General features: G+C 39.9%; 2 protein-coding genes and 1 long non-coding RNA gene across 7 annotated transcripts; 1 reads left to right on the top strand and 2 right to left on the bottom strand.

Moving 5' to 3' along the window:
* Positions 1 to 22895: 22895 nt before the first annotated feature.
* Positions 22896 to 79535, bottom strand: QSER1 (glutamine and serine rich 1). 2 transcript variants are annotated; one of them, XM_075188054.1, is made up of 13 exons: positions 79380 to 79535; positions 52910 to 53022; positions 52495 to 52656; positions 39775 to 43368; positions 34682 to 34941; positions 33356 to 33472; positions 31953 to 32086; positions 30943 to 31157; positions 29697 to 29837; positions 29152 to 29249; positions 26681 to 26833; positions 25214 to 25309; positions 22896 to 24217 (listed from the first exon to the last, which is right to left on the bottom strand). In XM_075188054.1, the coding sequence occupies exons 1-13, from the start codon at positions 79481 to 79483 to the stop codon at positions 24077 to 24079; spliced, it is 5328 nt and encodes a 1775-aa protein (XP_075044155.1). In that variant the 5' UTR covers positions 79484 to 79535; the 3' UTR covers positions 22896 to 24076. The 2 variants fall into 2 exon arrangements, with proteins under 2 accessions (XP_075044155.1, XP_075044156.1); XM_075188055.1 differs by having other exon boundaries at positions 39775 to 43341.
* An 84-nt stretch (positions 79536 to 79619) lies between these two features.
* LOC142103823 (uncharacterized) lies at positions 79620 to 88236 on the top strand. 4 transcript variants are annotated; one of them, XR_012679441.1, is made up of 4 exons: positions 79733 to 79822; positions 81830 to 82029; positions 82951 to 83940; positions 86796 to 88236. It is a non-coding gene; the product is annotated as an uncharacterized LOC142103823 (long non-coding RNA). The 4 variants fall into 4 exon arrangements; XR_012679440.1 differs by having other exon boundaries at positions 86596 to 88236; XR_012679439.1 differs by lacking the exon at positions 86796 to 88236 and having other exon boundaries at positions 79620 to 79822; positions 82951 to 84201.
* A 10012-nt stretch (positions 88237 to 98248) lies between these two features.
* PRRG4 (proline rich and Gla domain 4) lies at positions 98249 to 110227 on the bottom strand. Its single transcript, XM_075188053.1, has 6 exons — positions 110042 to 110227; positions 107355 to 107464; positions 105017 to 105180; positions 102912 to 102957; positions 102097 to 102223; positions 98249 to 98945 (listed from the first exon to the last, which is right to left on the bottom strand). The coding sequence occupies exons 1-6, from the start codon at positions 110080 to 110082 to the stop codon at positions 98714 to 98716; spliced, it is 720 nt and encodes a 239-aa protein (XP_075044154.1). The 5' UTR covers positions 110083 to 110227; the 3' UTR covers positions 98249 to 98713.
* Positions 110228 to 133587: the final 23360 nt, after the last annotated feature.

Genomic DNA, 133587 nt, shown 5'->3' with positions numbered 1-133587 from the left:
CACAGATAAGGCCATGGTTGGGAATTGAACTCATGACCCCAGTGCTGTGAGGCAGAAGTGCTACCACTATGCCACCGTGCTGGTCCTAATTATGTCACATGTGATCCAGAAAACCTGCACTGTTGGGGATCCCTGAGGACTGGGTTTGGGAAACCCTGGGTGAATTTGTTTTTTGTCCACGTTTTCCAGATTTTATAAAACAGATATTCTACTTACAATGGGGGTTTTGCTATCCACCCACAGTGTTTTGTGCCGCTCTGCAGTCCATTAACTTCTGGCATTTAAATGCTGTCCCTGACTTATGTGTCTAACATAAGTGCAAAGCATGTACACATAAGTAAACATAAAACTCATTGCATTCTATGGGGGAGATTCACGGCCACGTGCCACCAGACATCACCTCAATGTCCAACAGTGCCCATTATGAGTCATTATAGGAAGGAATCTCCACTAATTCTTTTAATTAAAACCTCTATGGGGTGCATAGAAGAAAGAAAAAAAAAAGAGATTCCAGCCTAAACAACAACACAATGTACATATTACGTGTATACGTACTATGGTTATCACAAATGGTTTAAGCTTTGATATGTTGGCCCTATATAAATAAATGATGATGATTGATGATGGTTTTTGGTTCCATTTCTTTTCAATGACCCATTCATCCCTATGGGCAATTGATCTCAATGAGGTTGTGCAGTACATGTAAAAAAAAACAAAAAAAAACACAATAGAAATGAATGAGTCATTGACACGAATTAAGCTACACAGTACTGGTAATTGTTTTTGTTTTGTTTGTTTTTTTCAGTTAATGACTTGGTGAACAATGGTTTGTGGATATTTTATTTCAATAAAAATTAATTTACCAATCACTTCTGCGATTCATTTACACTTCACCACATTTTTAGTATAATGGAGCAGTCCTATGGACCTCTTACCGTTATACTGGGGTACCTGGGGCAACAAAGTTCCCATTCCGGGGGTCACATGCAGAAATGCATAGGGGCATATTCAATTGTCCGTATTACTCGCCAAAGTAACACGGCGTTAAAAGTATTACCGTTACTACGGTAATTTAAGCCGGATTTCAGGGAGCTGCGAGCTGAAAGCCGGTGTTAAAGGTACGGTAATAACGTTAATTACGCGCACTATTACCGTAATAACGCAGACAATTAAATATGCTCCATAGAGTTTATATGCTTTTGACATATTAATTCCACTTGTAAACAGCCTTAGTGGACCTAAAAATGGTAGTCTATTAATGGAATACTTTATCTGTACTAATTTCACTTCTTCCTAACTCCTGTGTGAACAAGCCCTCAGCTGCACCCTAGTCTAAACCAGTGTTTCTCAACCCCAGTCCTCAGGACCCCCTAGCAGTACATGTTTTCCATATCTCCTTACTGGAGCACAGGTGTATTCATTACTGACTGACACAGTGTAGCAGGTGGTATAATTATTTCACTGGTCACCTGGAAATCCTGCACTGCTAGTGGGTCCTCAGGACTGGAGTTGAGAAACACTGCTCTAAATGATTGGATCTACGGCCAATTTTGTGTCATGTCCTTGTCATATGTCCCGCATCCCATAGGACTCCATTAGGACAGTTATTATGACTGAGTGAACTGTTAGATCAAAGCTATTTTGGGTCTACTGACCCTAAACTGTGTATCAACTTTAATAGAAAATGTATAATTTTCCGTCTGAATCACTTTGTGCATGGTCAGAAAGAGCCAGTCACTAATTAATACTCTACAGCTCCTCATAGGAGGCGTCACGTGTAGGCAGTTCCATATCGTGTCAGCTGATCCATTTTTCTAAGACTGATCATGTGATTTTTACCATTAATGCTCTTGTAACTCACTATTATCTGGGTTGCCTTATCCTGAGCAACAATTTGGTTATATACGGTATATGCTATATATCAGTTTAGCTCCTAAATGTATAACGTTATCATTTATATCTGAACGATTGCAAAAATATATGTGTCTGTGGATGTACTCAAGAAATAGTACATACTTCTTAACACATCTCAGGTTCTGTCTGTGAGTTCACGTGACTCCACAATTTTTTAAAAAAGAAACCTTTGTGGACATACCCCAAGCCTAAAATAACAGTGACTGTTTACACCAGATCCGATTTTTGATTTAAAAAAAAAAAGAAGTAATTTAAAAGAAACAACTCTGCATCAGTTGCAGGAAGAAAGTCAGACCCACAACAAGACGTCTTTGCTCTGTACGACCTGGCTGAATGACAGCATATCTTAATTGCATGTGTTTAATAATTTCTGTCCTGATTAATAATGCAAACATTGTATTACTGTACTGTACCTTCAAGGACATTAACTATTGACAAGAACATACTGTAACAGAAATAGGAGCGGAGGACAAATGTTAAAAAAAAATAAAAATAATCAGTGTCCAATGTTCTTGTCTATAGTATTAACCCCTTTAGTTGTCATCGCCCTTTAAAGTGTAATTTACATACAGATAAAAGAAAGTACATTGGTACAATCACCAGTCACATTCTTTACCAGTTAAAGGGACACAAAGCACGAAAGACATATTGCCCCAATTTCCCCCCCAAAAATAGTGAAATTCATAAATAAGTTTGTTAAAATTGTATTTACCCCTGGTTACCGGCTGAGGCTAAGCTTTGTCCTCTTTAACAGATACATAGTGACATCCTGCCATCTGCTGAGCAGAAATCACATTAATGTTATTTATTTTCTTTAGTTTTGGCAACTTCCCAAATCTTTTACGTAGAGAGGTTTGGAAATGTTACTACGAGCTCTTCTATGTACAGCAACTTACATTGTAGTTTTAATAGCCTTTTTTGTTTGCAGTTTTGTGGTTTATGCTATGCAAAGTACAGCGATTAATTGGTTAAGTCAATATGAGAAATGATTGAATGTAAATGAGTGTTTATTTGATGTGTCATGCTAAGGACACAAACATATTGAAAGTGTATGTAAATCAGGCCTGTCCAACCTGCGGCCCTCCAGATGTTGTGAAACTACAAGCTCCAGCATGCTTTGCCGGTAGACAACCAGTTGATAGCTGGAAGGGCATGCTGGGACTTGTAGTTTCACAACACCTGGAGGGCCGCAGGTTGGATAGGCCTGATGTAAATGAATGGTCTACTGCTGCAGTTTTCCCAATGCCTTATACCAGTTGTTCCCAAACTTTTGCAGTTTGCGGCACCCTTAGAGTCTCCATAATTTTTTCAAGGTGTCCCTCCAAAATAATTACTGTGCAGTCCTGTTTTATAAGTAGTTGGGTCAAAAAAACGTAATAAGTATTTGCCTCCCTTCATCCACACACAATGTGCCCTCTTTCATCTCCACACACTCTGTGCCCCTGCATCCATTCACTCTGCCCCCTCCGCATCATCCTCTCACTCTGCCCCCTCCGCATCATCCTCTCAGTCTGCCCTCTCTGCATCATCCTTTCTCTCTGCTCCCTCTGCATCATCCTCTCAGTCTGCCCTCTCTGCATCATCCTCTCACTCTGCCCCCTCTGCATCCAGGGGGCCGCCGGATTGGTAATTTTTTTTTTCCTCTACCTGGCCGCTGCATCCCTGTGACAGCGCCGCAGAATCCCTGGGAGCCGCGGCGCACACTTTGGGAACCGCGGCCTTAAACAGTAACCTTCCAGATCATAGTCTCAAATTGCGTTTACTTAAAAAGCCACAATTGCGGGCACATGTAAAGTTGCAAGATACGCGCAGGTCTGCACCAGTAGACTGCCCACTTTATACCAGGCATTCATCACATACACTTATGCCCATGTATTTATTTATATAGCGCCACTGATTCCGCAGCACTGTACAGAGAACACATTTACATCAGTCCCTGCCCCATTGGAGCTTACAGTCTAAATTCCCTAATATGCACATACACAGACAGACACACTAAGGTCAACTTAATAGCAGGTAATTAACCTACAAGTATATTTTTGGAGTGGATATTTTAACAATTGGATCTGCCCCTATAAGTCACTAGTTGGATCAAATCTGGTCTATGGGTCATAGTTTTGTCCACCTTACTGTAAGGAGGACATAGGAGAACTAGAGAGTATTCAGAGACGGGCAACCTCATTAATAAAGAGAAGAGGGGGGTTAAGTTATAAAGAGGTTTGATAAACTGGGTTTATTTGCTTTCGAAAAAAAATCGGCATTTTAGAGGTGACCTAATTAATATGTATAAATTTGTTTAAGGTGATGACTAAAATTTGCCTAACAAACATTTCATACCAGAAACCATAAATAGGTCAAGGGGTCATCAGTTAAGATCGGGAAATAGACGGTTTTGCCAGAAGCAAAGGACGGGATTCTTTACTGTGAGTGTGGCTAAGATTACCACATTAGGATGAGGCAGGTTAAGCAGAATTTAAAAATGGATTCCTAACAAGAAATAGTGTCTATAGATATAATTCATATAGGTCCTTATAGGGGTGATTCAGCAGGGAATATATCAGACTGTCATTTTACAGTCAGAAAGGACATTTTTTCTCCCCGATAGGCTAAACTGGCAACTACCACACTGTGGGTTTTGTTTTGCATTCCTCTGGATCAACACAATTAGAATTTATGAATGGCTGAACTCAATGGATCGCTGTCTTTTTTTTCATCTCTACTGGCCGTGTAACTGCTTAAATGACCTTTAATGTCAAGCATCTAAAATTCTGTCACAGTATAGGGACTTTTACAGGTAGATTTCTAAATGTTATTAATAGCTTTAATCTGTAATGTACCTTGTTCAGATTATATGTGATGGTAGGGGACCCCTGTGTATTGTCCAGAAGGGCTCTCACTTAACAGTAAAGCTAGGTACACACTACAGAAATTTCAACCAACTTTGTATGCCGAGCGATTTTACATCCGACCGACGGTCCGATCGCTCGGTCCATGGACTGCATACACACGAGCCTTGTTTAGGACGATAAAGGGAAGAGCGGACGTCCCGTTAGCAACTTTTTATAGCCATGTTGTCGTGAGCAATGACTGTAATTTCATACTCACTGTTGTGGATCGGTGGGAAGTTTATACACACTACACAGCGGAAACGAGATTGGAACGAAAATATTAAACGGTACGACCAACCAAATGAGGCGATAATCGTCCATTTGGGCAGACTTTCGACCATTGTGTCACTGTACACACTGACTTTTGAACGAGCGGTCGTATGTCGGCTGATTGAGCCGATTATTGGACGAAAACAGTGTAGTGTGCACCCAGCTTAATGCGTAAAAGTTAAAATCAACTGTGTAGGTGTCTGTCCAGGTTAATTAGCACAGGGCTTTGTTCACACTGGGCTGCAATTTTCTCCCTTGTAAATTTGATCAGCATACAAACAAACATCCAAAGAAATGCAAAGGTCCTGAAGAGATAACCATTGTAATTAGTTTATGTAAAGACTCCAGGGCTACAGCTGTAAATAAAAGGATTAACCATTTGTTAAAAACATGGTTAATCATTCATCAAGTATATTTATATAAAGTTAATATTATTATAGTAGCATTTTATTTTGAAGTGTCTACTTCTGGCCTACAGCAAGCCTTTAACATGTACTATTGATCACAATGTTATTTTCTCACACTTCTTTAGAAATTTGTGTCCCAGAATCTTTGTTTTTCTATCTACATCTCCCTCTCTTAAAACTCTGATTATGACCTACCTCTTCTCTGTGACTTTATTCTTTGATGCCTGTTTGGCATTGACTTGACCTGACGAGGAGATTACCCCACCTTAAACCTTAAAGTTGACCACACACATAAGTCACTTTTTTTAAACTTTTTATTAGAAACATCTTTTTTCAATAAAAAGGCATTACAAAGTTAATCAAGGTTAATCAGTAACAGATAACATGTGTTTACATACAGCAGGACGCATAAACACTCTCATGGTTCTTTCGTATTCGGAAGATAATTGCGTATTTATCTAGTACTGTAAAGATGTTTATTTTAATATTCCAAAACTATAGGGTATGGGGGGGGGGGGTGTAATTGATGGAAGGGGGACGGACATGTGGGGACCAAAGGAAGGGATCGGGAGTTAAGTATTATGCATCTGATAACAGAAAAATAAACTAGGATACCATTCCATGCACAAGTTCCACTAGTACTAGAGTGGAGGTTGATGATGATATAAGGCCCATGAGGACCAGACTTTGTAGAAGGAGACGGAGTAGCCCCTCAGCACACTGGTAATGTGCTCCATCTGGTAAGTATGCCAGATCCGGCTACACACCATCTGAAGTGTTGGTGGTGTGGAGTTTTTCCAAGAGGCCGCTATCTGACATGTGGCAGCGCTGATGATGTGTCTGAAGATTTGGTGAGATCTGGGAGGGGCAGCGGTAGTAAAATATGCTTAGGGTCAGGTGGTATGTGAGTATTTACAATTGCTGAAGCTAACGCAAGGACTGCTGTCCAGTATGGGCGGAATCCCGGGACAGTCCCACCATATATGCATAAATGTTCCTGTTTGACCACAGTTTCTCCAACAGTCGGCGCTGGTCTGCGGGTATATTGTTTGTAGCCTTGAGGGGACATAATACCACTTATGTAACAGCTTGTTAGTATTTTCTTTGATGCAAACATTTATGGAGCAACAAGCTGTCCATTGATAAATATCCGACCATTCTTGTACAATTCACTATTTTTTTTTTTTATGGAATTGCTCAATATTTCACCTGTGTGGGTGATAATGGATGCAACATACTTGTTTGTAGAAAATGTATGTACGTTCCAGGTCCCCACCACTTCAGCTAAGCTGCTCCTGTGTTGGTTGCTATTAGAGAACTCCCCCTTTTTAGAAGAAAAATAAATAGATCCACCCCCTCTCCAGTTGGCATAGGAGCCTCTTTTCCATTGTCAGCATCACAGGTTTATTGCACTATGGCTGTGTACGCATAAAGCTCTCTAGTCCTGGAGAACTGACTATTATAGTCAGGCAGTGGAGGGGGGCGTGACGGCCAAAATCGCCAATGTGACGTCATGACGCAAATGCGTCATTTGACAGCGGGGGGCAGGGCCAAACTCAGTGATTCACCGGGAATCGTGGCGTTTGGGATCTAATTCTGCCCACTTCACTAGGAAGTGGGGCACTTCCTAGTGAAGTGGGCAGAATTCGGGAGATCGCCACACTCGCCCGGGAGTCCGGGAGACTCTTGCAAAATGCGGGAGTCTCCCGGACATTCCGGGAGAGTTGGCAAGTATGAGATATAGTTGAGATAACGCTGTAAACTGCATGGGACCCTGCCAGTTGGAGGGAAGGGAAGATTTTATTTTTTATTTTTGGGGTAATGTTCTCCTTTAAGGATGCTGTAAATAGTGGAAGCGTGCGTGGCCCTATAGTGTCCTGGAGGGTGATTATTCTGTATTATCTTACCTTTTATTCGAATTTATGAGTGACTTGGAGTAAAGAAGTGTCTGCACAGGCTTGCTTTAGTCCTTCGTTAGAGACAGGTATCAGGGATGCAATAGACCTTTCTGAAGCACAATTTAAGCAATCCAACAGATAGGGTTTCATATGAAAATGATTGACACCTGCTACCACAAAGACTTCCTGAGAAGGTGAAATGCGTTGGTGGATTGTTGGCGCTTTCTACGGATTTACCCTACACACAATCTGCAGCACAGATCCCGGGTCTTGCTCTGAATTTTACTGATGAAGCTGATTTACCATCTTGATCTAGTATGGGGTCAACTTGTAAGGTCATTTTTTTTTTGTTTGTGCAAATGTTTTTAATTCAATTGTATATCCAATTACAAATGGTAATGCACTATATGGCGCTTGTCCCCTCTTTAAATATGAATCCTGGTTTCAACTATCACGTAGAATTTGTATCTCTACTTAAGATGACTACACAGACATATACACATTCAGGGGCTGATGGAGATTCGAACCCAAGTCCAGCTGAACCTTGCAAAAGGCACTTTTAGCCAAGGATCCGTCTCAGATTGCTGTCAGACTGCACCTCTCTGCGCTTACAGAGGAGGAACGGGGGAGGTAGTTGGCAAGCCTAGCAACGTAAAGGGGTGTTTACGTTACATGCAGCCGGAGATAGGTCTCTAGGAGATAGGTCTCTAAGTGTTCTCCTGGTGCAACAGACCTTGCTGTATTTAAAAAAAAAAAAAAAAAAAAAAAAAAAAAAGTAGTAAAAAAAATGAATTACATTTTACAAACAGATGTGCACCCCCTCCCAAAACAACTTTTAATTGACCACTGTGCTGTTTGTTTGGGTTTTTTTTTATTTAACATTCCTTATCTCCGTTGCAGGGCCACTCTGACTGATAGACATAAGTGTAAAATGCACACCAGCCCATAAGGCAGATAAAGAGATGTGTCTGTGCAAGTTGTATAGTATTTTATGTGGCACGGACTTGGACTCTTGTGTTAATAACTGGATGTAATTTCCACTTACCATTCAGTGTAAATTGCATCCAGGGCTACATCAGGCACTTAGAGTCTTGTAGGTGCATGCACAAAAGGGTGTTGGTGAGAAAAAAACAAATGAGTAAAGAAGTGTCTGCACGGTCTAGCTTTAATCCTTCATGGGAGACGAGTATTAGGGCTGCAATGGACCTTCCTCCAGGACAATTTAAACCATGCATCAGATAGGGCTTCATATGAAAATGATTGACACACGTCGCTACATGCGATAAGCTCCGGCAATTAGGACTCCCGTTAGTTTTCTGGCTATTCAGTGGGTGAGGATCCAAAGCAGGCTTCTAGCTGCAATGAGCATTAGTGTCAGTGAAGCAATCTTCTGCAGACTGGTCAGAGAGGTTTTCTAAAGCTGGGTACACACTGAAGAATTTTTCGACCGACGTATTATCTCAAACGATTATACCTACAACTGAAGGTCAGATCAGTCTGGTGATTCCTGCGTACACACTGACACGATTTACCTTCAGATCTGTGGTCTTCATCTGGTCCTCTAGTCTTCAGAGAATGACAGCACAATATTCATTCACTACTGTCACACTGATTAAAACCGCCTTGTTATAACTGTTCACATGTCCTAACGAATTTCGTTCGCTTCTGTGACTCTGAAACAAAATATTCTGTCTCAGACCAAACAAGTGAATTATTCCTTCTACAGCAGTCTCTGCATTTATTCACTCTGACATTCAGTGCCAACATCGGCTGAAAAGAGCCCACACACTGCATGATAGGTGATTGGTTGGAAAATATTAAACAGTACGACCAACCAAATGAAACGATGATCGGCACTTTGGGACGACTTTAGATCATCGTGCCACTATACGCACTGACACGATATCTGACCAAACGATCGGATGTCGGCTGATTTGTCAAATTATTGGACAAAATCCTGTAGGGTGTACCCAGCTTAAGGTCCCATTTGATTTTAATCCCCACTGCCTTATCTTTATTATATTTTGCAGTTCTTACCCTAAATGTTTGTGACTGGCCCAGCTTGGTATCGGAAGATACAATTGTGTAGATGGACACACTCGACAACGATAACGTCTAAGTGTTCACAACAGAAACAACACTTCTGATTTGTTTATGTTTTTTACAGTACAGTGCATTACCAACCAAGAAAAGGAGTTGTTTTTTTTTTGTGTTTTTTTTAAACAAAACGTTTACTACTGCAAAAAAAAAAAAGTGGACAGAAGAGAAGACTTTTTGTTGTGCACCAACTCTTGGCGCCATACAGACTGTAATGAGTTTTCAACTGCCCACACCTACAGTTATGTGATTTATATGAATTTTTATGAAATTTATTCTTTTAATAACAATAGAACCCATTGCAGTGAGGCAACGCTATTACACAAAAACTCTGCTTTATATTCACATGCAGCCCTCCGTACAACAATATGTACATTCATGGTCCAACACGAGTTGGAAACACTAAATTATGAATTAGGAGTATCAACACTTGATAAAACATAACTTTAATGGTCATTTGCAAACTCACAATGCTTCTTTGTGTCTGCAGCTTCTTGTCCCTATGGTGCCTTCGAGAGGACATCGGGACTGTTTTTAATGCGTGTGTGTTATAAAGCTTTTTATACAGTTGCTTACACTGCACCTACACAAGCTCAACTTGAACAAAAAGTAATATTGAGGTACAAATGTCCTAAATAAAAGTAGTCCCAAATATGAAGTTAGGAGGGTAGAGAGAACAAAATAGTGTGCATTATTTTTATCCCCTATTATGTATGCAAAATTCTGCAGTGTCAAAATAAGGCTGGGTACACACTGCAGAAAATTTCTCCTGCTACAATATCATTAACAATTTTAACAACGACTAAAAGTCCCGATCAGCATGCCGATCCATGTGTACACACTATACACGTTTTACTTTAAAATCTGTGCTCTTCATCTGTCATCACCATTGGCTGAAAAGATTGCAAATCTGTAAACTCTATGGAGATCTGGTAGTGAGTGTATACACACTGCAGAATTGGAACAACATTGTTACATCATTGAATGAGATTTTTAGTCAGTTTATAAAATCACACAATATGATGTGCTTTGGAGCAATACTCGTTCATTGTTGGAGCGTACACTCTAATGCGATATCAGAGCAAACGGTCGTTTATCGGGTGTTTGGCCTGATAAACGGGTGGAAAAACCTGTACCGTGTACCCAGCCTAAGAGATGGCGATTGCTCCAGAAAGACTCGGAGTAGCCAAGGCAGACAGCACCTAAATTAGCTCAGGCAGAGCACCTAAATTACGTTACCCTTGCAGGTCCTTATTTATAGCATGCAGCCAACCATAACAACATCAGCTAGCTACAGTTGTTGCCAGTTATTGTGAAACTACAGACTTCTAGCTTCTGTAGAAGCTGTGATTTGTGTTAGAATATAGAATACACGTCTGTAGAAGTGCGATGTTTTGGGTGCTAGTAACAGTTATGTTTCCTGTCGCAGCACCTGCTCTGCAAAGGTAACACTGACCAGGCGCTATCACAGCTCATCTCTCACCCTGTACCTGCTCTGTACAGTTGGAGCTGGCTGGGTACACAGGGGCTGACATTGTACCGGTGTCATTGACAGTGCTGTGAGCAGGCAGATCAGTCAAGGGCTCAAGAAAAGAAATAAAATCTTACATATTGCCAAATATAATTATACTTATTAATTCTGTCCCCAACACATAACTAATATCACTAACTCATTATTTAGGGCTGCACACAACTTGCTAGATAGTTAAACAACCTATTAACCAACACAGACACGGTGCAGCACAGCACAGCAATTCCCAGTACGACGACCTGCACATCCCATGTATGGCAATGAATGGCATTCTGTCAGGTACAAACACATACCTCTGCTGCTAAATTGTCGTTCCAATTCTGCAGAGTGTATACACACTGCAGAATTGTAACGACATTGTTCCATCGTTTTACGAGATTTTCAGTTGAAAATCCTTGATGATTTCATGCGCTTTGGGAAGATAATCTGTTATGGTTCCAGAGCACACACTACTGTTGTATCAGGCCAATCGGTCATTTATCATCTGATAAATGAAGGGGGAAGGGTGTTGGCTAAAGCAAAATGTGTAAAAGGTCACTGTATTATCCCTGAAGACCTAGGGACAAATCATAAAAACAGTCATAGCTTCATTGAAAGTAACGGACCCACAGAAATAATTAATATTTCAGTGGCCCCACTAAGATGACAAACTTGCCTATTTGAGAGCTCAATAGTCTTGGCAAATACAGAAATACAGGGCACTGAAGTGTGAAACAGTAGGAAACAGGTTCAGTGTTTTGGATGGAGTTTAAAGCTGGGTACACACTACAGTGTTTTTGTCCAATAATCGGCTCAGCCGGCATACGACCGCTCGTTCAAAAGTCGGGTCAGTGTGCGCAGTGACACGATGGTCGTAAGTCTGCCCAAATGGACAACTGTCGCCTCATTTGGTTGGTCGTACCGTTTAATATTTTTGTTCCAATCTTGTTTCCGTTGTGCAGTGTGTATAAGTTTCCGACCGATCCACAACAGTGAGTGCGAAATTACAATAGTTGCCCACGACAACATGGCTGTAAAAAGTCGCTAATGGGACAGCTGCTCTTCCCTTTATCGTCTAAAACAAGGCTAGTCTGTATGCAGTCCATGGACCGAGCGATCGGACCATCGATCGGGTGTAAAATCGATCGGCATAAAAAGTTGGTGAAAAATTCTGTATTGTGTACCCAGCTTAAGTTTATGCAGTATCATATAAGGACTGCAGACATGGGAATCTGTTCTATGGACAGCATGTTTAACTGAAAACAAAGTTTTCACAACTTATCACCAGCTGTTTAGATGTCAGGTCTGTGGTTTTATTTAAGATCAAAATATATGTAGTGTTGATAATATAGAATTGATGAAGGGTGTTTCAAGCATGGGGCACCAAGAGACATTTAGTTTCTATTTCTTCTCTGTTGTTTCCCTAGAACAATAATATTTTTATGAGGGTTAATGCAGACAAACCAGTATTACAATCTGCATCTTTCCAGTACCAATCAGAATAGAAGAGTCAACATTTTCTTGTGTCTGCTCAGAACTTCCTGGGGGGTCCAGGACACAGTAAAGGGCATTGGTCATATGCACAGAGTGGAAGTAAATTCTAGTCAACGTATTGGCTGCATTTTCGTGAATACTGTTCCCACCCACAGAACAGCTGCCTCTACTTTATGTAGGGTTATGGGGGCACTTTAACGTGCACAGCATGCAGGGCACAGTCCTATCTAAAACTATTTCTAAATGAATAGTAAATGGAAGACCAAAAGCATACCGGCAACAATAAAAATAGTGTTAACCTGCTGTTCCACTGCAACTCTGTTAAACTTGTTACTGCCATACTCAACGGCAGGCAGCTGAAGCTCCTCGCACATCTTAAAGGCAGTATCTTGATGGGATCTAATACAGGTCAAAAAGTTGTGACTGCATTCATTTCATCCACTGGCAGTATGATTCAATCAACTTAACTGCAAAGCAAGTCTGCAAAGCGGTCAGTCAGTCACTGTCTGTTGCACCTCCATATTAATATAACAACCTGCTACAGTGTAGTGACAGAGCATGGTGGATGGATTTAATTATAACGCCACAATTATTTTATATATAATAGTCAGCTAGACAATAAACAAACAGCCTTTGAGCTATACATACTTGAGACTAAGTACAAGTACTAGTTAAGTCCTACTGTTTCCATATCAATAATGTATTTTGAGCAAGGTGCTGCTAATTAAGAGCACTATTTATTTGACAATAAGGAAGTTCTATATTAAAGCAGCACCTTTGGCAGTTCAGTCTGGATCTTTCAGGTTTGTGTTAACAACATGTGAAGAAGATGCAAATTATGTTTACCAGATCATTTCTTTTCCTTGGCTTTCCTTGCATATAGGTTTAGTCAGCTGCGTGTAGACAGGAAGATAAAAGTTCACCCTCCCATCCCCCAGAGGAAGGTAAATAGTGGGGTTCCCCCTATCCATACTCATCTTTTGAGCGTCTTCCCAAACTGCCATGGAGTTCAACAATGAAATGAAATCAGATAAACATATACTGCATCTTCCATTAGCAGACTGTCCTTAGGCTGGGTACACACTACAAAAAAATGTCCCCCGATGACATATGTTAATGATTTTACCAACGACAAACTCCTGATCAGCGAGCATATTTCTGTGTACACACTATACACGAATGACAGTCAGATCTGTGCTCTTCATCTGTCATAACCATCGGCTGAAAAGACCATGACTCTGTAAACTCTATGGAGATCATAATGGTGAGTGCGCACACACACAGCAAAATTGGAACGACAACGTCCCATCATTGAACGAAATTTTTAGTCTGGTTTAAAAAAATCAAACGATACAATATGTTTTGGAACGATAATCGTTCATCTTTGGAGCGTACGCACTAATGCATCAGGCAGAACGTGTAATTGGCCTGATAATCATCTGAACACCCTCCAGCTTAACATGGGATCTACTCAAGCACCATGCGGATGGGCGGCGGGCATTAATGAAAACAATCACTGATCAATTTGTGCACAGAAAAATATATACATATTTTATTTATAAAATTACATGGTATGTTAAGGCGTCTTTGAACTGCTGCCTTGAGGTAGATATAAAGATATTTTACTAGGCATAGGTAATTGATGTCATTTATTTTAATTAAATCAACTAGCAGTTCAGAAATATAGGTTCCATATTCTTTAGTTTCAACCTCTTAAATAGATGCGTTAGCCCAAACATGACGTTATCACAATCTAATCCAGTATGGAATCTTATTCTTTTAATCCCTTGAGCTGTCCGTCTTGCATCAAATCATACAAAGTTCTTTCTCACCCATTCTATTAATACCTTAAACCAGTGGTTCCCAAACTTTTGCAGTTCGTGGCACCCTTAGAGTCTCCATAATAATAAATCCAGCGCTCAAAAAAAATTACCGTTATTACGGTAATCCTGCGCGGGGAAAATCGTTAATACGGTAATTTAGTCGCTGGATTTCAGCTCAGGGAGCTGCGAGCTGAAATCCAGCGAGGTATTAACGGTAATATTTTTTGAGCGCTGGATTTTCCGCGATCCCGCCGTCAATTGAATATGCCCCTAAATGTATCTACAGTGCTAAATAATAGCCAACCTAAAAACAGATCAGATGAAACTACAGTGCATACATTTCCATCAGGAAAATGTGAATTCTCGTGTAGGAAAGTTATTTAAGGTAATCTGGGAATTTCTCACGGCTATTTGTAGCTTTGATCATTTTGGTTTAGCAGAATAAATTGGTTAATAAATAGAAGTACCTAAGGTTAATAATTGTGTTATCTCATGTAATCCTGTTTAGAGGATTTCTTGCTTTACTTTCTCAGTTCACCTTAGGCAGCTGAAGCTATTAAACAGCAAAGTATTTTCTGCCTTCCAGTCCCCGAGAAGCACTGATGCTTATTCACAGTAATGATGTAACCGCTGTAGTTACAGGCTTTACAGGTCTTTGTGTAATAGGGTAAAAGGTTATAGGAGATAACATCTTTCAGGGATGTTCCATTCCTTACTTGTTTTTTCTCGGTTGAGGCGACAACAGTATTTGCTTCTGCATAATGCTCTGTAGTAAAACTATCAAAAGAGCTCCACTCTCAAATGAAACTATACTGTAAACCACACTTCCCGAACAGAGGTCCGATGGCCATTCATGAAAAAACTTCTCTTAATTAATGCTCAGACAGAAGTTTAATAATCCAAGCATCATGGCGCCTCTTGCATCGAGAGCTCCGATTGGACGCCCGTCAAGCCACTTAGGATGGGTACACACTACAGGGTTCTCAGATGATTATTGGGCCAATCAGACGATAAACGACAGTCCAGCCTGATATTGCATTAGTGTGTACGCTACAACAAAGAACAATCATCGTTCCAAAGCACGTTGCATTGTTTCATTTGGTTTTTAAACCGGACTAAAAATCTGGTTCAACGTTGGAACAACGTCGAGCAAATTCTGCAGTGTGTATGCACTCCCTACCAGCAGTGTCCATAGATCTTTATGGAGTGTGCAGAGTGACAATCTTTTCAGCCGATGGTTATGACAGATGAAGATCACAGATCTTATGGTAAATCTTGCAAAACATGTTTAGCGTGTACACATGAATCGGCATGCTGAGCGGGACTTTTATTTTCTCCAGTCAATGATAAAATCGTTGCCGATATCGCATCAGGAGAAATTGTCTGCAGTGTGTACCCAGCCTAACTTGTAACAGATTTCTCATGGTATCTTCAGCACGGACGTTGGTAAAGTAAGATTGGTATCTCAAAGAGGACAGGGGTACTGCTAGTAGGGCAGGTGGGGTAATAGTTTCATTTTAGTTCTGGAGTGCCACTAAACATAAAATTCAAGAACATCCATATGACAAAAGGCATCTTATAGCATTCCCAAATGCATAGCTAAGAATTTGTACTAGTAGTTTGCTTACATAAGCGAGTTTGTATTTTAGGTTTAATTTCCCTTTAATTATAGAGTATTGTTTTCACCTGAAGTTCTACAAAGAACTTTCTATTGGATCAATAAAAAGCACACACAAGGGAAGCTACCGGCTTCCTAGAAACTACAAAATACTGATTAAACACGTGTCTGCAATAATCCACATTTTTACCCATTTTCAATAAAAAGCGTTTTCATTTTAATGTGTTCAGTAACAGCAAATTATAATACAAAAACCGTTTTATTTACATTTGCATACATTGGATATGAATAATGGAAAAAGGAACGCAGAACTCTACATCAGAACAGCTGCACCCTCTGACGCACATGTTGACAAGGGCGATAAAAGAATAAATTAGGGTCCACGACTTAATATTTGGGGCTTGGAAATGAAAAAACTTGACTGACAAAGCTGTACACATTTCTATTTTAAAATTTCCTGTTCCCTGTATTTCCCCAACTACCCTCAAAACAAGAACATAATCAACCAATAGACAGAAAACAATAAAAATAAAGTATAGTTACATTATGTTGACATGTGTAAACCCTCTGTAAATCTTTGTATAAACACATCTAATGTCATTGCTTATAATCAGTGGGTTCCGACATTCATTGGGGAAACTTGTATATTATATGAAATAATGCACCCCTGCTTTAAATTACAGATATACAGAAGTCACTTTGGTTTGCTGTGACCAATAGAAAATCACCCTGTTTTATATGGTCACAGATCTCCCCCGTAACTTTTAATATCCATATAATTTACAGCAGGGAGCACAATAAGATATATAAATCAGTATGAATGGTTATTTTAAAAGACATGGTTTCTGTTTTTGGAAAAAACAAAATAATAAGAACACGGGACTAGGCCAAGATGTCGGACGTTACCAGGTCCTTTAGAATCAGACACCGGTAAACGGCAAATGCAGCACTGTGTTTAGTTCAGACGCAGGCTGCATATTAACAATTGCAGCCCCGCAGGTGAACGCAGTACAGCGCAGCCACACCTGGTGCATTTCAGACATGTTTGGTTTTGCATTTCTGCAAGTTTATGTGAGTGGAAAACAGATGTTAGATTATACATTATTATAGATCAATATTATGTTCAATGGATAACCATATGGCAGACTACGGTGTTATTGAAAGGCTTGGTTTCTGTACTCAGAAAGTGCCAAAGCACTTTATTACTGTTTTTTTAAATGCACCCAACCTACTAGTTAGAGAGATTTGTTTTTAAGGTGTACAAACCACACCAGCTTGTGGATAAACAAATATTCATGTAAATCCAGCCCACTGGAATCCACTAACATCAGTGAGAAGTGATATCACTAGAGGTATATTTATAAACTGCGGGTTTGTAAAAGTGGAGATGTTGCCTATAGCAACCAATCAGATTCTAGCTGTCATTTATTTAGTACATTCTACTAAATGACAGCTAGAATCTGATTGGTTGCTCTAGGCAACATCTCCACTTTTTCAGACCCGCAGTTTGGTAAATATACCCCATGGTCTTAATAGGCTGCATTCCCCTGGACATTGGTTGAGCCCACAAAATGGCGCTTCCACTACACTTTAAAGGGGAACTTAATTTGCCAAATGTTGAGCTCTCTCCATAAGATAATACACATGACTGGAAAAAGGTAGGAGCTGCATTATTTTAGTTGTACACATGTATAAACATTACTCAGAGTTGAGTAGTAGCTTTGTATAGCCTGTAGCAACCAGTTAGAGGCTAGAAGAAAACATGAACAACCATTGCAACAATAATACATGCACACTGAAAATGTATATTAAATATAGGTACTGCAATATATGTAATATATTCAAAGATACAAGGTAAACTGGTAAAAAAATAAAAGTTTGTGTGACCACAGCTATACTTTTCATAGTAGAAAATACACATGCATCATCTCCCTTACAAAAACAAATTACAAAGAGTTAAAAGGGAGTATAAATATATATATATATATATATATATATATATATATATATATATATATATATATATATATATATATATATATATATATATATATATTAGGTAGAACTGGCTGCAAGAGTTGCACATATGGAATAAATAACAGGACTAGCGATGCCCACAGACTGTTTATATAGTAGAGGTCCCAGGAATCGGGAAAATTTCACTTCTAGCTTGAACATTGAGGGACAATTTTTATCTGTAAGCGATATGCACCAAGTCTTTCCATCACCCTGGAGCAGGCTTTAATGCCACATTCGTGGTGCATCGTCCTCAGAGGCGTAGTAAAGCCCGCTCCATCTGTACAAGCAAAAAAAAACCAAAAAAACAAAAAACGCAAAAGTAGCAAAAGGCAAACTAAACAGATCAATACAAATGAAGCAAACAAACATTGAGTGTTATGCTATGTACGATATTCATATGACAATGCTCCCATTGTTCCTCTAGATTTTATATTACCAAACAAGTTTATGAAAGGTCCTTAACGCTTCATACAAAAGAGATTTACACAATTTTATTACTGGGATCTGCATTGTAGTATGTTTGGCACAGCTTTGTAGCTGTAGTAAATCTGAGGCTAAATGAGCCAAATCACTGAATTCTACAGCAAGACATTGTAGTCTGCAGTAATGAAAGGAATTGTGGCACCAAGTGGACTATATAAGGAAAGAATCTGATGCGGAGAGAGCCATTCATACACCCTGCAGGACAAAGGCTACATTGACCTTCTATACCTTAGTTTTATTTTACATCACTAAGACCGATAATTAGAAATGCACAACTGGGATGATATTGTGACACAAGCTCTACAATTCCACAGAACCTCTTACAAGTAGCTTAAGACAAAGGAAGACAGTGTGGCCCAGACGTCATACGGTGGAACCTGCATGATCCAGAGAAACGGTGCACACGGCTTGAAAAATTTCCACTGTTCAGATGGAATTACTCTTTAGAAGGTTAGCCTCATCCAATTTGCTCCCCGCCTACGAGAGGCCCTTCCCCAGATTACTTTCCTCTGCATTGTTGGTTGTTGGGGTCCATAACTTTTTCTTTAGATTCCCACAATAGCAGGCCTGATGGTCTAGTAGGCTGCCCATGTAGCCTCCTGCTGTTGACATTCTGTCAGTTTGGACCAATGACGTTAGACGTCTCACGCCAATAGTATTGTTTTGGGATGTCAAACGTCAACAGTCCGAAATGGCACACCGGACAAGGTCAGGAGGTGGAGCAGACAGAGGGTCATTAAGCTGCCTTTCCAATATTGCATCCTCTACTGTGAGGACCCAACAGTGCACAGGGGATGGGTCCTGAGGGAGGTATTTGAAGGGGGGATGGGGGTGATCAAATATATATGATAAAATGTGTAATTAGCCACTAATATACAGGGACATCCCAAGGTTAAAATTCACATCCAGCAGAGCATTTAGTAATTAAGTCCTCAGATTTTGAGGCAAAATAAAAGGCAATATTGGCCTATTTCTTGCAAAATGCATCGCTACATACATGCAAGCCTTATTCCCCTGGGCTCTGCTCACAGTGTGCATGTAAGGAAGAGGAACAATTACAGACTGCAGCCAAGAGGTTGTGGCTTGTGATTGGTCCTCAAGAACGCACCCCATACCTCTACAGTCAGTTAATGTTGAACAAAATTAAATTGCCAGCATAGCCCAAGGGAAAACCAGCTGCATGTATCAGCCTCCTGGGGCTCCTGCTAGGGGGATGAGCCACCTTAAGAAAATAAATTCCTAGCTGACAATGCAGCTTTGAAGCTCACAAAACTAGATCAAAATTTATTCAACATTTATTGAACTATTTGCACAATGACAGATATTGTGATCTTAGTATGTCATTACAAAATATTCTATTAGGTCATTTTGTGAACATACCCTTTAAATTATATCCCCTTAGTGATGTTTAATGTTGGCACATGGCACTACCTCAGGTGTATCACGGACACGCCAGACATTCATAAAATAAAGCATTGCTAACGAGAACATTCTACATGGTTGGAATGGAAAAAAAAGATCAATTGGTTAAAATGAAGCCCATTTTATATAATAAATAACACGAAAATATATATATATATATATTAGATATATTGCAATTTCAAGCTGTCAAACATTGTCAAGAACGAACAATATGGGTCTGAATTCTGTGGGGGGTTTTATGAAAACTGGAAGAAGTTGGCATTGGTCATGAGAACTAATGAAATGTTGGCTTTCGTTCTATAAACTGCAGTAAAAAAAAGGCTGTTAGGATTGTATACACGAGTGTCAATATTACATGTTCAGCATGGAACAGGTTTTAATGCGGAGAGTTCATTTATAAATAGTATAAATGAACGGAACTGTACAACACACACTTTCTGGTAAGCATACATTAAATTGAACGTTGCCTGCAAAGCATAAAGGTACCGGTGTGTACAAGCCCTTTGAATCACAGTTGTTGCTATGGACAATGTTTTCTTTAGTTCTCATGAAGGATTTTGAATCACAGAAGTGAAATGTCCTGACATGGAGTATTTCCAATCACAGCAAAATATTGTGCGGATACGATCGTTCCAAAACATAAATTCGCAGTTCTAGAATTGTTTCAATCTAAAATGCAAAGATACATGCATGGGATCTATTATCCAGAAAAAGATAACTTATTGCTGCTGGTTAGCACTATTGTTCTAGATATCGCACAGCCACAGAGCACCGGCTACTTTAACCACTACATTCTTATCGGGGTGGAGACTGCTAAGGGGCAGTGATGGTAACATGGTTTAGTATATATTTTGCATGGTGCTCCAAAGTACAGAGAAACACTTTATCCAGAACACCCCAAGTCACACATCCCAACATAACAGATCCCATACCTGTATATTCAAAGGTTTGAGGAACACATCAGAAATAATTATATTTGAGAGAACATCTGGTGAGGTCATTTAATGATTCCTTAGAAGCAGGTATAGAAAGGGACACTACAGAGTCACAGAGCCTAAACAGGCTGACAGTGAATAGATTGCACCCAGTTACACAGCTAGTATACATACAAATGAATTACAGTATATTGCATTCTGTCCAGATATGGCAACATTTCCATATACATTTATGATTGTTAAAAATGGATTTTTCATATTGATCTACCACCATGTAACACTTTAGAATATCTCAGGCCAGGTACCCACTAGAGCTTGCGTTTAAAAAGGTTTGATATGTATTTTTTAACTAGTGTTTTTTTACTGGCATTCGACCTTAGTACATTTAACTTCCGTTAAGTGCACTGAATGGAGCAAGAAGCGTGCAGACAATCCTTAAACACAAGCGAGTATGTTGCATTGGAAACAACGCGGTTCGCGGTCAGACCTATTTACACAAGTTGCTCTACCATTAGTTAGCACAGGCAGTTTTCCACCAGTGGGTACGAGGCCTTATAGACAAAAGACTCCAGCGGGACAAACATAAATGAACTATTTGCATCCAATCCAAACATGTCGGTATGTCCTTCCTGAGACTGCCATGATCATGTGAAAATTATTAAACACAATAAAGGTATCCTGTCAACAAATAAAAGCAGATTAAGATATGCAATACATTCTAATCTCTAGCAATAATACTTGCACATTCTGTGTATTACAGCATTTACTTGACGCAAATATAAAATTACTTTCATAGTAAATGTACATTTGCCGATGTGCCAGTGGTATAACATGTAGTGAGCAGGTAACATTCATTTCATTGGTTTATGTCAAGATGGCAGATTGGAGGGGAAAAAATACAGAAAGATTTGAACCATTTAGGTTACAATACAAGGTAAAGGTTTATGTAAGCAAGCAGAGGTGGTACCGTGGCTTAAAACAAAGTTACTCTAATAAAATAACCAAATGAGTGACTAAAGGATTCCAAATCAGTAGAAACCTAACTATATATTATAACTGGTTAAGATCTCATCCACTGGTGTTTTGCTAGCCCACCACGTAAGCCCTGGATGCATGTACAAGTGGTAAATGCACAAAATGGGACAAGTAGTGTTCCGAAAACCGCTGCCACAACTAAGAACAAGTAGAGTGCCAATGGGCATGGTAACTCTAGAAACAATGGTCTCTAGTGCCAGACCCGTTGACAAGCGTTAAAAAATGCTAGCAAAACGCATTTTAAAAACGCCCGTGGGTTTGATCTCTAACTTATGACCTAGAAAGACAATTCGCAATAATGGTACTCTCACAAAAGTAGTATCATTCAAAGGTTCAACTCATAAACCATACATAAAACATATAATGCGACCAATTAAAAGAACAAACCAACAAAAAAACAAAACCCAAAACATAATAAAACCCCCAAAACTGGCAATAACTGAACATCTAACTCTTACAGCAACATATCTTTCAAAGCAATATTGTTCTGTGACTTAGTAACTGGTCTGTAATAAACAAAATTACTGAAAACTAGACTTCAATGTAAGCACCAATAAACCTAAGTGTCAAGATGACATATATAGAAGGGGCATTAGAAACATTCACAAAGATCTTAACAAAAGTTTCAGGATAATGTCAGACTAGAAGATAATTATAAAGCTGTGGGTACGCAAGTTCCTGTAGCCATGAAAGTGCGTCTATTGAAATACACGGCAGCAGTCTGAAATGCTGATATTTTGCCTTGATATAACGGATTATCACGTGTTACAGGGGACCGGTCGCCTACAACACAATGGATGCCGCCATTCTCTGGTGTGACCCCAATATCCGTGAGAATGCAGCCTATTCAGCGATATCACCGGTTCCCACTGGAAAGACAGGCCGCACTGCCATACAGTGGTTCACCTCAAAAAATGGCTTCTTCCAGCGGGTAACGCAACAAACCATTTGAAGATTAAACAAACCTATATTAGGTTAAGTGGTAGTCTACATTCAATAAAGTATGATCCGCACATGGCACAAGTACATAGAGGGACAGATTTGTAGAGTTTTTTGGTAATCAATGCGCCATTAATCAAATACATGTTAAGTAAGTCATTTATTTCCAAGGATCAGAAAATCGGTTGCATTGTCTACATTGTAAAAACTATATAGTAACCTGCTATACATATGCTGGTCCGAACTGTAGCCAACATCTAGGTGGGAGGGGACAGAAGCATTGCTTAAGAGATATTGCATACAATCTGAAATCAACATGAAAATGGATTTACTGAGAAACAAAAGGGGAGGTGTGTTATTACAAAGATCCAGGAAACAGAATTTTAACCACAATATTTTCTCTGTGAAAAATACAACTATTCGTGAGATAAATGTACAATTGATTACTTTTTTTTTTTTTTTTTGTAAAGAAAAAAACACAGTATAAAGGAAAATAGTTTTCTTCAAAACAGGGAAAATAGTTAATGTCATTTTTGTTTGTTTTTTATCCATTACAATATATTTGACACAAAAAGCAGTCAAAGGATTGCACCAACTCCGCGTCCAGTCTCCTGAACCAAAAGAAAACTTGTAAAAAGAGTCCGTAAAGCATAAATGATCTGTTTCTACTATTTTAATCACTGTGGCTATCTTAAATTGATGTATCGCAAAACTCTGTTTTACAAAATGTACAATATCCTAAATGGGGTGGTTCTGGAAATTATAAATGCAAATATTGTTCTTGTACCTCCACCTTAAACTTTTTTTTTTTTTTTCTTTTACGTTTTTTTGAGCATGGAAGAAAGACGGGTGAGGGAGAGGAGTAACAATTTTTTTTTTTTTTTTTACAGAGGCAGGAAAAACAAATTGTAGTAAAGCAGTTTAAGTGTTAACGCTATAAGTAACAAAAGGAAGTCATTCTATATTTTAGTGCATGCTGTATCATTTTTTTTGCCAGGAAAAATAAAACAATATTTGTTTCATTGGAAAAACAAAAACAAAAACAAAAAACAAATAAAAGTCAGGGTAAAAACGTGCTGTTTGTCGGCCAGGTTTCCCTGGGTGTTTACTCCTTCCCAGCATAGTATCCATGGATGGGAGACAAAGCATTTCACCAGCAGTCTGCCGAGACTAGCCAGACATGTATAGTGGACATTACAGTCTTTTGTCTACTCTTTCAATATGTTAATGCTCTGGGGGGTGATATACTGGAAGGAGAGCGGTCACAGACTGAAGGGAGGGAGGGAGAGGAGAAGAAAATAAGAGAGAGAAAAAGGTCCAGGTCTTAAGAGCATGTCTGTTGCACCCGGCTCAAAAGTTCTCCAAACTTTTCAAAGAGATCCTCCACCCACTTCATTTTTTTCAGACAGTGGCTAATAAGCTCCACTTGCTGTAGGTCCCGGTTTGATTTCTGAACGGAGGTAACCTGGAAAAAAGTTGAGAGATAGACGGTAACTGATAGAACATGTGATCCAGGAAAATATTTTGTATAGTAAGCTCAACACCGCCCTCTAGTGGTACAATCACATGTATGCATTAATTGCAACCTCTTGTAGCAGTCGTAAGTCACTTCCCTGAAAAGTTACCTGTGCATAAGACTTGAAACAAATCTTAGCTGCTCTTTCTAATATTTTTAAGCTTCCTTCAATTAAATATAGATTACTTGTTAAAACATGTATGCTTCCTCTATGAAAACACTGGTGAGGAAACCAGGGAGGTGTCGGAGAGAGGTGCAGCACATTGCCTACATAGCTTTTTTTTGGGGGGGGGGGGGAATTCAATTCACCCCAGAATAGCGCCGTGATAAATGTACTACCGTTAATACAGTAATTTTAACCCTACTTTCTGCTCGCAGAAAAAGCAGATGGTGAAATTACTGCATTAACAGTAATAACGTGCACTATTACCGTAACGTCGTAATATGTTACTTTTGGCAGTAATGCGGCCAAATGAACTCCCCCCCCCCCCCCTGTATAGAAGGTCGTGCGAGAGCGCTCCAAAGCTGTCAGTGACAGCTCGTCTGCATAGTTACTGGGTGTCACACCTAGTAGCACACCGATTGGTGGATGGCACTGGTCCCCACACTATGATTGGTGTATAGCTCCAGCCATTCTCAGATCAGAGTGCAGGATGCTGTCATGTGACCTGTACAGCATGCCGAGAGACTGATGGGATAAACAGGAGAAATAAATTAATTGGATCGCCCCCTCAGATTGACGTATGATTTTTACACCCATAGCTATTAGGGAGGGGGGCTCTGCATTTGAATGGCTCCAGAGATCTGGGGTCTGCTTTTGTATCATTACAGAGATTGGAGGAAGGGGATGGGTAGTAGCCTCTACCTTATGTCACCAGAAATCTGACTGCTAATAAATGCTCTGATTTCCCAGCAAGAAGCGAGGGTTGGGTAACAAGCACTTACCTCATCTTTGCATATAAGATATATGTGATACTTGTAATGGTGGAGTGCGTGATATAGGGAACACAGCTGGGATTTTTCTGGATCTACAGTGAACTCCTGTTGCAAGACAAAGATGAAGAGATAGTAATCAGTCACAAATGACAAAAAGGAAGTAAAGCAGCCTAGGCAGATAGTACATTAAAATATGATGCGTTATGTAAAAAGGTTATCACATGCAGATGATCTGATTTTGTGCAGCTGGAACAATATATGAGATATCCAGATAACTGTGGGAACAACATGGTTATACTCTGCAGGTACTTGTGGGCAGTTGGAAGTCATCAGACTTCTCCTATAAATAAGACACCTGGGATAACTGGTTATTTTATTCAGCAATCTGCAGGGAGCATTTACATTAATAAAAGCTTTTAAATGCCGAATATAGAGCTGATGATTTCAGCTGACACGTAAGAATTCTACTTGCAGAGATACTAGTTCAGGCTCTTGAATGTTCTCCCTTTTCTATTATACATTACATTATAAGACACAATGTTATTGCTACATTACATTGAGGGCTAGTCTATACGGGAAATTCATTACATAGAAAATACAGCACCGTTCTCTATGAGTTACCATCATTTATTCACAAGGTAACTTCTCGTTCTTACTGGAAATGATCTATTCCATATAGTGCTAGTCTCTACAGCTCAACACAGCAGCTCTGTATCCACTAGAGTGACATAATGTGAGTGCTGAATGCTGCCCAGCAAACCTCATGACACAGATCAACAGAGCGCTTCCTGCCAGGGTATTGTCTTGCTACAGCAATTAGTCGCCTGGCCTGTTGTACTCTATGGAGGAGATGTGAAATTATTTACTGCGGGACAGCATGATAGAACGCGACAGTCAGTCTAAGCCACGATTACAAATCTCCAAAGGTCCAACAGAACTCAGTCTGAGTGTCCACCTTTCACGTGGTGCACTCGGGACTTGCTCACCAAAGGTTTGTAAAGCAAGCAGTGACATAGCGAGCACTGACCCCTACTAGGCCAGCGCACATCAACTGTACACACTATAGCCATGAACGCAGCGATCCTTCACTGATGGTGGTTGTTGGGAAGATGGTAAACAACGGTAATGGCGCCAGCATCACATCAGTCCACCAATCACTTACAAAAAAACACAACTGAAACTGAGCACCTTACTTACCCGAAACCATCCACCTAATTAAGGGCGGCATACAAATATGGATTCTGCTTATGTGCATTCTCTAGAGTCTCATTTATTTGCTTATGTATATTTAAATATATGCCAAGTGCTCTACCAGGTATAAAAATGTAATTTCCATACGGTTCAGCGGACCAATACCTTCAGAGCATAATTTGTGATATTCTGGTTCGTCCAACATAAGGCCTATGAGAACACCACAGTGCCCCATTCCTATATAACAGGATCATGCGTCGGGTTACGCTGTGTTCCGGGACGTACCTGTGTCTGCTTTGCAGCTGTTTTAGTGGGTCGCATGGTCTTCTTGTTGTACCATTTGCCGTGTACTTTTATTTTACACACCGCAGCTCCTCCTGATTTGCCTTTTGCATCGCGATGAATGGTGGTTATATCTGGGTAGTTTTCCAATGCGTTCTTCAAGCCCAAAATCAGAATGAACGATAAGTCAGCAGAAATACAACTTCATAATCCCATAAGTTCAGACAAAGGCAACTGGTCATCATTACACACTCTAGACTGTAAGGAGCAGGGACCTCATTCATACCAGTATAATAGCTGCTATTACTGTGGTTATAAATGTGTTTGTCATACATAGTGCAAGGTGCCAATAAACATATACACACACATTACTTGAAACATTCATAAAAACATTTAGCAGCAAATTACAAGGCACCTTCATCAACCCATCCTTATCATTACTGGGCTGTATGTAAAGTTAAGGGATTCTATGTACATTAAGGGGTAGGTGTTAATCTGTTCTTGTAAAGAAAGATTTACATGTAACATTTCTTTGTTTCTACTCCATCTGGTTTTGTATCCATGCTGGACCATGGGTGAGGTAACTACTATATATTTACACCATGCAAAAAGGTTTGCAGGAGGGGCCAAAATAACATCCATACGTTACACTGTGGCCTCTGCTGAGAACCTCCGGTGTAGATGATTAGTAGATGATGGTTCCCATTCATCATCATTATATATTTATATAGCGCCACTAATTCCGCAGCGCTGTACAGAGAATTCACTCGCATCAGTCCCTGCCCCATTGGAGCTTGCAGTCTACATTATCTAAGCCACACATAGCCAGACAGAGAAAATAAGGTCAATTTAATCGCAGCCAACTAACCTACTAGTATGTATTTGGAGTGTGAGAGGAAACAGGAGCACCCGGAGGAAACCCACACAAACACGGGGAGAACATAAAGACTCCTCATAGATAAGGCCATGGTTGGAAATTGAACTCATAACCCCAGTGCTGTAAGTCAGGAGTGCTAACCACTAAGCCACCGTGCTGCCTACAGTACTGAGATAGAGAGGAGTCTATGGAAGTTTTTAGGAATATATAGGGACCACACCTGGCCCGCAGGTAATCAGTTGGACAGACCTGTTCTAGAGCCTAAAACGGTCCATAACAGGACAACGCATTCAGCTAGACACAGACTACAATAAATGACAAGCATCTAATGGACTATTTTGTGCTGGATTACAAGGTAGTTTAGGTTTACACACGCTTTAATAAACTATGCTAAAGCTGACTTGTAAGTGCTGCTGAAATGGCCACATGAAGAACCGATACTGGTCCCGACCACCTCAAGTTCTCGTTTCCTTCCTCTACTTCGGAGTAGTAAACTTCCTCCCTCCACAGAGGTAATAAAGGAGAACTTCAGACCACAGTAGAATCTGTGACCACTGTACACATGATGCATGAACATTCCATTAGTGATTAATGTGGTGAAATCACAGATACCTGTATAAACAGTGGCTACAGGTGAAGACCATATCCCTGTTTGATTTCAAATTTGCATTTTAGCAGATGGGAATAATCGGCTACAGCATCACATGCATTCTGCCATTTTCATCTCAACCCAAAAATTACAACTCACAAAACAGTCTCTGAACACAGTGCAGAATCTTGTTCCGAGTGGGACATGGAATACGACATTAAACATGCGGGAAGCCTGGAACCATGGACACGTTTCATGCTCTGATGTGGAGATTGCGTACACGAGGCGCTTCTCAGTTGTACACACGGAATGTGGTAAACATTGCACTGAACGCAAAACACCCTTTTTTGAGTTTGACCAATGACAGTTACAGGCTTCTGTGGTACTTCATCACAGAGTGCAATTAGCCCCATTAGACGTCCGATCTGAACTGCACTCAACAAGCTCAAATAAAACTAAAAAAAGTTAGCTGAAAAGTGTAACATGTACACAACCTAAAGGGAGATGAACGAGCGGCCACATCAACCAGGAGGTGAAACATCTACAGACACGCAAGTATAGTACGAATGGGCTACATTCTAGTATTTTTAATTGCATGCATGGCAAAACGGTGGCTCAGTGGTTAGCACTTCTGACTCACAGCACTGGGGTCATGAGTTTGATTCCGGACCATGGCCTTATCTGTGTGGAGTGTGTATGTTCTCCCCGTGTTTGCGTGGGTTTCCTCCGGGTGCTCCAGTTTCCTCCCACAATCCAAAAACATACTGGTAGGTTAATTGGCTGCTATCATATTGACCTTAGTCTCTCGCTCCGTCTCTTGTGTAAGACGTGTGTGTGTGTACATGTTAGGGAATTTAGACTGTAAGCCCCAATGGGGCAGGGACTGATGTGAGTGAGTTCTCTGTTCAGCGCTGCGGAATCAGTGGCGCTATATAAATAACTGGTGATGATGATGCATGCTTTTCTATACAAAGCCAAGGTTTACAATAATGAAACAATTCTATATACCTTTAATGGCTGATCCAATTGTAGTTTTGTGAGCAGTCGTCTCCTGTTCTCATTTAACATACCTTCTATTTTTCTCATGTGTGGCAGAAGAGCGTCATCTGAAAAACAAAACATTTCAGCAATGTCAGTGTCTGCAGGCTCAAATCGGCAACGCTGGTGAGGACAATCTCTTAAGTCGCATACAAATAATGAATTCAGAGACGTGATACTGTATGTGTACCAGTCACCTGCCCTTAGTAGACCTGGATCCAGACACACAGTCAGGCAGTAGGGTGTAGCTTGTACGTCAGATGGATCAGGTGACTAACTAGGATGGCAGAGCGTTCGGATCGGACACTATGTGCGGTCAATAGTTGCACTAATTATGTCGCTACAGATCCGATATGTACAACTTCGTCAGCAATCAGATCTGTTGTTTTTATTTCGACCAAATTGATTGTTATGGAAGAAATTATTTATTTTAATTAGATTTTAATATCACTGGGTGTACATCAATATTACCAAAGACAAGCAGATTACAAGCATGAAAGTATAAACCAGATTACCATTATCTTTTTCCAGGTTTTGCATCATGTCAGCATCCAACGCAATTCCAACAAGCAGCTCAACGTATCCCTTGAACGTCTCCTTCATGGCTCTCGTGTTTAAGAAGCGAGTTACAATTGGCGGTGGTGGGGGCTCGAACTCTGGAAGAGACACAGGAACGGGCATATTAAAATATAACCCACAGGGCACAAAATAAGAACAAGGGACCTGATTCATTAAGGATCTTAAGTTGAGAAACTTCTTATTTCAGTCTCCTGGACAAAACCATGTTACAATGCAAGGGGTGCAAATTAGAATTCTGTTTTGCACATAAGTTAAATACTAGCTGTTTTTTCATGTAGCACACAAATATCAACTTTAAATGTCAGTGTACAAATAAGCTATCAAGTATTTGTGTGCTACATGAAAAACAGTCAGTATTTAACTTATGTGCAAAACAGAATACTAATTTGCACCCCTTGCATTGTAATATGGTTTTGTCCAGGAGACTAAAATAAGAAATTTCTCAAGTTAAGATCCTAAATGAATCAGGCCCAAGATAATTAAAGTGGGTCATTTATTATCTTCTTAAGGCCTATATGCTTCCCTTAAGGTCCCTTACATAAACAAGTGCAAGTCTGCTATGAAGGACATTAAATCAAAATACTAAATGTTTCCAACAATACCCTTAATCTCTACTCCCACACCCGTGAGATTTAATATCAGCTACAAGACCCCATCAGGAGATCCTGCAACACCAACGCTCTGATCCCCACTGAATGCCTTTAATCTATAGAAAGAGGAGGAGGCTGGAAAAATTGTTTCTGGAGAAAAAAAGTGTTTCTAAAGCAGGGTTTCTGATAACGACAGGGAAGTATAGGCAGGAAGGAGGGGGAGGCAAAAAAAAAAAAGTTTGGTGACAATGTCAGGGCTTCACCTATATTTCCTAAAATCATAAATAGGCTCTTCTAAAACCAATACAGCTATCTTCTGATGCTGTGGAAATGTGAGAAATCTCACTATGAGATTTATTTCTGTAAATATTATACCTTTATTTAGATTTTGCAAACCAAATAAACAACACAGAAAACAAACAAAAACAGCCGGTAATGCTGTAATTGTTGCATTTTTATAGTATAATTGTTTTTTGCCCTTCATGTAAGTTAAGTGCAATCCTGGCACATGCAAGAGTCTCTGAAAACTGACCTGGTCGGCAGAGACACAACCTGACATTTGGATATAGAATACAGAGGGTTACAGGCTCACCTTCCTCGTCACTTTGCATGTCTGGTGAGGAATCTGACTGAGAAGACGAGAACTCCTCTTTCCACTGCTTCCTCTTCTTTGGTGGAGGTTCAGCTTTCGCCTTCGTCTGTTTGGCTTTTGGTTTTGCAGAGACGACTTTTGGTGGTGCATTTTTCGGCGGAGGAGTTTCGGCGGACGCTTTGTTACTTGCGCCGACCTTCGTGTGAGTGGTTCTACTGAAGGAAACAATTGAGGAAACGAATGTCAGCACAAGAAGCTATGTTAAAGTACAACCCCATCTCTAGGATGTACATTAGTGCCCTCAGTGGCTCACTCCTCCTCCAATCACAAATCACCGAGATGAACAATGTATTCCGCAGCCTGACCGCCCTCTACATTTGCCTGAAGTCTACACAAACAAAGAAAAATCATGGAGACCAGGCAAAAATGGGTCAACTGGTTGAGAAGCTATTTAGGCATAGTAACCTTAGCACTGAAGTCTTTCTGAGATCACTGGGACGTGTCACACTTTTACTGGACTGAAAATTCTAGATTTAGAGACACGCAAAACACGAGCAATAATAATATAACTAGGCCGATGTTCCCACATGAACACTTTTGTTTCTTAAAATATCTTTACAGACAATTCACAAGTAATCCTCTTAGTTCATGCAAGGATAATAGCTCTGCTGCCAACACCAGCAGCAAACACTTGCTTGACACTCCCCCCATTGCTTGACACTTCACGTAGATGCTGTAAGCCACTGTGAGCGGGGAGCTGAAACACCGGCTTCTGAGCAGAAGAGAGCAAACAAATCTGATATTGTGCCAACAGAAATAAAACATCTCCTAGTATAGGCTTGGATACGGTTTATGAAGAGGCAGCCCTGGAGATTTATACCCATTTTCTATATTTGCTAGCTATCCATTACAAGCCAATGTTTATATTAGAACCAAAGCTCTTCCTTCATCTTCTGAAACAAAGACAGCGATTGGATACACTCATCCCAACATGACGACTGAGCAGGTACCTGGGAACCGGCGGAGCCTTGGTCTTAGGTTTTCGTGAGCAAACTCTCACATACTCCTTTTTGTTAGCGTTCTCGACAAACTTCACATACACTCGCTTATATTTTGTTTTGGCATCTCCGAAGTAGCCAAGATACTGTTCAATAGAAGAAATGGTGAAACGCGTTAAAGGGGTATTGTTTTGAGTTAGAAGTAAGATAATTCAGTTAACTTAACTTGATAAAGGTCCAGTCACAGAAAAACTAGTATGTATATTGATAACATTAGTGGGAGATGCCACGCTGCTGCACTGGCAAAGTTAAAATAAATCAGTGAGACGCCAATGGAAGCCTGCCCCAGGTGATCATATCTTCATACATCAAGTTAGGCATGTATTTTACTAAGCAGCAATGTTGCATTTAAGTAGGTTTTGGACATGATAGTACCCTTGTTCAACAGCAACTCTAGAAAAATATTTTAGAAGTAGTAAGATTTTAGGATAGTTTTTAAGATCTCATGTGGTGTACACACACTGGTGGCAGCAATTTTGTAGCCTAAACTAATATTTATGGGCATATAGCATACCATTTTATTAAAAGCTGGTGTCTTAAGACTATTGTCTGGACTACCAGGGCAACCACAGTCACATGGCACATGATGGAGTGAGCAGAGAGGTTTTGGAACGTCCCACTGAGCTCTGTCTGCACTGACTCCTCTGCCATCATATCTCATGCTGACAGCCGTGAGCCTGTGTCTCTGTAGGAGACTGAATGCGAGTCTGGCAGCCATTTTTGTTTGCTAACCAAAGAGCTTTTGAACAGATGAATGATTTGTAGGAGGATAGCGAAGAAAAATTAGATGCATGCTTAAAAAGGTACTTAATATGCTATTTAAAGGAGGGGAAGGGAACTCATGTATTTTCAAATAGTAAAAAGTTTATATATTTTATTTTTATCTGCTCCAACACAATAATGTACACATCATCAGAAATAATTTAGTTCACTGGTTCCAAACCTTTTTGGTGTTATGAAACATTCTGAAACAAATAGCACATTACTCATCTTTTCTGTGACATGCTTATATTAAAACACCGCAATAAACCCAGAAGAATACCAATTTATTTTATTAAGTAGAACATAGCTCCCAAATAATCCTAATTGCATTTTCATCTTATTTTAAGAGCTGTCCCCTTTTGATTACATATTTTAATACACACCCAGCTGTATGGCAGACACCCTGGGTGAGAATTACTGAGAGTTCACTTCATCAAACCAAAATCATTGCAAACCGGGTCTAGTGGGTTTGGTACTAGCGCAGTCTTAGGGCATTTGTGCCCCTCAGCTGGTTAGGGTATAAAAGGACAGTTGGTTCCACAACTGACGGAGAACCATCGTTTGCTCAACACTGATCTAAATGCAGAACTTACACTGTTAGTGGCAGCAAATGACCTCTGTCCTTCCCGAATTTCAGGGATAAATTTCTGAAGCAAGGCCTTTTGCACCTTCCAAATAGCTGGGGGCTCCTTGCCCGTACGCAATGCTTCCTAAACAAAAAAACAAAACAACAAAAAAGACTGATTGATAAAAAAAAGTTACTATATTAAGTACACACAACTGTTTTCAATAACTGAACTGCCCAGAACCTGATCCAAGTAAACACTATTAAAGTGAGTTTTACCAGATAATACTAACATGGACATGTGTTACACATTATATAAGTATATATGGAACACAATACTACAATAGATACACCAAGGATTATTTATGACAGGGAGGAAAAGTCCATGACACTAGAAATACTATAAATTAAAGGGGTTTCCACTTTCAGACAACTTTAATGTATTGCTATGCAGGTGCCCACTTGCGACTTTTACTAGAAGCATCTTTGCGCATCCTAGTTTGCTCCCTAGATAAAGTTGCTTTCATTGTCTTTGGACACAACAAGATCGCTCTGGGGATATCACTGAGCGATGCACGAAGATGTGTTTCAGCCAAAGGCAATGAAAACAAACAACTTTGTCTGAATGATAGAAATGGCCAGGGCAGCACGGTGGCTATGTGGTTAGCACTTCTGCCTCACAGCGCTGGAATCATTAGTTCGATTCCTGACTATGGCCTTATTTGTGTGGAGTTTGTATGTTCTCCCCGTGTTTGCGTAGTTTCCTCCGGGTGCTCCGGTTTCCTCCCACACTCCAAAAACATACTAGTAGGTTAATTGGCTGCTATCAAATTGACCTTCGTCTCTCTCGGACTGTGTAAGCTCCAATGGGGCAGGGACTGATGTGAGTTCACTGTACAGCGCTGCGGAATTAGTGGCGCTATATAAATAGCTGATGATGATGAGGTGAAAAACAGAGGTCAGTCAGAAATACAGGGCTTTGAATTTGGTTAGGGCTGCAGATGGGCAAGGTCAAAATCAATTAAAGTTGTCCCAATGTAGAAAACCCCTTAAGCAAGCTACAAAGCCTTCATTTATTTAATATAAAGGTTTACTGCATATAGCTCCATTCCAGTTTGATAGCACAAACAGTGTGAAAGAACTAAAAACACCATAAATATAGATATTAATTATTTTAACATGAATACTCAGAGAATAAAATATATATATTTTTTTTTAGATTTTTGAAATAACCAGTATCAATAGCATTTCAACATAAAAACTGCCACATCTTATGTTAATCCATGGTACTTATAGGTGGATTAAATTATGACAAATTAAGGGTTTATAGTCAAATACAATATAAGAAACGTACTTTTAGCAATTCTATGTCTTCAATCTTCACCACAAACTCATCGCGCTCCCTGTAAATCCCCTCTCCCCCACTTTCCATGTTTTCATCGTCTGTGAAGCCTTCAATTGCAATGCACTCCTGCGACTTGGCCAGCTGCTCGGCTTGGGCGGGCTCACTCGGGGCTGTTTTCTGGCCCTCTGCTCCTTTCAACTTATCCTGAGCGTTCCTTGGGGAAGAAACGGGAGGAGAGTCCTGCTTTCCCGACGCTGCCGTCTTGTCTCCTTCTCGGAAGAAATGAAAGGCAATTAGATAAATGAACGCTCTATATCCGACGTGGTCCCACTTGTTACAACAATTTCTTCTACGTTGATATTTGCCATGTGTTAATATTTTCTTGGCTCTGTTCCCTGGAAGGTTTAACCTCACAGTTTACCCTTGATTTACGGGTACCACTGACAAGTAACAGGAGTTATTACCAGTATTAGCTTCATGCTGTAACAGTAATTAAACAACGGAGCCTACTGGCACAGTGATATAACTATGAAAAAAGACAGTCTTCCTAAATGTATTGCTGCAATAAATCTAGGTCACCAATGAGCTTGTGGCTGAGTAGTACAGCTTGTAGATGAAGGCTCAGGCTTGGGTACTCTGGCCTCTACAGTGCTATGCTGGAACTTATAGTGTCTCGATGTCTGGAGAGCCACAGGCTGACTACTATATGCTAGACCAGGCATGGACAACTTGTGGCTCTCCAGGAGTTGTGAAACTCCCAGCATTTTATTGCTACCCCACTAAACTACAGATAGCTGGAGCTCCTGCCATATCTTCAGGACATGGTTCTGATGGGATCAGATAGAGGACAAAAAGCTAAGACCAAGTCACTGTGATATCACTAACCCTGCCCCTGTGTATGTATCAAATCGTATTAAGTTGCACATATCGCAAGATACATACAACTTGAAATCTAGTGTACAGATAAGTCCTTCACAAAGAAGCGGCAGTGATCATCATGATCAACACAGAAACTTACACAAGGCCTATGGAATGTGCAAGAGATTTGCCTTCTTAAAGGCCTAGCTTAAGGATGCATGTAAGGCGAAATTGAACACACCTAAGTGTGTGGTTAACTCACATCTTCAAGCTCTTACTGGACTGAACTTGCACGTGAAAGCCCCTGACATGCGAGGAGCCACAAGCCTAACATACTCAACTCAAAATATGGCAGTGTGAACAATTTTACGCCAGTCCCATTTTTATGTAGCGCAAATAGTCTTTCAACTCAAAATCAGACCCTGTGTGTGCGCCTATTTTACTTTCATAAAGGATAAATTAAATTGCAGCAGTTCCCGGGTTTTCAATCGTTATTATGGTTGGTTTATAGTGCTAAGAAATTATTATAGTTTACAGTCAGATTTTGGCAATATGACCTTAAATTGTTACCTATTTTGGCTGCATATTTATTTTAACATGTTCAGTTCATTGTTCCTTTGGGTAACTAGTGTTTAAATTGATAAAAACAATTACATAATGAACAGTACATTTAAACACCGATTTTGGATACTTGTCAGCTGGACAGACGGCATGGTCCTCTAATACCCAGCAGACGTTAGCTCAGGAATGTCCGCTACGAGCTGGGTGTCCTAACAGCTAAAACTAAATTCCTCAGTTACTACAGGTTACCCAAGGCAGCTAATAACCTAACTGCAGGGAACTCCACTAATTAATCTCCAAAATAACTCAGGGAAGGGAATAGAATCTAGGATTAAATGGAGGAAAATCGCTCAGCTACTCAGATAAATATGAATAGGTAAAACTGGTCCACTCACATTGCCATATGCAACATGCCCAATCCTCGGCCACATACACTATATACACAGCTACCCCCGTAACTTTACATACTATCCCCAGCATGTTGTCATCCGAGCAACAGTACAGTCATTGTCAAAAAGACAATCCAGGTCACAGATTAAATTATGAATATTCCATTTTTAAAAAGTAGGATTATATGCCTTAATCTTCAGTAAAACATCTGGGTATTTGTTATGGAGCACATAAAATCATATTAATCTACAGATATGCCTCAGCGGGAGCTTAACTACACTAAAAGTTTTAAAATAAGATAATTCATGGGCTTCAATGAAATCGTGCTACCAGTAGTCAGACCAAGTGATTAAAGGAGAACAAACGATGACTTTGGGTTAAAGTGCATTTATAATTTATGCAGTGGAGGCAGCCATTTTGTGGGCTGGATAAATATTCATGAGAATGCAGTAAGAACCAGTGAGCCGACAGCGATGTCACCCGCCCCCTACTGAGCCGACAGCGATGTCACCCGCCCCCTACTGAGCCGACAGCGATGTCACCCGCCCCCTACTGAGCCGACAGCGATGTCACCAGTCCCCTACTGAGCCGACAGCGATGTCACCCGCCCCCTACTGAGCCGACAGCGATGTCACCCGCCCCCTACTGAGCCGACAGCGATGTCACCCGCCCCCTACTGAGCCGACAGCGATGTCACCCGCCCCCTACTGAGCCGACAGCGATGTCACCCGCCCCCTACTGAGCCGACAGCGATGTCACCCGCCCCCTACTGAGCCGACAGCGATGTCACCCGCCCCCTACTGAGCCGACAGCGATGTCACCCGCCCCCTACTGAGCCGACAGCGATGTCACCCGCCCCCTACTGAGCCGACAGCGATGTCACCCGCCCCCTACTGAGCCGACAGCGATGTCAGCCGCCCCCTACTGAGCCGACAGCGATGTCAGCCGCCCCCTACTGAGCCGACAGCGATGTCAGCCGCCCCCTACTGAGCCGACAGCGATGTCAGCCGCCCCCTACTGAGCCGACAGCGATGTCAGCCGCCCCCTACTGAGCCGACAGCGATGTCAGCCGCCCCCTACTGAGCCGACAGCGATGTCAGCCGCCCCCTACTGAGCCGACAGCGATGTCAGCCGCCCCCTACTGAGCCGACAGCGTTGTCACCCGCCCCCTACTGAGCCGACAGCGATGTCACCCGCCCCCTACTGAGCCGACAGCGATGTCACCCGCCCCCTACTGAGCCGACAGCGATGTCACCCGCCCCCTACTGAGCCGACAGCGATGTCACCCGCCCCCTACTGAGCCGACAGCGATGTCACCCGCCCCCTACTGAGCCGACAGCGATGTCACCCGCCCCCTACTGAGCCGACAGCGATGTCACCCGCCCCCTACTGAGCCGACAGCGATGTCACCCGCCCCCTACTGAGCCGACAGCGATGTCACCCGCCCCCTACTGAGCCGACAGCGATGTCACCCGCCCCCTACTGAGCCGACAGCGATGTCACCCGCCCCCTACTGAGCCGACAGCGATGTCACCCGCCCCCTACTGAGCCGACAGCGATGTCACCCGCCCCCTACTGAGCCGACAGCGATGTCACCCGCCCCCTACTGAGCCGACAGCGATGTCACCAGTCCCCTACTGAGCCGACAGCGATGTCACCAGTCCCCTACTGAGCCGACAGCGATGTCACCCGCCCCCTACTGAGCCGACAGCGATGTCACCCGCCCCCTACTGAGCCGACTTCTGCACTCTCAGTGCTGTCCCCGGTCTCTAGTGAATCAGACTGTGTTCCCGTGTATTTTGACCCACAAATGGGGGCTGCCTCCACTAACTGTAGGTGATGGGTAAAGCAATACCTAGTCCCTAACTTCTGCACCACCAGAAACATTAGCTACCTGGCTCCTGGGATCTGACTGTTCCCACAGAGAATAAAAATATTTTTTAACATTTTATTTACAATTAAAACACTGTACATCCCAGTGTTGGCTAACTTGTGACATTCCAGGTGTTGTGAAACTACAAGCCCCAGCATGCTTTGCCAATATATAGCAGCTTATTGCTGGAAGGGTATGCTGGGACTTGTAGTTTCACAACACCTGGAGTGTCACAGGTTAGCCAACACTGGTAGTCTAAGCAAACTTTCTAAAGTGTTGAAAACGTGGAGTCCAGTTGATCACTGAAGATAAACACAATAAAATTATATTTGAAATATTGACCTTGATTTTCACAGGTTAAGAACTCAGGAATTTGTTCTGTGCAAGAAAATTTATACTGTGTAGCCTGGAAATTACTACAATACATCAATAAAACAGCTATGCATGTGAACAAGTACTTAGAAAAGAGATCATCAGTCTGCATGCGTGATTTGGCAAAAATGCCTAAGGGCTAGATTTACTAAAGGGCGGTTTGCTCAAACCGCCACTTTTCGGCTATTTACTAAAGCCCAAAACCGCCACCAGTCTCGATTCTTAGTAAATCTAGTCCCTAGTGTGTCATGTATCAGTCAGGTGAATCCATTTACACATAAAAGCGGTATAATAACAAGTGTAACATATCCTACCATTTATTATTATTTCATGGCACAGGTTACATATAGAATTTTGTTTAGTCAATTTTATGCATCAGAATTTATACAAACATGATTTGGAAATCACTCTTATTCATTTTACTAAACAGTATTTAATGCGGCTGTACTACCACCTGCACTAAAAAGCCGATGGCAATGTACTTTTAACACAATTGGCAGGAACGCGCAATAAGAATGAAGAAAGGAGGGAGTTTAAGACTATCAAACAGACACCATACATTGTGTTAAATGCCACAATTAGCTCATATATATATATATATATATATATATATATATATATTATATATATATATATATATATACACACACACACACACATACATACATATACATATATATACATACACACACTAATAAATGTCTTTAAAGCAGATTGACGTTTCTCCAGCAGTGAGGGTTACGGGTTTCTAAAGGAGTTATTATTTCCGTTCCCGCTCCTAGATCTCTTATGTAGAGATCACCAACAACAGAAAGTAGTCTATACCTTCTGATGGGGAATCTGGGCAAAAAAAAAAAAATGATATGGAAGCTATGGCCATCAGAACATAAACACAAACTGTACGTACATATCAGCATTGGATCCCCATAGAGGAGCGTAAATACATATGCAGGACTTTTGTGGGGTGGTGGCGGCCTATGTTGTTGGACATCAATAAATAGCTGGAAATTAAATACACACAAATTAAATGTTAAAGGTATAAACTCACCGGCTTTATTCTTTTTATCTCCATTCTCATCCAAGGCAGACAGTGCCGTGGAGATGCTCTTCTGCAGATCATTGTTGCCTCCAACGGAATCGTCGTCATCCGACGAGAAAGAGGGCAGCGCCTCCAGGTTCTTCTTAAACTCATCCTCAGGCTTTTTAGGAGAGCTGCCAACCTCAGAACCTGCAGACTGCATCTGAGAAAGTGGACCTGGGCACGGGGACTTGATCACCGGGGTGCACGGCCTTCTGATGCGGTTGGGCACACGCACAGCAGGAGTTGAAAACTGCTGCTTTGGTCCAGTCTTTAGGAAGTCTAAGAAAGACGCTATGAACCCAGTCTTTACTTCCGGCTGTTTCTCTTCCACTTCTTTTATTTTTTGCCTCATTCTTTCCTGGTGCTGATAGGTATCATAATACCCTTCAGAAACATGCGAGGAATACTGCATCCCCACATCCGGCCCTTTGGACATCGGACGCTTCATTTGCGCATTCCGTTTCATTTGCTTGAGATTTCCATTTTCATCCTCTGCAAACTGTTTCATTGTCATCTTATCTTTTCCCTTGAGCTTTTGAAAGCCTTCTTGCGCTAGATCTTGGCAGTCTTCTTCCATTTGGCCACTGGTGCTACCTCCGGCTTGAGGGTCAGTTTTTAACATGTGCTGGCCTTGAACTTGGCCAGAAACTGCCGAATTCTCTCCTCTGCCCATGATGAAGTCTCCTTCAGATGCTGCACTCTCCTCGCTGAGGCTTTTAGTACTGGCCAAATATTCAGAATCTCTGCCTTCTTCTGAAACATCATTAGTGTCCTTAGATTCCTGCTGCTTATTTAACTCGGAATTCTTCTCATGGTCGTCTTGGCTGGTCCCGAGCACTGGTGAACCCATGCCACTTGGCAAATCTTGCTCTAAAGGTTGAATGCGGTTTTGATCAAGACTTACATTTTTGGAATGAGTGGTAGACACAGTAGAAAGGTTTATTGCCGTTTGGCCACCGTTTAATGAAAGGGTATTTAGATTATGCTGCTGTTTTGCAGGTGTGAAGTTTGTAGGCATATTTCTCATATTCAGGGACTGAAAACGGGACTTGGAATCCTCAGATTTTATGGATAAATTATCCCCGCTAGAAGACTTGGCAAACTCTTGAGCTGCTGTAGCTGCTAATATGTCATCAACATGAGACAAAAAGTTCCTATCATCGCTGAGCAACATGGTCTCCGAAAAACACATTGGGTTGAGAGAGTCAAATTGGTTCTTTGAGTCTAGCCGACCCCTCTGGACAAAATCTTTGGAATGCAAGTGTGGCTGCAAATGCTTTCCGTCGGAGGTGTCCATCTTTATTCCGTCCGAGCCTTGAGAGTGGAGCGACTGCTGAGGCTGCCCTCCGTTGCTCTGGATAATGTGTCCATCCATTTGAAGAAACTGGTGCGCTACGTGTTGAGGACTTTGAATCCGTTGCATTGATGTAGGCGCCTTGGCTTGCGCCAAGTTGGACTGTAAAATAGACTGCTGAAAGATTTGCAGATCTGAATCTAGAAGTACCTGTGTGCCTGGTAGTTGAAGATGCTGAGGGTGTCTCAATACAGCTTGGAGCTGTGGGGACGTGCTTGGCTGCTCCGGAAGCTTACCTTCGTGCACCTTGTGCAACATGTTATGCTGACTCAAGTCTTTAGCACTTACTTGTGTGGACTGTATCAAGTCCGTTGACTTTTTAGCATCGTGGCCAGTTGAATGGTTTATATGACCTACGTGTTGTGACATGTGCCCCACGGGGCTCATCATTCGCTCATCTTTTTTAGGCCCCTGAAGACCAAGAACTTGGTCTTCCATGCGAGAATTGCTTTTGATAACACTTTGAGAATATCGGTCGTCAGCCTTTGAAACACTGTAAGCTGTCTCTTGAGAATTCATTTCTCCATCATTTAGACCTTGGGTAGAGGATTCAATATTATTTTGCTGTTGTAATGCCTGTAAATCCTGAATCTGAAATTTATCCTCTTGTTTTACTGGTGCGTACAGATTGGTTTCAGATTTCCTTTTCACATAGGACTTGGAGTCTGAGGCGGCTCTACTGTTCTGCAAAGCTTGCGAGTGTGGCGGTGATGAGAATGAGGACGATGGTACAGTTGGCAAAAACTTTTGTGATTGTGGGGACGTAGAGTCCTGCGAGTTCTGGGATGAATGCATAGAAATGTAGTTTTGAGTCGGACTCGAGGCAGGCAAATTCTGTCCGCGGGAGGAAGCTGAGAATGGAAGAGATGGAGATGCTAGTGGTAGGTTCTGTCCTGAATTATAACTTTCTGAAGGACTTACTGGCGACATCACCTGTGATTGAGATGAATAGCTAACTTGTGATTGACTGACCGGAGTTAAACCCTGAGTGTTACTGGAAGAATAACTTTGCGTCTGGTTAGCTGAAGACAAATCTCGCGTTTGACCAGAGTAGTTATCGCTTGAAACTGAAGACAGCGTAAGCGGCTGATCCGATGAGTAACTTAGTGTCTGGCTGCCGGAGGTTATGGTTTGTGATTGGCTAGAGAATGCAGTCAGTGGTTTGTACAGTGGAGGCAGCTTTTCGGATTTGATTGTTGAAAAGACTTGAGATTGACTAGCAGATGGCAGGTTCGGGGACTGCGTTGAAACATAGTTCGGAGATTGACTTACGGGCAGAAGGCTACTTAGCTGTGCTGTGGAGAAGGCTTGTGCTTGGCTTGAAATGACAGAACTCTGGTTCTGAGAAGACTTGGTATAACTTTGGGTCTGCCCAGGAGAAGCTACACTCTGAGATTTGGGGGTCTTTGATGACCTTGGGGGAGCCTTGGTAGGGCAGTTTTTTGTTTTTGTAGAAGAGGGAGGGTAACCAGGGGATGGTATAACAGATGGGTAAGATTGAGATAATTCTACAGAAACTTGAGGAGTCTTCTGCACTGGTCCACCATTGCTCACCTGAGTAAGAGCTCCAAGAGGAGCACATAACAGAGCTGACTGTCTCGATGTATCCTGCAAAGCAGCTCCACTTGCAGTTACTAAATAATTGGGCAAGGAATGCTGAGTACCAGATATCTGTGCCTGTACAGACTGCGTACTAGAAGGCCTCTGATGGTGTTTTATAACACTACATTCCCTTTGAAGTGCTCTTTCAATGGAGGCGGTAGAACCAGTGAAAACCGATGTACTATATGGCTGAGCTGTCTGCTGGGTCCCACCAAGTGCAGATGGCAACAAACTGAACTGGGGCTGCAAGAGATGTGGCGCAGATTCCTGGGCAGACCGATATGTTGAGGACTGTGGTATGCTGGTACTTAGCACAGCGCTGCCCAGACGCTCAAACGTCAAGGCAGTAGGAGTCTGTGATGTCTTGATTTGCAGCAAAGGGTCGTGGGGAGAAAGCAGACCATTGGTTGTAGCACTGAAAGTCCCATCTTGCAGGGTTAAGGATGGGGTTGTGGCAAAGTTTCTAGAGCTAAATGTATTTGGGTGCTGATAGGCTGAGAGAGCAGATGTTGGAAATGTTCCAGTAGTTTGAAGTGCTCCGGTAACAAACAGTTCTGTTGCTGTTGAGGAATGCATGCCTGGAAACAACGAAACAGAGTCAAAATCTGAGGAAAGATGAAATAAGGGAAAAAAAGACCTAATTAAATACCTTTTTGGAAGATAGTTTTTTTTTTCAAATCATTAAATGTCACAATGAACGGAGGTTGAAAACAAAAAACAGTAAAGCACAGTATAGATGCTCACCAGATAGCTAAATTATCAGAAAACAAATCTTAGTTCTTTTTTAAACACACAAACATATTTTGATGAACTGTCAGAAGTTGCCTAATACATGTTGTCAGAATTCTGTAAAAAGTCAGTTCCCACATATAAAAATCACATTATGTTTTCACTGAGCTACTTTTTCCAATTATACCTTGAACAGTTTTTCTGCACACAAACATTGAAAAATATCAGGAGGGCACTTCCATTATCATTAAAATGTTTTTGCTCTTGATATATAGTACCCATCACATTCAGAGAGATTATGTCAGCCCTAAGTAGGCAAAGATTGAGAATGTAAGCGATTTGAATCAATACTGAATATTCATTGACCTCTTCTCTTTCACATGTTCATATAAAATGTCTCATACTGTAGAAGTCTGAGTTTAGTTTCACTAATCACCCAAATCATTAGAAATATTTTCAGAAATGAATGTGGTATAGTTAATGCAGGAGATCTCCATCCACAGATGCCGACACCATTGCAGCTAAGGCTTGTTCATTAGCATCAAGCTGATAACTTTGCACAGAGCCATTTCCTTTGGACTTTCTATAGACTGTGATTGGAGAATCATAGGAGCGGATGTACCAGCAGGGCTGAATTATCTCCAGAACTGCGACGGTCCACAGCATGGAACCCCTGCAGATCTATTACTTTGGGCAAGATGGTTGGCTATTTTGGTCTGGACATGGATCCTCTGCACTCACCAAAACATAATGCAAGGTTATTAAAGCCACTTCAAGCAGTACTCTGTATTAAATATAAGGACTGTTCGTTCCACATATTGCAATATATATTAAGCTGACCAACTCACGCCAAAATCTTCCGCTTCTGGCCAGTCCTACACTAAAGATAAACATAAATTCAATCTGCGTTTCAACATGATCACGCTATGCATCTTAAACAGGATTGGGTCTTGCAAGCATACAGTGATTAAAGGCAAGTAGTCCTCCAAGACAATAGCAACTTTAAGACACCAAGGAAATCCCCTGACATAGGTTAGAAAGAGAGGAGAGCTACCATAAACGTTTGGTCACAAAACCCAGTGTTCTCCCCAGCACCTATTTCCCAGGTGCTCTACCAGGCTGTTTTTACTTGCCACCCGGCTCTTGAAACCCAACAGAGTCCAAGGACTAGATTTACTAAACTGCGGGTTTGAAAAAGTGGGGATGTTACCTTTAGCAACCAGTAAGATTCTAGTTATTTATTTAGTACATTCTACAAAATGACAGCTAGAATCTGATTGGTTGCTATAGGCAACATATCGACTTTTTGAAACCCGCAGTTTATTAAATATACCCCCAGTCTCCATTGTTTCTCCTATTAGAACAGGCACTATGTAAGCACCACAGCCAGCAGTGTGTGTTAGACCATAGACTGACCAGTGCTGGCAGGTGTGGACAACCTCCAAAAATTTTCAATATTATTGCAAAGTATTACAACTGCCCCTAAGCGGCTACTTCCCAATGCCACCCGACTGGCAAAATTTTCAGGGGAGAACACTGAAACCCATTGGTCACAAAAACTAGGAATTTGATAAGATTGCCTGAAGAAGTGAATTTTTATAAAGCGAATAAAGGTTTGAAGGCTAGGGAAAAATCTTGTTGTAAGGAGGGAAATCCACAGTGTGGGTGTAGCCCCCAAAAAGCTCTTCAACTGGGTATGGGAGGAGATAATGAGTGTAGATAAGATACAAAGACCTTGGGCACAGAGGAGAGATCGAGCAGGGGATATTTACAGAAGAGAAGAGATACGTGTCTGTGCAGTTTTTCTAATGGCTTTGTATGTTGGAAGAAGTATTTTATTTTGCATTATGTAAAACAAAGACAACACATGACGACTGACAAAGTGGAGCAGCAACAGAAGAACAAAATAATGAATTAAGTGAGAACATTTCTTTAGTCACTAGTATTCAAATTATAGGGTTGAGCAACTGGTTAGGGTAAGACTAGCAAGAAGGGATTTACAATAGTCAATGCTGGAGACAATGAATACATGAATTTAAGTTTATGCAGTGTCTTGGATGAAATACAGGCATATTACCGAAATGTATATTAGAAGTATGTAACAAGAGTTTGGTACAGATTGGATGTAGGGAACAAAGGACATTTCTGAGTCAAGATTGACACCTAGGCAGCGAGCTTAAGAGGTAGGGTTTGTTGTTGGAGCAGAGATGTAAGGTAGATCGCTTCTGTTGGTTGGCTGAATGAAGCCAAAACAGATGGCTAAACTTCCAGAGGATAAATGTGATCATCATCTGCATAAAGGTGACGCTGAAATAAAAACAAGATTATTAGTTCTCCAAGTGAAGTGGTATAGATAGAGAACTGCATTTGGCTTAAAACAGAGACTTGTGGTACTCCAACTGATAGAAGTAGAGCCAGTGAAATGAACACTGAAGGAGTAATTTGATAAGTAGGAGGAGAACCTGGTTAGAACAGTGTCCTGAAGACCAAGGGAATCTAATGCTTGTATAAGAGGTGAGTGGTCAACACTAACAAATGCAGCAGAGAAGTCCAGGAGAATTAGAAGTGGTACAGCAGTGATCACATAACTGACCAATGCAGTCTCTGTGAAGCATCGGTGAAAAAAATCGTGACTGAAGAGGGTCAAATAGGTTGTAGGAGGTAAGAAAGTTTGTGGAGAGTATATGCAAGTATCTTAAGAAGCTTGGAGGTGCATGGGAGTTGAGAGATTAGATGGTAAATCGTATGGTAGTTCTCCTCTCTTTCTAACCTTTTTTCAGAGTAATCAACGCATATCGAGATGGGGGATATCAGATTTTAGTTACGGCTAAAATGAGCACAGGAGACGTTGAGCAACCAAATATGTGAGGGTATAGGTGGACAGGTACTGGAATCAAATACGGAGAAGGTGCCATAGGATGCAGGAAAGAAATTGAGCTTCTCGTTTTCCAAGGTTTCTAATAAAGTCGCTATTGCTTGAGGAGCACTTGTGCTGTGTGCATTGGTGTTTTGCAATATTAGATAGGATTAGGCCAACTTCACTTTTTGATAGAAACGTATGGCTGAGAGACATGAACCAAAGTTGGTTTTTCCAAATATATAAACGCATAAACAAAACTATAGTTTATCTAGATACTTCTGACAAAAGGATTCATGGCATTATTCTAAAAATATAGAAAAACTCTCTAGATGACCGAACCCTGATTTATTGAGCCCTTAGTCAGATTAGTAAATTATATGAATAATGTGACAATTACATTCAAAAACTTACTCTATCATATTTAGGGATACAAATTCTTTATGTGGTAAAGAGACAGATTTCCAAGTGTATTTATGTTTTCTTTTTTAAATATCCAATTAAATTTATTAATATTAACTGGGAGAGCCTCAGTCCTCATACTGTTCAGAGCGAGGCTTTACTATACTCTAAAATAAAGTTTATAAGAGGTATAAATACAATACTTAACATTAGGAATGGATCTTATTTTATCTGTCTGAGATTTTATACTCCAAAAGAATATTAAGGGGGGGAGGGCACAATCCTTGCCTAGTCCTGTTGGATATATAAAATTTATTTGACTGAAAGCAATTACTGAATACCCTCAAACACAAGTTTAGTTACCACATACCTCATATAACCCTAGTGAGGTCTATCAAATGCTTTCTCTACAACCAGCAGAAGAAGTACAAGGTCTTCCTTCTCTACAAGTCAGAACCCTCCAAGAATTGTCCGATGCCAACACAAACCCAACCTGATCAGAATAGATCATCAGCAACTAATTAAACATAAAATTCTAATGTCGTGTGTAATAAGGCAGTTGGTCTGTAGTTCTTACAGGCCATGGATCTGTCCCATGTGTGGGAATTATGAATTTTGTGCCCCCCAACATCTCCCCAGGGATGCTGTACCTCTTACATTCTAGAATATAAAGTTTCCCTAGTATGTGGTAGGAATAGAAATTATTTGTTTATCAATCTGGGTCAGGAGCTTTATCTTTTGGTATAGATTTACTTGCCTCTTTTGCTCCCAAATCAGGCCAAGGAGCATTAAGAGGTTCCCTTGTATCCTGACCCACAGATGAAAGTCTAAAAGAATTGTATGTAGCCCTCCAAAGCCTGAGGAGCAGACAGTTCTCTGCATTATACCATTATTCATAATAAGAGGCAAGTTTATTGCCAATGCCCATGGTATTGGAAACCTTAGAACCCATTTGGCTTATTAAGAGTCTAATTCTATTTTAGCTTCATGGCCTCTTAGAGCAAATAGATTTTTAACAAGAAAGTTATTAGCAGAAATATACATTTTTTTTGTAAGGGAGATTAGATTGGATCTGCGATAGTCCAAAACAGAATTCTCACCTATATAAGATCCAATTTTATTTGTTTCAATGGATGGAGCTTGTTTTTAATCCTAAGGGGGGATGGGGGATTTAATTGCAGTCAATGTGCCACCATACATCACCGCAATGTCCGGTAGCGCACATTACCTGCCAATGGGGTACAGAGTCTTTGCTCATTTTCTCCTCATATCCCCCCTCTGCCGCTACGTGCATCTGCAGACAGCTCCGGAGACACATCGCGCCACCACACGACGAGTTGAATCTCCCCCACACCCCCCCCCCCCCCTGTATCTTTTTGCATTTGAATTTGTGCTCTTTTGAGCCTAGCCCCCATTTCAATGCCCATTCCTCAGTCAACTGCCCTCGGGAAGCACCAAAACATAAGTATGAAAGTATAAAAAGACCAAAGGCCTGGTTGGCTCTTACTGAAGACAGTAGGTTGTTGGCTACCTCCATAGGCATTGGAGGGGGAGTGTCAACAATACAATATTGCACTGCCAGAGTAAGATTATTATAGCTTTAGTCTGCTGGCGGGTCACCCTATCAGTAAGTAGATGATCAACCTGTGAATAAGTATTACGGACTGGGTATAATGTGTGTAGTCTATCGCCTCCGGATAATTTGTTCTCCGCACTTCTTACAAATCATGCTCAGTTAGTACACAAAAGCTGCTGACGTGTCTTCAATGTCAGCCTAACGCTTATAAGGGGGATTAAGTCCCCTTGCCATAAATGAGAATAGATTGACCACTAAAGATGACTAATGCACAAGTGCTGAATAAAAATATCATGCACTTCAACTATTCCCTATGTCACAAGGAGACCAAGATATAAACTAACGTATGACTTAAATGTGTCTGCAGGGAGAGGTGGTGGGAGGGAGTTTCCCTGTGGTATGAAAGAATCTAACATGGGGTAGAACTGAAGTCGCTCACAAAAGGAGGCCAGAGTTTTATTCACAGGGTATCACTTTAATGTGTGAGGCAGTGATCCTACATCAGCTACGCCATATAATGCTATATCCTTAACATTAAAAGTAACACCTTGGTACTTAGGATAAAAAAAACCAAACAAACATATTAAGCATGACAAATATTTAATGTGTAACAAGCATTATCACAATTTAATTTTCAAACTATCGATCTGTGCAAAGAAGACCAACATAAAGTTACGTAGAATCATCCGTTTCCTACCTCTCTTCATGTAAGTACGCATTTGGTTTGCTCCTGTAGGAACCACGGGTTGAATTACAAAAGGCTCTCAAACCATAGTTTACGATAGATGATTATATATGAATCCTTAGGACCCCTTAATAAAAGAATACCATTGGCAGTCTTGAATACATTAAAGGTCTGAGATGGAGCAGTCGTATCCGCAGGAGAGAGGTCTATCCCTTCTGTAAGGCGTTCTTGAAAGGATTGGCCAAACTTATTCCTGAACCCAATCCAACCTCTTGGCAGATATATGATATTAAACAATTTGTTTGAATCTGGCCATCTTGTTTCCATTACACAACTTCACCAATAAGAATTGGGTACATGGAGTCAAATCTCAGGGTAATAATTTACATAAGTGCTCCAAACCTTATGTTACCTAAACTAAGAAAGGGAGATGGTAGGGAGCAGCCTTCTTCTGGTACAACTTTACTGTCACATCTAAACCGCTCTAGAAATCCAAGGTGCAATCACACTGGGAAGCAGATATGAAAGTCACGTTCTTACAAGAAGTGGGAATATAGGTTTTTGATCTCCCATCGTGTCTCAAGATGCCTCAATTATTCAGAGATGCTTATTAAACCAATAGATTCTATTTGACACCAAATAGACTTAATTTTAGTAAAGTGAGCGACATCTTATGGAATAGGTCACCGATTCAGCAGCTATGGAAATATATTTTTAAAGATTATTGAAGATGCGATCGGTATTCATTGGACACCTTTCTCAGTCCAGCATGCTTACATCATAATCCACCTCAAATTCCGAGACATGATAGGTATGTGTTAGGACATATTAACTGCCACTAGGGCAGTCATTGCCCAGCAATGGAAATATCCTTGTCCCCATCCATACCCTAAAATATTGGCTACAATGCAACATATCTATGAAACGCAGACAATTGGTTTAAATTTTAAACTTAAGCGTCTTCTCCCCAAATAAAGTGCTTTTTAGTATTGTTGACTACTGGGAACTCATTAAATGTGTCTCCATAGAAGATAGAATGAGATCCTCCAAGCATGCCCTTAAAATGTGTCCAAAAAAGAAATGACGTACTAATACGTTACTTATGGATGCAATGCCAGAATTTAGGCTTGGGAACAAATTAATTTAACAACTGCTTTACACAGGCTGAACTTATTGTATACTTGTATTTGACCATATAGGATTATGTGAATGTGACTGTCCCCGCTTATGTTTCCCTGCACCACCCCCCCCCTCCCCCCTTTTGCTTTCCTGTACTCCCTTTTATTCACAAAAACTTTAATAAAAGACTAATGTTCACAAACATAAAAATTTTATTTATGCTTATAATTTAGTGTAGGACTGTCTAGAAGGGGAAGACTTTGGCATGAGTTAGTCAGCTTAAAATATATTGCAAAATGTGGAACGGACATTCCCTGTTTTTATAGTTCAGAGCACAGCTTGAAGTGTCTTTAATACAGAGTCCAGCCTGATGGGAGTAAGAGTACATTTTGAAGCAACCATAAAAGCATAACTAATATTTTGGCGATAGCACAGGATCAATGTCTTAAGGTTTGTAATGCAAGCACTTCAGTGTTCAAGAAGATTTATGAATTAGGAAAGACTAACCTCCCACGTCACCTGGGTCTTGTGCATTTAAGTGGTCACTTAACTCAGTCATGACCTAGAATACACTATAATTTACACAAGACATACACATGCTTTCTGCTTGGAATGTGCGTATTACTCTGCGCTTTAGTTGCATAAATTCTTTGATGTACATTTAAAGCGTTTATTGGACTTGCTCTTAGGAATTCACCAGCTTTACATTTATTCAAACGTGATCATTCTGTATTTGTTGTTTAACAACCTCCTGCCTTTGGTGAATGTTTGCAGGTGAAGCAGATGCCTTTAATTCACTTTGCCAATTATTTTTACTTGGGTCAAGTATTTGTATACCCTTTGTAAGTTCTGTTTCATAACCTGTTTCCCGCTGAAGGGAATAAACTGATTTCTATAACGGCTGTTGCTAATAAAATAACAGCTTAAAGAGTAGAGTTTAATTTTGATTGTTTCTAAAAAAAAATAAAAAATAAAATAAAAGGTTTTTCCTCATTAGTCTTACTGAACAGTTCAATAATTCTAAAAACCATTAACTAGTATAATGACAATGGTCAATTCTGCACAATATTATTGCAAGATGAAGTTCTACTAAAAGTTGTGGATACAGCAGGCCCCCTTTAAATAATATGCTGTGTCACCTAACAAAAATATCTAAAATAACCCATCATACAGTGCCCAAACCAGGTTGTGTGTTGATGTCGGCCATTTTTAAATCCTCAGGGGGAAAGCTATAAGCGTCAGAGTTTACAAATCCTCTGACATTCGGCAAATAAAGCTTTTTCTAATTCTGCAGATTCAGGTACCATTAGACATACTCCACTAAAAAGTGACAATAACAAAAGTAAGGACTTTTATTGGTAGTACAGATACTATGGGGCAGATTTAATTCGGCCACGGTAGTCTAGTATTAACGCGGCGTCAGTACTATTACCTTTAATACGGTAATTTTAACTCGCGGCCCCTGAGAGGTGCGAGCAAAAATCAGTGTTAACATTACCGTACTAACGGTAATACTGCACACTTTTACCGTACCAACGGTAATAGCGCGCAGGCCGCGTTATTCCTAGAACTACATGGCCAAATTGAATTGGCCCCTATGGGTATATTACAACTTACGCTAAAGAAAAATGTAGTCCTCAAATTTTCCAGCAGAACATGAGAGATCAGAGTATGAATACAAAAATACTTCATATTTCAATACGGTGGCCATCTTAGGACATTCCTCATCAATGTCAAAAGATAATATAACTCTACATTTGTTCACATACTGGCTTTGTACAATACTTCTCACAACTGCTCTCTCATTCATTCCGGTCTGTCTTTCTCCTTGAAATGTACCTCAGCTAGACATTGCACAGCATAAAATACATACAGCATTTTAATTTTTCCCTACATTATTTTTTATTTATTTTATTTTTGGTGCACAAGGGACTCGCTCCCTGTCTTTACTGCCCGTCAGTAGATGCTGATGGCACAGAGATATCTGTTCGGGGTTGGGAAGCAGCTAAACGAGATAGGCATTATAGCAAAGAAAACAAAATGAGCTAAACTAATTTTGTCCTAATGAAATCGACAAACTGTATCTTTGTCTTCGTTTTCTCTGAAGTTGTAATTTTACCTTATCAATCACTAATACAACGTCTGCCCTGCAAGTGACAAGACCTTGGCTCTTGGCCAAATATGGGCAGAGACTGGAGATTCCAATAGATAGGTTTGGCCCAAGAATCACATGTGAAGAAAGTGGCAGGGGGGGGGGGGGGGTTTACATACGGGCATACCCCCTGATGGGACTGTATTGTTTGCATGATTGAATGTCTAGCTGTGGCAGCATAGTGACATATATAAGAATGTATTGCTATTACCAGTTTGCCATGATGGAGCCCTGAACTGTGGCAGGAGGGTTGTGCCAGATGAAGCCGCCTGTGCTGTCCGAGACTCTATTGCAGATAGGAAGTTCATCACGGACGTTTCTGTAGTGTTAACACCAGCCACGTGGAGGCTGGTGTCAAAAATTCCAGATAGACCTAGAATCAGACAACAATATTTTAACAGGTCATTCATATATACAAAGAGACAGCATGTGGATATTACAATTCCATTATTGTACATTCTATTATAGAACATTCTTAGACAACCCCTCCACCATGTCTCACCCGCCCCGTAAGTAGCAAACTGGAGGTCCACTCCCGGGTAGCTTAAGCTGGGAGCTTGCTCACACGGAGCAGCCTAAGAGTATAACATCCATCATATAAAAACACTCTCCTACCCGTACAGTACCTGTAGGATGGTGTGTGGTAGCATAACCAGGGAGCTGATGAGTGGCTGCATAGGTCTGTCGGTGTAGGAGCTCCGTTTCTGAGTGAGAAGGGTGCCCGGCTCCATAGCCGAGACTGTAGAAACAAAAAAAGGATAACAGGTATCAAGTTTATTCATTACCATTAGCGATAAGGGTTAGTTACTATAGTCTGGACTGCTGAAGAGGATCAGGTTGGGAGATTCATTAGAGGCATCTTCTCCAAGAAGCACCTGTTGGTATGGCTCAGTGTTGGGGTTACACACACACTTTTGCTGTTTAGGGCAAAACCACAAGCACACAAAGAAAGGATCACAGATTTCAATTTTCCAGGAACCAAATAGCAGGCAACTTTTTCAACATTTCTGCCTAGGTTACGCTGGGTAACTCAAACACCAATTACATTTGGGCAACTTAGGCAATCATGGTCTTCCATATAAAATGCTGTTAGAAGAGGCACTTACGTGACAGACTTAAGAGGGATCAATTATGCCTATACTCTTATGTGTCCATCAATAGCACACCACCAATTACAGAAAACACCAGAAAAAAATCCCAAAATAATATATTTTAAAGGGAATTTATACCTTTAGGTTCTGTACAACAACTTGCACATGCCTCTGTTCCCAAGAATCAGAAAAGCTCAATGGTGATAAACCAGATTTCTACATATTCCAATGCCATCCATTGTGTGGTTAACAAGAATGATTCTCAGACTGACACCTGCCATTCATTGGGTAATGAGAAAATCTGGGCAATTACTGTCCATCAAGTGCTGAAGTTGTGCAGCAATGTTTAGTCTAGGAATGTGCTTTGATGAATTATTAGAATTTAAAATAATAATGACAAATGGAACAAACTGAATTGGACTTAGATTCAATTGAAATGTGTGAATCAGGATCACCAACTTTATACATTTTTAATGACACATTTACAAAAAAATAAAATAAAAAATTACACACACACAAAAGAGATAAATATATACTGCACAACAGTGTTGCTTACACATTGCTCTATTACACCAAAAAAAAACAGAATGTATATGAAATGGAGGATTAAAGAAGATTACACAATATCAGAGTTCCAGTATCATTGGTTAGTGATTGACACTGTTGGTGTAGTTATTGGTTCAATTCAGAAATGTCAAAAGAACTCAAGCAGCAGGGACAGATTGATGGAGATTAGTGCACCCTGCACACATACAAATAATATGTCCAGCGCCTTTTATTAACGCATGTAATTTACAAACTGCACTGATAGGTAATATAATTCATGCTTAATGTTTAGCCTCACAAGTGAACAACATTCAATTTATATCCAGCTAAAAAGGAAGAATGCTCCATTACCCCAAAACATTCAGTGATTCTCATAGGTGAAAAAAATGGATGTTTAAATCTCAGTCAATTAAATCTGGCTAATGTCTTGAATGAGGGATGTTTTAGGTGTTTTAAGCTGGAAAGAAAGTAACACAAGGTCTTGCTTAGTGAGCGCCACTAAAATGGGCCAACGATAGAGACTATGTCCTGTCCAGACAAATGCTTCAGAAATAACCCTGTGAACTGCAGAGTTATAAAACGTACAGTAGATGGTTGCTAAAGACTTTCTATCTGGAAGACACAAAGCATAAAACACTGAAAATAGCAGCAAGGCACAGAATCCTGGCTGGGCTTGAAATGAGCTACACAATAAAACAGTAAAGAATAGCTCATTAGAGTCAATAAAAACCCTCTGCTTATGACAGCGAATGTGGATGCTCATGAGCTCATGCTGTGTGGCTCACGTCCAAGACTTATAAAACGCAGACAGACATTCTCACAGGAAGCCTCCGCGAGCCTGTGTTCTATTCAATGATTCACCGAGGCAAATGGGTATATGAAATATACTGTTAAAATAGCTGCAAGGCCTTATCAACCAGCACTATTACTTAATTACAGCAATTGCTTTCAAAACACAGAAAAAGGAGACCCTGACATTCCAGGCAGATAAATTAAAGTTTTACCTTGGGAGAGGCAGACAAACAGACTTTTAGCAAGAAGGGAAGAGTATCTAGTTCCTATAAAAGCAAAGCATTTTTGATTCTGTAAAACATTCCATAGACTAAACCAGAAGGAAGATGCACAGTAGCACTAAAGGACCCAATCTGCTCTAATCATCATCAACATTTATTTATATAGCGCCAGCAAATTCCGTAGCGCTTCTGACTGAATTGGCCACGATTTCTAGCAAATAAGAGTATAATACTGAGACAGCTCTGATATAGCTGCGTTTAAATGTAGGTCCTGTTAGGCAGAGAAACAAAAGGAATCTTGATTTTGGTGGCTAGATAAATCATCACTTATATAGCGCCACTAATTCCGCAGCGCTGTACAGAGAACTCATTCACATCAGTCCCTGCCTCATTGGAGCTTACAGTCTAAATTCTCTAATATAGACACACACAGACAGAGACTACGGTCAATTTTGATAGCAGCCAATTAACCTACCGGTATGTTTTTTGGGAGTGTGGGAGGAAACCGGAGCACCCGGAGGAAACCCAGGCAAACACAGGGAGAACATACAAACTCCACACAGATAAGGCCATGGCCAGGAATCAAACTCATGACCCCAGTGCTGTGAGGCAGAAGTGCTAACCACTAGGCCACTGTGCTGCCCATATATAGTTAAAAACACATGGACATAAATATTTAGTAACACACAAACAGAAGACCACACAGGAACCTTATTTCAATCCATGCAGTGATCTCCCCAGCACCTATTTCCAGGGTCAAGGGGGGGGGGGGGGGGGGGAGGGGGTATTGTGTGAACTATCACATAAAAATCCCAATGGACCAGAGAACCCAGCAACTATACTGTCACAGGAGTTAGTAGAAATGTTTGTCTGGCTTTATGGAGCAATGACCTTGTTAAATTTAATTTGTGCAGCCGTCAGACAACTACAGAGAGGAAGCAAGGAGGTAACGCAAAGGAAAGACACAGAAAAAGTAAAACAACTAGGGAAAACAAAGTAGACACAAAGAGAGGAAACAAAGGAAAGCAACATAAGAGGTTAGCAACACAAATAAAGATCAACACACAAGTCAGAGCAGCAGCATATATAAAGAAAATGAGTAATATATTTCTGGATACAACTTGAAACGTATGTTAATGTGCATCATCTTCCCTGTTGAAATGCACTGTAGCATATGTATTGTGTAAGAGATTTTACATGCTTTATATGATCTGAACTTATCTTGTAAGTAAAAAAAGATATTCTGTCATCTATCTGTATTAAGTAAGTGTGATTGAATAGTTCTAATAAGCTGCTGATAGAATGGTTTTCCTGTAAGCACTCGTATTTCACCACAGATCTATACTGCGGGTCACTAAGGATTGTGTGTAACCTAAGTGACATAAGCCCAAGTGATGGAGGAAGCTGCACAACTGGCGGTCGCTGGTTTCTAGAGGAGATACATTTTCTCTTCCATCGGAGACACTGCACCCGCGGCTCAGTGTGGTACAAGATGTAGTGAAGTTGCATATTTTGCCATTAATAGCAACAAGAAAATACTTTAACATATTGGCCCACCCCTTTAATCCTTCCATAATCCCGACAGCTGTTTGGAAAAGAAAGTGGATAACTCGAGATGATGGGAGTTAAAATTTGATGGGAGACACTGTTCACTAAATCAATGACTTATTATAGGTGTACGGCTAAATAAAAGTACAGCTCTTTTCCTGTTGTACCTATCAATACCACATGTTGTGAGAATTACAAGAAAATTACGAGTTGTTGCAGGATAATTATAGTAACTGGATCTTGCTGGATTTCAGCTAATCCATAAGGCATAGAGGAATGGAAAGTCTCATCTTAAATTAAAAAAAAAAGAAAAAGTTTTAGTGTATGCTGCTACAATTTAGCCGTCATCCAATTACTTGCCTTACATTCTAATGGGACATTAAAAAAAACATTCAGAAATCATACATCATCATCATTTATTTATATAGCGCCACTGATTGCGCAGCGCTATACAGAGAACTCATTCACATGTATGTATACAAAGCGACACAGAGGTGTTTAGCAACTTGCCACTCAAGTTGTTGTGGAACTAACAAGTCCCTGGATGTCCTGCAAGCCCAATTCCTAAGGCTATACACGTCTGTCACAAAAGAATAAAAAGTGATTTATCCAATGACAAGATGTGCACATAGAAAGTAGTCATGTTCAACTGTTCTTGATCAGACTTGGACTACCCCTGGTAGAAAAGCTGCTTTGTAAATCGCCAGTCCCTACATGCCTTCATGCCTAGTGACCCTGAACCTCTGAGTGGCAGCTGGCTACGTGGAGATTCTCCAGACACTACTATGATGGCCCCTCTGCCATGTAATGTTATACACACAGCAGAGGGTAGCTCCAAACTCTGGACGACATTGTACAGGCCTGCTTATACTGTACTTGCCTCCGGAGCCAGATACTATGTTCAACCAGTCCAGAAACTGCTTCTTAATGCATTTTCCTGAGTATAATAGATGCTACAGCCTCTAAATCTACACAATGACTGGCTGTATTGCTGTTTATTACAGCTATACCGCCAACATGACGTATAAAAAAACAAACAAAAAGAAAAAACGCATAACATTACATGTTATACGTTTTCAATTGGTTTCAAAGGAGTATTTATTTTAGAATTGTGACCTCAGAAATAGTTTTTTTCAGAGGGGTTCTGTACATCCCTAGTACCAGTTTCTGCCCGTTTATCTTCAAAATCTATTTCTACAGTAATATCACAACACAATATACATTTTGTTGGTAAATTAAAAAAACATCTGCTACAAAAATGAATCCGATAGCATCAGTGAACAATATCAGTCTCTCATCTGTGATATCATCACTAAGCTGCCTGGCTACGGCCACTAATGTTACACAGCCTGGACAAAAACAAGAGTTGCAGACAAAGCAATATAGAGTTTGACGTGAGAGGTAGTGGGCCACGTTGTCTCTAAGCTACAGTGGGTGACCATAAGCAATATTACTCCACAGGAGGCCAAGACCCTATGGACCCCGGCTCCTTTCTGCCTTGCCAATCGTGAAGTTTGGCAGGACATGTAGCAAAGAATAAGACTGTACCTAACAAGGACCGCATGACATGACCTCTTCTGCACAATGCAGGATGGTCACACCAGCTGCACATCTGAGACCAGAAGAGGTGCCACATGCAGTCTGCCCCACATGGTCTCCCTCCTTCCACTACTGCGTCATTCCTGTTTGCTTCACTAAATCCAGATAAGGAGGGCCTGTTACGCTCCAGCGTGCTGGAGAGTTTTGGTTTCACTTATACACGTGAACAGTCTATCACAGGACAGATTACAAATAACAAACGCAAAAAATTGAGAGTTGGAAGTCTTTCTGCATTGTCTGTTCCAGTGCTACACCTAACCAAACGTCGGTGGAGAGACTGGTCAACCAGAAGTCCCACTGAACGGTCATATTTATTATAGATTGTAACACTTGTTCATCTTGCAATAAAATCACTGCTGGTATGTAATTACAAATTGATTTCTCTTCCTTTGACTAAATGTAGTTTTAGCTTATTACATACTGAAGCATATCCAGTAGCCCATTACGGCTACAAATTGTATGTTTGGACCAGATATTCATTGTAAGCAACTTGTGTGTATGTGGAATTACCCTTTAAGCCTTACATCTGAGATATATTTAACATCATTGATTCTACAATAGTGTTCTACTTTTATTATTATTATTTATTTACAATCAGTATTATGTCAATATAAGTTTGAGCTGGCAAGGTCAATTTATAGGAGAGGCTTACGGTGCCACAGAAGTAAATCTGGTCTGTACAATAAAACTCTACAGATAATCCACATAAATGCCTGTTTGCTGTTTGGTTGTCCACAATTTGCATGCGGTTTGCAGACGATATGTTCTAACTATAGATCCATGGGTTGCATTGTCACACAGGATCCTGGGACACACACCACACTGAGCGCAAAGTGTGATAAAAGGATGAATAAAAGAATTCGCTCCAAAGATCTTTCTGATTGCTCATATTTTATGTGCAAAAATTATTTCTTTCAACTGTACATTGTCTCACAAGCAATCTTAAATGTTCTGCCAGCCTCTTATACCGTAGTTCCTAATAACATAATAAGGAAACATTAGGAATATTGTACAATACTTTAGATATTATGTGCATTAAACAGAATTTCAACACAAGCTCACAAGCCTGTTAACTAACAGTTAACCAGACAAAAGTAAAATGAAGTCACAGGATTCAAACAGTACAGTACCCCATTGGCAAAACAAGAATGCTTTACCATGGAATAAATAGTGATGTCCAAGACACAGAAAGTGTCCTTGTTTTATGCAGCACAAGCTCTACAAAACATTAGAGAGGCACGGTGACGTATATTGTGTTTAACCAACGTATATTGTGTTTAACCAATGCTCACACACAGCATAAATGAAGATACAGATTTAGACGGCACCTCCAAGTTCTCAGTAAAGGCTGGGGCCGCTATGGTATAGTCAGTGTGTGGGGCAGTGCTGGTACAATCATGGATGATTAACTACTTGGATAAAATGTAGGTGAACACTGAGGAGGTCTGGGTGGTGGCCTAAGAACTGTTACCATGCCTGGGACCCATTTTGCTCATAACTGGTGTTTATTCAAGGTGCCATCCAGTCTAACACCCAGAGGTGGATAAACTGATGTAGGATGTACCCGGTTACATCTTTCATCTGCAAACGTATAACAGGAAAATGCATTCGCCCTGCGCCAAGACAGCACACTGCCACCCACTTTGAAAATGATCATTGCTGCATAAATTACAAGATTTACAGCGAGAGAGGATACAAGTTGCATCTGAAAGCAACATTCCATTATACTTTCCTTAAAAGGGATAACATTTCTCCACATACAGAAAGCAAAGACGACCTAAGTAGGGGCAGCAGTTTGCATTTGCCAGCGAGAAAGCCCACCTGACTGATTTAGAAGTGACTGGCCTAGATAAGCCCTGAAAATTATTTGATATGGAAAATGACAGGATAATTGAAAAGCTTAAAAGAAATCCCTGGAGGCGAGCACAGGACATCTTCATCAAAGGAGGCTGGACGGCAGACAAGATTTCTCACGTACTGACAGTGTTGGCTGCTTTGAAGCAGATGTGTCAAACTACAAGCCACTAATTGTCCCTAAAATGTCAATGACAGCTTTGGTTCACTTGATAGGAAATGTAGACAGCTAGCTCCTTACCAAAACCAGTAAGAGAGTGTAGGCAATGAATTACATCTAACTGCATAATCTATACATACGATTAGTATAAAATAAATATTTATACATAACAGAGAAACATTTTTGTTACGCTGGTGCTCTAAACCTGCAAGCTTCCAGTACGCAGCATTATCTGCAGAGTAATGACTAAGCTCATACATTTTATTCCTCAGTATAAGATGCTGTTTGTATGAGATTTTGTGGACTTACATTATATCGTGCCACAAAATATTAGTGTCCCATGACATTCACATACAGTATAAAATAATAAAATATAAAAAAAGTTTAAAACGCCAGTCAAAAACATGTTGCGCTATGGGGTGGGTTTATGAATGGAAACAAAATTTGAGGTATTGCTGATAGCAACCAATCATATCCTAGCTATCATTTATCTAGTACATTCTAGAAAACAACTAGAATCTGATTGGTTGCTATGAGCAATACCTCCACTTTTCTATTTGAGAAGATTGGATAAACCTACCCTTTAGAGCTTGAAGAGAACTTGTGTCCTAAATCAACTCTAAATTGCAGTTAAAGCTGTCCAGAATTTGTATGCTATATGCAAAAGCAGACAGGGCTTACTCTGCACGCAAACATATAGCATTTGCATCCCTTGCACAGCCTCAAGGTCTGTCCAGGTGCAAATTTGGACCATTTAACTGGGTTTCCTGGCAACTTTAAATGAGGTCCTTTATTTACACACCGAGAGATGTTCTAGTGACAAATTTGTCTTCTTTCACTCAAATTGGAATTGATAATCAAAAATGATAAAAAATAAATAAAATACAAATACAAAAGAAGAAAAAAAAAACAAAACAACTATAACATACATCTAGTGCAGCAATTCCAGGGATGAAATCAATTGCAAAATATCACTGAGAATAAAACCTTATTGAGACAGAATGTTTATATGGAACTGAAAGTTGGAATCTTGTCTGGACGCGGAAGCTGAAAGAACGGAGCGCTGAGCAAGACTCACCCATTCTGCAGACTGGTTAAGAGAGATGGTCCAGGTGAGACATCTGCACATTACACTACTACTTCTGCTTCCCGAACAGCTAATCTAACGAGACCAACATCTCAGCACTCCAAGTAAATGAACAGGAATCGTCCCAGGTGACGTTTGCTCTGAGGAGGTAAATCCCATCTCACAAACAGGCCAAGAACATGATCTACATATAAATCTGATCAAACATAGGGAAATCCTCAAAGTAGGACATGTGGGGAATACGCCAGGAGAGGAACTCTACATGCTTCTCCATAAAATGTATGTTCCACCGTCAGCTAACTTTAATTGCCTTGGACATGCAACTTTTACCAATGCAAAGAGCACAACAGAGATCTCCCCCCCCCCCCCAAAAAAAAACCCATACATTTCAGTCTATGCGTACAGAAGACCTGACTTAAACGCACAGAGGCCAGCTAGAGAAAAGATGAAGATTGTCAACATATCCCTACAACTAGACACATTTGAACCCCTGGCAGTGACAGCTTGCAGGTAAAGCTTACGATTGTAGCCAGAAATAAAAATGTATCTTAAAAGCAATATGCTGTATTTTTAGAGAGTATTTTGCAAATACAATAACCATGTACACATAAATCTCCTTTCAAACATTAAAGAACATTTTTTTTCTTTACTGTATAGTTTAGATTTTCAAATTCATATTCCCAATTGTTAAGGCGATTTGAAAAACATTGTCTCTACTTGAAAAAAGGATTTCAGACACGTTATAAGTATTGCTGGCAGACTATTGTTAGATATTTGCAGGTTCCTGCTGTTTGCAAAATATATGTCTCAAACGATAGGCGTGAACCCATCTGATTGTAATGTGCAATTTCATACACTGTTGGCCAAGATGTGCATTAAAAATAGTGTAAGCGTTTTTGTATGGGCTGTTTCCACCAGGTCATGCTAAAATATTAACAGCATGTTTAAAATGTCAGAATTGTAGCCTGCCCTAGTTCTCATGTGTTAATGTGCAGGACAGTAGATCGTATTGGTAAAAGCAAAACGTATGAAAACACTGTCAAAAACAGATCACTAAAAAGCATCTAAAAGCACGTGTTCATTTTCAAGCATTTTTCCAGTAAGTGGGTGAATGAGCCCAAGTTAAAAGAAAGGGTTGGGAAAAATAAAAAAATTATTTGCATTATACAGAGTGTTTTCCCAAATGCAGGAAAAAACGCTTCCTGAAAATCTCTACATACCATCAACACAGATTATCAGCAGTTGTTTAAATCTCTGGTGTGACAGCTGTAGATTTCTATGCAGCACTTTCACAAACATTTCCCTGCTGACCCTAAACGCTGCTCAACTTCTCAATAGCTGCTTATGTGACATCCACTAAGCAAACCCCATTACTTTCATTAGGAAAGTATGTCTAAAAATAAGCACTAATATTCTTTCCCTGGAGGGAAAAAAAAATTCAAAAAAAAAAGCTTGGACACCCCGTAGGACCGTTTCTAATTGCGTTCCAAACAGACAAGCCCCTAGTAATAAACATTGTGCAATAATGAGATAAAATGACTGTACAAAGCAGTGTCCTGTAATAAATGTTCCTTCGTCTGTACAAAGTTCCTATAAAGTAGCGAGGTCTCACTATATGATATCACCATTTTTCTTCAAATGATCTAAAAAGCATTCTATGAACACTATTACCTAATTAGTGGCAATGCAGATACTTATGCAGCACAGAGAAAAGAGACAAGTCAAAAGAAATAAGGGAGAAATGCACAAATATATTTTTATAATTCCCAGTTCAAACCCTGGGGTGGGGTTGTGCACTACTAATGACCAGCATATATTATAAACACACTACACCAATCTCAGCCCCACAGATGTCTGAATTAGTCTGTGCCCACATTACACCAGCCGATGCCCCCACAAAATGATTATAACAAGCCTATGCACTGATCACTGCAGCCTGTGTACCATAAAAGGTCTACTCGGCCGCCGGTGCACCCTCTCCCCATCTAAAAGCATTTATACACCAGACCACCCCCCCTTAATAATAAATATTTGCATACTAGGTCTGTGCCTCAGTAAAAACAATTATATACATACAGTAAAAAAAGTGCAAAGTAAAAAATTATACAACGGCCTGCATACCCAGCTCAAAAATATGGTTCACAGTATGTACACTAGAAATGGACAGATGACATCTCCAGTTCACATTTAAAAGTTACCAAAGCGACCTCGTGACTCCTATTTTTACACCCCTGTGATAGCCTGTAGAGGTAATTTGTATAAAAAGGTCTATCGGAAAACTAAAACTGGCAAAAAACATTGAGAAAATTTTTCCTGGAATGTCCACGTGTCGGACTCTGCCGATCACCAAAGATGGAAGAGAAGATTAAAATCACAAATAATTTTAATCATTCCCTGTCAAAGATGTCCTCTGTTGCTAACTGTGATTATGTGTTTTAAACTAGACACAGACATGTGGAAAAGCAGATCTTAATTAGTTTGTCTTACTTTTTTGCCAGCTCTGACATTTACAACCCGTTTTGGACCAGACTGGTTCCACAAAGATGTTATACCACACCTCGAAGTCTGAAGCATTAGTACATCTGAAAACCTTTGTCCTGCAGTCACCTTTCTGCTCCCAAAAGAGAAAACAATGGCTCTCTGCTTGCCTTAAGTTAAGCTAAGCACATACTAAACCTTTTACAAACAGTTTTCCCATTTCAGACCGAATGACCTAGAACCACAGCATGCGAGAGGCTCCACCAAAAACAAACAATGGGCAAGAACTATTCCGATTTGGATTTTAAGCACTCTTGGCTAAAAATAAAAAGTCAGACTAAATGATCATCTGCTCACTACACGGCACTATGAGATTTGACCAATTGATCTGTCCAATTTAGTCAGATTTACACAGTAGTGATCAAGCTGAACATCCAGATCTTAAAGTCTGTAGCATCACCTTTGTAGAAATAAGTGTGATATTATTTATTACGATGACTATTACCATTAATAAATCATAATAGTCAATAATAATAATAAAAAAAATAGCTGTATCTACATTAAATACAAAATAAAAGCATTGGTGACAGTAACGTTGCACAAAAGGTGCAAATATGCACTAAAATAATAGCAATGTTAGTAAATGACCCTCATTGCGTCTGTAAAGAGTACCTTTCATGCAGTTTACAAAATAATTTAGAAACAATAAATACTGTACCAGTCAAAGTATAACTGCAATGTAGCTATTACCACCCCCCCTGAGAAGACTCAGCTATAAAAGCAGTGTCCTGTCCTCTCAACTTCATAAATGCCTTTATTTCAACTAGCTGTTGGCAGAAGTTCCTGTGACACTCCTATCATGTGATCATTCAGAGCCAATGTACAGAAAGCTGGCTGATGATGTCACAGGCTGCTTCTCAGAAGTGCAGTGAGCATGCTTCTGACAGCATACGGGTCGTACTCATTCAGAGCTGCCCAGTGGATGGCCCACTTCATAAAGACATATAGAAAGGGGTGTATAAAAAGCTATACAGCTGTATCACTTCAGCTGATGTTAATAAATGTAAATACGTAGATAAATTAGGATTTGTGTGTTGAACAAACTATGCCAATGTATCTACTAAACATCTGTAGCAAGAATTAGTTACAAATATGGGATCATAGCCTTTGGCATCAATTTGGTGTGCCCTGCTAGATTTTTTAGTGATACACAAAACGTATGACAATGGATCTAAAAATGTAAACCATGGTTTCCTAAAAACCTATTGCCAATGTTACTCGCTTACAGTATATGCTCCATTTACTTGCAGTAAACGTATTTTGGAACTTCAAATAATCTCCAAACACACGTAAAAGGGTTATTGGCCGTAATTTTTCTAGTGCATTTTAGCTTTACGGTCAGATGTTTTTTTTTTATAGCATGTAACACCAGTTTAATATGCTTGCTGATACGTTATTACAGATAGCTGTCTCTTTCTTTGATTAAATGTATTGTTTTAACTTATTACTGAGATTAGAGGGTTTGTGAGGCCCTTTGAACCGGTGGTAGTCTAACACGACAATGAAACTGATGACAAGAAGTTCCCAGACATGAAAACTCCGAAGCGCCATTCACAACAGACTGGGAAGACTGAAGGATTTTTACCAAGGATTCTACATTGAACAGCCGGCGCCTCCTTGCATTACCCCCTTAAGAGCAGGAACAATAGTATCGGGCTTCAAACGGACATCATTTTCGGCTGCCGGCATGATCATTCGTCCGGATTGTTGTCTCTTTCGCATACATTCGGTCTTCCCAGTCTATAGTGAATGACAGCTTCAGAGCTTTCATGTCAGAAAACTTCTTGTCGTCCTTTTCGTCATCACACGAATATACCCGACTCCTTTTGAAGGTGGGCCGCAACCATGCAGCCCCGGAAATTGATATCCATAAGAACACAGCCGTCTGTGCATGATCTTTCCCGATTGGCAGTCAGGTCTCCAGCATTACTGTTTGCACCATCAAATTAAATGGCACCCAAACTGAACACCATAAAAAATACAAATCTTTGTTCTATAAGTGAAAAACAATTATTTACAGAAAGCTGATTAACATATAACATTTCCCGACTTGAATTCGCAGGAGATGCCAATGCTGAATCTGTAAATCCTGGGATCACCTGCTCCAGATCATCTGTTTTGTCTACAACAGATATTTGTAAAATCCCAGAGGTGCGGGAACATGTCTCAGCTGGCCAGAATTAACATTTTGCATGTGCCACATCTGGCGTTAGCAACAATGAAAAGTGGCGAATTCTGTAATTCATTTCTGTGCACTCCTCACAGCTTAGATCTGAACTATGTGACCATGGTGTGCATTGACCAACGCTTGTTTGCATACAGTCTTGGACTTACTTCAAGGATAAAGCACACCAAATTGTATTTTTTTATTTTGAAATTAATTTTATAGTGTACTCTCCATTCTACACTAGGCGCTTTGTTATACGTAATAAAAAAAATAATATAAATACATGTTTAGTAGCTCCTGCTACTATGGCATGACGCATGCTCTCCTCTGGGCCCCCAAACCTTTAGGACTCCCTACTGCAAGTAGGTCAGGCATAACCCTATACTTCCTGTAGTAAGTGGCTGCATTTGTACAGGATAAGTACAGCCACCCCCAGATCTATCCATCTCTATAGCACAGAGATCCCAGCTTAAGGGATGTACTTAGAGACAGAGCAGTTACAAAAGATCACCAAACCCTCATGAGCAGCTTAGAGAAAGTAAGTGGGAGTTCATTGGAACAGCAAAGTCTAGCTCCAAAACATTTGCTTTACTGCAACAATGTGCTTCCATGGGAAGTGGGAGAAAGTTATTAAATTCCTCTTCAACTATTACTTTGGGTTACAAATAAGCACTTGCACAGAACTTTTCAACATATTCTTTAACTCGAGTGACAAGGGTGCCGACAGGGATGATTGTGTAGAATCCGTAAGAGAAATCCAGGTTATCCAAATCAACAGAACAGATAATGAAAATAAATAAATAAATAATTCTTAGGAAGGGAGAACTACTTGAACAATGTCCAAAACATACACCTTAGCTAGCTTTTAAAGGGCAATTTATAATGCTTAACAAAAGTGTGGACACGGGCACAAGTTGCAGCCCTGTAGATCTGTTCAATGGAGCCTGAAAAGTGCTCTCTGACCACAAGAACTAAAAGAATTTAGTAGAACATAGTTCAAGACTGGAAGGAAGAACCGTGCTGTCCACACCTGGTATGGTTAGCACTTCTGCCTCACAGCACTGGGGTCACAAGTTCGATTCCCAACCATGGCCTTATCTGTGTGGAGTCTGTATGTTCTCCCCGTGTTTGCGTGGGTTTCCTCCAGATGCTCCGGTTTCCTCCCACAATCCATAAACATACTAGTAGGTTAATTGGCTGCTAACAAGTTGACCCTACTCTGTGTGTGTTAGGGAATTTAGACTGTAAGCTCTATTAGGGCAGGGACTGATGCGAGTACATTCTCTGTACAGCGCTGGGGAATAAGTGGTGCTATATAAATAAGTAGATAAAAATGATGATGCTTATCAATGGCTTTATAGCCCTCACAAATGCCTTGCTTGCTCCATCCAACAGCTGTTGCCTTGAACTCTTTATTTCTTTTGAACTGAAATATGAAGGCTATTGTCCTTCGTTAGATCTTTTGTAGCCTTCAGATATAAAGGTAGACAATTCTACAAATTAAGGAGTTGAAACTTTTCTTTGTTTCATCTTAGGCCCTTGACAAAAAGGTAGGGCTTAAGTCTCTTCTATTCTCTACCACTCAGGAAAAAAAGGACATTTTGATTGCCAATATCAGGGTAGATGTTTCCTTCCATCAGTATAAAGGGAACAATGGCTGACCCCCATAAAATGGGTACTAAGTATCAAGGAGGTAGTTTTTAGGTTAGGCCAGTGGATCCCAAATTTTCTCGGTTCAAGACACCCTTAGGGTCTCCATAATTTTTTCAAGGCACCCCTAAGGCAAAATAATTACCCGTCTTGCTTTCCACCGGCCCTGGCTATGGCACCCTTGTGGGATCGCTGCGGCACCCAGTTTGGGAACCATTGGGTTAGGCACTAGCCTGTAGGCCCATTTGAAGAATCTTTGGATGTAATTCTTTTCTGCTAGTTTCTCATCATACAACACATTTAAAGCACTGCTTTTCAGTCAAACATCTAGACTACACTGGAGAACATCTATATTATTAGGTACACAGACTAAAACCTCGGGCCAACATCTGTTCTTCAATTCAAATCAAGAATTATTTCCTGCACTAAGATATATATTTTATGTAACTTATATTCTACCCTTTCAAGATCCAGAGAGCTAGGTGCATATTCTGAATTCCTGGATGCAGAACTGACCCTTGGGAGATTCCATCTGGAATTACCAGCAACATCCAAGGATTTTTTTCATTGGCATCTATGTCAGATGAGTGAACCAAGATCTTTTCAGCCTATATGGGGCAAATAGGATGAACTTTGTATCCACCTTTATAATCTTGTCTAGACATTTCTTCTGAGAGGTATAAAAGGGAAAAATACACAGGCCAGTCTGAAGTTCCAGTTCTGCATCAGAGCATCCACTGCAAGGGGAGCCTCCTTGTGATTTAATGGGGGAAATAAAACCTTCTTGTTCTCCCTTGTGACAGGCAAATAAATTGATTTCTTGAAGACCCCTATTTTATAATTATCTCTTGGAAAACACTCTCTGAATCAGTGTCCACAGACTCCTGATCAAAGTTCTGTGCCTTTAGACTGGTAAACTGTTTTTCTTCAATTGTTTCACCAAGACAAATGATTTTGTCCACAAGGAATAATAGCAGCTGACTCCATGTACAAGTGTCCTGTCCATGTCATTAGCCAGATAGCCCTTGTATCTGTGTTTTAAATGGCTGCTAACCCAGCAGCGAAGTGAACGTTGGCAGACGACACAACCGAAACAAAAAACAATACTCTCTTAAGCAAATGTTTTTGTACTCTGGGCGTCTTATTCTTAAATTACTTTTCCAGACCTTCCAACAAAAGTAGATGGTCTTTAACAACACTACAGATGCTTTCAAAGTCTTCTTGTGTATGGGATTCCTGGAGGAACCCATGTCCTCACATAGGATGGATGATTTAATTTTTGGGGGGGTGGAAGTCATTTACCGTCTGTTAATGACAAAGTCCTCTTTCTCCTTCTCATACGGATGCTGGCTATTTGGCCCTTCTCCTGAAGGACGCGAAGGTAGGTATTTATTAAAAGATAGGACTTCTTCAGCTCTTCCTTAACTCCATCATCCTAATTACCAGTTATTGCATTGCTGCTAGTGTGTTGTCTTGTATCACCTGATCAGTCCAGGTATACTGTTTTTGTGTTTATGTCTGCCTGCAAATTTCTTCCCATGAGGACTGTTAGATACGGGAAACAAGAAGGTGAATAAAGAGTGGGCTAGAATAAAAAAAACACACTAACTTCTATCACCCTCATTGAACGACAGACTTAATATCATGGAAGCTCTCTCCTGTGCTGTAGAAGTCTGCCTGGGATTCCATAACAGGAAAATGAAGCATACTCGGATGACTTAATGATTCCTAACTTGTCCACCAATTAGATCCTAGGTACCCTTACTGAAATCTACCATTTACTCGAGGAAGATACTAGCTATAACTGGCCGATACACTTCTGTGACCAAAGATTTCCCACAATCTCATACAACATTCAGTCGCCAATCGCTGTATCAGCCTTTTTACTGTCTCTCAAGTTAACACTCTTTAAACCTATAGCAGCTATGTTTGTGAAGAACCTGCAATCTCATGGGATTAGCTGGATACCCAGAACCATTCGAGTGCATCTCGCCCCCTGCAAGTTCAGGCTTCGGCTATCTGTCATCAATGCCTGATGACTGCAACCAGCACCTTTGATTTTGGGAAACCTAGCGAACAATCTGACCCAGGGCTCCAACATTTATATGAAATTTAAGAAAGGATAGGGCCAGTAAGGCATCAAATTAACAAGGTTGAAGAGAAACTTTCTAACCCTCTTCTGTCCCTAACAGATAAGACAAGGACAATCCCACTGTGGTAAATGTATTTACCAAAAATAAAATATTTTCTAACAAAATTAAAAGAAAAATTTAACAGGCATAAGTTTGACAATTGGTCTGGTCACGTCATGAAGGGGGTGATACAATTTAGAGAAGGTAGTGTTTTATTTATTTTTAAATATGAGCTAGAGTTAATCTATATGGCTGATTGCCAGTGAATTCTATACATGTATTTATTTTAACACAAGCAGTCTCCAATGGTTTCACACTTTAGTTTTATCAATAAACAGGTCAATGACTTGTAGTGTGATCTTATTTCCAGTTCTGGCATAATGTAAATGTAATCCGAGGGCTTTAAGGCATTTTATTGCAATTTGAACATTCTTCTAAAAGAGTATTAAAGCCAATGTCCACATAACATCCTTCCCTCCCACTGAAACAGAGCAGAAAGACACTCTCTTCACAACTACAGTCGCCAATAATCACATAGCTTTTAATTATATACAGTGCGATAAACCATAGGCTTATAATATGGGTACCATGTGGGAAACAATGCATACCTGACTACAGTGGCTGTTCTGTGGAATTGGGGGGGGGGGTCTCTGTGCGAAAGGTGGCTGGCAGTGGGGCGTATATTACCTAAGGAAAAACTTTTGATAGACATATGTCTGGTGATAATAATCTATGAGCATTCCTGATATGGAGCAAGGCCAAGAAATCAATAAATGAGTTTGAAGATCAACACACTGTACAAAAAGTAGAACCCATGTCACAAAAGTCTGGACACCTCTGCTATAGCAGATAGTATAAAGACACATACATATATACATACACACCGATCAACCACAACATTAAAACCACTGATGAGACCAGATGCACTCCTTCATGGCAACAGTATTGCCTGATGGCAGTGGCCTCTTCCAGCAGGATAATGCACCCTGCCACACTGAAAAAAATTGTTCAGGAATAGTTTGAGGAACATGACAAAGAGTTCAAGGTGTTGACTCCCAAATTCCCCAGATCTCAATGCGATTGAGGATCTGTAGGATGTTCTGGAAAAGTAAGTCTGAGACATAGAGGTCCCACCTTGCAACTTACAGGATCTGCTGCCAACGTCTTGCTGCCAGATATCACATGACATGTACAGAGGTCTTGTAGAGTCCGTGCCTCAATGTGTTTTGGTGCACGATAGGGGACCTATATTCAGCGATCAGACCTAGCTACTACACACAGCACATAGAAGCACAGTGGATTATGGATTCTCAAATCAATAAGACAGAGAGAAATCATTAACTGGGCAGTTTACTTTTTTTTTTTTTCTTTAAACCGTTACACAAACAATGTATATAAAAACAAAAATAGAAAAAGTACTATCTATTGTTGTAATACAACACTACAGACAAAACAGTTATTAAACACTAAAGTTTTCCTAACATCATGTATACTGATGTAGTGGACAGGCGAATACAATTTGAGAAGGGGGCAGTTTACTTTTTTAACAAAGATTATAGGACACCACCCTATATTTAGCAACTGAATATATTTTCTTCATGAGAACGTCTCATTGAGCAAGAACAAGTTCCTATAATATGCTCTATACCATTATCATTCTACTTTCTTATTTACATTCCTTCACCGCCCAATGATTTATTTTTGTTTTCTTTTGCAATGCTAAATATAAGTGTGTGGGAGTACAACATCCAGAACGTGTGAAAATAAAGTTACACATAAAAACCAGAACAATACAATACTACATATAAAGTGAACATTTACCAAGTACCTTGCATATTCCCTTAAAAGGATGGTAAAAAAATATTTGAAGAACATGCCTTCTATGTAGATCTGCAATTAAACATTAAATTAGGAACCAGAATAAATTATATTAAAAGTGCACAAATGCACATACCTTGATAGAATGTTTTACATGCATACTAATGTATTTAGTTGTTCTTTTATGTGTAGTTTAGCTTTATTGATCCCTTAAGTGTCAATGACTTATCACCACTGTGCTACAAACAGGTAGCGGTTTTATCATTACTTTACCTGACGGGAGTTATTATCCAGCCAATCTAATTGAAGTGAATGAATCAAGACGTGCAGCAGATTCCGTGCAAGGATGATTCTGTTGCTGGGTCAAAGTGATGGTATCAGAGCGCAATTTGGACTGTTCTGCCCAAATTGCACTCTGTGCCATCATCTGGTTTAAGGGTCATTTTGAGTACATATATGCAAAGTTGAAAATGCAGATATTTAAGTTAAAATCAGTGGCCGTGTATGAATCAACCAATCCACAATGTGCATTTCTGCAGAATATTCTACCAAGCTGTCAGTCACTCTGTGTCTGCTGTTAGACAAGGTAGCCTGCTGCTGAGAAACTAAGGAAAGCATGTTTATAATTATGTCATACATGGGCTTTACATGTTTTTATCACAATCGGAAAAATATATATATATATATATATATATATATATATATATATATATATATATATATATATATATATATATATATATATATATATATATATATATTATATATATAAATTACCATGCAACTAAAACTCCTAAATATACACAGATCTATCTAAATCACAGAACATTAGAACATTCATCATCATAATCTCTGATTGAGCAGTGTCTATTCAAATTCCCAAATTCACCATTTATTTATATAGCGCCACTAATTCCGCAGCGCTGTACAGAGAACTCACTCACATCAGTCCCTGCCCCATTGGGGCTTAGTCTAAATTCCCTACCACACACACGCAGACACAGACCAGGGTCAATTTTGTTAGCAGCCAATTAACCTACTAGTATGTTTTTGGAGTGTGGGAGGAAACCGGAGCACCTGGAGGAAACCCACGCAAACACAGGGAGACCATACAAACTCCACACAGATAAGGCCATGGTTGGGAATTGAACTGATGACCCCAGTGCTGTAAGGCAGAAGTGTTAACCACTAAGCCACCGTGCTGTTTATGATGTGTTTGTGCACCCTGAATCCTTATACATTCCAGAATTCAGAATAGTAGAATCAGGCAAGGGGAACCAAAACATAGACAATTAGCACAGGTTTTCAGACTGAACCACGCAAAGGATAGAATGACTGGAACCTCCCAAACGCAAAGATAAAAAAAAAATGCAAGACAGAACAACTAAACTGCAGTGTTTCTCTGTCTACTTAGAATGATAAAACCACCAATTATATGCTTGGAAATCAGCAGGGGGATTTTAATTGTACACACTACCATCCCCACCCCACATCAATATCAGAAAGTTAGTTTCAATAAAACCAGAGCCATGGAAAAATGGACCAATAAAATCTTGTAGCTCATTAATATAAATGAGTCCTGCAAATTAAATGTAATGTGTCTTGGAAATAGGACACATAACTACTGACACAAACATAATGTACAGATATATACAAGGCTGCCACTACTGTCAGTTTTCTTAAAAATGATTAATAGCTGCAATATGCCATGAATGAGAAACTGCAAAAGAAACGAGCTGGAAAAGAAAATCCACTTGGTTACAATAATATTATACCATAGCACTAAATCCTTCTTAAAGCTTATACACTATCTACACCCACAGAAGCAGTTTTGTGGGCTGAACCTCTAATCAGCCTATCAATTTACTAGGAACTAGTAAGACTGCCTCATGCCACAGTAATTTCACCAGATCCTAGTGAAATGATAAATGATGTTCTCATAATTATTGTCTGCCCCTATTGTGTATATGTGCTGGGTATTCGTTTAATCTAAACTAAGCTCCCCAATCCAATTGACATTGTCAGAGACACACAGACTATTTAGCTGGCTTTCCATTAAGGAAGCACTTTGGGAATTTGAATAGACACTGCTCAATCTGAGATTAAAATTGCTGTTCATTATTCATTAACAATTTTAACTGCAATTAAATAGGAGGTGGAGAGAGTGCACCAGTTTAATTTAAAAAAAAAATTGCTAAAATATATTTGCATTGTATATACATTCCATTGCATGAGTAGTGTACATAAAAGATCATTACGAACCATCAGAAAACCAGTTTTGTATCTACATTTCTACTGGCACGCTTGTGCTGCGAGATGTGAAACTGACTGGTAAAGAAACTATAAAAAAAATAGGTGCATTATTTATAGAGAAAAGTCTTTTCTCCCATTATGTTTCCCCAGTAAGTACCTCCTACCCACTTGAGAGCATTATATAAATAAAATCCTGTTCTAAGTTGTTAAGCCAAGAGAACAAAAACGCATATGGTGATTTTCATTCAGTGTAAAACATATGATTTTCAGTAACAATACACTAAATAGCAAGACAAGTACAGAAGTGGCATAAACGGGCTTAAAAATAAAAGCTTTAGCATAGCAACAGTATAACTTGGCTTTCCTATGTTTAGTATCTTGTTAGTGATTTATGTATGCAAACAATGTGAGGAGACTATCAGTACTGAATATATTTAAAGATTAAAAGTTTTCATAGTAAGGGAGTGTATTTTGCTACACACAGGGACTTCCTGTCAGTAACCCCACTGAAGGACACAGCCATTGGCCTCCTTTAGCTAAAAATGGCAGATTAAAGAGGACAATAGTTTGTACATGGCTGCATAGCTAATGTAAATTGAAGGTCAAGTATCTCAAGCTGTTATAGGATACAATTTTATGTTATTAGTAGCTCTTTTAAATAAGGCAAATGTTATTCAAATATATTCCACGTGTCACCCCATTGTAAAACTTAGAGACTTTTCACTCATCACACAAGTTGTGAAAGCAAAAGAGTCCACCCCTAGTATTCATGCATTCAGGAGAAAGGTTAGTTCCTCTAAAATTAAATGCATGCCTGTAAGTGCTACCAGAATATGTTTATCAATGTAGATTCATTTGATCTAACTTGAATGGGACATACAAGCACAATGTGCGGAATATACATGTTGTTCACATAAGCTGAGAAAATAAAGAATACAGAATCACTTGGAATGAGTTGTGCAGAGTATGACAAAGCAATACCAGATCTATAACACTGGCTTGATTAATCATTTGTCCCCTCTGAATGGTAGACTTCAGTAATCACTGCATATTGGTAAACTGGTGTTAATAACAATGATGCGTCAACCATATCCCATCATACACAAGGAAGACGCATCAAATTCAACTTCATGAGCAATTCATTTCCTTGTGTCCACTGTCAGTTATCAGTAAAGAGTCTGACTGACTTCTGAATGCTACAGGATGGTGTTCACCCCTGAAATAAACATTGGTAACTGCAGACCAAAAACTATAGAAAGATTACAGACATACTGCGCCAGCAGCACCTGCAATACTTGCGTTTCCAAACATAGCTGCATGGGAGAAAACTAAATACAAAAGTGTGATCTGCTGGATTGCGAGACTGAAATAGACACATAGACACAGCTTGTCCACTCTGGGAGGAAAAACAACTATAGGTTAGAACTACCCAAAACTGCACTATTATATGAGGTGGGAGAGTTAAAAAAAAACAGAATTTGTTTCTATGTGGACAGTCATATTAATGTTGCAGCATGTGTGTCCGAGGGCAATTTTCCATTTTTTTTTCAGGCAGAGACCAGATTTATGGTGGACCTCACCACAATGTCTGGCTGCGCACATTGCTGACCATTACAGCAAGGAATCTCCACCCCAGAGGTGCCAGGAAAAATAAGCGGCGATTTCAGCCCCAACATCAGCGCGGTACGTCTCTGGTCTGTTCAGGAGACACGCTGCATTGTACTCAAACTACCACCTACGTGTTCAAAAATATCTCAACTAAAAATGTAGTTTTGGGTGGAGTTTAACAGGAAAAAAAACCAAAACCATACTTACTGTGGACGTGCTAGAGAGCTCTAATGGTCCTATGCAGCACAGCTCTTTAAACTTACGATGGATGGGATAGAAAGTTTATGGGGGAGGGCTAATGACACGGACTCAAACTGTTTTAAACTAGTAGTAAAAGTATGCTTTTGCTTTTTATCAACTACTTCAACCCCAAGGATTTGGAGTTATCCTTTAACATTTAGGACTAAATTTACATAAATGCAAAACAACAAAATGTACAATAGTCACACAAACAAGCATGTTAATAAATGATATCCCAATGAGCGGAATATACATGTTGTTCACATAAGCTGAGAAAATAAAGAAAACAGAATCACTTGGAATGAGTTGTGCAGAGTATGACAAAGCAATACCAGATCTATAACACTGGCTGGATTAATCATTTGTCCCCTCTGAATGGTAGACTTCAGTAATCACTGCATATTGGTAAACTGGTGTTAATAACAATGATGCATCAACCATATCCCATCATCCACAAGGAAGACGCATCAAATTCAACTTCATGAGCAATTCATTTCCTTGTGTTCACTGTCAGTTATCAGTAAAGAGATGTTCCTTATACACAGTATGGTGCTATTGAGTCTCCAGCCTCTTGTGGCGTACCCAACAGATGCTAAATTAATTAGTTTACTCCCCCAAATAACTGAACACACCCATCTAATATTCTCCATGTGATATGTTAACATTACGTCTTATGACGGATTCTCTCTTGTTTAGCCAACACATTAATAAGAACTATATTTTAATAGAAAATCATTGATGAAACACCAAGGATCCTTAGTTTACATGGAATATTAGAGTTGTGTTACTGACCAGTGTGTTTGTCATTGAGATTATTATTATACAACTGGCATATGCTCTTGCAGCTGGGAGCCTGTGTGTTGTGTTTTTTTTGGGAGCTGTATACTCACAAAAGTAATTGCAAGGGGGGTAGCAAAATATCCACCATGGACTTCAACCTGCTCATCCGCAAGTGCTCACATTAGACATGAAGGGTCACACACTTCCGCTTGCACATTTCAATGCAGTACAGCATTGAAGACTATAAAGAACATAATGTGGTAGGCTAAAGCCACCACTGCCATTGAAGCAACAGAAGCAGAAACTTAATCTGGGACAAACTTGGAGGTGGAAGGTTGCGAGTATAACACCACTGTAACGAAGCAATGATGGCATGAAATGGAATTAATTTTGTCATGTCAATGAATTTATCACTTTATACTTTCTCTAAATACCTTCACAACTCAAACAAAGAACTAGAATTACAAATTTCACCCTTTAGATTTACAGGCATTAAAACTCACATTGTCAACTGTGCTGTTTGGAATGGAAAAAATAAATAAATCTAACTCTGTGGGGGTCAGAGACAGACAGCAAAGCATGGGGCAGCACGGTGGCTAAGTGGTTAGCACTTCTGCCTCACAGCACTGGGGTCATGAGTTCAATTTCCGACCATGGCTGTGTGGAGTTTGTATGTTCTTCCCGTGTTTGCGTGGGTTTTCTTTCCGGGTGCTCCGGTTTCCTCCCACATTCCAAAAACATACTGGTAAGTTAATTGGCTGCTAACAAAGCAGTACATTCAAGGTAAGGCTGAGAAAAACACGAAGCAAAAGGAAACAGATGACAGAAATGGTGTAAAATAACAAAATACAGACAGCAAGTCTGACTGGCTACAACAGTATCCCAACTACGAATACAAATGTTGCACACAGGACATCTTTGGATACAAATTAACACTACAAAAAAAGCCTGCATGTAAATATGCCAGGTGGTGGTGTTTTAGAGAAGTGTTTGTTATTGTGGAACAAGAAATTGGTAAATACAAAGATAATAATTTACACACATAGATGATGCGTTCTGTTAAAACTTAGAAAAACATTGCACTGATAGAACCAGATTACTATGGAGCAGGAAATTCCATATCTAGTCTGAGAAACAAAATAAACTAGCCTCTTAAAACGGATTCACTTTATATGGATGCAACAAAAACATGTACAATTAAATCTGTGGTTGCCCGAGACACCATTACACATAACATACCATCTACCTAGACAGCAAACCTCGCAAATACACACTTATTAAAGCATTCAACACAGGAGTATTGTTCTCCCAAACCCCAAATGTCAATTTTCTTGGCTTCCTAAACACATCTGGCCACGCCTTTGGGGTACCTTATTTTCTCTTTCTCGCTTTATTCTGATGAATCCTGCTTCCATTTTCAGAAAGAAATAGATCTGGCTTTCTGAACTCCTACAAAACAAACCTGAACTATTGAACTGTGAGGTTGGCCTGCCAAAGTCCCTACTATTTTTAGCATGACCGCCCACAAAAATAAGGGATTGTATCTCTTAGTTACTGGATTGTTGCAAGTATCCACAATGCTACCAAGAATTAGGGAATTTGCAAATGAATGATTTGAAAAAGGACTATGCTTAAGACATAAACTAACTTGCGCAAACGTTTTGCATTAAAAATACAAAAAGACAAAGCAAAAAACAAAGAGCTTAATAAATAGTTTATTATCTCATTTATATACCTACACATCTGGACAGTAAGTAAGCTATGTATGACACTCTGCATGTCATCTGGGTACCACTTCACCTGTGCCGTTATAAACCACATTTAGCCACTGTTCAATGGTTAGACAAAAAGCTCAAAGAAAACAAAATATAGGTTTTTACTTCAAAATATTATAAGCTCTTATACACCGGTTATGGCTGAACACTCTTTGTGATAACTAGTGACATCTAATATCTGTCAACTTTGTAAAGTAAAGCTAGGTACACACTACACGGTTTTCGTCCAATAATCGGCTAAATCAGCCGTCATACGATCGCTCCTTCAAAAGTCGGGTCAGTGTGCAGTGACACGATGGTCGAAAGTCTGCCCAAATGGACAATTATCGCCTCATTTGGTTGGTCGTACCGTTTAATATTTTCATTACAATATCGTTTCCGCTGTGTAGTGTGTATAAACTTCTGACCGATCCACAACAGCGAGTACGAAATTACAGTCATTGCTCACGACAACACGGCTGTATAAAAAGTCGCTAAAGGGACGTCCGCTCTTCCCTTTATCGCCCTAAACAAGGCTAGTGTGTATGCAGTCCATGGACTGAGCGATTGGATCATCGATCGCATGTAAAATCGCTCGGCATAAAAAGTTTGTGGAAAATTCTGTAGTGTGTACCCAGCTTAAGACTTTATGCAGGGGTGATGTATAAAACACATTAATTACTGTCAAAATGACTGCCACATAAGTGTTAAAAAATTAATATATTCAGATTTATATTTCACACAAGTCAGGAGTTAAATAAAGATTGAAGGGAGGCTGCAGGGGATTCTGCCTGCTGTTAATTGATGGGATGGAAAGTCCTGCAAGGTGTGAAGCCCAGTCACAAGCTGTCACTGGAGATACTTTTGTTGTGGAGGGAAAGAAACAGAATAAATGAGGTGTTTAGTGCCATATAATGTCTGTGCAGTTAGATCAGACAGCATGGCAGGCAGGGGGTATATAGAATACAAGTGCAGACAATACATGAGGGTCTGGAGGAGTCAGGACGACATGTGTCAGTCTATAACCACCGTCCATCAGTAATGTGGGGCCTGCTGCTGGGGTGGGTCCCCGGCCTGGGGTGGATGATCTCCCTGGGTGGTTATAACTCTGCTGCGGGAGCCCCTCCCTCTGATTAGTGACAAGAGGGCCCCCAGCTATAGGACAGAGGAGGCGGCTGAGGAGATCCCAGGCCTTCCCTGCCCTGGAGCACTAGGCCCGGACATCCCCGGTCTTTCCTGCACCGCACCCCCCCCTTACCTGGGTTTGATTCCGGCCGCGCTCCGCTCGTAGGCCCAGGCGGCGGGGGAGGCTGGGGCCAGCGGGTCGGTGAAGGTGGGAGTCGGGTAGTTCCTGTCCATCATCCGGGAGAGGCGGGGGTGGGGGGGACGAGGCTGTGTTTCCTCGCTACCAGCCCCTCACATCGTCCCCGGGAGGGTGGCGGTGACGCAGAGGGCCGTGTTATGGCGGCAGGAGGGGGGGGTTACCTCAAGCTCTCACTCCGTAGGATGGAGGTGCATGGTGAGCCTGGAGCTGCTCCCCATGTTGGTTTATTTCCCAGGATGCACCGGTCATGGCGCCTCCTCCTCCCTCTCCCCCTTCTGGTAGCAGAGGCCTAGCGCAGGCTGGATTGGGCCTCAACCAGCCCCATCCAGGAGTGGGAACATCTGGAGTAACGTCATCCTGAGCCTGCACCATCATGTGTGAGTAGTGCACATGCAGACATAGCTCCATAACATCTCTACATACATACATACATACATACATACATACATACATAGCTCCATAACATCTCTACATACATACATGTATACATGGCTCCATAACATACATACATACATACATACATGCATAGCTCCATAACATCTCTACATACATGTATACATACATGTATACATACATACATACATACATACATAGCTCCATAACATCTCTACATACATACATACATACATCTCTACATACATACATACATACATACATAGCTCCATTACATCTCTACATACATACATACATACATACATACATACATGGCTCCATAACATCTCTACATACATACCTCCATAACACCTCTACATACATGCATAGCTCCATAACATCTCTACATACATACATACATAGCTCCATAACATACATACATACATACATACATACATAGCTCCATAACATCTCTACATACATACATACATACATGTATACATACATACATACATACATACATACATAGCTCCATAACATCTCTACATACATGTATACATACATACATACATACATACATAGCTCCATTACATCTCTACATACATACATACATACATACATACATAGCTCCATTACATCTCTACATACATACATACATACATACATGTATACATGCCTCCATAACATCTCTACATACATGCATAGCTCCATAACATCTCTACATACATACATACATACATACATACATACATACATACATGCATAGCTCCATAACATCTCTACATACATACATACATACATACATACATGCAGACATAACATCTCTACATACACAGCTTGTTCCTTCACTCTCCTCCCCAGATAGAGCATTCATCTATCTTGTGTGACATATTAGCAAATATAACACATACTGAACACCTGCCCTCTGGCCCTGAGCAAATATATGGCTTTTGGTTACAATTTTTAGCAGCACTTTCAATATTTTTAAGAATCATCTGGCATCAAGGGATGTACAAAGACCCAGGTTATAATTAATTTTTCCTGGAGTTTCTTTTTTATGCAAAACATCCCTAATGTGTAATACTGAGCACACGCCCAATGTGTGTATAGATATAGATAGATATAAATATATATATATATATATATATATATATATATATATCAGGGAATGCACATTTTCAGTGTTTTCTCTTATTTTATATGCTGAATGTGTTTAAGAGGAGCATTGGAAATTCAATTGAATGTATGATTAAGTCCTGTGGTCATGTCAAATTGGGTATGTGTTGGTGTTTTATGTGTTTTTATCAGTAATTGTCACCAGGTGGCCCTAGGGCCGCATGGGGCCCTCCTAGCCACCAGTGACTCCCAGCTCCTTCTTGCTTTACTGTTAGATTTGTATATTATAGCTTGTAACACTTGTTTAAAATGCTTGCTGATATGTTATTGCAGATAGATGTCTCTTTCTTTTGTTTTATGTATTGATTTAGCTTATTACTGAGTTTAAGGGCCCTTTTGAAGGTTAGAGAAAGTTTATCAGGTTGCCCATCATTGGTTTATATAGTAATATACTTGTATTCTAATCATGTCCAGTGATTAGGTCATGTTGTGTAGTGTCCTATGTTTTTACATAGTCTAATAAAATTGTATTATGATCATGTAAATGTCATATCCTGCTTACAGTGTTTTACACCTTGAATTTACAGTCGTATAATAGCCCAGGAAATTATTTTCATTATTTCAAATTATGCACATTTGTTAATTGTCTTTAACCATCACTGTAGTTTTTTCAAACAGAATCTGGAGCTGTATGTTTGGACAATACATGTATTGTACTGGGATGTATATTCACATATTCCTACTATTATATAAAGAGCAATACAGTTCACTGTTCAACATTTTACATATATATCACAAAGGCTATGTATTCATGAACTGAATAATATACACTAAAGGACTGCAGTGTTTATGCTTGACTTAATATGCTCATTATGTGCTCTCTCACTCTTCTGCAGCAGTGTGTCTCTAACTGAGCAGGCAGAGTTTGAGTGACAGCTTGGCAGACTTGCTGAACAGAAATGCACTGTGTGGACTTGTTTAATATTCGGTGGAAGGGCCAATGATGTCGCAGCAACTCAAATGACTGCTCTCGGACCATGTTACAGATCCCTTTAGGATACTGTGAGGAGCTTCAACTGTATATTGGAGTGGAAAGGTAAGTCTTTACTTTTTAACAGAGCAACAGTGGATATTTAGGTTAACACTTAATGTATTTTAGCTTCATATATAAAAAAAATTCTTTCTTTGAATTTAGTGGTCCCTTAAGAATTCCTGCTACTTTTTTAACTCCAGGGAAAAAGCACAGTTAGGTGGATTCGGGGGAGAGTGTGGGTTGTTGGGAATGGAAGCCTGCTAGGGTGGATCATAGCCTATAATAGCAGATTACTTTTTTCCTTAAACATGAACCTGCCAATTGCAAAAAAAATAAAACAAATAATCTTTTGATTTTATTTTTTCCGAACAACAAAATAAAACACGTCTGTTATTATTATTTAATAATGTAGTAGAGAATATTACATACATATATTTATCAAATACAGGTAAATAAAATAAAATGTTGCTGATACACAATATTCAACTATTTTTTGCATATTATTATCTATCCTTAAAACACACAAAACAACCTAACACAAATCAAAATGAAACATTCTAAGACAAAACGAAATGAAATAATACAGTATCACTTCTGCAAAAACTATATGTGGATTAAATTGAATAGATCATACTTAGGAGTTTATAGGGCTAGGCCTCTAGAGACTAAAGCGAAAATACATGGTCAGTGGGGGACAGTACTCTGAATATGACCTTTTTTTTCCCCCTGTTATGGATTTTCATGGGTTAGACAGTAGTTGCAAAAAAGGTGTCTTTTAGAAAAGTATAATTTAATAATGCTACTCCTGATGCTCAATTGAATGTGAAGCCAACATTCTTAGATAAGAAATGGCAGCAGGAAATGGAGAAGGCAGATTGCAAAAACATAAATAAAGTATATGTGGAACAAGTACTAAATGTTATATGACTTGTTTTGTGCAGTTATATCAGAAATATTTTACCCGTGCACTTTATCTCTTTTTAGGATGTAAGCTCTTACGAGCCGGGCCCGTTTCCCTCCTGACTCTATACCTATTCTTCTGCTTCAACTTCACCGTAATTGCTTTGTCTAGAACTTCTGGAGTCTTGGTATTACTCGTTTTACCCTGTATGGTCTACTGTTTGTATTGTGTACGGCACTGTGGAAATCTGGTGGCGCCTTTTAAATAAAGGATAAGAATCATGGGCCTGATTCATTAAGGAAAGGTAAGCAAAAGTAAGTAAGGCAAAACCATGTTGCATTGTAGGGGGAAGTAAATTTAAATTGCGATGGCAGATTTATATTTGGGGTAGGGCATGTCCTAGATCAACTTTTAAATTTCAGTAAGCGATCAAGTATTTGTGTGCTACATGGAAAAAAGAGACAGTATTTTCCTTATGTGCAAAATAATAAACTAATGTGCACCCCTTGTATTGCTACATGGTTTTGTCCAGAAAACTTGAGTAAGAAAACTTACTAAATTTTTTGCTTAACTTTCCTTAATCAGGCCCAATAAAAATAATAAATATTTTTCCTGTGCCCTTTATCATCCAGCCAATCACAGGGTCTCTTTCTGACAAAATAGTTAATTGTTGCAAGCATATAGCTTTAGTTATAAGACTATATACGGGGCTGGTCTATACAAATGTGGAGCCCTGTGTGATACCCCGAGAGGGTTGTGTCTAGTGCCTAAGAAGCACTGCCAACAGGCATGTAGTTGCTAGCAACACCCCGGGACTATTTGACTGGCTAGTCCCTCCCTCAGGACCTGCCACTATGTGTCTGCCCCCCTCTTTCCTGTACGGACATCCTAAAACACATGGAGCAGGCAGAACATGACATATTGATGTAAAGTGACTGGCTGAAGGGAGGGAGCCCTAAATGCGTCACTCACTGCTAGACTTTCCATATCTTATGTATTCTTTTGTCCAAATAGGGCCCCAACATTCAGATCCAGCCAAGCACCAGCTGAGCTTAAAGCACCAGCAGCCGCAGGTAAGAGAGAGCAGCTCAGTCTCCCAACTGTGGGGGCAGTCCTGATTTTGTGTGACTGTCATGCTCAATTAGGACTTGGTCCCCACTGTAAGGTTAGTTTGGATGTGTGCTTCATGCTGTACTGCTTATTGCTGGCAAGCTAGACTACAGTTAGATGCAAGCAGCTCGCCCTTAATAAGCAGTACAGTGTGAAGCAGTACATAGCTCCCAACTGTCTTTGCAGTTGTGACAAACTTATGCCTGAGCGGGAAACAGGGCCATCTTTTCCATTGGGCACGATGGGCAGCTGCCCAGGGGCACCACGGGCAAGGGGGCCCCATAGGCACGGCTCTTAATGAGAATAAATAATCCTGCAAAAAAAACCTTCAAGGGTCACTGAGCAAGTACATCTATCTATCTCTATCTATCTATATCTGTATCCATCTATATATCTATATCTATATCTATATCTAGGGGCCCCGATGCACTGATTTGCCCGGGGGCCCATAATGTTGTTAAGATGGCCCTGGCGGGAAAGACCCACAAATTAGACCTGCCCCACCTGAATCTGGACAGTTGGCTGTCAGTGCCCTTGTATTTGAAGGGGATGGGAAGAGTAGGAGAACAGTCTAGCACTATCTCAGATAATTGCCATGCCCCTTGCGTACACTCTGGCAGCGTGGAAACCATCTAGCGTTTGCCCCTTGCCAGTCCTACTTCCCTTTCCTCTCTCCCCCGTTATCCAGTCCTATTTCTACCAGAGGCTGGTTAGATTCCACAGACCAATCAGAAGTTGCAAGCACTGTCTTGCTGCTTCCCATTGTCTCAACCCTATAGGCTGCGCTCACAGCACCATGTTATAGCAATGCTTGAGCCCCAGGGAAAATTGTTTTAGGGTGCAGTTAAACAGGAAAAAGGCATTAGATGGACATTAAGCGCAGGGCCCCACTGAAACACTGGACCCAGTGCAGTGGCACCAATCGGTATACCCTGACTGTATATCTCAGCTAATATTCTATTGTAGAACACTTGATTTTCGCACCTTTTTTGACCAGTGTTTAAAACCTTTAAAACATGCGTATGCTTCATTTTGCTATAGGATGTTGATTCAATGAATACTCAAATCTGAAACTTAAAAAGCAAAATAAAATTGGTTGAAAAAAAGTTGACAAGATGTCTGAGTTGTGTTGGGTCCCACCTTTTCCTAAGTACACCAAATATAAATCGTAAGGGGGAAGGTGTGTCCTATTCAGATCAAAAAATGGCAAAGATACTGTTGTTAAAAGCATAATTCTATTTCCACATATAAATACATACACTGTTAGCAGACACTGGGCATTAGTTCAGTGTCTGCCCTGGGGCGATAATTTGAGAAATAGTTTGGGTCAGAATTTTGTTTTTTTAGAATAGGAGTAATCACTGCGTGCTTGAATAGTGATGAAAAGATACCAGTAGAGAGAGAGAGAGAGAGATTACAGATTTTAGTTAGAGGTGGAATGAGCTCATGAGACAGGGACCTACCAATTTGTGAGGGTATGGGATCAAGAGGACAGGAGGTAGAGTAGGAAGATAAGAGAGTCGAATCTTCCTATTCATTTCTGGGATCAAATGAATGGAGCACAGTTTTTGCAGTCCACAGATCAAGCTAAAAATTCATGGTATCTGGTGACAGCTGTGTTTATGATGGGACATTCAAATTATTTGCAAAAAGTTGTGTATGTTGTGGTGCATCAATGGGTGCAGTAAACTCTGCGCCATCTATACTTTACCCTACAAAGCCATATGGAAGCTCCCACTAAATATGTTAATTTATGCAAATATGCACTGTGATTATGTTCTGTATTGAATGACTGAAGCACAAGGCTGAAATATACCTGGGTCTTTACAGGACAACAACCTGGTTCTTTGATTTATCTCATATTAAATTGATTTGGGCCATGTTTTCATATCTGCTGCCCTCTACTACTCGCCTGCTCTCCACTGCTGAAAAAAAGAACTCAAGCCATGTTTAGGATCCTTATGGCATAACCTGATTCTGGATTCTGCCAGGGCACATGTCCAGCTAACAAAAAACGGTATATTCAACCGCATTAGGGGTGAGTTGATAAATTCGGGTTCTATCTTGGGTGGTTCAGTTACATAAGCAATTTTGTGTTTTGATGGAGGGCTGAGAGGTAGTGAACACAGGTATATGGAGCAGCCAGCATTCAAGAAAATGGTACTTAACTTCCCCCAACCTCAAGTACAAATGGCAGTGGGTATGGAGTCCTCTCCATACCCATTTGAAATCATCTATTTTGATGCCAGTGGGTAAGGAGAATTACTCAACTGTGTAGGTTTATCAAACTTTCTAAAAGGGAAAGTGGAGGTGTTGCCCATAGCAACCAATCTGATTCTAGCTATCACTTTCAAGCATGTACTAAATGACTGCTATTTAATATGATTGGTTGCTGTGGGCAACGCCTCCACTTCTCCTTTTTAGAAGGTGTGATCAATCTACCTAATGTGTTTTTATTTCTTCAGTCAGTACTGGTACTGTCACACGCCGGGTCTTCGGTTCCTCTAAACTGAGACCCGGCTCGCCTACCTCTCTGCCGGCGTCCGTGCAGCGCTGCGGCCAGCCACCATCTTGGGTACGATGTTTAAAGACTCCCCTCTCTTCTCATTGGCCCGCAGACTGCTTCTCCCTATTTAAGGCACCCTCTACTTACACCCAGTGCCTGTTTTTAGACCTCACTCTGCTAGAACAAGCTGTGGCTCAAACTCCTTGTTATGGCTCCTGCTGTCCGCATGACATTTCCACCATTCCAGTGGTAATAACCTGCAGTCCGAAGACCATCCCAGCATCTCCTCTTTATCTCTCCTGCTGTCCGCAGAAAATCTCCATCACTCCTATGGTAATAGCCTACAGCCCACTGACCATCGCTTCACCACCCTGCTCTCTGTCCTGCGGAGACTGCAGACCATCTCCCTGTGTAGTTGAACGTACGTTGATTCTGCCATACTCTCCCGAGGGCCGCAACCTGCATAGCGGAAGCCACTAAACCTGTACCCTCTTGCGGGGGTTCCTGGAGAAGACCAGCCGCTGCGTTAGACTCTGGTGAGTAACAACTATTGGCAGGACCTAGGTCCGTCATTCTTAGTGCCTTGTGACAGGTACTTAGAGGGAAGAAAGATGAGCTTTAAGCTATAGCTTAGCGAAAAGTAGCCCAAATATTGTAACAGAAAATTAAAAAGCTGCCAGTTGAGCAATAATTATAAAAGAAACCCACACACATCTAGATGAATCAGAGTGGGTTAATTTATACTTATGGAAGGAAACTATTAACATATGGGTTTCCTCCATGCCAACCCCCTCCCCCCCCCCCCCCCCCCCAAAAGTTTATGCCAAAAAAAGGGAGGGGGAAATAATGCACCCTATTTGAGGACTGGGTTGTGCGACAAGTCTGTGCCTGCCATTTGTTTAAGAACAAAAACATTCCAGATCATTAAGCAGTTTCTGCTTTCTCAACGGAGGCTGACAAATAGTGAGCTGTTCACTCTGCTCATACAGAATATAATGTATAAACAACTTAAGCTAGCAAAATATTTTATTATGCTACAATCCCCCGAAGGAGAATTTTACATTTTGCAATTGAAAGTTTTTGAGCTTAGTTCTACTTTAACCCCTTTGTGTCTTTTCTGGCTTTTTCTCACCACTTTCCTGAGCCTGTTCTGGCACTTTTAGGGCTGGACACCTTCCAATATCTAAGTTATCCATTTTTCTGTGCAGTACCCACAGAAATCATACACTTTGTTTGTTTTTTAAAGGAGACTTTATATGTTCCAAAATACCATTCGTTTCTTTATAACATTACTACCCAAAACACATCTCCCCAAATGGCCTAACGTAGCAAGAAAGTGAACTGTGTACATGTGGGTTTGTGTATCTTTGTGGTTACAGGTTTGCGATCAATCTACTTTGCCAAAACACCAAAATAAGGATTACACATGCACATTTTCTATAAGAAATCAGCCCATGGGAATAATGAAGCAGGTTTTTATTTAGTTTGCACTATCTTGCACAGAATACATAAAATGTATAAGCATTATATGAGTAGGCCAACAAGGCACACTACTGGAGAATTCGTAGCGCGTCCAATCAGACATCTATTATGTTTATAGATGAAGACTGATATGCTCAGTCTTCAAGAAGATGCCAATGGATGAAAAAAACAGGATTTTTATGCATCCTTCAAATAATTTTTTATATTATATACATAATATCTAACAACTTGATTGTCTTTTGTTCGAAATTATGCGTATAGCACGCTACGGCGTGGAACACGGACACACATTTTGTAAATAGCTCATATTAAAAGTAGTTGCAACACAGTTATTTGTACTGAAAAGTTTATGGTGAAATATTATAATGTTATATACACGTTAGTGAGATCTAAGGTTCAGGTCACAGGAAACATATCATGTTTAGTATCATTCTAATCCCCTATTTATCCGCAGCCGTCCGGTTCATTCACCGAAAGGATCACACATTGCATATGCTAGTTATGGATGATAGGGAGTAAATGATTAGAATGATATTGTTTGTGTAATGCGAATAGACCAGTTTGAACCAGTTCTTGGCAGGAAAATTAAGTATGCATCTTCTGGAGAAGTCAAGCCCACCCCTGGATGGCATCGTTTGAACTGGCCAATGACCTGCATTACACTGGACCTTCCTGAAGCCTGAACCTATGGAAACAAGACACATCATCTGTATTGTTTTCACTGTATCACTGAATGTATATAAACAGGAGCTCTGGGGCCAGTATTCAGTCTACTTGACCACAGCCTTCAGACCTGAATGACTGTACACTGGATCCAGAGCGCCTGCATAAAGTACCGGCTGTACTTATTTTATTCTGACTTGTTATTCTGCTACTTTTGGCTATTAAATCACATTGTGCTTTGGAACCACATCACTGGAAGTGGATAATCGTTATTGGATAGCAACTAGACGTACATAACGGCATTATCCTCATGGTTGTTCCATTGTCACGAATTTGGTTCAGAACACAAAATGACTGAAATGTTTGCAATTTAAAAGGAGAACTAAACACAATAATTAACTCAACATTCAAACCATCTATTTGTAACAGCCTTAAATTGATTATGTTTATACAGAGGTGAGGTTTTGACACTCACGATAAGGTTGCCAAAACGTGCTCCTCTTTTCCTGGTTGCGAGCCACCTTTACCGTTCCTACCTTTAGCCCAAACACATTACGTCCAAACGGTGCTTCCACACATTATAAGCTAAATTACTATAACACATAGCCAGACCTATGGGACGCGGAACGATACGCCAACTAAAATGCGTATCTGAAACATACGTGCAAGTCAAAATCGGACTCCTCACTTAGGGGCATGGTTGACTTGCACACACCTACTCTACTGAGGTTACACGTGAACGCCCCTGACTATCAAAGAGACAATTGGAAGACCCAATTTCACTTTGCCTAAAGATATATACACTCACCACAATAGACTTTCATACAAAATTTAACATAAAATACAGATTACTTTATACTTACCGTACGTATAACCCGTCTAGTTTTTCAGGAGATTGTCCTAATTTTCACAGTGAAAAAGGAGCTATGGACTTTTGAGTCTATGGTTGTGTGGAACTTGGGTGTTTCCGGTTAGGGGACATGGTTGAAAGTGTTTCGAATTATTAATTACAAACACCCCAAAGCAACAAACTCAATACAGTCGTGTAGACTATTATGCTGAGTCTTCATTTCCTGTAGTCAAAGAGAGTCTTGCTAGAAATGGTGAATGGTCTTATCTTAAATGGGCATTGTTGGAGGGGATCTGGACAGGGTTTAGATTGACACGGGTCATGGTCTGTTTTGTGCCAAATTTCCATGCCTGGATTAAGTAACAGATTTAAGCCAGATTCTGCAGTTTTCGTAGTATACTGATCAACTGCATTGCAAGAAGCCCCATACATTCTGGTGTTTGGTGTAACTTGAAGCTGGCTAAAGCCATGTGTAAGCACAAGTAACTAGCAACCGTGGCTTTCCCCTATAAAAGCCACAATTTCCCTTACAGCAATCAAGTTTAACAGTGCTCCGTGGCACCTCAAGGGGCATATTCAATTGTCAGCGAGTATTTTATTTAGAGCATGTTAAGTCATTTTCCAGCGGGTTAACTTTACCCGCAATTCAATTCCATCGTTATCACTACGTTTTTTTTTTCTTCAAGAAACGGTCCTCTCGCGCTCCAGTAGATGGTCCATTAAAAGCATAGGATGTGCGAGAGGCAGCCGCATTAAAAGCTATTTCATTGTTTTTTAACGCGGTGGGTAAAACAGCCAAATATGCTGTTTAATCTCGCACCTCCTTGGGGTGTGTTAAAAATAATAAACCTCTGAAGAGTAGTTGAAATCATGTAAAAATGTGGGGAAAAAAAGTTAAACTTTATGTTTATCACTAATGCCTAACTTGTGTAAGTTGATTTTCTTGTAAAAAAAAATAATGAAATACAAAAAAAAAAAAATCACTAATTATATTTATGTATGTTTTTGGTACAAATATAAATGTAGTAATATGTTTTGACATGGTATAGATAATTGTATGGTAAAAAATAGTTTAAGTTAAAAATATGCTAAATAAAGTACTGTACTGTAGATATTATCAATGTGTAATGCAATCTAATGTATGCGAAACCTTTTTTTTTTTTTTTTCTTATACATGACAGCGTTAAAATGCCCCTTCACTCCCCTAAAGTCTCACAAACACAATTTTTAACGCTCGGGGGCAGCGTTCCCCTTTTTTTGCAATTGAATTGCACAAGTTTTCCCGCTGTTCTAACTGCAAACGGTCGCTATTGCCAGCAAAAACCCGCTCTGGACTTTTTTTTTAATGCTGCGGGGACAAAAGAATCTCACTGACAATTGAATATGCCCCAAAGTCTTGTGGATGATGTTATTTATGTGTACAGTTAGGGCTAGTAAACTGATCAAACGAGAGAGAAGGCAAAGTCAGAACTGGATCAGACATAACAGTACAATATCAGCAAGCCAAAATAAAAAAATGAAAAAACAAGCAAGGTTCAAGGCAGACAGCAAGACCAGAGTCATGAACTAAAAGAGTCAGCAATGGGTCATTCCGATCTACAAATCCCACCCACGTAAATGCCAGTATCAATCTTTGCCAGACAATAGAGGATTGCCAAATGCCAGCTGCTCTTCATGCTAAAGTAAGCATGGATGTCGATTGGTGAGGCACCACACCTACAGATGGATATAGATCATAAAGAGTTATGCACAAATATGGTTTGTCACAGGCAACATCTAAGCCTGCTCAACTTGGAGATGAACCGGTAGAAGACACTGTCCACACAGCAGTGTGATTATACAGCCTGCCTGATAAAAATCTGATCATATTTTTAATCAGGAAAAATGATCGTTGCTGGTTGTTTAGGGCTGAACACATCATCATCAACATTTATTTATATAGCGCCAACAGATTCCGTAGTGCTTTACAATTGGGAACAAAGAGTAATGAAACAATTCTGGGTAATACATACAGAGAGCCAAGAGGGCACATATGTGAGTCTAGTTAAAAGCAAAAGAAATGCACATTTGCAGACTGTATTTGATCAGTTTGTGACTTATTTCTATGTACAGATTGAAGGACGACATGACCAGAGAGAGCAATGCAAGTCTGACATTAAATATGTGTAACTATAAAGGAATAACTGAGCATCTTCCCATATGCTTTGAGAGCTTTATGGCCTATCCCAGCATCTGTAGTCAGTGTGATGTTTTTTTACATTTAGTTGGCCTGTAATCAACTAGCCAACATAACGACATAATAAAAGCAGCATAGTCACAACAAATAAGTGCGGAGCACATAAATCAGCATGACACCCACTTTCATCAAAACCACAATTTCCTTATTTTTCTTGATTGATTTTCTTTAAGCTGAACTAAGACTACATAACGGGAAATATAGGTCAGATGTATGCCAAAAATATGTTGCTAAGTAATTTCTATTACAAAATAGATCTAATCTTTTAATATAAAGCTCTGAATATAGGTCATTAGGTGATGAGTGTCTGCAATTGAGTGCCAAGTCATAAATTCATTAGTAAAGTCTCTTGCTGTCCAATTGGCATTCCAAATTAATTGTGCAATTACAGGGGGCACCCTAAAAATAGTTAAACCTGAAAGAGCACAACTTTAAAGGCACACTAACCCTATTTTAAATTGTAGATATGTCTAAAAGAAATTCTAAAAATAAAAGTTTAACACGTAACGCAATGTGACAGGTACCAGAGTCCTTTACCACAGCAGACAGATAACGCAAATGAACCTGAAGTTAGATGTTCCAAAATAAATATATTATGGAATATAGACTCATATCCTGTAATAATTATCTTCTGATACCTAAGTATGTATCTTCGGCTGCAGTGACACTTATAACAAAGTGTGCAGCAGGAAATTAATGGTCAATGCCCTATATTTATAAAAGATTGGGCAGGCGGTAAATGGAAGGCTGCTCCTTTCAACATTACAGGGGAGTGTTCTTATATCACAGTACCTGACAATCATCAGATATCTTCTCCCTTCTTCCCCTCTTCTTGGCTCGCAAATCCCTGCACTTCCCTGTAATACCAGGTGCACTTGCACAAATGTAGGCGCATGACATCATTAAAGAACATTTGCTCTGTGAATTTGCACTTCCAAGGCTCAGAAGTGTCCTTTAATGAGTGAATTACTGTAATGTTCCGCAGGGAATCGCTGATCAATACTTGGAGAGAATGAAATCACAAGTAGGAACTGACATAAGTAGACAGGGTGGGTAGGTTGGGAGATTATGCAGATACGGATTATGGACATAGCAAGACAACTATAGTAACCAGAGGACGGAGTCACAGAAAGAGAATTGTCAGACAGGCCAAGGTCAGGAGCGTGAAGCCGACAGTCAAACAGCAAAGGGTCAAATGAAAGCATAAACAGGACGCAGACACAAAAGAGCATGTCAGACAGGACTGAGGCAGGGATAAGACAAGGATAGGGAAAGGAGACATAATGCCCAAATCACTATTAGAGAACTGAGCTCAAGTCTCAATATGCTCTTGGGCCTAGAGCAGCCACCTCTGACCCTCCTATAGATAGCACAAGGAACACAGCAGGCCTGATTCATTAAGGACCGTAACTAGTGATTTTTTGCATATTAGGCGCATAAATACTCTGTGCATGGTCGTCAACAGCAGCTGTTTATATTTACCACCACTAATTCAGACACTAAGTTACTTGTCTTTCTGCCTTATCACTTGCTCCAGCTACAGGTCTAGTCTAAGTGCCGATTACTAGTGATGATGGCTGTGTATACATGCTAGGACAGGGGTGGGCAAACCTGTCCTCAAGGGCCATATCCAGTTCATGTTTTTAGGATTTCTTTAATCATGTACAGCTGAGTTAATCTATTTGGCTGGGTCAGTAATTATCCCACCTGTTTCTACAGACAGAAATCCTAAAAACATGAACTGGATATGGCCCTTGAGGACAGGTTTGCCCACCCCTGTGCTAGGACATGTGTTTGCAATCAGAAACAACTGTAAAAATGTTTCTAATGAACAGTAGACATCAATTACATACTAATAAATGTTTTTCATGGGAAACAAATAATGTAACTTTTTTCGTAGCATTTTTAATGTCATTAATGACTATTTTATTTACAGGAGACATTAATTGAATATATATTTTTTTTCTGTGCATTCTGTTCTGTGTGTTTCTATTCCACATACGTATTGGACGTATACTACAGTGTCATGTCTAGTAGAACAGAGCTGACTTACACCTGTATTCATTACCACATGTATCTTCACATGCGCTCCTTGTCAAATATAGACGTACCTACACCAGTTTGATGTGTGGTTTTTTGTTTTTAAAAAAAAAGCACATTACGTTTGTTTTGTGTGCCTTATTGAATCATGCCCAGTATGTCACGGAACAATGTGGGGCCTGATTCATTAAGGATCTTAAATGAAGAGGTATCTTATTTCAGTCTCCTGGACAAAACCATGTTACAATGCAAGGGGTGCAAACTAGTTTTCTGTTTTGCACATAAGATAAATACTGACTGTTTTTTCATGTAGCACACAAATACTTGATAGCTTATTTGTACACTGAAATTTAAAGTTGATATGTGTGTGCTACATGAAAAAGCAGTCAGTATTTAACTAATGTGCAAAACAGAAAACTAGTTTACACCCCTTGCATTGTAACATGGTTTTGTCCAGGAGACTGAAATAAGATACCTCTTCATTTAAGATCCTTAATGAATCAGACCCGTGGTTATTACTTTGCTGTGCACACCAACATAATTTATATTATCATTAAAACATACATTTTATTTCTAACCATTAAAATGACTTTAATACTTTCAAGCAATTCTTAATTTAAAACAAGAAATATTTTTTAAAATTTAGAAGAATGCTATAGAAGAAAATAAACGTGAGTTATGATTTGTTTGGGAAGCGCTCAACTTATATTATCATCATCATCACCATTTATTTATATAGCGCCACTGATTCCGCAGCGCTGTACAGAGAACTCACTCACATCAGTCCCTGTCCCATTGGAGCTTACGGTCTAAATTCCCTAATATACACACACAGACAGACAGAGAAGGAGAGAGAGAGAGACTAGGGTCAATTTTGATAGCAGCCAATTAACCTACTAGTATGTTTTTGGAGTGTGGGAGGAAACCGGAGCACCTGGAGGAAACCCACGCAAACACGGGGAGAACATGCAAACTCCACACAGATAAGGCCATGGTCGGGAATTGAACTCATGACCCCAGTGCTGTGAGGCTGAAGTGCTAACCACTTATATATATTAGTCTTAATTATACTTCTGAAATTCTCACTCTATTGGTATTTATATATTGGCCTTCTTGTAATATGTACAAAATTATTCTCAATAAATTGAATGCAACACTAAACTCCTGTATATATTCATTCCTGATAATATGATATCCTATCTATTATATATCATGGGGAATTGTTTGTAAATATCTTCCTTTCTAATAAACGGAGTAGTGTGATTCTGAAGTAGATTTAGGGATAAATGTATCAAATAGTGATTTGTGCAAATCACCGATACCCGGCGACTGTGCATGGTAAATTTAAAGCGGCAATGGCTTTAAGGGCAAAGCTTGCCTTTAAAGCCATTGCCGCTTAAAATTTACCAAGTTTCCTTTGCATTCAGAGGGTCATTTATGAACGATTTTGGGGACCTGCAATGCGTCTTTGGGTGTGCCTTTTGGCCTGCAAACCAATGCGCTTGCTCAGAAAAACTGGTGTATTTGTATCAGCATTAAGTGAAACTTGAAACTAGTATTTGCAATGCACTTTTGCTCGTTTGTAAATGACCATTATTATTTTTGTCTTCATTCCATAATCCCCTTATTTCCGATCATAGCTCTCCTAACAATTTATTCAAAGCATTCTCTTAAAATACACCTGCTTAGAGGTGTGGTCTAGTGTGGCATTTAAATTCAGAAATTACAATTTCCTACAGTGGAACTGAACAAAAATGCAAACACTTTCTCCATTTTTAAGTGTTTCCTGAATTCACTTAAGAGCTTCTATGAAGCTCTCTATTATTGTAATTATTATTATTGTTGGTGTTAATTTATAAGGGGCCACAGTGTTAGCCAGCAGCAAACAGTGGGGAAAACAGAACATACATAAACAAGGACAAATGCCGGAATTCTAGAGGGAAGTTTCCACGCAATGCTGCCAGAGTGGTCCTGAGGAGTGCAAGAGGTGTCGCTATTAATTTAAAACAGCGCTAAGCTGCTCTCCAATTCTTGCCATCTCTTTCAGATACACTGACAATTCTGAGTGCACTACTGTTAAATCATCCAAAATCAGACTGACCAACCAGAATCAGGACAATTGCCAGACTGCCCTGCTCTCTGCTACCTGTTCTTTCAGCTTTCACTAGCTGTTGCTGCTTGTGCCTTAAGTTCAGCAGCTGCTAGTATGGATCCTGGAATGTTGGGGCCCTGCTTGGAAAAAGAATAGGTCAATGATTAAATATGGAAAGCCATACAATGAGTGAACACTCTAGTCCTCCCTTCCCGTTACCAGCCCTGACATTAAATCAAGATGATCCGTGTTTAATAAACAAGCCTTGCCAATATTGAATTAATAGTATTCACATTTAATAAATAGAAGTATTTTCACCCAAGTAATTAGTGTAAATTGTCTGACTGTGTCTTGTTTTGCAGCAAAGGAGGAGAAGTAACCTACTATATAGCATATATAATACAAAAGTAGCAGCAGATTATACATCTATTCAGTGCCGTAACTAGACATTTTGGTGCCCTGGGCGAGACAGGGCACCGGCGCCCCCCATCTAAGTGGGAGTGGCATTTGACAAGTGGGTGTGGCCAACCTAATGTGGGTGTGTTTAGCACTTTACTGAAAGAATTTGTGTGTGTGTGTATATATATATATATCTGCACCACCCTAGTTACGGCTCTGTGTTGTCGGTAGTAATGATTTTTAATGCAAATTTTTTTTCTTTCGTTACACATGGACAACATGTATAGGTGCTCTGCAATTCATGCACACAAACCATCTTTGTAAATCATTTCATCCTTATTAAAATCATGTTAAATCTTTCAAACAAATATAATATTAATATGCTTCTTTACTTTGCTGAGGATTCTAGTATGAGACAAATTAATATGATTTTAGTTAAAATAGCAGAAATGTAAATATATTCACCATCCATCACATAGTCCTCATGAGGAAAATCCTGAATATACAGTACAAAAAATACATTGACTATTCAACAGCTTCACTTTCTGGTGTGTTCAACTGCATATTAGAATTGCGGTCACAATATTTCACATTAGTTTCACATTAGTCATAGGTAAAACAGTTCCAGTGATACTTCTGTTTAATCTCCTCTATATTATTAAGAGCCTGGATTTACTCCTCCAGAATCCAGAAACAGATTAGTAGAGAAGGCAGACATAATTAGAAGCCAAAGGGAATCATGCAACATTTTAAGATGCATTTTACAGAAGCGGCTAATGGATACATGGAATATATTTCTAACAGACGATGTGGAGACACGGGAGGGGACAAACAGCAAACCTGGAGGAGAGTGCAGACAGGACGCAGCGGAGCCTTTCACTCAAGATGTGCCTTTGACTTCCGCAGTGGAACGCATGTGCGTTCCACAGACAGGAAGTTCGGTATTTGGAACTTCCTGTCTGTGGAACGCACATGCGTTCCACTGCGGAAGTCAAAGGCTTTTCTTATTACTGGCAACAGAGCTAGGTAGCGGGTGGCTGCTGCGCCCTCTTTGGGCTTGCGCCCGGGGCGACGGCACCGCCCGCACCACCCTAGTTACGGCTCTGCATCTATTATTCATTGCTTACATTTATGATCTGTGGTTGCAGGATTACAGTGCTTGGTACTTGTTTTATCTTTTGTAAATAATTACATATTTAAGAAAGAGTGCTCCTTCTCACCAAAACCAGCCACACTTTCAATTAATATCCTCCAAACAATCCCAGCATTAAATAGTCCCATCAGCGCACCAAAGGTTAATAGGCCCCATCATAATCACACTATTAAATAGTCTCCACTATCAAATAAATAGCCCCAACAATTATCCCACCAGCCCACCAATAAATTAAAAGCTCCCATCCATCACCTTCTGCGTATCATGAAATTAATAACTCTAACCCCCACCCACATTACATTAATAGCCATTCACCTCCCCCAAAACTTACATTAAAAGCCTTTTCCTCTTTTTCCCCCACACTTAGGGTCATGAGCAAACAGCAAGGGAGAGAGAGAGCAACAGATCAGGACGACACTCAGCTGTAGGGTGGCTGTTCCCTGGGGAGAAGCTAGCTACCAAGAAGCATATTACGGCCCAGGCCAGGGGTTTCCAGGCAACTGAAAGACCCCCCCTGAATGTGCACCTGATAAAACAGGGACATACATGATAGGCAGAATAAATGCAAATATGAAAACAAATAGTAGGGAGGGCGTTGATCATGGGATATCTTAGCCTTGTTGGAAATGGTGTAAAAAAAATTCTGATCCTAAAAAAACAACAAAAAGGACTCCTATCCAATTTTCCAGTCATCAAACTACAAATGTTAAATCAATACTATCTTAGTTATGTTTGTGTTGGAAAAAAACCAGCTAGGAAATATAGTGTTTCACTTGGTTGTGCACTGTATACTGCCTAAGTTGCAAAAAATGAAATAAACCTTAGATTTAAGAAAAACAAGAAACCCCTATTTGCAGTATAATCCTTTATTGCTATAGCGCTGTGATTTTCTGTAGCGCTGTACAATAAGTGTTCACATGAGCCATCTGTCACGAGTACTCAATCAAATGTTTTGTGTTCAGTTTCTTTGTAGACGCAGTCACTGTAATATAAGTTCTAGCCACAATTAAAATAATACAAAATTTTGCTTCTGCTCTGGTTTTTCCAGGAGGTCTCTCAAAATGCAACTTTCATTACTCAACATGAAGAGTCATCTCCTGTGTGCTGATGGGCAAACATGGTACTTTCAGTTGGAACAGTTTAACTTGCTTATAAACATGAAAGATCCATTGTACACTTGTCCAGTGTGACCCTTTCCAACTCCTTGCAGGGCACTGAGCAGGATTTGTTTCATTTTTTCATATGCTCCCATCAGTTCTAATCTCCTATAATTCTAATTAGGTTTCACCAGCGCTTCATGAAGCAGGACACCAATTTAAAAGACTTGCGAAGCCGGAATAGATAAACACTTTCTGTAGATTTTCGAGTCTATCTCAGGCCCAGGATAGGGGGGTGGAGGTACTTCGTGGGCGGCATTAATTGCAACAGCTTGTTCATAGGTTGGTGGTCCAGTTTCAGCTGGTGGTGGAGCGGAAGGATGCAGTGGGAGGAACTCTTGTCCCCGGTATCTGATGGATGTAGTTCTGCAACGGTGGTCTTCTTCTGGACTATAGTAATAGAAATAAATTGTTAGCGGAAAAGTGATGTAAAAAAGAAGTACACAAAATAGACACATGAATTAAAGGTGCCTATGAAACTACATAAGTGTGTGCTAGCTAAATATGGCCCACATTTTTACACTGCATTCAGCAGTTCTAAATAAGAATGCATAGGGTTTTAAAATATTATTTTAAATTAGTAATTCAATTGATTATTTAAAGAGACTAACCGTCTCAGGTTCATAGACCCATTAAAGTTATATGTGACTGATACTGACTTTTGGTAACTCCACTATGTCTCGCTTGATCCTCGTCCTTGGTTTCCCAGGCCTTCCACACCAGGTACTGTCACTACCATTTGGTGATATCATATGGGGGCTTTTGAACCGGTGCAGTATTCTGAAGTCTGAGTAATGCCAAATGAATTTAAATGGGAAACACAGTTTCCCTGTAGCACAGCATTTTGAAACTTATTTTATTATTTTCTAATGTAACTAACTGACTGAAAAAAATAATTCAACAAAAAAAACCGCACTGGACTCCTGCATTTGAAAATCGAGCATGGTATACTTTTCACAAAAATGTCGCACAATATGTAGACATTTGCAAATATATTTGGCGGCTATGACAATGGCGCTAGTCTTGCTCTGAGGAGGTAAGCAACATGTCGGCTCAAATTAAAGTGCACTCGTTGTATACACAGTAAAGGCGGCCATTTTGTGAGCTGAAACAGTATTTATGAGAATGTTGCCTATTCATTCAATAGGTTCTAAATTGCCTCGTTGAAGTGATGTCATTAGTTTCAGGCGATAGGCTGAATAGTACTTTGAATCAGAGAATGGCTGTCTCTGCTTTGTGTAGGCAACGTGTACACTTTAAAACATACAGTATATTTGTGTTAATTTGAAAGTAATTCTTCAGAAGATGCCTCTATGATGTCACAAGTTTCTAGTGAACTGCTTATGTGGAAGCAGCCATTTTGTACACTGAATAACAATGTTATTCATTGTTATTCAGTGTACAAAATGGCTGCCTCCACCGTGTGTAAGTGATGGGTACTTATAATGTGTAAACATGCACAAATATATTTTCTCCTTCCTGCTTTGCGTCTATGTACTTATATTCCTTCTTTGTGTCAGTGAGGTTAATAAACAAGTAGTTAAGCCATGAAGTAAAATAGTATAGGGAGAAAAATATTAGATATGCAGTAAGATGTCCCAGGCTCTATAATTATGGGGATAATTGCATGCTTTATATGTTTTGTCATGCAGGCAAAGCTATTATTCTGCCATAATTACACAGCCCTGAACTTTCTAAGCTGCAGGAGTTTTAAGGCAGCGGGAATGTCTTTGGTAAACTGCAAAGAAGTGGATGTTATCACTCTTGTGAGTATGGAAAAGAAACTCGATCTGCTAAACATGTCATGGTCGCTTGGTGTGGATCCAGCTCAAATGTCCCTGGCAGACAATAAACTCACCTAACTCCTTTTCTGTGACTCATTAGTTGAGTAAAAATAAAAGATGGTTAACAAAGGCTGGGCCACTAGGGGAGCTGAAGATCTCCCAAGAGAACTCTACTCATATTGTATATTTACACATGTGGTTGTCAGCCTGTAAATGTGTGAATGGAAGAGGTTAGAAACTCTCCCTCTTTAGACCACCTCCCTTTATAAAATCATCCTCACTTACCACATGGTACATTCTCTGCACAAAAGTGCACTGAAATATATTAATTCTATTATATTCCAAACTTTCCAATGTCAACTTTGCTATTATTGCAGTTTTCACTAATATTCTAAGATGACAGTATAAAGGGGATACACTGTATTATGCCAACATGTGATCTTGTACTTAGCATCTCTCTCTCTTCTTTCTTTCTCTCCCCCTCTTGCACTTTGCCTGCTAACATATCTTTCTTTATTAGCCTTCTTTCTTTGTGCCAAGGTGCCTCTCTACTCCATGCATGTCTGTAACCCACTCCTTCCCTCCACGTGAAAACCACCAATACGCAATAAGCCTCTGACTGCAGCCATTATTGCAGCCTCTAGGACCGTCTGAGAACACTGTTCTAAATGAAAGACGGCCCCAGTTGTATTGTGCCCAGTGCAGTCCTCACGCACCCCCAAAAGCTCATGTTTTCAGGATTTCTTTAATCATGCAAAGGTGACTTAAGTCTACTTGGCTCTGTCAGTAATTATTCTACCTGTTCCACAAACTGAAAACCTCAAACCATGAGTTGTTAGCGCTGTGTGAGGGCTGAAGTTAACAAACACTACCTTAGTGTTTTCAGAGCTGCAGAGTTTGTGATGGCACTGAAAGGGTGTATTTCTTAATGTTGGCTACCACAGTAGCTGGAAAGGGTAGTCCTGGGGGTAAATGTATCAAGCTGAGAGTTTTCCAGCGGGTTTGAAAAACCAATCAGATTCTAGCTATCATTTATTTAGTACATTGTACAAAATGACAGCTAGAATCTGATTGGTTGCTATAGGCAACATCTCCACTTTTCAAACCCGCTGGAAAACTCTCAGCTTGATACATTTACCCCCTGGAGTGAGTGGCTGTGAGTTGAGTAGGACAGCTACTCAGTAGCCCATGCCAGGTTTCTGCATACCAGGCCAATTAATTACTTCCAGTTGTCCTGAACCTTAAAAAGTTGAGTCTGTCAGCTAAGACTTTGCTCTTGGCTTGGGGGGGAAAGAGATTAAGCTGTTTTGAGGGCAATGCTGAGAAAACAACTGTGAGTAATAAGTGTGTTTGTCTTTGTGATCCAGACATAAAGAACGTTTCTTTACAAAAAGCTGGACAGGCAAGGATGACGAGTTTTTATTATCCTCTATGTTGCAGAATGAGCACCAATTTCCTGACTACTTAACCTATTACGTAAACTAGCTGTGAGCTCATTAAACTTAACTACAAGACCTTGCCTATGTTTACTGTTTGGCTGATAGTATACATACTTGTAACCATATGGCTATACTAATGATGAGTAGGGATGCAATGCTAAAGGCAGTGTGGGAAAAAGATGAGAAAACTTTAAATCTATTTTTTTTTTAATAGATGTTGCCTTAAGTTATGTATGTATCACCCAAAACAATTGGCACCATTAGGAGGTATATTATGTCTTTCCAAGTGTAATGACATACTGTCGGCATCATACTCACATTTGGCTGTGTCTTCTTGGTTCACTACAGGCTCTGCACCAATAATAACAAACTAGTCCAAGTATAACCAAACAGATTCCACCAGAAAATAGACCGGCGAGCAGTCCAACCACATCAATCTTTATACCTGTATCAAGGAGAGGAAGAAACATGAATACTTCAATTCCTGAACCAACCTTTCAGCATCCTGCTAAGAATACTTATTTAAAATCCGTCCTCAATGTGATTGTTGTGACTTTAAATTTTACAATTTAAACATTTAGTTACAGTTTTCTGTAAATTACACTCTATAATTGACTTCAAAGTTCTGTCCGACCGCCTCAATTTTAGCACATTTGAAAATCTTTTCAGTATTTAAAAATATATCCTGTTGATTTTCCTTAAAAGTTCTAGAAATAATAAATGATAAGTCGGACCACATGGACCAACTCTGCCTCTATGTCTGAGCTTCCAACTGTATTATCAGTGTACAATTTGGCCACATACGTACAGTATGTGGTTTAATTGGGCTTCATCCAATGTAGCTGGGGTGGTTTGGACAGAAGATGACATCACACACATATAGTGATAACAAGCTGCTGCACATAAGATTCATCAATATACCTGATTATAGGATTATAAGCCATGAGAACCTCTGCCTCCATTCTCAGCAGTGGTAGAGTGTTCAACTACAGATCCAAATGTCATAACACCTTTCTAATGCCAACAGAGTTCTGTCATTGTTAACCTCTTGAATGAGGAATGTTGTATCCTAAATAATGTCAAGAAGATGTACTAAAAACAAAACAAAACTTTGCATTTATTTAATAATTTACCTTGATTTGAGGTTGGCTCCTTCGAGTATTCTTTCCAGAATGCCATCTTTAAAATATAGAAGAAAACTAAAGTTTTAATAACGCATTTCCAAAATAGTCTCCTTAAATATGCTCTATCCTCAAATGTAGGTCTTGGTCTATAAACCGCCCGGACAGACTGTAAGTAAATTTAGGACTATGTTTTTCATCCCCTTTGTTTTGTCATTTTTTGTTTTTTATTCACGTTTTTCAGACCTGTTTCTGCCACATGTTCCCACTCTGTTGTATTGTGTGAGAATAGTCACAAAGACACACAGTAAGGCTGGGTACACACTACAGGGTTTTCAGCTGATTATTGGGCCAAACACACAATAAACAACCATTCAGCGCAATATCGCATTAGTGTTTACACTCCAACGATGAGTGAATACTGTTCCAAAGCACATCGTATCGTTTCATTAGATATTTAAACCAAACTAAAAATCTCGTTCAATGGTGGAACAACGTCGTTCCAATTCTGCAGTGTGTATGCACCCACGATCAGCTGTGTCCATAGATCTCTATGGAGTGTGCAGAGTCCCAATCTTTTCAGCCGAGGGTTATGACAGATGAAGAGCACAGATCTGAAGGTGAATCTTGTAAAACGTGTATAGTGTGTACACATGAGTCAACATGCTGATCGGGGCTTTTTTTTTTCTCCAGTTGTTAGTAAAATCGTTAACGGTATCGCATCGGGAGAATATTTCTGCAATGTGTATCCAGCTTTAGGTGTTTGGAGAAGATAGGGACCTTATAGAACAGACAACAACAAACAATGGCTCCGTAGGCTAGCTAAGTTCTGCCAGCCAGACACATCTGTATGGAAGTTAACATAGCACTCCAAACAGACCCACCAACTGCAACAATGCTCCCGCACTCCTGAGCGCCACTGAAGGAAATCTTGCTCACACTGACTTTATTCACTATAAATTCAGCCTTTCATCTTACAACACTGCCTTTTACTTGCCAAGCAAACCTACCTCACTTCTCTAATATCCACAAAGTCTTTTAACCACCCAATTCCCTTTGCCACATTCGAATGGCTTCTCTGCCCAAAATCTCCCCCTTTATCCTTCACAGCCCCCCTAATTCAAAGACAAAATGAATACCATGACACATGACATCTCCTCATGCCAGACTCTGCACAACCCAGCTACCTTCTCTTGCACTCACCAATCCACCCTTGGTTCAATCATCCCCGCAACTGAGCACAAAGTATCTGCACCCATTTCATCATCTCACTGCACAACCTGTCTTTTCTACCCTATTTCCGCTCAACATCTCTCCACTGGCACATTCTCATTCTTCTTTAAACATGTGCTGATCTCACCAATCCTAAGGGAGCCATCTCTTAACCCAGCCTCTCTCCTCAACTTCTGCCCTATATCTCTCCTCCTCTTTACTGCAAGCTACTTGAACAGATTGTGTTCAATCACCTACCCCAATTCCTCCTCTCCCACTCCCTTCTGGGCCCTCTGCAATTGGGCTACTGCCCAACATTCCACCGAGACTGTCCTCACTAAAATGATTATTCACTTCTCCATGCTATCCTCTTTCTGGACATCTCTGCCCCTTTCAACACCACTGATCCCTCTTCTCCTGCAAACCTTCACATCACTGGTCTTCGTGACACTTGGTTCCTGATTCACTTCCTACAGTATCTGTGCAACTGCTCCTTCAGTGTCTATATCTCCGACACATGTTCCCCTCGGCCTACTGCTGTCAACACCACTACTTACCTCAGTCTCCCAAACCCAATGCCTTGGTTTCACTTTTGACTCCACTTTATTCCTCACATCCAAATCAGTACTTGCAGTGCCTCCTGTGTACAAGTTTACAGAATGTATAAGAGCTGACTTACTTCCTTTGGTCAAAAGGCAGGTGCTCATAAAGAGTCCATGTGACATTGGCCTTAACCTGACTCTTCAAACACCATAATTTATTCACTTTGATAGTTTGGTCTTAGGTTCAATACTTACAATAACCTTTTTTTGTTTAATGGAAAACAATCATTAAAATATTATATGTAATACAACATTAATAACTGTTCCCAGGCAAAATCTGTATGGAAACTTCTTAGAAATTACCGTTGCATCATGGTCTTCAAATATTTCCCTGGCTTCCTCGTAGTTGCATTGTTCTTCATAACATTCTCTCTCCAGGTTCCCAGGGACGAACGCCTCAAAATCAAACTGGTTGTAGAGTAGCCGGCGCCCCAAGAAGCTGCTGGCATCTTCCCCATTCCTAAACACTAAAATAAAAGAATAAAGTTATAATTGCATTATCTTGAATTAATTTATATTTATTTTATTATTCTATTATTTAATTTATTATTATTTCATTTAAGGAGGTGTCGAGTTGGGAGATATTTTGAGACAAGTGAGGAGATGTATGTCGGTGCAATTTTGTTGATGGCCTTGTATGTTATTAGAAGAATTTTATATTGGATTCTGTAAAAAAAAAAACAGGCAACCAATGTAGAGACTGATAGAAAGGCTCAGCAGAGGAAGAATAATTTGCAAGGATAATCAATCTAGCAGCTGCTTGCAAAATAGATTGTAGTAATTTGATTCTGATTTTGGGAAGAAGGAATTGCAACAATCAATGCGGGAGATGATGAGTGCATGAATTAAAGTTTTTGTTTATCTGATTATATTCATATTTTTTAACCATTTGTGGTTAGGTTGCAGTCTTACTTGAATGACTCTGGTGAGTGTATTCCAAATAATTATAATCAAATATTGGATAAAGAGATGTTTCTATGTACGAGTGATGTTACCTCTGTATACCATTATTTAATACAGCCAGGTAATGGGGTAGTTCAGAATGCACTCGGGAATGATATTGATCTACTGTTGCCACACAGAATTGTTGCTGGAATGTACCAAGTTCACTTTATAATTCTATTTCTGGCATGATTACTACTTTTCACAGGTATGACAATGGGACATACATTTGCTCCCAATTATGCCAATGAACTTGTTGAGGGAAAATGCTTTTGTGGCCAATTGTGCTTTGACAATGTACAGCTTGCTGGGTGGAAGATCTATTACTGAAGTCAATAATAATAATATGAATATTTATCATTGCGGGTTATATTAAGACTTTCACCCACTTACTATATTGGACAAATTTTATGGCGGAAGTTAGGGTAAAAACCAACACCTATTTTAAGCCAAGCAACTGACATTCACTGATATATAAAACACAGTAGTGGTCCATGGGTAGATAATGCTCTAAAAGGATTAGGATATATAGTACAGACTTAAACGTTTATATCAGATAGGCAAACTCTACAAAGGAATATTTTATTGTAAAAAAACGTAAAATGGACCTAAAATAAGTATTTTTACTCTAGTATAAGTTGAGCAAGAAGATGTATTTAAAGATCACTTTCATATTTTGGATTCTAAAGTCACCTTTTTAACTTATAGTAAGAACCCAAAACTCAAATATTGAAAGGTTTTCTAGAAATATTGACATGCTCTGAAATATGATCCTGTATCCGGTGATAAAACACTGATAGGCCCCTTATTTTTTAAAAAAAACAAACCATTGATTCTTTTTGACTTAAAAAAAAAAAAGGTGATCTAGAAATATCAATTCTATACACTGTATATACCTATATACAAGTACTAGACACTAATTTATCAAACAATGTCATATTGAGGGATAGGCACTACTAATTTACACTACATGTCATATTGGGGGGATAGGCACTACATGTCATATTGGGGGGATAGGCACTACATGTCATATTGGGGGGATAGGCGCTTCATGCTTCTTCAAGAAGGCAAAATGTTCTTTTTAAAAAAAAAAAAAATTAGATTTTGTATATGTCAATGTGATTCGCCTGTCATTTTACTATAACCATTGTATTCCAGATGAAATTGAGAATTTACTTATAAAGTGATGTAACAATATATGTGAAGTACCAATGTGAGGTTATTACATTGGTTGTTTAATTTTCATATAGGTTCAATTGTCAGTGGGTAACATATTGAAGATGTGCCATTTAAAAATTGAATTACAACATAATGACTGTGGGCCTGATTCATGAAGGAATTTAAGCAAGAAATTTCTTACTTAAGTCACCTGGACAAAACCATGTTACAATGCAAGGGGTGAAAATTAGTTTTCTATTTTGCACATAAGTTAAATACTGACTGTTTTTTCATGTAGCACACAAATACTTGATAGCTTATTTGTACACTGAAATTTAAAGTTGATATTTGTGTGCTACATGGAAAAGCAGACAGTATTTAACTTATGTGCAAAATAGAAAACAATTTTTCACCCCTTGCATTTTAACATGGTTTTGTCCAGGTGACTTAAGTAAGAAATGTCTTGCCTAAGTTCCTTAGTGCATCAGGCCCTGTGTGTGTATGATACAGATCAAGAGATACAGACAAAATGTTATAATACCTTCTTTATACTGCCTGGAATCCAACAATTGTCTTGCACAGTGTGGATATGCAAACACCACAGTTATCAGCTCCAAGATCAGGAACAAATGTGGAATAAAACTTTGGTATCTGCAAAACACATTATCCAGAGAAATAATTATTTTTCATTTATGTTTATTCTTGTAAAGCTGCATAAGGGTAAGTTTCTAGTTTCTGCCTGTGAGGTAATATCTCATAAAATAGAATTAATTGGGATTCTAGCCAGTGGTCGACATAGAAATGTAAAATATAATAAAGCCTTTTATTTGTGCAAAATTATTGACTCCACTCATTTAGTTTGTTATGGAATTGGTTATCTACATAAAATGCTCAGAGTCCCAATCAAATTGTACAAATGTACTTCCAATATGACAGTCTTTAGCTTCCTAGTTAATAAGCCAAAATAGACTCAAATATCTTCCATAAAGGAGTGGATCTTCCATTATATTAGTGTATCTCCAATATGAGAGTCTTTAGCTGTCATTTATTGCTATTTTGGTATAGTCATTATAATCTATTATTCTGGGACAAGCGGGATGGCAACGTTAGCTGCACGGCTCTGCAAAGGGAGGCGCGCAATTGCCCCTACTCTGTAGTGCGCTATGAAGTCTTTACACCCCTCTGCCATTGTAAGGCACTGCACAAGGAAAGCGGAGCAGCTTTCAGTAAAATGTAGATGGAACAGGACAACGTTCTGCAGATCTCTGTAGTTGGTCATGTAGAAAAATAAAAAAAGTTGTATTTTTAATAGATTTTAAATGCACCCTGTCCATTAAGTATTCAAATATGCAGCATATGAACAGATACTGAGAATTGTATCTTGAAGAAAAAAACAGTGTTACTGTGCAGCTGGTCATTATTAAGAAAATAGGGAAAATATCAGGAACAAGTTTTTAAAAAAAAACTGGGACTGTCCTTGGAAAATAGGGATAGTAAGATTATGATGTAAGCTATACAGTTAAATTTCACCTGAAAGAGTGATATATTGTTATATTATGAAATAAATGTATTTATTGATTTAAATGTTTGGCAGTGCAGGAGATATAAAAATGCACCTGAGCAGATGCTGACTTCTGATCATCTTGCTACAAAACAGGACTAAGGGCTAGATCAACTAAGCTGCGGGTTTGAAAAAGTGGGGATGTTGCCTATAGCAACCAATCAGATTCTAGCTGTCCTTTATTTAGTACTTTCTACAAAATGACAGCTAAAATCTGATTGGTTGCTATAGGCAACATCCCCACTTTTTCAAACCCGCAGCTTAGTAAATATACCCCAAGACATTGTATTATTAACACCATCCAATAATTGCTAGTATCAGCCATCCTCTGGTTTCCACACTAGGTAAAATTACCTAGTTAAAATAAGTTTTTATACATATTTTAAATAAAGCAGGCGACCACTTAATTATTATAAACTCTTCATATGCTGACATTGTGGAAATAGTTCTATCAGGCAGGAAGGACAATAAAAATATAAAAATCTCCTTTATTTGTCTGTGGGTCAGTGACTCACTTTATAAATGTCTGAGCACCACTGGTTTCTCACACATTAGACTTTAGAGAAGCTCAACATGTCCTATCTCAACCCAGTCTATGTAATATTGACACTCATTAATAGAACGTTTTTTTTAGTCAGGATACACACCTTACAATGATGCATTATGGGTAAGCAAAAGAATATTAAGCAATACACCAAATGCTGGAAATGGACCAACAATTGTACCCCACCCCCCATCTCATTCACTAAACAGAAGTCAACATTTATACAGGTAAATCAGTGTAACATTATAGCAATGTCCACTGCAGGTATTCAATGCTGGTGACAGGAGGCTGAACGGAACAGACTATAATCAGTGTTGGCTAACCTGTGACACTCCAGGTGTTGTGAAACTACAAGTGCCAGCATGCTTTGCCAGTATATAGCAGCTTATTGCTGGAAGGGTATGCTGCGACTTGTAGTTTCACAACACCTGGAGTGTCACAGGTTAGCCAACACTGGACTATATTGAAGTGCAGTAAAAAGAGCATTTGAAGAACACTGAACATGATCAGTATCATCCTCTGGTATGCACAAGGTGAGGCGTAGTAGCTCCCACAGGAAGCAGCCAACCTGCAGCTCTCCAGCTGTGGAGCCACAGGTACAGGCATGTCAGAGGGCATGCTGGTAGTTGTAGTCCCACTGGTTGTCTACTTGCTCTAGGAGTCTCAGAAATTCAAAGGTAGCCATATTATACCTTCCTGTGCTCACTATTTAGGATATTAACAGCAGTTCCTATAATAATTAAGACTTTAATCTGACCATTGCAGTTATTAGATATCAAATTATACATTAAGGAATCGTACACTACAATCTATGTGTAGGATGCCCTGGAAGAGACAGAACACTACAGCCTTTACATAGTCAATCCTGTAATATACTTTGTACGTACATAGACTACATCTTCCAGCTAATGTGGTGGGTACTGCGGTATGTTAATGTAGTAAAATATATCAATAAGCAGATTAGAACTTGTATCCTCGCTATTGTATTAACACGATCCAATGATGATAACGAACTAGTTCATTACAAACGTAGAGTCAATGTATGAATAAAGATAAGTGGAGATTAAGGGAGGTCGTTTTAGGCACCAGGGATAGCTATTTCAACACATATACAACGACTTACCTTAAAGTAGGTGCCAGGTAAGCATTGTTGAATAGATGCATCAGTACCAGAAAGGCTGTGGTCTTATGAGGGGTGTACACAGTCCTGCGCTCCGATGTGGTTGTAGAGATACAAGTCTGTGTAATGTAACCTGTGTAGCTGGGGCTAGGAGGAGTCCTATGTACATGTACTGCAGGAAGTCTAGAAGCAGGTAATGCATCCAGGTGACTCCTCCTGCAATAGGAGGGCACAAGTCCCAGGCACCTGTCTTGTCTTGAAGCTGAAATGCAGCTGTGTCACTGGATAGGTATGTGTCTAATACAATCAAGACAGGCACTTCTGGTTTGATATTATTGTTACTACTGATGACTATATTAAGAATATTAATCTAATAATATTGTAGGAACAAAACAAATGTGTTTATCTATACTTCACAACAACTTTAGCAGCAACAACTGCTGCTGTTCATGTTAAAGTAATAGTCCAACATTGAACATTTATTTTTGTTTTAAATAAATGTTATCAGACAGTAGGGTGTATTTTCTAAACGGGGCACACACTGCCTGTTAGAGAGCTTATCTCGGACAGGGTTTTCTATTTAGAAACAGAATATTGGGCCCATTACAATAATTTAATAAGTGAAAAAAAGTCCACCAGTATTTTTTTTCCCTAACTGCGTTGAGGCCAGAGGTGAGTTTCACCTAACACATTTTCATGGCTTTGAGCCGTGGTTTCACTGGATGGTTTCAGGGGAAATCACTTTAATTTCCTACTTTACTTAAGCAAATTTTATAGTGTTTTAATTTTATTTCAGGACATCTATGGCTTCTTTTGCGAATGCAGCTCTTCCTAGCAAAGTTATTTGGATTTACACGCTATACACATAGTAAGCTGCCTCTACCGAACATGGTCTGGCCACTGGATCATAATACAATGATATTACACTCTATCATCATCATCATCAACATTTATTTATATAGCACCAGCAAATTCCATAGCGCTTTACAATTGGGAACAAACATTAATAAGACAATACTGGGTAATACATACAGACAGAGAGGTAAGAGAACCCTGCTCACAAGCTTACAATCTATGCAGTCATATAACAATACACATCCCCAACTGGACATAATATAATTTTATTACTTTATACAGACATATAGGGAGGTATTCAGTTCACAACGCGGGGTGCGCATTATTACCGTTAGTATGGCAATTTAAACACGGATTTCTGCTCGCTGTAATGCATACTTATGGTAATTGTGTGTACCCCACGTGGTTCTTTAGAACAATGCGGAGTGAGCACAACAATTTATTAGAACAATTTAATTCCCCCCATAGCAGTACACATCCCAACTGGACCTGATCATAATACAATTCTGTTACACTCTATGCAGATATGACACTACATTTACCAAAATGATCACGGTCATGGGACATGACCATAGTGTAATTCTCTTACACTGTGTACAGACATAAAATTCTATACTTACCCAACATCACCTGACTGCTGGACAAATCATAATGCAACTCCGTTATGCTCAATAAAGAATGCTTGAGACATGGTTTAAATGTTTTCAAGATAATTCCCACATTATCCTTATCTGCTTCATTATAGGAACAGCAACAGTCTTAACTAACATATTTAAATGTCAATTTTACAGTATATGCTTTTTTTAAATGGATAAATGTACAATAAGAGGGGAATTCAGTTGGCCGCATTACTGTCAAAAGTAACGCGGCCTGCGCACTATTACCAATAATACGGTAATAGTGCGCATAATTACCATTAATACGGTAATTTCAACTCTGGCTTTTTGCTCACAGCTCCCTGAGCCACAAGCAGAAATCTGTGCTAAAAGTACCGTATTAACAGTAATAGACTTAGGGGTATATTTAATAAACTGCGGGTTTGAAAAAGTGGGGATGTTGCCTATAGCAACCAATCAGATTCGAGCTGTCATTTTGTAGAATGTACTAAATAAATGATAACTAGAATCTGATTGGTTGCTATAGGCAACATCTCCACTTTTTTTAAACCTGCAGCTTAGTAAATCTAGCCCTTAGTGTGGTGTTGTGTCTAAGAGAATTGAATTCCCCCCAAGTCTTTTCTGAAGACAAACCAAGAAACACTAAGTTCTCCAAATGAATTTATAAATTAGAAATACCATATTTTAGCTAAGAATGTGCCATGGCATTCATTAAGTTGAGCAATAGCTACCTGGTGTTGTGAAATAAGTGTTTTGTGTAAACATGGGAGGTGATTTATCAATCTGAAAACTAAGTTCAGTAACACATTTATCTCAGTATGAGCCTCATGGGAGCGGAGCTGTCAATCAGTATCATGTTTTGCAAACATGAGCAAAAACTTCCACATTAACCCCTTATTAACTGGAGGTAGTGTGCACCTTACTGGTCATATTAATTTTTGTGTTTTTGACATTTATGGAAATTGCCTTTTATTTGTAAATCTAATTATGCTAAGCTCTTTTTTTTCCCCAGAAGAGTTGGAGCTGTTATCTTCGACAGACCTAGCACCAAGGTCCTCTCCCTCCACCGGCCATATTCCCCCCACCATACATCCTCTGGTCCTCTCCTTCCACGACTTTACCACCGCCGGTGGTGACTGGGAGTGGAGATGGCATCCTGCTTATTGTCACTCCTTTGTGGTTTCTTTCCAATGGCACAGCTCCATATATTTTCTTTAAAAAGTACAAGCCATTATGTCAGTGGTTCCCAAACTGTGCGCCCAGGCTCCCTGGGGTGCCTTGGAAATCTCACAGGGGTGCCTCGGCCAAGGCCAGTGGTAAGCAAGGCGGGGGACTACTTAGTAATTATTTTGGCTTAGGGGTGCCTTGAAATTATTTTGGAGACCCTAAGGGTGCCTTGAACTGAAAAAGTTTGGAATCCACTGCATTATGTAATCAACAGCTTTTCTCAAAATGTACAGGTTCTCTTTAAAGTGAGCTGGGAACCCGGTTAGGGAACGGCGGTCCAGTGTTCAGTGGCCGTCACTAACCTCAAGTTACTGCAGCTCCACACTGGACCTCACCTGATCTCAGTACTATGTACTGCCCAATGGTATTACTAATTTACAGTTTTCCCTCTTTATACCCCTCCAAATATATCCTTTGCAGAAGTGTATTCAAATGTAATAATCCCATAAAGTCACCCTCTATATAATGCCAGTATTAAGCAATGTAAAGAGGGAACACAGAGGGCCCGATTCATCTTCGAACACAATGTGAACACAACTTGCTTTCAAAAAAAATCAGGCATAACTTGCACACCCGTACACCCATGAATTTGGGTATAAATACGCTCTGGCTCTACAGTAGTTACTGTATGCAGACAGACAGAACATATCCCGTACCTTCCTGGATGCCTTTCTGTGTTTGACCCGAGACTTCCAGACATCTACGTCTCTGGCTCTTGACTCCTGGCTCTTGGGCGACTACCACTTTAACCTTTGGCTCTTGTATGACTACCCTGCCTATTCTCTGGACTTGCAATTACTGGAGTCCCCAGAGTTACCCTCTCCACTTAAAGGTACGGTACACCTTTTCTCACTAAGACTGTTCCTGCCACTGGAATGCAATAAAGAGTATCAGCCATACAAAGACCGTAATTTCTGAAACTACCACAAAAAACATTTCTGTCAACTAGGAAACTGCAAACCTATAATTCAGATTTAGGCATCTGTACTGCCTAGAATGATAGTGGCTTAGCTAGCCAAAGTAACTTATTATAGATGGGAATAGTCCACAAGGGGTTGAGGCAGATTTAAGCATACATACGTTATTTCAGATGCATGACTTAGCCCAGTAATAAGATTAATTCAGCTTTAGATGTTTTTAGTACAGTATATGGTGCAGTGTCTTGCAGGGAGTATGTATTCTGCTCTTTGTTGTATCTTTTTCATCTATTCAGTAAAGATTTTAATTTAATGAATACAATAGAAATAACATTGCAGTCTTTAGAAGTGCAATTAATTTAAATAAACATTATTTAAATACATTTTAAAAATAGTATAAACACTCACAGGAACACGATATATGCCTCAATATAGGAACAACAGATGCCATTTCTTATATTTATACTTTCTTATATTTATACTTTTTTGATAAGCAAATCATTAGATTTGCTAATATACACAGATCACATGGGTCTGACCAGGTCAAGTTATTTTAGTGAAGGTAAAAAAAGGCCCAAGGAAATCAACATTAACAAGAGGTCCGGATCTGATGAATTAGAACGCAGAAATAAATTTAGAATTCAGTTTAGACCTAACTAGTTCTGATAAGGAGTCTCTATGGTTTAAATTGTGAATAGCGTGGCAGAAAGACCTCCATGACTTTAGAGATCCGACAAGAATGCTAGACCACACAGAAAATAATGAAAGCACTAATTTCGGCCAGGTTTCACGAGGTGCATTTGAAAATAGTAAAGAGAGTTTATATTTCTCAAGCACAGAGGAAGCTCTTAGTTGGGACTACCGCACAGGATCACAAGATAAAATGAAAAATACTATCCTTTAATTGGCTGCAACACTAAGGGAGCCAGGAGCCTCTGCATGTATAGATAAACACGGTGGGGTCATGAGTTAGATTCCCGACCATGGCCTTATCTGTGTGAAGTTTGTATGTTCTCCCAATGTTTTTGTGTTTTTTTTCCGGGTGCTCTGGTTTCCTCCCACACTCCAAAAACATACTAGTAGGTTAATTGGCTGCTTTCAAATTGACCCTAGTCTCTTTCTCTCAATCTGTGTGTGTATATTAGGGAATTTAGATTAAGCTCCAATGGGGCAGGGACTGATGTGAGTGAGTTCACTGTACAGCGCTGCGGAATAAGTGACGATATATAAATTGATGATGATGATGATGATATTCATGTCCGGGACCATGTGCCGCTGGGGCCGTTAAGGCAGCTGTAGCTGAAACCTTAACAGCTTTGACTCAGCGCGCACATGAATTTACGTCATGTTTTGTTGCATTTTACACCTGTGTTTTTTTACATAAAATGTGTCTCACACGAGCGCCTGTATGTCTACTAATGTAGGGAAGGGTCGTAATAGAGCTAGATCTATTAGGTGTCTAAAATCAAGACAAATCAATTTGGAATAAGTGGTGGGGTATTGTCCTAGTTGGAATAAAAGGTACTTCTATAATGGGATCATTCGTAAGCAGTTAGTAATTCATAGGTATTAGTGGAATGAATCCAGATTGTTACGGAGAATACTATGAAGGCGGAAGGCTAGATAAATTACTTTTCTTTTAAGCTATCGCAGGGCAGAGGGGAATTGCAGGATGCTGAGAGTAATAATAACTCAGTATAGGCAGATTGTACCGTAACAACTTAGGAAACATCGCCACCTACTGTCCCTCAAGTACTGTCACTCAAGTACCGTGGAATATAGCAATAGCTACAGGCTAACACGTTTGTGCTCTCAGTGCCTGCATTAATACCTGATATTTCTGGATATTGACAGATTTTAGACGACAAAGGCTCCATAATCAAAGTGAAGATTAGTGCAGACCAAGGGCAGCTTTATCTAGTTCTGTAGCATATCTGAAAAGGCGATGACTTAAATCCATTGGCTAACACCAAAGCTCTGATGGGTTGAAGTATCATCATCATCATCATTTATTTATATAGCGCCACTAATTCTGCAGCGCTGTACAGAGAACTCATTCACATCAGTCCCTGCCCCATTGGAGCTTACAGTCTAAATTCCCTAACATACACACACACAGACAGAGATACAGACTAGGGTCAATTTTTTTAGCAGCCAATTAACCTACCAGTATGTGTTTGGAGTGTGGGAGGAAACCGGAGCACCCGGAGGAAACCCACGCAAACATGGGGAGAACATACAAACTCCACCCAGATAAGGCCATGGTCGGGAATCGAACTCATGACCCCAGTGCTGTGAGGCAGAAGTGCTAACCACTGAGCCACCGTGCTATAATGTATATAAACTCACCATCATGAAAGAATGCAGCTTATTTACAGATAATAAAATAATCAATACATTGTTCCATTGTATATGGTGAACTTAATAATTAAACTAATACGCTTCATTCATCTGTATCTCGAGTCACGCATACTCGTCATCAAATAATAACCTAAAAAAAGAAAAGCATGTCATGTATCTCAAATCAAATTTCATATATTAATATTAAAATTCTCATAGGAGAACAGACAATTTTTCTATTAAGAATAATATATATAAAAAAAAAATGCTTTATCTTATGTATAAATGTATTGTACACAGAATTTAATTGTAGATAGAGTTTTATAAGACTTGTAATTAAATATGCATCATGATCATCTGAATAAGCCACTAATGTAACATTAGTACAAACCTCACTGCTTGTAACAAAATATAATTATCAGTATGAAAAAGTTCCAATATTCATTGAATTGCAATACTCATAGAAACTCAAATCAAACACCTTGTATTATTGGAATCTTGTCTACCGCGTATGACCTCAACCTGATCTGGGTGTGGTGAAGATTATATTACACTATTCGGTCTACTGGCTAAGATTTTAACAAGTAGTTTAAGACCGACATTTAGAGACAAAACGGGTCTATAGCTACCACAGATATTAGTGTCTCTGCCCGGTTTAGGGATGACTGCCTTGTGGTGGCTGGATCAAAGTGATATAATATTCTTAAGGAATCATATAAAATGTACGACAAGCAGACAAGCTAATTTTCTAGATTTCCATGAAGGTCCGAATTGCAGAAAGGAGGAGCTAGAGAGGTCTAGTTTTTTTTGTGGGGCAGTAAGATGTGGTCAATTTATTTAACTATTTTTTGCTGTTAACACCTAAATTTGTGTTTTTGTTCGGTTTAATGATGCATTATTGCTGGAAATGTCAATATATGTATTTTATATTCATATAGAAATGTTTCAAAGCAAAGACAAGGGCATCAGTTAATTGAGCTCCTCTGTTGGCAGAGGCTAGTACTGCAAATACTTCTTTATATACAATCCATGAATTATCCAGTACTCAAACTAACCCTGTAATCTCCAATTTATTATCTCAAATGTATCCTCCCTATTCCGCACCAGTCACTAATTATTCAGTTCCAGAGTAACCTCAAATGTATTAGTTTATGTATTTTCGTACTCGTCCATATTGCAACCTGCCCTGTCCAAGTAATTGCTGCTTCTCGGCCTTTTGGCTAAGATCAAGTGAGTACCTGTGTGAGTAAGGCCTCGCCCACCTGAAAGGGCCATGGGAAATCTTGGTCTGGCCAGAAGGCCGGTAGCTTGAAAGCCTTGAGAAAGTGCCCCTGGAGTGGTGACCCAGGGGTGCCGGAAATCCCCTGAGGCCTTGTCACCCTCACTTGACACAATGGCACTGAGCACAATCTCACTTTCAGCTAGCACTATCTTCCTTGCCTCGGCCTTTTGGCCAGGCACGAACAATCTTTAACATCTCGGCCGAAAGGCTGGGGCCGCTATGCACGGCACTATTTATTTTCTACACCATTTTGTCACTTTGGCTTATTTTTATGTTTTTTTCACTTGGATTGAATGGGTGTGTGGCATCCCTTATGGGTCCGATCCCCTGAAGATCTAGGGGAGGTGGTGTGGTCCCAGTGGCTCCCATCTCCCTGAACCTCTCTGAGGTCCCCCCTTCCGGGGGGAGGCAGAAGAACTGGCGCCAAGGGGTAAAATCCTTGGCAAATCGGACCCCCCTAGCCTTGCGGCGAAGGGGGTCTGAAGACCCTTGCCCCTTAAGGGTCCTTATGGATCCGGGGGTCGGGGATCAAGGGACCCTTCCTCTTTTGAGGAGGGTCTGAACCCGCAACCTTGTGCACGTTTTTTATTTGGGTTTTCTCACTTATTTTTTCGAGGACTAGGACACGAAAGCACGCTTAAGGCTTTCAATAAAAAATAAATAAATTGCCAAACAATAAGGGATTTAAGAAATGGAGTAACATAAATATTACAATTTTAAAAAAATATGTAATTCTAGAGGTAACAAAATCAATATAAGATACACAATTTTTAGACATAGTAGTGCATGCTATTTAGAGCAATATATGAATAAACAGGATACTGTATGAAGAAATTGGAGTTATAATAAGATAGCTTAATAAGCTCATATATAATAATGTAACTATATGTATATTATTAATGGCATTATATAAAGAGACCTATGGACATAGGAACCTACTTGATTTATTACCCACATAATAGATATATCTGCTTTTTTAATAAATATGTAAACACATCGGATCTCAAGAGTTTATTGTACAAATAAACAGTGCTTTAGAAATACAAAGCTTTTAATTACTGAAGAGATTATAGAAGTGGACTAATGATTGGTCAGATGACCTTGGAAAAACAAACATTTTATTACAAAATCAAAGTAAAGCTGGGTACACACTACTCTGGTTTCGTCCAATAATCGACTCAAACAGCCGACATACGACCGCTCGTTCAAAAGTCGGGTCAGTGTGTGCATTGACAAGATGGTCGAAAGTCTGCCCAAATGGACGATTATGGCCTCATTTGGTTGGTAGTACCGTTTAATATTTTCGTTCCAATCTCGTTTCCGCTGTGTAGTGTGTATAAACTTCCGACCGATCCACAACAGTGAGTACGAAATTACAGTCATTGTTCACGACAATATAGTTGTAAAAAGTCGCTAAAGGGATGTCAGCTCTTCCCTTTATCGTCCTAAACAAGGCTAGTGTGTATGCAGTCCATGAACCAAGCGATCGGACAATCGATCGCATGTAAAATCGCTCGGCATAAAAAGTTGGTGGAAATTTCTGTAGTGTGTACCCAGCTTAAGATGTGGTGAAAAATGACAACCACACACAATTACATTGGGCAAAGTGAATACACTAGCAGGGAAGAGCAAACAGGAACTGGACTGCTGGGCCGGACTGGAACCGGAATTCTGGAGCGGACTGTAAACGGAATGTTGCAACCGGAATGCTGAAAGAGAATTGTTGTAACTGTACTGGAAGCGGAATGCTGTAACCGGAATGCTGGAAGAGGATTGCTGTAACCGAAATGGAACCGGAATGCTGGAAGAGGATTGCTATAACCAGAATGGAACCGCAGTGGTTGGAACCAGATTGTTGGAATCGGACTGGAGCCAGAATTCAGACTGCACTGTGAGAGCTGGATAAATACCAAGACTCTAGCGAGATAGATAGCAAGACTGCAAACTGCTGGGAACCAGGTTGGCATCTGAAATACAACGTTGCACTGGCAACAGATAAGGGCTCCAGGAAGTCCTTTTATAGTTGTTGTTGATTCCTGATTGGAGACTGCAATCAGATGGGCAGAAGCAGCACTCTGAATTGCTGAGATGAATCAGGTGACTATATCCAAGATGGCAGGTCCCATGGACTGGTTTTGGAGGGAATCTGAAATGGAGGCTGTTATAAACTGATTGGTTGAGAGGAATCATGTCACCGAATCCAAGATGGTCATGCCCATACTCTGATTCTGGAGGGATCTCTGGAGTGGAGACTGACTGGACAACATGTTACAGAGAGGTCTGAAACCAACAGAGCCTGAGGACCGCAGGGACAACTTGGAAATGCAGCGAAGAGGTAAGTGACAGAACCTGAGAGATTGGTGTGGGACAGGTGTGTGACCTCTTGGTTTGACCCAGCTACCTCTGACCATTCTCCTGGTTTGCAATATTCTACCTTCGTTGTGACCTCGGCTTCCTCTGACCATTCTTCTGGATTACGTGATTCTGTCTATTTGTGGTGACCTCAGCCTATTTGCGCTCTCTGGATCCTCCTTTGGTACCATCTTCACCTGATTGGCTTGACCCAGATCGTCTGAGTTATCTCTGCCGCTACACTGGTAGCTGTCTTGGAGGACCGCGACCTGCGTTTTCCTTGCAGCCAAGTCTAAACCTCCTTGTGGGGTCCCTGGTAAACACCAGGGATACGTTAGACACCGCACCTGCTTGTTCAGTGGCGCTAATATCAGTTGGTGATTCTGATACATCGCAGACTCTGACAGCGGTACATGTTGAAGTCTGACACTATACTCTGGCCATGACAGATGGAGCTGGAGAACCCTCTGCTCGAGATCTTCTTCTCCACCTGGCCCAGCATGTGAACCAACAAGATACTCACCAGGCCCAATTACTCCAGTGCATCCCGTGGGTAGTTTCTTGACTGGACTCCCTTCAGGGATCCTTGAATCCACAGCAACCAGCTACTGCTGCTGCGCAATCCAGAGAAATAGAATGGCAACCTTAAGGGCTGCAGGGGTTTTCTGAATCAATGCTCTATCCAATTCGAACTAGCTCCAGAGAATTTTTCTTCAGAAAGAGCCATGGTGGCCTACAAAATTTCCCTCTTAACCTGTCAAACGCTAGCATGGGCTTCCCCACTCTGGGAACGGGATGATGCCTATCTACGCAATTCCTCGGTCTTCATTGAGAATTTTTGTTGGGTCTTTCATGAACCTGGTGGAGTCTCCTCTGCTGTATCCAGTATTCTGGCTCTTCGTCAGGGTCCTCTGTCGGCTGGTCAGTATGCTGTCCAATTCCGGACATTAGATTCAGGGCTAAGATGGAACAATGAGGCCCTTTTGGCAAGGATTATCTGATCAAATTAAGGATGATTTAGCCTCTCGAGACCTACCAACCAACCTGGATGACCGCATCTCCCTTAGCATCAAGGTGGACATTTGTAATCGGGAACACTCTCTGATGAAGGACCAAGTTCAACTGTTTTCCTCCCACCTGGCTCCTGGCTTTCAGTCTCCAGCACCTTCAGTTGAGGAACCTATGCAGATTAGGCGCTCTTGTCTTTCCCGGGATGAACGGGATGAACATAAAGAATCCCCTTTGTCTTTACTGTGGAGAGGCTGGTCCCCTGCTGTCTGCCTGCACCAAGAAACCGGGAAACGCCACCTCCTAGGGGAAGAAAGGGGGATCATCCTTGGATCCATTTCCCATACCCCCTGCTCTCATAAGAATGTCAACTTTCTGATGCCAGTCACCCTCTACTTTTCGTAAGGTCCTTTTGCATTGTCCGCCGGATTCTGTATACACAGGGAGCTTCATACTTTCCACTCTTGTTTCTAACCTCTATTTATCGTTCCATTCTTTACAGCAACCCCTGGTACAAACTGCAGTGGATGGTAACTGTGTGACCAACGGTTCCATCTCCTGTATCACTAGTCCGGTCCGGTTGAAGGTAGGAGCTCTTCACTATCAGTGGATCAAGTTCCTGATTATTCCGCGATCCGTGAATTCCATCATTCTGGGGTTACCATGGCTAAGGACACATTCTCCTCAATTTGATTTGCATCTGGCTCAAGTCATTTCTTGGGGTACATCCTTCTTTCAACATTATCTCTCCAAGTTTCCTCATCCTGTGGCTCAATTGTCCTGTCTCTCTCTCCACGCAAGTGGCACTTCTCAATCCATACCTTGACTTTCTTGATGTGATCAGTGAATCTGCTTCCGAGATTCACTGATCCACATCGACCCTGGGACTGTCCTATTGAACTAGTTCCTGGCAAAACTATCCCTAAAGGCAGAGTCTATCCCTTTTCCCTACCAGAGATGCAAGCTATGTCCCAGTACATCTCCGAGAACTTTCAGCATGGCTTTATTAGAAAATCTTCTTGCCCTGCGAGGGCTGGTTTCTTCTTCATTAAGAAGAAGGATGGCTCCTTAAAACCATGCAATAACTACCGCCACCTGAGTGCTATAACAGTTAAAAACCGTTACCCTCTTCCTCTCATCCCAGAGTTGTTTGATCGCATCTGTGGAGCTTGAATTTTTACCAAATTGGATCTCAGAGGAGCCTACAACTTGGTGCATATTCGTAAAGCCGATGAGTGTAAGACCGCCTTTAATACTTGTGATGGACAGTCTTAGTACTTAGCGATGCCCTTTCGGCTCTGTAACGCCCCTGCTGTGTTCCAAGAATTTGTTAATGAGATCTTCCGAGATCTACTATATCAAATGGTGATTGTCTATCTCGACGATATCTTCATTTTTTTCTCTGACCTTCTCTCTCATCGCAGGCATGTTAGAGTGGTTCTTTCTCGTCTTTAGTCACACACCTTGTATTGCAAGCTCGACAAATGTCTTTTTGAACTTCATCAAGTACCCTTTCTTGGTTACCTCGTATCTGGAACCAGGCTTCAAATAGACTCTAAGAAGGTGGAATCCATCCTCAACTGGACACAAACATGTGGTCTTAAAGCTACCCAGAGGTTCATTGGATTTGCAAACTATTATCGCCAGTTCATCAGAGGATTCTCTCCCCTTATCGCTCCTATCACGATCCTGACTTGGAAGGGAACCTTATGTAACTCCTGGCCTCCTGACACTGTCCCTGCCTTCAAGACTCTCAAGGATCTTTTGTTTCTGCTCCATTACTTAAACAACCTGACTAAGGGAGACCTTTTTTTCTTTTGGAAATAGATGCTTCTTCAGTGGGGATTGGAGCCGTCCTATCTCAAAAACCCTCATTTGAACCATGCAGGTTCCTCTCTAAGAAGTTTGCTGCCTGTGAAAAGAGCTATGGGATAGGCAGCAAGGAACTCCTTGCCATTAAAGTCGCTCTCGAGGAATGGTGTTACCTTTTGTAACAGTGATGACGGACCACAAGAATCTAACTTACCTTCAAGATGCACAATGTCTCAACTCCAGCCAGGCCCACTGGTGTCCCATTTCCAGTTAATCCTCACCTTCCGTCCTGGCTCCAAGCATCTTAGAGCTGATGCTTTGTCCAGATCTTTTGATAATTTCGACACTTTGCTCTCTCCTGTATGTAAACCCATCCTCAGTCCTGTTCAAGTGGTGGCTTTAACCCATTGGTTACCAAACTTTTAAAGTTTGCGGCACCCTTAGAGTCTCCATAATTTTTTCAAGGCACCCCTCCAAAATAATTACCGAGCAGTCCCATTTTTTAAGTATATGGGGCATATTCAATTGTCGTACTATTACCATTATTACGGTACCTTTAACGTCGGCTTTCAGCTCACAGCTCCCTGAGCTTAGAATTACCGTAATAACGGTAATAGTTTTAACGCCGTGTTACGTTTGCAAGTAACACGGACAATTGAATATGCCCTTTTGAGTCAAAATAACGTAATAAGTATTTAGGTCAGGACAGAAATACTTAGTAAGTTGTTTGCAAAAATAATATACATAAATCCAAGGGAAAATAATATTTTTTTCAATTATATTTCTGTCAATGAATAATTTACAGCTAATATTAAGAAGAATAAGATCAAACAAAATAAAACAAAATAAAACAACATGTACAAAAATCATCACACTGTGCCCCTTCACCTTTACACTGTGCCCCTCTACATCCACACACTCTCTGCCCATCTTCATCCACACACTGTCTGCCCCTCTTCATCCACACACTATCTGCCCCTCTTCATCCTCACTCTGCCCCCTCCTTCATTCTTTTGCCCCTCCATTGATGTTTCCTTTCACCTTCCCTTCCGTTTCTTTACTTATCATACTTGGCTTTCATTCTTCTGTCTTCTCTTCTATCTTCTTACCAATGCGACGGCACCCGGGACCCAGCATGCTCCTCTCTCCTGCTGCGTGATGACGTCACGCCCGACATTCAGTAAGAAAAAAAGAGGGAGGTGCATGCTGGGTCCCGGACGCCGCCATATTTGTAAGTTGTTTTTTGTCCCCTGGAAGCGGCACCCCTGTGACAGTGCCATGGCACCCCTGGGAGCCGCAGCGCACACTTTGGGAACTGCTGCTTTAACCAATTCTACTGTGATATCTCCTCCTCCTGGACGTTCTTGTGTAAACCCTCATCTTCGTTCCAAACTCCTGAAATGGGTCCATGATTCCAAACTTGCTGGCCACGGGGGTTATAAGAAGACCATTGCTTTTCTCTCCAGGTACTATTGGTGGCCTTCTCTCAGTTCTGATGTCCGTAAGTATGTACAAGCCTACAATATATGTGCTCGTCACAAGGTCCCCAGGCAACTTCCCTCCGGTCTTCTCCTTCCTCTCGCTACTCCTGATTCCCCCTGGTCCAGTGTTACCATGGACTTTATCACTGAGTTACCCCGAAGTCATGGCTTCATCACCATTTGGGTCATTGTAGATAGATTCTCTAAAATGGCTCCCTTTATTCCTTGTAATGGTTTGCCTTCTGCCTCAAAACTTGCCCATTTGTTTCGGGAAAATTTCTTCCGTCTCCACGGCTGTTCACAGGAAATAATCTCTGATCGCGGAGTACAATTTGTTTCAAAGTTCTGGAGGGCCTTTTGTAAAAACCTTGGTATTGACCTTAAATTCTCCTCCGGTTTCCACCCCCAGACCAATGGGCAGATTGAACGCATTAACCAGGATCTGGAGTGCTTTTTACGTTGTTTTTCTTCTGAGCGCCAAACCTCTTGGAGTGACCGTCTATGCTGGGCGAGTTCACACATAAATATCAAGTACATTTTTCTATGGGTTCTTCTCCTTTCTTTCTGAGACATTTGCTAAACATCCTGCTGAGTCTGAACACCTGGGGGTAAATGTATTAATGTCCGGTTTCTTCAACTCCGGCGTGTTCAGCGTCTTCGGCGATTACATTTAAAGCGGCGCTGCATTGTAAAGGGAAACTTCCCTTTACAATGCAGTGCCGCTTTAAATTTAATCGCCGAAGACGCTGAACACGCCGGAGTTGAAGAATCCGGACATTAATACATTTACCCCCTGATCTCATCCACCAATTGGCTTTCTCTGCAGACTATAAGAGTCTCCTCCTACACTCAGCAAATTGCCAGTGCAACACTTTCCTAGTTCCTGGTTCCAGATTACCACAGTTGCTTATTTTGCTGCTTCATTCTGATTGCTGTATACAGATCTCAACCCCTCATGTGAATTCAGCTTCATCCTGGTTACTGCTTCAATCCTGCTGTATACAGTTCTCCACCATTTATCCTCTGAGGGAATTCAGCCACATCCTACAGCTGTGTTATGGACTTCTCTGTGTGAGTTCAAACTTCATCTTGCTGGCTGTTATATGAACTGCAAACCAATAACCTTCTGTGTGAATTCAGCTGCTTCATCTAGTTGCTGTTATATGAACTGCAAACCAGTAACCCTTCGTGTGAATTCAGCTGCTTCATCTTGTTGTTGTTATATTAACTGCAAACCAATAACCCTTGCGTGAATTCAGCTTCATTCTGCCTGCTGAAATAAATACTTTGGTTATTTATTCCTCATGTGGATTAACCTTCATTCTACCTGCTTGCATACAGATTCCAGCTGTTACTTTCTGTGTGGTTCCCCCTCCTAACGTCCTGTACACAGGATTAGCAAGCTCTATGAGCAAGGTATTCATCCCGCCTCCCAGTTTCCACTACCCTCCTGCCACAGCTAGTCCAAGGGGTCCCGAGATGGATCCCAGAAACCCTATTGCCGTGATGAGTTCCTTGTGCTTTGGAAGGGCTATGGCCTGGAGGAAAGATCATGGGTAGATGAAAATGACCTTCATGCTTCTCGTCTCCATGCTGAATTTCTGGATAAATCCAATCCTTCTCTTGGGGAGAGAAGGGGAAGGGGTACTGTCAGGCACCGTCCCCGCTCTTCCTCCGTGAAGCAGGGACGGCCGCCTGATAGTTTCGGCTGGGGGCGTCCTGTTGCTAAGCAACAGGTACGAGGCGCCCCCGGCCATCCTCCCGCCGTCAGGTGTATGCGCAGTAGTGGGACGCTTTCTTTGACTCTTTGACCGCCCCAGATAAAACACCTGTAATCAAGGCAAAGTTAACTGCAGAAAGAAATTAAATTGCCAAAATGCAATTCTACACAAGCACTGGCACGAAAGAACCAGGCCTTCGCCTTTCTCTATGAGTTCTATTTCTGAAACTGTCACTGAGGCATCTTCTTTTAAGGTCAGTCATGATGATGCAAAACCTTGCCATTCTGACTCAAAAACTGGTGCCCAAACTTTTAGTTGTGAAAGCCGAGCTGGAAGAAAACAGTAAGGCATTAGAAGAAACTGTATGTTCAGATTCAAAAATGACACAAATCCCTGAGGAGGGTCTATCCACGAGTGCTATGTGTAATCCTGACCTTTCTGATAGTGTACCCATAAAGAAGGCCCCTTTCAGCATTTCTGCAGATGTGTGCATGAACAGCCCAAGTGTAGCCGGTGATACACAAATTGAGGATGCCACTTTGGAATTGCAACAGGATGAGGGGGATATTTGTGTAGCTGACGACGGCGCTAATGAGGATGTTGATGAGGATGATGTTGTTTGTGTAAATCCTGCACCAGTGTAAGTAGTTTTTGCACGTAATAAGAAGAAGGCCATTGTCATGCCTGGGCATAAGACCAAAAAATCCACCTCTTATATGTGGAATTATTTTTACCCATATCCTGACAACAGTTGTCTAGCCATTTTTAGCATTTGCAAAGCCACAGTCAGTAGAGGTAGGGACCTTAACCATCTAGGAACCTCATCCATGTTACGCCATTTGAAGCGAGTTCATGGCAAGCTGTTAGGAAAATCTGAAAGTTATGCTAAAAAAATAACAACAAGCTATGTCCCTTCTCTCAGCTAGATCCTGACACCTGCAATCTACACCCACAACACCGTCCTCATCAATATCTTTACTAACGATTGGAGTTAGTCCGGGAATTCAAGTTGCTAAGGCTAGATGACTCCTCCCCTATCCAGGATTCCTCAGAAGAATTCTTGAGTGTTAGTCCCGCTGCTGCTGCTGCTGGGGGTTGATCTTCATCCCAGAAGCAGACCAAGAAGAAGACTACTTGTAGTTTACAACAAATCACTGTTAAAGAATCCTTTGCAAGAGGAAGCAAGTATGAAAGCTGTCACCCAGTCGTAAAGTGGATCACAGAGGCCATGGCGACTATGCTAGTATTAGATCTGCAACCAATATCCACTATTAATGCAGTTGGTTGTAGACAGTTAATTGAGGTCTTGTGTCCCAGTTACCAAATTCCATCACGACACCATTTTACTAGAAAAGCTATTCTTCAACTGTACAAGAAAGTTCATAAACAATTAATTATTGGGCTACAAAATGCCATTCTACCCACTATACACTTAACCACAGATATGTGGATAAGCGGAACTAGGCAAACTAAAGATTATATGACTGTGACAGCCCACTCGGTTTGTGATTTGCCTTCACCAGCAGGAACAGCAGCAGCAGCATGTACCCAACCACATCACATCTTTACGAGCAGGCTACTCTGTGTATCACCGGCTTCACTAAGAGGAATACAGCTGACAATCTGTTACAAAAACTAAGGGATGTCATTGCAACATGGCTCATCCCGCTTGGACTCTCCTCAGGAAATGTAATTTCTGATAACGCCACCAATATTGTGAGAGAATTACAGCTGGGTGAATTCCATCACATTTCCTGTTTTGCTCACACAATAAACTTGGTGGTGCAGAGCTTTTTGAAAAATGACAGGGACGTGCAGGCCCGTATAATATCTGGACATTTCCAGCATTCGGCAACAGCATGTAGGAGATTGCAGCAGCTACAAGAACAATTTAATTTACACTGCCACCAACTGAAGGATGGAGGAACAGCAAAAAAGCCATTGACGCATACTCTACTAGCCATGACAATGGGAAAGGAGAGGGGATGTATTTTACTCAAGCACAGTAGAGAATACTTTCCATGTTGTGCAAGGTGCTGAAAACATTCAAAGTAGTCACCTGTGAAGTGAGTTCAGACACTGATAGCTTGAGCAAAATGATTCCCTTAATTAGACTTTTGGAAAAGCAGCTAGAGAAACTGAAGGAGGAGCTGAAACAAAGCAATTCCGCTAAGTATGTCTGACTTGTATATCAAGTACTTTATTCGCTTTGCCAGGATCCAAGCGTTATCAAAATCTTGAAACGGATCACTACATTTTGGCGACTGTGCTTGATCCTAAGTTTAAGAGCTATGTCTTCTCTTTGCTTCCAACAGACCCATATCTCAAGAGATGCAAGGAGGTCCTGGTGATCAAGATGACATGCATGTGCATTAACAACTAGGCACAGGTCACTTGAAGAGAGCTTGGCGTCAGAGACTGGACAGAAAAAACCACAGCAGCTCCCTGTGACCTTCCCTAAAGGAAAGTAAACATTTGTTAATAGGTAATTTTATTACACTTCTTTAAATTTATAATAAGTAATTTAATAATATGATGCATATTAATTACTTATTCTTATAAGCACAGTGGCAAACTATATATATATATATATATATATATATATATACACACATGTATATGTGTTAGCAGTAAGTGTTTTGGCCACAAGTACAGGAGTGGCACATTGTAATAAAATTTATAACTAATAAATGGCTTAATCCTAGTTTCATTTTTTATTTAAAAATCTAGTTAGAGTTAGTAGCACAGGGTCAATTGATTAATGAAAAATATAATTATGGTCCAAATTTGTGATTTAATTTTAACATTGTAACTGGTGCAAATTATTTTTATTAAATAATAATTTCATGGGTCAAATATTATACTATATACATATATATCATGACCAACCTACACGATTTATATGTTTAAAATTATATAAAGGTACAACATTCTGATTTCAATATATCAGTACAGCGGCAAATGATTGTTGTATGATAATAATATTATATTACATGATGAGAAAAATTGGTTTATTGTAATAATAATATTACGGCCCTAATTATTTTAATTTACATTAAAAAATTATATATATACATATATATATAGCATACTTGACAACATTGAGTTATGGAGCCCTGGGAGATCCCAGACAGCGGTGGGATGGGGTGGGGCAGGGGCAATTGTGTAATTTTAGCCCCACTCCTATAACTAGAATGATAATTTGACATGGTGGATGGGACCAAAATGACACGAATCACCGGGAATCGCATGACTGAGGCATCCATCCAGCCCACTTCACTAGGAAGTGGGCAGGATGCGGGAGAAATGGCCTGAAATGGCCTGCTCTCCCGGGAGTTCAGGAGACCTACCCGGATTTCGGGAGTATGTGTACGTGTGTGTGTATATATATATATAAAATTACAATGCTTTTATGGGTTATTGGTATGTGTATGTTTTTTTTTTACCTGTCACGATAGCAAGGATTTGTCGCTTAAGTTTTTTTTTGTTTTTTTTTCAAGAAATAGCCCATAGGCTTGACTTTAATCTTTTACATTGTCACAGCTTGAACTGCTTATTAGTCTGATAATATATAACAATAGATTGTAGGTTGAAGATAGCAGCTTCTTGGTTGTCTGCATCTAAAGGTTTTGTCTCTATAGTTTAGGTTTGTATACCTTGTCTTATTACCATGGATAGTGCAATCTTAAGAGATGGGGGATGGTGGGCATTGTATTGAAGACATCAACACTGCAATATTTTTATTCTTTATTATCCTTATCTCATTACTTTTAAACATAGGCAAAGTCTTTACCTATTAAATACAATTTATTTTTTATTTTCACATTTGTATTTCTAGAGTTTTCAGAAGCTATATTGGCACATTGTTCTGAAGAATCACCAGTTTATAAAAAATATATCATTAGAAATAAAAAAGGTTAGTAATTGCACTACATTATATACAAATGTAATTATGGTTTGCATATGTAATACCTCTATTTTAAAAGTTTAATAAAGAAATTTTTCAAAATAAATTAAACATAGTACATCATGTGCATTTCAATTCCTCTTTATGATTTATATTAATAAATAACTTGTTTGTACTTATTGTCCAACACATATGTTACACACATGTGTAAAACGTGCATTTAACGTAACTTAAATTGTCTTTTCAATGTTTATGTTTGCGTTCAAATATTTTTAAATGTCCTCATATTGAAGCAGCGAGATGTAGTTTGAGACTACACCCATGGAAATGTGTGTTCCACAGCATCCCAGTTACCATAAATCTCATACTGTAGAAAAGACCAAAGCAAGTACTGAAAAACAAATGCGAAATGCATTGAATGAGGCTTTGGTCGATAGAATGCTTTAATCCTTTGGTAGACCAACTTGGCAGAGTTATGGTACAGAGGCCAAATAATCTGTTTGGAGAGGGATTGCTGAGAAGGTGACTTCACTGGGAAAATGCAGATAAAGGGCTAGATTTACCAAACTGCGGGTTTGAAAAAGTGGAGATGTTGCCTATAGCAACCAATCAGATTCTAGCTGTCATTTTGTGGAATGTATTAAATATATTAAAGCTAGAATCCAAATGGTTGCTATAGGCAACATCTCCACTTTTTTAAACCCGCAGTTTAGTAAATATACCCCAAAGTGTCAATTTTTTTTATTTATTTTTTTAAATTCTCATATTGTAAACTAACAGTCAAAAGGAAACTGTTCACCAGCCAACAGCATGTTAAGGCAACCTATGTCTTTCCTCTATTACATATTGAAATGGTCGAATGGGAGAGAAAGCTAAGGGAGGATGAGTTAAATTTTAATTTTTTTTCATAATTAAAGTTTTATAAAAAATTTAATTTCCAAATACTATATCGCTATTTATAAATTCTAACAATAATTTTTTTCTATGAAGTATTTTTTTTTATTTCTATCTTATAACCATTATTAATTGTATAATTTCTGGTTCCTATGTTATTTTCACGCTTTGTTCATTGTCATAGTATATGATCTCTGATAGCCTGTGCATTATAATACACTCAACCGTGATATATCTTGACATTTAACTTTTAAAGCAGAGTAAACTAAGAATAATAATAAAAAAAAATAGTTTAAAAAAAAAAATGGAAATGTATCAAGCTGCGATTTTGAGACTCATGTTCAAAATCGCTGGTCATCTCTGGCGATTTTGAGCGATGTAAACACTCACGAGTTTAGCAAACTCTCTTGTGTTTGGCAAACTCATCTGTGTTGTAACAGTGAGTTGTCAACACATCACTGTTACACTGGCCCTGGTAAAAAGTAAAAGAATAGATAAAAGTTTTAAAAAAAAAAAGCGTGGGGTCCCCCTGCTATTTATGCTTAACCCTAGTGCTTAATCGTTTTTGGAAGTATAAAATGGCTGGGACTGGGGCAAGCACGGATCTTGGAAAGAAGAAACAAGACATCTTTGGTGAGTATTTGTTTTTTTTTATTTTTATTAAATAGATGTGGTTTAAATGAGGGTGGTTAGTGTATTTATTGTGGGGTTTTTATTTTTAATAAATATGTGTGGTTTGTACTAGGGTGTTGTTGTTTATTTAACTTTTTTCTTTGTGGAACTACAGGTCCCAGCAAGCCAGGGATGTCAGGGCATGTTGGCACTTGTGGTTCTCCAAGTGCCAACATGCCCTGGCTGCCGTGGGTATGCTGGTGCTTGTAGTTATACAAGCACCAGCATGGCCACACTGTTTTTGGCAACCTGGCTTGCTGGGACTTGTAGTTCCACAAAAAAAATTGGTGTCAGTTTGTTTTTTTAATACTTTATCGCCGTATTATCCTACTACCCACAGCCCAGGGGTAGTAGGAAGAGCCCTAGTGCTATCAGCACTGGGCTGGTTCTTTCTAGAGGGGGGGCCCGCTCGTTTTTTTCAGCGGACCCCACTCCCTAGGGAATCCAGCCCCGCGCTGAACAGTCTAGGGTTGGTTAGTCATTATGGCAGGGGGACCCCTGCCACGCGTCCCCCTGCTATAGTGCCGCCAACCCTGGCTGGTTTGCCTAGTGCTGGTAAAGTGAAAATCGGGGGGACCCCGCGCAAAATTTTTCCTCGATTTTCATGGGACCAGCACTAGTCAGGCAGCACTAGGGTTAAGCATGAATAGTGGGGGAACCTCACGTTTTTCTTTTTTTCAACTTTTATCTATTCTTTACCATTTTAACACTGCCAGGGCAGTGTAACAGTGATGTGTTTGTACAACACGCTGCTATCAAGCAGCGTGTTGTATCTGGCGTGTTTTGAAGCAAACTCTCCTGAGTTTGCTAACTCGCAGCTTCATACATTTGAGAGCTGTATAGTTGCAGTGGCAAACAGTCGGGAGTTTGATCTCTGGCGATTTTGACAGAAGCAGAACTCTGGCGATTTTGCATGAAATATCAGCTTCATACATCGGCGAGTTTCAACTCTCCCGAGAAAATCGCTGGAGTTGCAAAATCGCACTTTGATACATTTACCCCATGATCTTTTCAGCAGATGAATATGAAAGACGAAGAGCACAGATCTGAGGGTTAATCGTTTAAAACAAGTATAGTGTGTACACATGAAATGGCAAGCTGATCTGGACTTTTAAAATCAAATGAAACGATACGATGTGCTTTGGTACAATGAAACATGATCATGGAAGAGTAGCCACTTAGTAGTAAATATATAAGTAACACTTTTATGATGAGGCATAATAAATTAGAGTCTAGAGAAAGAAAAAATTTGAAGGAACTAGCAAAGAAAAGATTTGAACATCAATTCTTGGATATGCTTGGTGAAATACTAAAGACTCAGGTAGTATGTAATGTGTACACTTTAAAAAGAGAACTATAATAATGTTAGCTATATTGCAGAAATACAATTGAACAACCATATCAAGTTGATGTCTGAATTCAACAAATGTAGTCGAGATATGCTATTGTCACTATTCATAATTAATAATGAAGGTAACACAAACACAAGCACATCTTCAACCAACACCACATCCCTAAACATCAATTTTGTGAGTGTTAATAAAGATAATGTTCATGCCATTGTTTATGGATATTACATTACAATGTGACATTACTAAAAAAAAAAATATATATCTAGTATTTATTAGTTTTTTTAAGGATATTGAAATAGCTGTTATATTTTGGTTTACAGAGTTTATATCTAAAATATGATTTTATTTTTATTTGCATTTTACTTTAAAAAATTAGAGTTCTATTTTTGTTAATATTTTTCCTGTTATTAAATATATTTTTAAATATATTCAAAACATAAAAGTTTATATTCATATTTTCCGAATGTTTATTTTTGAATGTATTAAAATAAAGGTGTTTTTAAACTTTTTACTGAAGCTACATTTTATTTATTCCAGACTTCTTATACATTTTGAAATATTGCTCACATGTTTTAAAATAGTTTACAATCTTTAGTCTACTTTAGTAGACTCACAGAAACCAAAACTTTTTTTTTTTAACAAGGGTGTTAAGTTGTGTGTGAACCACCATAAATTAAATTTTATAGTTTTATAATGGTAAATTAAATTGTACAGGCTCAATTAATAATAAATTATGTAAAATAAATATGTAGCAATTGAACTTCAGTACCACCTATTATATTATTTAGTATTATACTAAAAACTATTGATACATCAATATTTTAATGATACATAAGATGCACAATTTTAATGACATTTATGATTTTAAAAATACTTAAAAAAAACAAATAAAACATACACATTTTATATTTGAAAACAATATGAGTCATTTTCCAAACACATCACAGTACTAAAAGGTATGTTTGTCGGTAATGATGAGTTTTAGTATGAAATAAATATCACAATATAGTCTTTAAAGCATTTTAGTTACATTATAAAACATTTATCTGAATATGTTTATCATATGATCACATATTATATGTATTATATAAAAGTTGCAGATAACCTATAAA

The sequence above is a fragment of the Mixophyes fleayi genome, chromosome 10, assembly GCF_038048845.1.
Source record: "Mixophyes fleayi isolate aMixFle1 chromosome 10, aMixFle1.hap1, whole genome shotgun sequence".
NCBI classification, from domain to species: Eukaryota; Metazoa; Chordata; class Amphibia; order Anura; family Limnodynastidae; genus Mixophyes; species Mixophyes fleayi.
This window is presented reverse-complemented; position numbering and strand designations above follow the sequence as displayed.

What these genes read in the sequence shown, in the direction of transcription:
- QSER1 (XM_075188054.1), bottom strand. Translation starts at nt 79,483, where the DNA reads ATGATGGACAGGAACTACCCGACTCCCACCTTCACCGACCCGCTGGCC. An exon ending in AATTGGATCAGCCATTAAAG is followed by an intron (nt 26,834 to 29,151) that starts GTATATAGAATT and finishes TTGGGCTTGAAG; the next exon opens with AACGCATTGGAAAACTACCC. An exon ending in ATCTTATATGCAAAGATGAG is followed by an intron (nt 24,218 to 25,213) that starts GTAAGTGCTTGT and finishes ACTTTTTTCCAG; the next exon opens with GTTACCTCCGTTCAGAAATC.
- PRRG4 (XM_075188053.1), bottom strand. Translation starts at nt 110,082, where the DNA reads ATGCATCTATTCAACAATGCTTACCTGGCACCTACTTTAAG. An exon ending in TTGAAGACCATGATGCAACG is followed by an intron (nt 102,958 to 105,016) that starts GTAATTTCTAAG and finishes TATATTTTAAAG; the next exon opens with ATGGCATTCTGGAAAGAATA. An exon ending in GGAGCCAACCTCAAATCAAG is followed by an intron (nt 102,224 to 102,911) that starts GTAAATTATTAA and finishes TCCTTGATACAG; the next exon opens with GTATAAAGATTGATGTGGTT.